This window comes from Nicotiana tabacum, chromosome 19 (genome assembly GCF_000715075.1).
Source record: "Nicotiana tabacum cultivar K326 chromosome 19, ASM71507v2, whole genome shotgun sequence".
Taxonomy (NCBI): Eukaryota; Viridiplantae; Streptophyta; class Magnoliopsida; order Solanales; family Solanaceae; genus Nicotiana; species Nicotiana tabacum.
The window spans coordinates 146,674,056-146,794,967 of record NC_134098.1 but is presented as its reverse complement, the minus strand read 5'-3'; the positions used below and the strand labels follow the sequence as shown (position 1 = coordinate 146,794,967).

At 38.1% G+C, this 120,912-nt stretch overlaps 3 protein-coding genes and 2 long non-coding RNA genes across 7 annotated transcripts; 3 read left to right on the top strand and 2 right to left on the bottom strand.

The window, feature by feature from the left end:
- The first annotated feature begins 65,224 nt into the window (after positions 1 to 65,224).
- LOC107832253 (DNA-directed RNA polymerases II, IV and V subunit 8B-like) lies at positions 65,225 to 71,107 on the top strand. Its single transcript, XM_016660073.2, has 5 exons — positions 65,225 to 65,341; positions 67,351 to 67,455; positions 69,340 to 69,497; positions 70,010 to 70,104; positions 70,772 to 71,107. Exons 2-5 carry the CDS (start codon positions 67,383 to 67,385, stop codon positions 70,887 to 70,889), a joined length of 444 nt encoding a protein of 147 aa, XP_016515559.1. The 5' UTR covers positions 65,225 to 65,341; positions 67,351 to 67,382; the 3' UTR covers positions 70,890 to 71,107.
- Positions 71,108 to 71,222: 115 nt separating this feature from the next.
- On the bottom strand, positions 71,223 to 75,406 carry LOC107832249 (BTB/POZ domain-containing protein At5g17580-like). Its single transcript, XM_016660070.2, has 4 exons — positions 75,277 to 75,406; positions 73,792 to 73,925; positions 73,637 to 73,706; positions 71,223 to 73,550 (listed from the first exon to the last, which is right to left on the bottom strand). Exons 2-4 carry the CDS (start codon positions 73,854 to 73,856, stop codon positions 71,940 to 71,942), a joined length of 1,746 nt encoding a protein of 581 aa, XP_016515556.2. The 5' UTR covers positions 73,857 to 73,925; positions 75,277 to 75,406; the 3' UTR covers positions 71,223 to 71,939.
- A 12,110-nt stretch (positions 75,407 to 87,516) lies between these two features.
- Positions 87,517 to 92,443, bottom strand: LOC107832252 (uncharacterized). 3 transcript variants are annotated; one of them, XR_012703076.1, is made up of 4 exons: positions 92,288 to 92,443; positions 90,164 to 91,084; positions 89,654 to 89,774; positions 87,517 to 88,021 (listed from the first exon to the last, which is right to left on the bottom strand). It is a non-coding gene; the product is annotated as an uncharacterized LOC107832252 (long non-coding RNA). The 3 variants fall into 3 exon arrangements; XR_012703075.1 differs by having other exon boundaries at positions 89,654 to 90,430; positions 90,820 to 91,084; XR_001658530.2 differs by having other exon boundaries at positions 89,654 to 91,084.
- A 1,171-nt stretch (positions 92,444 to 93,614) lies between these two features.
- LOC107832251 (uncharacterized) lies at positions 93,615 to 100,481 on the top strand. The gene is made up of 7 exons (XR_001658529.2): positions 93,615 to 93,788; positions 94,007 to 95,770; positions 95,854 to 96,008; positions 96,130 to 96,194; positions 97,300 to 97,793; positions 98,635 to 98,942; positions 100,162 to 100,481. It is a non-coding gene; the product is annotated as an uncharacterized LOC107832251 (long non-coding RNA).
- Positions 100,482 to 102,395: 1,914 nt separating this feature from the next.
- On the top strand, positions 102,396 to 104,261 carry LOC107832250 (pentatricopeptide repeat-containing protein At1g08070, chloroplastic-like). Its single transcript, XM_016660071.2, has one exon. It carries the CDS (start codon positions 102,396 to 102,398, stop codon positions 104,259 to 104,261), a length of 1,866 nt encoding a protein of 621 aa, XP_016515557.1.
- The last annotated feature ends 16,651 nt before the right edge of the window (positions 104,262 to 120,912 follow it).

Here is a 120,912-nt window from a genome sequence, read left to right as displayed (position 1 = left end):
AAATTCCTGAATGTTGAACACCTGTATTTAGGCCCGAGGTCGCAGTTTATGCTTTATGCATGTTTGGGCCTGAGGCCGTAGCTTATGTTTTATTCATGTTTGGGCCTGGGGCCACAGTTATGTATACGTATACTTGGGCCCGAGGCCGTAGTTTGTGCACATATATATTGGGCCTGAGATCGTAGTTTATTTATTCAGATAAATAGGTGGTTTATCATTTAGAAGAAGGAGTTTTCATATCCATACTTCCTTTGTTATGTTCAGTTATCAATATTAGTTATTAGTTATCCGTTCTCAGTTATTAGTTATCGGTTTAGTTTCAGTTTCAGCATTTATAATTGTTTCCCTCAATTGCTTTACATACCAGTACAATTCAAATGTACTGACGTCCCTTTTGCCCGAGGCCTACATCTCACGATACAGGTAACACTTTACATGTTGACAATTCATAGCGCTAGAATTCTCGTACCAGCTATGTGGTAAGCCACAGTTATTTCGGGGCATTTATCATTACTTTATAGTATTTCAGTATTGTAACAACCCGACCGATCGTTTTGGAGTTGTAGCCTCGTTCCCCCATTTACTGCTCATTTTGTGCTTTATAGCTGTCATGTGACTTGTCGGGGTAGTCGGTTCGTGTAATGACCCAATCGGTCATTTTGAGCCCTAGCGCGTCGTTCAGCAGCTTGAGGCCCTGAGCAGTTTCACTTCAGGAATTATGACTTGTACGCATGGTCGGAATTTAATTTCGGGAAGTTCAGAGTTGATTTGGAAAGAAAATTCTAATTTCGGAAGCCTTAAGTTGGAGGAATTGACTAAAGTGTGATTTTTGAGTAAACAACCTCAAAATCGGGATTTGAAGGTTCCAACAGGTTCATATGATGATTTTGGACTTGGGCGTATGCCCGGAGCAGGTTTTGGATGACCCGGGAGCGTTTCAGCGCCTATTATGGAAGTTGGAATTTTGGAAGAATTCCCTAAATTTGAGTTGAAGTGCATTTCAATGTTATCGATATCCGTTTGGGATTCCGAGTCTGGGAATATCTCAGTATGATGATTTTCGGTCTTAGGAGCGCATTCAGATGTGGATTTGGAGGTCCGTAGGTCATTTCGGGGTCATTTGGCGAAAGTTAGTAATTTGAAGGTTTTAGAGAGTTTGATCAGGAGTGGACTTTTTGATATCGGGGTCGGATTCCGATTTCGGAAGTTAGAGTAGGTCCGTAATGTCAATTAAGACTTGTGTGCAAAATTTGAGGTCAATCAAACGTGATTTGGTGGTTTCGGCATCGATTGTAGATGTTTGGAATTTCAAGGTTCATTAAGTTTGAATTGGAGGGTGATTCGTAATTTTGATGTAATTGGGCGTGATTTGAGGCCTCGACTAAGTTCGTAATGTGTTTTGGAACATGTTGGTATATTTGGTTGCCGTCCCGAGGGCCTCGGGTGGATTCCGGACGGTAAACGGATCGAGTTTGGACTTGGGAAGAACAGTTGAAGCTTCTAGCTTCTGGTGTAACCGCACCTGCATAGAGGTAGCCGCATGTGCGAGCTCGTAAGTGAGAGCTATGAGCCGCAGAAGTGAAAAATGAGGGCGGGCCATCCACCGCAGGTGCGGAAGTTTTGGTGCACCTGCGTGACCGCATGTGCGAGAGCAGTAGTCGCAGAAGAGGATGGGCTCGCAGAAGCGGCCCCTTTTGTCCGCAAATGCGGAGCTTGGCCAGGTAAGGGAAATGCACGCCTGCGAGGGTATTGTCGCAGTTGCGGGACTGCAGATGCGGCCAAGGCACAGCAGGTGCGAAAATCGCCTGGGCAGTGAGGTTTTTAAAAGACGGGATTTGGCCATTTTTCTCTATTTTTCTTTTGGATGGGCAATTGTTTGGAGCTCTTGGAAGGGGAATTTTCGTCATCTATGTCAAGGTAAGTGATTCCCACATATTGTAAGTTAGATACATGGTTTATATAAAGATTTAAACATGGAAATTAGTAAAAATTTGGTAGAAAACCTAGAAATGGATATTTTTGGATTTTGACTACGAAATTGGATATGGAATTTGGAATAAATTATATACTTGAGTTCGTGGTGTCATGGGTAAAGTTTATCTTTGAACATTTTCGAAATCCGAGCACGTGGGCCCGAGGGTGGTTTTTATCGACTTTTCAAACGGAGTTGGGAATTGTTGTAAATAGGATTATAATGAGTAATTGAGTATATATTTATGGAATTTCTCAATTTTTGACTAGTTTCGGAGCGTTGGGCATCAGTTTGAGTTGTCGGGAGGCCTTGGGAGCCGGTTATGAAATTTCGGAGCGAGATAAGTCTCTTTTCTAACCTTGTAAGTGGGAAATAACCCTATAGGTGAAATAATATGATATGTGCTTCTATTTGTGGGGGCTACATACACACGAGGTGACGAGAGTCCATGTGTAGCTACTATTATGCTAGGTCCGGGTAGTCTAGGACCCAAATCATGCTATAATTGCGATATTTGCAACCTTATTGTTAATTTAAATTATTTAAATCATATTGAACTTGGTAAATAAATTTTTAAAAGGTTAAACTTCGTTTTCCTTGACCGTTAAATGAGAATTGACATTTCCTTGGATAATTGCTCCTTAAAGAATTCTTGATTGACTGTTGAACGTGTTTATCTTTTGTGGAGCAGGCCGAACGCCTCGGCAGATTAAATAGATGCATCTATGGTTCGCGTCGTTCGACCCTCGACAGTGCACAGTTTAAATATTTATGTTGGAGCGGGTCGTACAACCTCGGCATGATTTGCGCATGACTGAATTGATTGCTTTGGAATTTACAATAAATAATATTGCCTCCTTGGCCTAAGATAAATTGTTAAATGAAGGGGAAACAAATTTGGAGATTTTTTAATTATAAAAGAACTACTTATTTACTTCAAAATATTGAGCTTGCAACCGTTTTATATAACACATGCTTAATTATATCATTGTTATTTTATTGTCAGCCCATAGTAAGTGTCGGAATCGACCTCTCGTCACTACTTCTTCGAAGTTAGACTGGATATTTAATGGGTACGCGTTGATTTACGTACTCATATTACACTTGCTGCACATTTTGTGCAGGTACCTATATGCCTAGTAGCGTTGTGAGCGTTGAGGCGCAGTTATTGTGGGAACTTAGGTGAGCTGCATTCCACGTTACGATCCACAGCCAGCAGAGTCTCCTTCAGAGTATTTGTATTTCCCCTATCCAAATTTGTATTTCGGACGGATGTTGTATTTTAATTTACATTCCTAGTTGACACTCATGCACTTGTGACACCGAGTTTAGGGGTGATTTGGGTTGTCTTGTATTAAAGTTATTAATAATAATATTATTAATTCTGTAAATTCTACCTTTTACTATTTAATTGAAGGAAATATGATTTCAAAAATATTAAAATGAGAACCTAATTAAGTATTTATTTTTGGCTTGCCTGACAGCGGTGTTCGGCGCCATCACGACCTTTAATGAATTTTGGGTCGTGACAACATGGTATTAGAGAATTAGGTTCACTTAGGTCTCACGAGTCAGGATCGAGTCTAGTAGAGTCTTGCGGATCGGTACAGAGATGTCTTTACTTATCTTTGAGATGTTACGGGACTTTCTAGGAGCACTTCCCTTCTTGATTCCTCATCGTGCGATTCGATTCCTTTGAGGCTTATGCCTTCATTCCCTTCCTATTAAGTCTTATGCGACATGAAGTGCTTGTTATAAATTAGAATCGAGGAATTTTAATGGTACTGCAGATGTGGTGCAGGATGTTTCTCCCTGCGTATTCGATTGAGCTAATGCCGTCGCCTTGTGGAAGGATGTTCTATCATCTCAGCTCAGTAGCTGTATTTCTGAAGGTTTTGAGGTTTGGCATTGATTGTTATGACGATTCATGCGTTATTATCGCACCGTGTTTGTGTAATGGTAGGATGCTTGTCTATGCGTCGAAGCAGTGAATGACTTGGAAGGAGGTTTACTCAGTGCATGATTCAGAGATCCAGTATTTTATTTTCGGCAAAGGAAAGGCAATCGGACTATGAATGTTCAGGGTTGGGTTGACGAAGTAACGAGACTTGGTATTTCGAGCATGGTGGAATTTTCATCTGTGATGTGGTGTCGTCGCCCTGGATTGAATGTTAAATTTGCCGATGTTATGGTCTTCATCAATTTGCCTTCGGGGAAGGGTAGTGTGAAAACAGTGACAGGGAAGCGGCTGTTAGAGATCGCAGTGTGCGGTGGTTCAGGACTCAATCGGTGGTCCGGGTGTTAAGGGCTCAAGGAAGATGATCTTCGAAAAGGTTAAAGTTGGTAGTTTTCGATTGGTTCAAGTGCTACAGAGGTAGATTTTGATTTAAGGCAACAACTGGGCAGCGAAGGATGAGGAAGAACATGTGGGGAGTGTCTTATCGCGGTTAAGTTTCTAGAAGGCCAAGTGTGAGAAGCAGAAATCGAGTAGTTGCTTAAAGGAGAGGGTTTGACCAAAGTGGGAGAGTGGCAGAGTAGCACATGGGTTCTGTGGTAGGATGACTACACTCCTTGAGAAAGTTTAGAGTGATTTGGAACTCATGGTGGACAGTGACTAAGTCTACGAACTTAATTTGGAATATTGGTTGTTATACGGAAAAGGATTGGATATGACGAAAAGGAGTTGCTTGATATGAAAAAGGATACAACAGGACGTTGGATTGGGATGTATTGTCGCACCTTTAATTGATGTCCATGAGGAGTGAACGCTCTCGTACCACTGGTGAATGAGCACGGGCTCAGGATGGGTTACTGATTTCATAGTAATTGTACACAGTGCAGCGGCATTGGATGATGTTGGGATGGAGTTTCCACTGGCGGGTTATCTCTGTGAGCAGTTTAGCTGTTGCATGATGTTGATGAAGCTTCTACAAAGAATTTCTACTGATTATTCAGGAAGAGGTCGAATATGTGCATGTGGCTAGTGATTCAGAGTGGCCATGAAGAGTTTAACAGCAAGGTTTCGAGAAATTTGGTGGGTTGATTATGCAAGATCATGTCAATGGGGGATAAGGAATCTTGGTGGGTTCCAGAGTTATGCAATGGTAGCTTTGAGCCAAGTGAGAGAGCCCAACCGCCTATGATTTGATTGTATGGTTATCTACTTATGGGGTTTCTGGTTAGAAGCATATTGAAAGGTTATTACGACTAAGGAAAGAAAACATCAGTGGCAATTGGAGCAAAGGATTTGAGGAATGTACGTTATTACTGGCCTTATCGATTTATGTTCAACCTTTGGGAAGACTCAGGATTTATGCTTCGTGTAGAGGTGAGTTACAAAGAACGTGATTCAGCCGAGTGCTTTTTTGAGAGGGTGTTCATGTGCTACCAAGTCAGAGTGGGTGGCTCTCGTCAACGGTCCTAGCGGATTCAAAAGTTAAAGTGTAGTGCCTAAGGATTTCGAATCAGTAACATGGTTAAGTATGGAGCTTTTGCAGTGGATTATGAAAAGTGGATTGGAGTGTTCTACGTTATCTTCGATATGCGGTGTGGCATTTGAGGAATGGGAGAAAATGACTTCGGATTCATAGAGGGGTTTTCAGAATGGGTGTACCAGTTGAAGATGCGAATGTGAGCACCAGGAGGGTATGAGTTAGTTCATGGGTTTTGAGACAGCATGGTCTCGTGAAATAAGGTCACTCAAGTGAATGAAGATTTGGGTTCATGATGTTTTGAATAGAGCTATTATTATTCTGAAGGCAAGTCCGAAGTAAATTAGAAGAAGTGGCTCGGTTGGTAATGGTCGAATCAACACGGTTATGGCAGTGACCAGTTTCTCCAGCGTGAAGTTTTACATGTGGTTTATGGTTGTACACTTGGGCTTGAGCGCCACCACAACTTGGTTGATTTGGGAGGTATTCGATTCGTATGGCCTTGTTGTGTAAAGGGATTTTCCGGAAAAGTTATGGCAGTTTAGATTATGATATGAAGTTGTATTTTCTGTGGTTTGAGAATTTAGTTGCGTGTTGCATTGGTTCTTCTGAGATGATCTAAGAAAAAGGTTTCTATATGATAAAGTGTCTATTCTATTAGTGGTTCAGGAGTTATTGTGAAATTCTTGTACAGTCGCGTATTGGCATGTTAGATGTAGTGAGCGGCATGGGAAAAATTGGAATCTGAGGATCAAGGTTGTAGTTCGGTGTTTAACAAGAATGTCACGAGCTCGGATGATCAGGGAAGAATTCAGATGTTTAGAGTAAGCTGGTATTGTCTTTAGCGTCACCTGAGATCGGTGTCCTATGTAAGAGGCTTTGTGTACTGATTTGCAACCTCTTGATTTGCTTTATAACATTAGTGTGGCAGATGGTATAGATGTGCAGACTTGTTACCTAGTGCGGAAGGTCGTTGGAGCGTATCCCACGGGAATATTGTATAAGTGTAACATGTAGTCACTTGATTGATTAAAGATTGAAACAAAGTATGAGGATTTTTGGTACTATTGCTGATGTAAGAGTTTAGGCCTGAAATGCGCTCTATTCGGTTGATTGTGAATTGTGGAAGTTGTTCCGGATTCGACGATTGTTCTTGTGTGTCATGGGAAAAAGGTCATTGTGGATCCTTAAAAGGTTATTAGCCAGTGTGGTACGATCAGGATTGACTTGAGGTCTGTAGATGGATCTAAATGTGAATGTGGGCTCTATATCAGGCCGGATGTGTTCATTTTAGCATAGCGCTATTTTCGGAGGGGCTTCGGGCCTTGGATGTTATTTTTGTTGTCGGCCCTCCCATGTAGTCTCTATTGTGCCATGTGGATTGTGAGGCGGTTTGATTATTCACACTCGTATTGAGATCCCGTATAGTTTGTGGTGTTATATAAGCAGGATGGCTCTCGAGATGCAGGTCATTTATTGCACCTTAGTTGTGCTTGAGTTTATAGCGTATGATGTTACCCATCTCCCCAAGATTTGTATTATGCACTTGGCGTGCTTATGGTTGATATTCGGGTATTTCGTAGGTATAAGTGTTTTGGCTTGATGGGTACTTCCCTATTTATTGCCATGTGTGGATCGGGTGGCATGCCGCCACAGATATGTTGTTAGGATCGGGTTGCATGCCGCAAAGGGTATCATGGTCGAATCGGGTTGCACGCCACAACGGTGTCATATGTGGGTCGGGTTACACGCCGCAACAGTGTGATATTGAGTACAGTTTCCCATATCTATTATGGTGTGTTTTGCCTCTCATTTCCGGAGGAAGGTTCCTAACATCCTTTCGGTTGTTTAAATTAGCTACATGGGTTGAGTAACTCCTTCCAGAGTTCGTTTTCCTTATGTACCACATTCGAGCTTGTGGATTGTTGGCACATGGTAGCATCATATAAGACCTTTGGTAGTGTTTGTGGTGGCTTATTGCCGGAACGACTTATACTAGGTGAGACGAGATTTTTGGACTTGGGATCAGTGCGATCAGATTTATATGAAACATCTTAAAGAGTAGATATTGTTATTCAGTCCAGAATGAGGTAATGGTTCTTGTAGGGAAGAGAGACTCCATAAATTGTAATTCGGCAGGTGACTATGAGTTCTACACATCTTCTCTGTCATGGCATTTCGAGAATTGGAACAAGACTTATATGTGTCATGAGGTGTGTTGTGAGCATCAAATTCGTGGGATTTCGGCTATTGTTGTCAGAGGATGTTATTATGGTCCTGTGAATAATGTGGTGCATGGTGTGAATTCAGTGAGAGTATACAATCATGTATTGGTACGTCGTGTAGTGATTGAAGGGGTGTTCGTATGTTGGAAGCAGGCCTAGTAGAGAATTTCGGATGTTGGAATTTGGCTCTAAGGCTCATTTGCCTAAATAAAGGGGAGAATCTTCATATTTGGTCAAGCTAATGTGCTCAACTGGGTTGTGGTAGCATGAGTAGGTGCACGAGGTGTTAAATAGTGATTTCAGACAACTCCAGAGCAATTCTTAGTACGTTCGAGGACGAACGTATGTTTAAGTGGGAGAGAATGTAACGACCCGACCGGTCGTTTTGAGCCCTAGCATGTTGTTCAGCGGTTTGAGACCCTGAGCAGCTTCACTTCAGGTATTATGACTTATACGTATGGTCGGAATTTAATTTCGGGAAGTTCGGAGTTGATTTGGAAAGAAAATTCTAATTTCAGAAGCCTTAAGTTGGAGGAATTGACTAAAGTGTGATTTTTGAGTAAACGACCTCGAAATCAAGATTTGAAGGTTCCAACAGGTTCGTATGATAATTTTGGACTTGGGCGTATGCCCGGAGCGGGTTTTGGATAACCCGGGAGCGTTTCGGCGCCTATTATGGAAGTTGGCATTTTGGAAGAATTCCCTAAATTTGAGTTGAAGTGCATTTCAATGTTATCGATGTCCGTTTGGGATTTTGAGTATGGGAATATCTCACTATGATGATTTTCGGTCTTAGGAGCGCGTTTGAATGTGGATTTCGAGGTCCGTAGGTCATTTCGGGGTCATTTGGCAAAAGTTAGAAATTTGAATGTTTTGGAGAGTTTGACCGGGAGTGGACTTTTTGATATCGGGGTCGGATTCCGATTCCTGAAGTTGGAGTTGATCCGTAATGTCAATTATGACTTGTGTGCAAAATTTGAGGTCAATCGGACGTGATTTGGTGGGTTTCGGCATCGATTGTAGAAGTTTGGAATTTCAAGGTTCATTAAGTTTGAATTGGAGGGTGATTCGTAGTTTCGATGTTATTGGACGTGATTTGAGGCCTCGACTAAGTTCGTAATATATTTTGGAACGTGTTGGTATATTTGGTTGAGGTCCCGAGGGCCTCGGGTGGATTCCGTCGGTAAACGGATCGAGTTTGGACTTGGGAAGAACAGCTGAAGCTTCCAGCTTCTGGTGTAACCGCACCTGCGCAGAGGTAGCCGCAGGTGCGAGCTATGAGCCGCAGAAGCGAAAGAGTGAGGGCGGGCCAGCAGATGCGGGTTTTGTACCCAGTAAGAGAAATGCGCACCTACGAGGGTTTTGTCGCAGGTGCAGGACCGCAGATGCGGCCAAGGCACCGCAGGTGCGAAAATCGCCTGGGCAGTGAGGTTTTTAAAAGACGGGATTTGGCCATTTTCCTCCATTTTTGTTTTGGATGGGCGATTTTCTAGAGCTCTTGGAAGGGCAATTTTCGTCATCTATGTCTAGGTAAGTGATTCCTACATATTGTGAGTTAAATACATGGTTTATATAAGGATTTAAACATGGAAATTAATAGAAATTTGGGATTTTGGTAGAAAACCTAGAAATGGATATTTATGGATTTTGGCCAAGAAATTGGACATGGAATTTGAAATAAATTATATACTTGAGTTCGTGGTGTCATGGGTAAAGTTTATCTTCGAAAATTTTCGGAATACGGGCACGTGGGCCCGAGGGTAGTTTTTATCGACTTTTCGAATGGAGTTGGGAATTGTTATAAATAGGATTATAATGGATAATTGAGTATATATTTATGGAATTTCTCAATTTTTGACTAGTTTCGGAGCGTTGGGCATCGGTTTGAGTTGTCGGAAGGCCTTGGGAGTCGGTTATGGAATTCTGGAGCGAGGTAAGTCTCCTTTCTAACCTTGTAAGAGGTATATAACCCCATAGGTGAAATGATACGATATGTGCTTCTATTTGTGGGGGCTACGTACGCACGCGGTGACGAGAGTCCGTGTGTAGCTACTATTATGCTAAGTCTGGGTAGTCTAGGACCCAAATCATGCTATACTTGCGATATTTGAAACCTTATTGTTAATTTAAATTACTTAAATCATATTGAACTTGGTAAATGAATTTTTAAAAGGTTAAACTTTGTTTTCCTTGACGTTAAATGAGAATTGATATTTCCTTGGATAAATGCTCCTTAAAGAATTTTTGATTGACTGTTGAATGTGTTTATCTTTTGTGGAGTGGGCCGAATGCCTCGGCAGATTAAATAGATGCATCTATGGTTCGCGTCGTTCAACCCTCGACAACGCATAGTTTAAATATTTATGTTGGAGTGGGCCGTACGACCTCGACATGATTTGCGCATGACTGAATTGATTGCTTTGGAATTTACAATAAATGATATTTCCTCCTTGGCCTAAGATAAATTGTTAAATGAAGGGGAAACAAATTTGGAGATTTTTTAATTATAAAAGAACTGCTTATTTACTTCAAAATATTGAGCTTGCAACCGTTTTATATAACCCATGCGTAATTATATCATTGATATTTTATTTATAGTCCATAGTAAGTGTCGAAGTCGACCCCTCGCCACTACTTCTTCGAGGTTATGCGGGATACTTACTGGGCATGCGTTGATTTATGTACTCATACTACACTTACTGCACATTTTGTGCATGTGCATATATGTCTAGTGGCCTTGTGGGCGCAGAGGCACGGTTATTGTGGGGACTTAGGTGAGCTGCATTTCACGTTACGATCCGCAGCCAGCAGAGTCTCCTTCGGAGTATTTATATTTCCCCTGTCCAAATTTGTATTTCGTACGGATGTTGTATTTTAATTTACATTCCTAGTTGAGACTCATGCACTTGTGACACCGGGTTTTGGGATGATTTGGGTTGTCTTGTACTGAAATTGTTAATAATATTATTATTTACTCTGTAAATTTCACCTTTTACTATTTAATTGAAGGAAATATGATTTCAAAAATATTAAAATGAGAACCTAATTAAGTATTTAGTTTTGGCTTGCCTGACAGCGGTATCCGGCGTCATCACGACCTTTAATGAATTTGGGTCGTGACAGTTCGGGTCCGGAGAGCTTTCGGAATGAATTGAGACACTTAGTCTCAAAGTTAGAAGCTTAAGTTGAAAAGGTTGACCGGATGTTGACTTATGAGTAAACGACTATGGAATGGAGTTTTGGCGGTTTCGTTAGCTCCGTTGGGTGATATTGGACTTAGGAGCGTGTTCGGATAGTGATTTGGAGGTCCGTAGTTGAATTAGGCCTCAAATGGCAAAAAATTAAAATTTGGAAGTTTGACCGAGAGTTGACTTTGTGGTTACCTGGGTCGGATTGGGGTTCCGAGAGTTGGAGTAGATCCGTGGTGTTATATGTGACTTGTGTGCAAAATTTGAGGTCAATCGGACGTGATTTGATAGATTTCGACATCATTTGTAGAATTTGGATTTCCTTAGTTCCATTAGACTTGAATTGGGTTGTGATTCGTGTTTTTGATGTTGTTTGATGTGATTTGTTGGCTTGACTAAGTTCGTATCGTGTTTTAGGACTTGTTGGTATGTTTTGTTGAGGTCCCGGGGGCCTCGGGTGAGCTTCGGATGGTTAACCGATCAATTTTGGACTTGGTGTTATAGCTGCAGATTGTCTGGTGCACTGATCTAGTTTCCTTATACGCGATCGCGTGGGAAGTTCTGCGATCACGTAAGCTTAGCTGGGCAATGGAAAACTTTGTTCTACGCGTTCGTGAGAAGAAGGTTGCGATCGCGTAGTTGTGGGATGTTGTGATTCGCGAACGCGTGGCTAAGATCGCATTCGCGTAGGGTATAGGAGGCAAAAGTTGGGGTCACACATTTGTTCTTCGCGATCGTGTGAAGAGGGCCGCGATCGTGTAGGTTTGAGGAAGCATTGATTCGCGTTCGCGTAAGGCAAATTAGAGGGGCAGACTATTTTATGCTTCGCGAACGCCGGAAGATGGTCGCGTTCGCGATGAAGGATAACTAGGCAGCAGTGTTAATTTTAAAAAACGAGGGTTTGAGTTCATAACACAAAATTGATTTTTGGGGGCTCGGTGGGAGGCGATTCTTGGAGAGATTTTCAAGTGGGTGATTGAGGTAAGTGATTCCTACCTAGTTTTGGTTAATTTCCATGTTTATGTCTTTGATTCCATCATTAAATTAGTGATTTGGGATGGAAAATTGGGGAAAATGGGGGAATGTTCTTAGGCCGAATTTTGAGGTTTTGATCGAGATTTTGGTATCGGATTTGAGTAATTTTTGTATGGGTGGACTCGTGGTTAAATGGGTGTTCGGATTTTGTGACTTTTACTCGATTCTGAGACGCGAGCCCGAGGGCCGGCGTTTGAGTTCGCTTTTTGACTTTTGATTTAGAGCTTAGTATTTTCTTACAGAATTGATTCCTTTAGCCCATGTTGATTGCATCGAACTGTTTGTGGCTAGATTCGAGGCATTTAGAGGCCGGTTCGCGAGGCAAGGGTGTGTTGGAGTAGGAATTTGCACGGATTGAGGTAAGTAACCGTTCTAAATATTGTCTCGAGGGTATGGAACCCCGTAATATGTGTCATGTGATTGGTTTTAAGGTGATACACATGCTAGGTGACTAGCGTATGGACGTGCACTGTAGGAATTGTGACTTGGTCAATTCCATGGAATTGTATAGTAGAAAAATCTGTCGTTCTCCATGTGTTATAGAAATTGAACTGCAAACCATGTTAGAAATCATGTTTAGACTATATGTTGGCACTGTAGGGACCCACAAAATTCGTGTACATGTTGAATTATTTGCTAAATTGTTGTTTTCTACTCAGTCACAGTTTTACTTGCATATTATATCTCAGTCTCTATTGCTCTTTATTGATGCATTATATCATTATTGTTTGGGCTGATTATCATGATTACTGAGAGCCGAGAAATTGGAAAGCTTGATGACTGAATGAGGCCGATGGCCGATATTTATGGGATAGGGTTGCACGCCGCATCATGTTTTATTGATCTATGCCATGATTGGCTTGTTATAGCACTTGGGATGAAGGAGCCCCTCCGGAGTCTGTACACACCCCCAGTGAGTGCAGGTACATACTGAGTGCGTGTGCCGAGCGACTGAGATAAATGAGAGAATGTGAGGAAATGAGTGACTGTGACGTTGGACTGAATGGGAGGACTGAGTGACTGTTGATCTGAGATTATACACTTGATTTCATTACTGTTGCACTTCAGCGGGCATATATCACTGTCATGTAATTTCTGAAGGATATTATATCATGTTTCAATTGAACTTGACATGAATTAACTGTTTTGGCCTTAATTGTCGAACTTGAAAGCATACCTACCTTTCTACATTGAAATTACTGTAATTTAGCAATATCTGTGAAGCTCGTCACTACTTTCAGTCCATTATTTAGTCTTGTTACTTACTGAGTTGGTTGTATTCACGCTACACCCTGTACTCCGTGTGTAGATCCAGGTGCTTCTGGTCACCGTGGGTATTGATTATCTACGCAGCTTGATCGATTGGAGATTTCAAGGTAGTTGCCCGGCGTTTCGCAGACCTTGACTCTCCTTCCCTATCTTTCAGCTTTATGTATTTAGTTCCAGTTTTTCATAAACAGTATTCTCAAACTTGTGTTGTATAGGCGCTCATATACTTAGTGACACCCCGATTTGGGAACTTCGGTATTGAGTTTTGAGTTTTATCCAGTTTATGAGAGCTTTAGTTATTTAAACTGTTTAACTCATTTTCATTTAAAAGTGTTGTAATATTTTGAAATGTCGGCTTGCCTAGTACCATGTTAGGTGCCATCACGATGGGTTAATTTTGGGTTGTGACAAGTTGTCATTAGAGCCTAGGTTACATAGGTCTCACGAGGTAGTCGATACGGGTCCGGAGAGATTTTGGAATGAATTGAGACACTTAGTCTCAAAGTTGGAAGCTTAAGTTGAAAAGTTTGACCGGATGTTGATTTATGATTAAACGACTCTGAAATTGAGTTTTGGCGGTTCCGTTAGTTCCGTTGGTTATTTTGGTCTTAGGAGTGTGTCCGGATAGTGATTTGGAGGTCCGTAGTTGAATTAGGCTTGAAATGGCAATAAATAAAAATTTGGAAGTTTGACCGAGAGTTGACTTTGTGGTTACTGGGCTCGGATTGGGGTTCTGGAAGTTGAATTAGATCCGTGGTGTTATTTGTGACTTATGTGCAAAATTTGAGGTCAATCGGACGTGATTTGATAGGTTTCGGCATCGTTTGCATAATTTGGATTTCCTTAGTTCCATTAGGCTTGAATTGGGCTACAATTCATGTTTTTGATGTTGTTTGAATAGATTTGAAGGCTCGACTAAGTTCGTATCGTGTTTTAGGACTTGTTGGTATGTTTGGTTGAGGTCCCGGGGGGCCTCGGGTGAGCTTCAGATAGTTAATGGATCAATTTTGGAATTGGTGTTATTGCTGCAGATTTTCTGGTGCACTGATCTGGTTTCCTTATAGGCGATCACGTGGGAAGGTCCGCGATCATGTAGGCTTAGCTGGGCAGTGGAGGACTTTGTTCTACGAGTTAGCGAGAAGAAGGCTGCTATCGCGTAGTTGTGGGATATTGTGATTCGCGAATGCGTGGCTAAAGTCGCATTCGCATAGGGTATAGGAGGCAGAAGCTGGGGTCACGCGTTTGTTCTTCACGATCACATGAAGAGGGCCGTGATCGGGTAGGTTTGTGGAAGCATTGGTTTGCGTTCACGTGGATGTCTCCGTGTTCGCGATGAAGAATAACTCGGCAGCAGTGTTAAATTTAAAAAACATGGGTTTGAGTTCATAACACAAAATTGATTTTTGGGAACTCGGTGGGAAGCGATTCTTGGAGAGATTTTCAAGTGGGTGATTGGGGTAAGTGATTTCTACCTAGTTTTGGTTAATTTCCATGCTTATGTCTTTGATTTCATCATTAAATTAGTGATTTGGGGTGAAATATTGGGGGAAATGGGGGAAAGTTCTTAGGACGAATTTTGAGGTTTTGATCGAGATTTTGGTATCAGATTTGAGTAATTTTGGTATGAGTGGACTCGTGGTTGAATGAGTGTTTGGATTTTGTGACTTTTACTCGATTCTGAGATGCGGACCCGGGGGCCGACTTTTGAGTTGACTTTTTGACTTTTGATTAAGCGCTTAGTATTTTCTTACGAAATTGATTCCTTTAGCCTGTGTTGATTGTATCGAACTATTTGTGGCTAGATTCGAGGCATTTGGAGGCCGGTTCGCGAGGCAAGGGTGTGTTGGAGTAGGGATTTGCACGGCTTGAGGTAAGTAACAGGTCTAATTATGGTCCTGAGGGTATGAAACCCCGTATTATGTGTCATGTGATTGGTTTTGAGGTAACGCACATGCTAGGCGACGGGCGTGTGGGCATGCACCGTAGGATTGGTGACTTGGTCAATTACTAGGAACTGTGTATTTGAATAATCTGTTGTTATCCGTATATTCTCCATGTGTTATAGAGATTGAACTGCAAACCATGTTAGAAATCATGTTTAGACTATGTGTTGGCACTGTAGGGACCCATAAAGGTCGTGTACTTGTTGAATTATCTGCTAAATTGCTGTTCTATACTCAATCACAGTTTGGGATGGCCACCGAACATAGCTATTCTGCTTGTCACCGGAAGGAATAACAATCATAAATAGAGTATTAAATGCTTTGCGTCCGGTAACATTTAATACAGAATATTTTGCAGCATTAAGGATGATGGTGCGTTACAAGGAATTTCGCATTTATGTCCAATGTTACATCTTCATCAATGGCCCTCATAATTGACATTAAAGAAGGGCATGATCCGAGGACTTCCTTCCCTAGACATAGCTATAAAAAGGAGCTCAGTTATCATTGTAAAGAGGCAATTTCCTCGTTAAATTACACTACATTCTATACAGCGTTCTAATATAATTTTGTTCTTTTATTCTCTCGCTTTTGATCTGATCATTATTGTGCCCGGAAACCCTGTTCCTGGACTCACTAGCTCTGCCGTTTCATCTATATTCTAAGGCTAAGTATTTTATATTTCATTAGTTATTTCATTACTTTTTGGATCAAATTAATTCACTTGTCTAGAAACCACGAACAAATTCAACTGTATCGTTTTATGGGTAAACAGTTTGGTGCCAACTATGGGGCCTAGACAGCCGTGCGATTAAATTGATCCTTGCCTTTTTTGTACTAACGTGTTTTGATTACTTTGGCTTAGCAAAACATCACAAAAATGGCAGATAATACTATTAACGGCATACGCAACCCTGAAATTCAAGAGGAACAACCTCATTTCGAGAATTCAATCAGTGACACTCGCAATGAGGGGAACGACGCCATACCGGTACATGATAGGAGGTACCCTCGACAAGTTCGGGAGGCAACTCCTGATGATGCAGATGAGGAGCATGTAGTGGATGCAGTAAGGGTCCTGCAAGAGCAACATGCAATCGTTCTAGGCTATCTCACGCGGCAGGATCAGGTTATGACAGAACTGATGCAGGCATTGTCAGGTGCCTCAAATAATGCAAATAGGTGAGATCCAGTTCCTCCCGATGTTCCCGTGAACCAGACGATGCAAATAGTTGATAATAACACTCCTAGGGGCGAAGTTGGCTCCGACGGGGCTGGGGGAGTAGATCCAGCCTCAACAACGAGAACGATCCGTACAAGGATTAACTTTTGCGGTTCATGCGGAAGTAAACGTCCGCATGGATCAAATCCCGGGCACACTACCAGTATTACAAGGCCTGTCGCGCCCTATTTTTTCGTAAAAGTGGGCTTCGACATGTGATAACTTTTTTAAAAGGAGGTATTAAAAGAGAAGAGTCGCCACCTAACGATTTTTAAGGTGCGTTAGGGCACCTAGTTGCAAATAACTCTGCTTGACTAGTCAACGCCACCAAAGATCGAGTAAGGGCTTAAATTACCTCAAAGAGAAGGTGTTAGGCACTCTTCGAGGTCCACAACTGTGGGTCCCGGCCGAACTTTAGACCATGTGGATTATACAATTAGGCTAGGCGATCAAATAAATAGAAGGAAAGTTTAGAGGTTGTAGAGTCTTATTAAAACATATGAGAATCGATACAAGTCTTAATGACTACAAGGATACAACTACATTGGTCTATATTAAACGACTAAATATAGATAACAAGTACATAAATGAAAAAGAATGGGGGTCCTATGTTTTTTAGCCTATAGGAGCACCCCGTGCAACATAAATAATACTTCGCAACTCCCTTAAAGTAGAGGTTGCTCGTATTATTCAGCGGGAATAGACTATCATCTCCTGCTACCCCATTACTATGTTGCAGTTGTTTACTTAAAGGCATTCTAATTCAATTCTAAGTCGTACCCTATGCGTGCACTACTCGTCCCATACCTATGGTCCAGGAAGCTTTGGACCTACTATAAGGTGGTTCTAGACTTTACTTAGGTTTATCAAAATGATAAAACTAGGTGACATGCAAAACAGATAGGACTGCATATAATTGCAAAACAAGGCTCAAGTAACCTCCACACATAAGCAGGAAAGCACGCAAACAAATTTTTAGTTAGGCAATAGACGACATTAAGACGTGTTGGAATCGTTAAGTCCTATAGGCATGATTTCTATGTGATTCTGGATTCTAGTATTATATAGGCAGTGCTGTAATTTCTGGACTACCGTATAGGCAAATTAGAGCGTTGCAAGTCCTATAGACATGATATCTAATCGTTTGCGTAATAAGGTTGTGAAAATAATCCCACAATTCTAAATTACTAATGCTGATTTTATAGATATGCGTCTTAGGCAGGTGATAGTACTCTATAGGCATGATCTCTAATAATCGCATAATTAGGCAGTGAAGTCATTTGAAAACACAACAATAGTAGCGTCAATAAACATCCTATGGGCAGGATTTCTAACAATTTACAATTGGACTTGATTTTTAAACACTTTATCCCTATAGGCATGCTATCTAAATGAAGCAGTACAAAAGAAGCATGAAGCAATTGATTAATTAGTTAAGACCCTATAGCCATGCTATCTAGATATGTAACAGTATTGCATTATTGTATCCTATAGGCATGTTATCTAATAGTGCATAGAAGTAAACATGCGAACAAGTGAAACACTTAGGTTCTTACAGATATATTTCTGATAGTGTGCGGGCATTAGACAGATTGAATAGCTGAAGTGTTTGAGTTCCTATAGGCATGATATGTAACTGCAAGAAGTCCAGTTTGGATCCTATAGGCATGCTCTCTAGCCATTCAAGTCATAACATTGTGTGCATATAATTCCATAGAATGAGACGTGATGAGTAAACAAGCTATTAAGATCTTATAGGCATGATCTCTACCCATTCATGCAAAAGATAAAGTATCCAAGTTCCCTCTTTCCACTAATCCCCAATTGTTCGTTATTACAAGTTATTACAGGCCCAAGAATGAAATAATACAGACTTGAAGATGACAAAACATAGGCTGAAATGAATATAAGCCCACCAAAGCAATAACAGGCCCAATATAAAAGTAACCCAGGAATATCCCAGGCCTTTAATAATCTTACTCTTCGGACAAACAACAGGCCCAAACCACATGCTCACAGAATAACAAGAGTGCATATCACGACCCAAACCGATGGGCCGCGACGGGCACCCAGTACCTTACTCAACCGAGTACCAACGTAACGTATCTTTATTATTGCATCATCATATACACGTGGCATACGGGCCTAATAGGCCAACATGATCATTTATAAACTCAAAACATAGGCCAACAAGGCCGTACAATCTTTCACGTACACGACATATGTCTACAAGCCTCTAAGAGTACATAATTGTCACAAAGGTCGGGACAGAGCCCCGCCATACCAAACCATACACATCTAAATCATACTGACAAAACAAGCTCCGGAGCATATGGAGTGCACCAATATCTTCTGTTGAGCTGATCGCCTACTTGGAGGACTTTCGACCTGTCTATCGAGACTTGCGGGCATAAAACGCAGTGTCCTTAGGCAAAAGGGACGTCAGTACAAACAATGTATAGAGTATGTAAGGAATGAAAATCAGTAAATAATAGACATGAGAGAAACATGGAGTAAAAGACTCGACATATACGTCTGCATAGCTTTGTGAATCATTTCATTTTTATAATGTCATGCATATGCGTATAAATGGCATACCATGCATAGGTATATGTGTTCGTAACATCATCAAGCCACTTAGGGCATCCCATCATATCATTTCGGCCACTGTGGGCAAATCATCAACGTATACCAGCTGATCAGGTGGTGGTGCGTATATAATGCCATATACACATATATAACGTCATCTGGTCATGGGTCAATGTACATGTATAAATGTATGAAATGCATAAGAAATACGTTAATAAGATTTTCTCGAAATGTCATAAAAATAATATGCATGTCGGATAAATTTTATCAAATACGTATTTTTCTGAGACCCATGAACAGAAGATATAATAATAATTCACATGGAGAATCAAGAATATAGACACCCCTAATATTTCTATGAGTAGAGTCATTTATGGAAATTGTGCATTTGCTCGTTTCGTTCGTGTCGTATAGATCATGCCAAAAGAAATAAGGGATAGCCTTAACATACCTGAGCCAATTTTCTTGACAATTCCTCTAACACACATCAATTGCGACAACACGTAACGGTGGATTGAAGTAGGAGAAAATCCGTATGATATTCTTAAGAAAGATTGCACCGTACTCTGTTATAATTGCAAAATCTCACTTTCATTTTGAATTGTTGAAGCCTGGCGTTGCTTTGATATATGCAGATGCATATGAAATGATCCAAATAATGTTATGAGGCTCTCCTTAAGAGTCATAAGACTCTTAAGTTATAGATTTCTTATACATGGGTGTGGGCCCCACTTTCATAATGACTAAGCCACCAAAAAGACTCTCTTAATGCCACCTTATTTTATGATTTTAAGAGTCATACTTTGATAAAGCCTTGGCTTCCACGTTTTTATAGTTAAAGCTTTATCCAAAATACCATTAATTAACCACTAATCTCATGATTAATTGATAATCTCCCATTATCCAATAATTAACCAATTACTCACATAATTAAGAATTATCTCAAATTACTTATAATACTACTCACTTTTAACATACCTTATACACCTTACTATCATGGCCATGTGGTACCTTATATGGTACTAGTCTATAAATACCGGGTATTTTAGCTCGTGCCGTATTTTATCCCAAAATGTCAAACTTCGACGAAATTCACTTTCTTCGATTTGCTTACCCTCTCACCTTCACGAATTTACTCATTACTTGTTTGAAATAGCATAAAATGCTTATAATCTTAAAATAATCTCATTCCCGAACTTACGTCGATTAACTTACGACGAAACTTTAACGTACGAAAAATGCGAGATGTAACATCTCATTTCCGAGCTTTCATCAATTTACTTATAGTGTACTTCCGCGTGCGAAAACATGTGGCGTAACAGTGCACCTGAATCCAGTGCCCAGGTCCAACAACACCCATGGCCCATCTCCAGGCCTAATGAATAACTTACTTACCCACATGGATACTAAATTTAGCTATACATGTGACACAATACTCATAGAACAACTTAATCCCTTAGTTCTTAGAGTTGTAGCCATTAACAGCTCTAGCCAAGACATATAAACGGGATCATGCTAAATGGAAAGGCACACAAGACACATATGAGGCAAGCTTATGCTTTGTAATTCCAGAAACAGAGTTTGATAGTGACAAGATTGACCATCATAGGATAGTAAACCATTTCAGTAAAGCATGATCTAGAAACAACCTAAGGACCTTTAGATGATAGTCTAACAGAATCATGAACAAGAAGCAGGTAGAGTACAGTCTTGATATGAAGGGTTTAACATGAAAACCTAATTAGAATGTGGTTGCAAACAGTATAACAACATGCTAGTGGGCATAATTTGGCAAACATACTTGGTTGATCATGAAACCTAACCTGACGGACATTAACTATAGCACAAAGATCCTAAAGAACTCATAGTAGGCAAAACAACATGTCAACTATAGGCTAACAGGACAGACAGACATTAGGATTCATGCCAGTCGACCGTACATGAGAGAGAACTACACATTGGTATTTATCCTAGAAGCAATGCTAAAGAGTGCAATATTGCCCAGTCAGGGAACACGATTATCAGAGTTACAAATCGCAGACAAACATGCTTGGCTAGAGATTATGACAATGCTATAACATGGGAGAGTCAAGGATCAATTTGCATGAAATAATAGGTTATGCATAAAGGATCTAGTAGGAAGAGATTCATTAAATCAGACTTTAAGCAAGCAGTTTCTACAAAAGGTCCCAGAAATCCAAGGCATGAATATGAGCTCATAACAGGCAAAGGACTCGACATTGAGGCTAACATGAGCATGACCAATCAGACAAAACCTAAGAAGGTAACCATTTGTGTCAAATACATAGAGTGAAAGTATACTACACATGTTGAAGCCTATCAAGTCTGATATTAGAGAACTTGGAACTGCAGAACGTCATTGAGACAATAGAACTACAGAAAGCATACAACAATACAGCACTAGGAGTTCACAAATAACAAAGAAACTTAGGTCATGCTTGTCTATAAAAGTTCAAACAGTGTTGGCACGCAGAATACACATACATGAATAAGTAGAGGAGTAATAATTAAGGCTATAAAGAGTAGAGAATGCTATCCATTTGTGAAGATAAACGAGCAAATGAGTGAGTAACTTAGAATCTCAGGGATGACAGAAAGAAAGATTATAGTGAGAATCCCAGATCCAAGTGCGTCAGAGTTCATAAGAGCTTCAGTGAGCCCCAAGCAGTGCTCGTACTAGGGAGGTTAATAGAGAAGATTCTGGTGGCCTTGGCTTTCAGCCAGCCACAATCAAGAGAGCAGAAATAATATAGAAGGTGAAAAATGAGAGAATAACAGTAGTTCTTAAGCGATTCGAGTCTGTCCAAAGGGGAAATTAGGAAAGGGTTTATATAGTAATAAAAATCAACATATTAATAAGGAAATACAGTCAATCGAACATAAAATGGGAAATAAGAACATGCAAAAATCAATTTAGAATCGGATTAGGAGAAGAAACCAGGTAAACCCTAGTTTGACTAGGATCAGAAATTGGCCGGAGATCTTGGTGAATCAAAACCTCATAGCCTTCCTATAAACATATACGGACAAAATATTGTCCAAATCTTGGAGATTAAGGCTGATATCCTTTGATTCAGAGACTATTATTTGCCAAAAATGGGCAAGTACTAAGTAACACCATATTTACACAAGTAATAGTGGTATAATTCAAAAAAGTAAGTAAATCATGGTAAGAATCCATGGATTATTTGGATTCAGAGAAGATTTTGGGTGGCGGCTAGGGTTTCTCAGAGAAGAGGAGAGTAGAGGATTTAGGGGCGGCCGGAGTGTGAGAATGAGATTAGGGTTTAGGGTGAGGGGATATAAGGAAAGGGTAGGGATTATTATGGGTCGTTGATCATCTGAGATCAATGGTCGTGATTAAAGGGAAGTGGGGTGGGTAGAGTAAACGGGTCCCGACCGGGTTGGAACAAAAGGGGTCGTTTGGTTTGGGCCAGGGACCTTAATTGGTCCGGAAATAAGGCATAATTTGGGCCAGATTTTGAAGTAGGGGATTGAGGGGAAATAATTTTAATAAAATAGTTAAGTAAAATATAAAAAATGCTATTTATGCAACGTAATACTTTGAAACAATAGTTGAAGATTATAAAAAATGTAAACAGTTATTTTGAACTTAAATAAAATGATAAATTCAATTTATTGTAAAATAAAGGCTATTATTGCAAAATTACGTATTTGTCCTAAAAAGTGCAAATGTAATTATATAAAATAAAGTTAAATATTATAAAATAGATATTTGATTGCAAATAATAGAGTTGGATGAATAAATCATCACAAAATAATTAAAGGGGGTAATTATTACATATTTAAGTAATTTAACTACAAGAAAATCAGTTTTAAAGCTTTAAAAATTACAAAAAATATATATAAATACTTGTATAACTATTGTAAATTGATTAATGATGCAAAATGATATTTTGAAAGTATATATACTACTTGAAAAAAATATGAGGGCAAAATTGGGTATCAACAACTGCCCATCTTTACCCGGGAAGGATGAAAGAGTTGTCGGGTAAAGAAAAAGATGACCAATTTTGTCTGAAATGAGTGAGAGATGATGCGTGTTTGAAAAATGGGGGGGGGGGGACCCTGGTTCTTGAGTTGCCTACATATCCCTGGTATTACGGGAATAACGCCGTGTGTAGTTCTGGATCCAACGGCGAACGAAACCAATTGAGTTATTATAAGAGTGGTTGTATGTTTCAAAAGGATCTTTTGGGTAAGATAGTGTCGTAAGTAACAGATAATTTTGTGTGGATCCATGAATGTGAAATGAACGTTACAGATGTATGAGGCAGATATTTGGACGGTTATAGAACAAAAAGTAATCAATTACTGGTCGTCGGTTACGTTTGATATAGTCAAAGGATGCGAATGCGAACATTGTGAATGGAAACCAGAGCAAGAATTGTTCTTGTTTGTAGAACGGTTACCTCCCGAGTTACCTATAAAACTTAAAACACGATGCACAAGAATATATGGAGTTATTGTATAACTTAAACATGATACAAATTCCCTTTTGGACCATGAGGGTTGTCTTCGGACATTTGAGGATGATGTCTTTGGACCATGACGTCTTGGGCCATGAAGCGTATGATAAGGGATTCGCAAGCCATGAAATGGTGTCCTCGTTCCATGAGGATGGTGCCTCTGGACTATGACGCCTTTGAATAATGATGTGTAGCTTCGAGATCTTCCATCCATGGCATGATGTCTTTGGACAATGAGGATGATGCCCTCAGACTATGACACCTTCAGACAATGTGGCGATGTTTCAGCCCATGAAATGTAAAGATGCAGTAATATGGACCGCTTGTCAAAGGAAACGGATGATGCTCAGTCATATGCGAGAATGAGACGAGACAAGGTTTAGTCTTGTATGAGATGAGGAGAGTTCTTAGCCCGATGCAAAGAGCGGAGACAATGCTTAGTCTCATGCAAAGTGAGGTCAGTGTTTAGCCTTATACAAGGTGGAGACAGTGTTTAGTCTCATGCGAAGAATGGAGAAAGAGTTTAGTCTCATGCAAAGGAATGAAGATAGTGTTTAGTCTCATGCAAGGGAATGGAGACAATGTTTAGTCTCATGCAAATGAATGGAGACTGTGTTTAGTCTCATGCAAAGGAAAGGCAATGCTTAACCTTATGTGATGATGGAGGCAATGCTTAGCCTCATGCAAGGAATGTAGACAGTGTTTAGTCTCATGTAATGTGGAGGCAGTGTTTAGCCTCATGTAAAGAATGGAGACAGTGCTTAGTCTCATACAAGGAAAGGCAGTGCTTAGCCATATGCAATAATGGAGGCAGTGCTTAGCCTCATGCAAGATATGGAGACAATGCTTAGTCTCATGTAGAGAAAAGGCAGTGCTTAGCCTTATGAAATATGGAGGCAGTGCTTAGCCTCATGCAAGGTATGGAGACAATGCTTAGTCTCATGCATAGAAAAGGCAGTTCTTAGCCTTATGCAATATGGAGGTAGTGCTTAACCTCATGCAAGGTATGGAGACAATTCTTAGTCTCATGCAAAGAAGGCAGTGTTTATCCATATGCGATGATGAGGGCAGTGCTTAGCCCTATGCAAAAAAAAAGCAATGAATAACTGCGAGAGAGTAAAGCATTTCTTAGCTTGATGTGTTTGCATTTGGCGATAGTTGTTGGTGCGAAGATAGTGATCTTGTTATGTGTATGTATTTGTGGATATTCCTGTTATGTTCATTGTGCCTGTGCCCAAAGAAAAATCGTGAGTTTTGGCGAGGGGGAAGGTTGGTTCGTGCTCTCGATTCCTTGCTTCGCCTTTACTCTTGTCTTGAGGTCCTGCTTGAGTCACCCTGGGTAACGTCTGGCTGCCATAGAAATAAAATTTCAAAAAATATGCATGCATTTGACAAATTATTTGTAAAAATGTAGTTGTTTGAAATATGTGATAATGCATGAGATCAAATAATTTTAATGAACCTATGACTGTGACGTATTTTTGAGACATTGCAACCTCCTTGACTCGAAATTTTGAGGATCCTCCTCAAAAATCTGCCCCAGTTTAAATGCGTACTTCTGGCGATACATTCCTTGGCGGTTCCAAACATGATAAGATCGGGAAAACTCGAGATCTTGCCCCAATTTTCCCCCATAGGGGGAATGAAGATTTTATTATGATATGACCGAACCCACAGGGGTTCCTACATATCCCCTCTTAAACGGGAATCAGGTCAAGCGTAGTTCAGTTACATCAAATAGAAAGTGCAAACATAATCTTAAACATAGTATCTCTTGACTGCGTCCGAATTGATGGGTTTTGGCCAGATCTCCCCATCCATCTTTGCAAGTATAAATGCTCCTCCTGTTAATACCCGGCGAACCATGTAAGGTCCTTGCCAGTTGGGTGAGAATTTTCCCTTTGCTTTATCCTGATGTGGGAAGATTCGCTTTAGTACTAATTGCCCCGGCGTGAATTGCCTCGACCTGACCTTTTTGTTGAAATATCTTTCCATTCTATTCTAGTATAGTTGACTGTGACATACTGCGTTCATTCTTTTTCCATCAATGAGAGCTAATTGTTCATACCGGTTCAATATTCATTTTGCGTCGCTAAGCTTAGTTTCTTGTATGATTCTTAAAGAAGGGATTTCCACTTCGGCGGGGATAACAGCTTCAGTACCGTAAACCAGTAGATAGGGGGTTGCCCCAGTTGAGGTACGAACTATGGTGCGATACCCGACCAATTTGCGGCATGTATGTTGTAGAGTTTTGATGCTTGATCTTGAATGTTTCACACATGGCTTTCATCAAGTCGTTGTTGAGATTGACAGCATTGTCAGTAATGATTGACTCGGGTAATCCAAATCGATAAACGATGCGGTCCCGAACAAAATCTGCTACAACCTTCTTAGTTACAGCCTTATAGGATGCAGCTTCAACCTATTTTGTAAAGTAGTCTATAGCCACCAGAATGAACCTATGTCTGTTTGAAGCAACGGGTTCGATTGGTCCGATGACCCCAAGCGGAGAAGGGCCAGGGCGAACTTGTTGCATTAAGTTCGTTAGGTGGTACCCGTATCATGTCAGCATGTATATGGCATTGGTGACACTTTTGAACATATTTGATGCAGTCTATTTCCATAGTCATCCAGAAATACCCTGTTCTTAATATCTTCTTGGCCAGAACGAAACCATTCATGTGAGGTTTGCAAGTTCCAACATGTATTTCCTCGAGCAATCTAGACGCTTCCTTGGCATTGACGTATCGCAACAAACGTAAACCAGGGGTCCTTCTGTACATAATTCCTCCACTTTGAAAGAAATGATTAGCCAATCTTTGAAGCGTGCGCTTTTGAGTATGGGTAGTGTTCTATGGATATTCTCCCTTTCTAAGTATTTCTTGATGTCGTGGAACCACGAATTTTTGTCAATCTCTTCTTCAACATGAGCATAATAAGCTGGTTGCGTATAAATTCCTATTAAGATAAGATCGATGAAATTCTTATCTGGGTTTTGTATCATGGAATACAAAGTGACTAATGCATCTACAAACTCATTCTAAATCCTTGGAACATGTTTGAACTCTATCTTTGTGAATCTCTTGATCAGCTCTTGTACACAGTGCAAATATGACAATATTTTGGTGTTATTTGTAGCCCATCCTCCTAGAATCTGGTGCACCAATAGATCTGAATCTCTGATTACCAATAGCTCCTGAATGTTCATGCCAATGGCCAACTTGAGCTCCAGGATGCAAGCCTCATATTCCTCCATATTGTTGGTGCACGGAAACCTGAGTTTTGCATATACCAGATAGTTTTGACCGGTTTCTGATACTAAGATAGCTCTGATACCCACTCCTTTGAAGTTTGCTGCTCCGTCGAAGAAAATCCTCCAACCATCGTACGCCTCAGTGATATCTTTTCCTACAAATGACACCTCCTCGTCGAGAAAATACATTTTCAATGGTTTGTATTCTCCGTCTACGAGATTTTATGCCAAGTGATCCGCCAAGGCTTACCTTTTGACTTCCTTTTAAGTTACATAGACGATGTCGAATTCACTCAGCAATATTTACCACTTTGCTAACTTACCCGTAGGCATGAGTTTCTGAAAGATGTATTTTAGCGGATCCATCCTTGATATGAGATATGTAGTGTACGCACAGAAATAATGTCTCCGCTTCTGGGCTATCCATGTCAAAGCATAGCAAGTGCGTTCCAACAAAGAGTGCCGAGCTTCATAAGGCGTGAACTTCTTGCTCAGATAATATATCGCTTGCTCCTTCCTTCCAGTTTCATCATGTTGTCCTAGAACACAACCAAAAGCCCCATCTAACACAGACAAATAAAGCAACAAAGGTCTTCCTAGTTCTGGTGGTACCAGCACAGGCGGTTTAGAAAAATACTCGTTGATTTTTTGAAGGCTTTCTGGCATTCTTTAGTACAGCTCATTGCAGCACCGTTCCTTAGCATTTTGAAGATCGGCTCACATATCACGATTGATTGTGTTATAAAGCGGCTGATATAATTGAAGCGCCCTAGAAAACTCATCACATCTTTCTTATTCTTTGGAGGCGGCAAGTCCTGGATAGCTTTGATTTTTGATGGGTCTAACTTAATACCTCGGTGACTGACGATGAAACCTAATAATTTTCCAGTACGGACTCCAAAGGCACATTTTGCAGGATTCAACTTCAAATTGTTTTTCCAAAGCCGGTCAATAAACTTCTTCAAATATGCTATGTGATCCAAACTCCTTTTAGATTTGATGATAACATTATCCACATACACCTCTATTTCCGTGTGTATCATGTTGTGGAAAATTGTTGTCATGGCCCTTATGTAGGTGGACCCGACATTCTTCAAACCAAACAGCATTATTTTGTAACAATATATTCCCCATAGTGTGATAAAGGCGGTTTTTTCGGCATCCTCTTCATCAATTCAGATCTGATGGTATCCTGCAAAGCAATCCATGAAGGATTGGAGTTCATGCTTGGCGCAGTTATCAATCAGTATGTGTATGTTGGGCAACGGGAAATCATCCTTAGGACTTGCTCTGTTCAGATCTCGGTAATCAACACATACTCTAACGTTTCCATCTTTCTTCGGAACTGGCACAATGTTGGCCAACCAGGTCGGGTATTCGATCACTCGGAGAACCTTAGCTTTGATTTGCTTGGTGACTTCCTCTTTTATCTTCAAACTCATATCTGGCTTGAACATTCTGAGCTTCTGCTTTACTGGTGGACACATGGGATTGGTGGGTAGCTTGTGAGCTACTATGGATGTGCTTAAACCAGTCATATCGTCGTAGTACCATGCAAAGATGTCCTCATACTCCTTTAGGAATCTGATATACTCTTCTTTCTCTGACGGTGATAGATGAATGCTTATACGTATTTCCTTTACCGTTTCGGAATCCCCTAAGTTAACGGCCTCAATTTCCTCCAAATTAGACTTCGGTTTGTTTTTAAAGTTCTCTACTTCTCTAACGATTTCCTCGGGTATTATATCATCTTCCAGATCTTCCGAATCACTATCCTTATGTTGTGTTGTCTCATTATCTGTCACAGTCATGGGTTCATCAGGATATGTAATAATTATGCTGAAAAGAATGTAGAAAGATAATAATAAATATGAAAAGCAGTAATGCATTAATAAAACTTTAAAAATATCAAAAAGTATGACTTGATGGCTCGAGTAATTATTTCAAAACAAAATACTAAAAAATGCCTTAAATGCTAAAAACTATTTGAAAATAGTTCATGTTAATTTGCCAGGCTACCCAGGAAATCGGCGAGCCCGAGATGGTGTAGCGGTCCAGTTCTTGAGAATAGCTCCTTCTTCCATGGTTTGAATGGTAAGGTCTTCCTCCTCATCCTCAAAAATTGCACTGCATTCCATGTCTTCTTCGTCCAGAAACAGCTTCCTCATACCAGCCAAAGTCTCATCTTCCTCAGATCCCCACATCATGTCAGTCTGATGGAATGTCTGGTGTAAATGTGGTACGGGTTGTTTTAGTGGATAATAAGGGGCACGGCACAACGATGTCCAATCCTGATATTCTTGCCATGTGTATTCATATCCGAGTCCAAAATTCGTGCCATGGTACTGTGGTTGTACGGGTTTGGTGATCCCCTAAAGCTTTTTGTCTAGACCCTTGCTTGGTTCATACCCCGTCCACACCAATATGCTTTCTATCTTGTTGCTCCACCATCGGTCCTTTTCAATTGCGTTAACCCGTTCAATGCGATGATATTTTCTCCAACCAACTTCCTTATGTTTTCGACGACTAGAACGGTCTAGTTGGTGTAGATGGGGTTGATCCCATCTCCATGGATGATCACCTCCTGATGATTCCACTCAAACTTCATAGCCTGGTGCAGAGTTGAAGCCACTGCCCCGGCTGCATATATCTATGGTCGTCCCAACAATAGATTGTAAGTAGCAGATATATCTAGCACTTGGAACTCGATATCAAACCAAGTCGGACTCATCTGTAGATTGAGGTTGATTTCTCCAATGTTGGCTCTTTGAGATCCATCGAACGCCTTCACATTCACGCTTCCCATTTGTATCTCGTGCGGGCCTTTACCCAGTCTCTTTAGAGTGGTCAGTGGACATATGTTAAGACTCGAACCTCCATCCATTAAGACCCTGGCAATGAACTTATCTTCGAATTGCACCATAATGTGCAACGCCCTGTTATGACTCAATCCTTCTGGTGGTAACTCATCTTCATGGAAAGTGATTTTGTGGCTCTCCAATACATGTCCGACCATGTTATCCATCTCTCCACTAGTGATGACGGTGGGTATATAAGCTTCACTCAACACCTTCATCAAAGCATTCCTGTACGCGTCTGAGTTTTGCAACAGTGATAAGATGGATATCTAAGCGGGAGTTTTGTTCAATTGGTCAATAACATAGTGCTTCCTTTCTTTTATCTTCCTCCAAAGATCGTCAGTGCCAGTCTCGACAATAGGCGGCTTAGGTGCAACTTCCTTACTCGTTCCTCCCAGATTCTCAGGTGTGTAAACTCTGCCAGTTCTAGTCATACCTTGCGCGGTACCTATTTCTTCCATTTTGGCCTTTTCCTTTCTTCTTACTTCCGCAACATAATCCCATGGGATGGCATCGGACTTGTAAAATGGTGTGGAAGCTACCATCACAGTGAAGGGTGTAGCTACCTCAACTTCAAATGGCGTATAGGTTTGAATCACAACTGGCGTGAGGGTGACTGGAGATGTTTTAGGAGCGTCTCCCTCTCGGATGAGTCCAATGGACTCTTCCTGATCCCATTCCTCATCAGTTTCTATCACATTCACTCCCTCACCTCTGTGATCCGGGAGAGGGTTGTTGCGAACATTTAGTGCAACTTCCTTTTCTTGTATAACCTTAGTGTCGATCAATGTCTGAATCTTGTCTTTCAATGTGCAGCATTCCTCAATAGTATGTATGACCTTTCATGCCTGAATGATAAGCACATGTTTTGTTGGGGTTGATCCATTGGGAAGGATTCTCCACAACAACGGCAGGAATAGGGGTAACATAACCAGCAGCCTTCAGTCTCTCATACAGTTGGTCTATGAGTTCAGCAATTGGGGTGTATTGTCTAGGAGGTCTGCGATCAAAACTTGGATGTGGCTTCGGGTAGTTTTGGCGGGCAGGTGGAGGTGAATGGTAATATGCAAGTTGAGCATTATAGGTATGGTAGGTGGAAGGGTATTGGTATTTCGGGGGTGAGGGTTGATATGTCGATGGAGGTGTTTGGTATGTGAGGGGAGACTTAGGGCCCTGGGCTACCATCACGGCACCCACTTCCTTCTTCTTTGAAATACCTCCTCATTGTAAAGCTTTATTCGTGTCCTGTAGTGCCTCAAAATTGGTTACCATACCGCTCTTGATTCCTTCTTATATTATTTCTCCTAGCTTGATGATGTCAGAGAACTTGTGATTTTCAATAACCATCAACCTTTCGTAATACTACGGGTCTTGAGCTCTGACAAAGAACTTGTTCATTTGTTCTTCTTCAAGTGTTGGCCTTACCTTTGCAGTCTATGATCTCCAACGAGTAGCATACTCGCGGAAGGTTTCTGTCGACTTCTTCTTGAGGTTTTGAATGTAGAAAACGTCTGGCGCATTTTCCGTCTTGAACCTGAATCTATCCATGGAATCTGATGCCATACTCACCCAACTAACCCACTTCTTTGGGTTTTGACTGATATACCAAGACAAAGCGTCTCTTGTAAAGCTTCACATGAACAGTTTCATGCGGATTTATTCATTCTTGCCTCCCCTTACAAGCTTGTCACGGTATGTTCTTAGATGCACCTTCGGATCACCGGTACCATCAAACATTTCAAACTTGGGAGGTATGTAACCGTCTGGCAGTTCCACATCCGGCTGAATACATAGGTCCTCATAGTTTAGACCTTCAACGCCTTTACTACCTTCAACACTCTAGACCCTTTATGTGAGCTTCTTGAGCTCCTCTGCAATGTTTCTAATGAGCGAGTCCTTTTCAGTCGATTCGGGTATATATAGAGTTTGCTCCAGGGTATGGGGTAAGGTTTCCACATATATCATGTTGCTTTGATGAGTTCTCGGAACTTGGGTATATGTATGGTCATTGGTCGAGTTTTGGGGATCAGGAGTGGGTTACGGTGCATTTTGAGGGGTGCGATAAGTAGTGGTTTGCGGGTATTTAGTTGGATGATGATGGTGTTGTTGAGGGGTCGACACTGGTGGCGGGTTAAGGTTCTGTGGAGGTGCGGGATACTGGTGTGGTGCAGGAGGATTTGGTGGTGGGTTCTGGTTTTGTGTGTTTTGTGGTGGTGCTTGGTTCTGGGTAGTCGGGTTTTGTTGGTTGATGTCGGGAACATTGAGAGTAAGGGAGAGGTTTTCCAGATTTCGGACCTGCTCAAGCTTGCCCTGTAGTTCTAGGATTTTCTACTCCAAACATAAGACCTTCTCATTCTGCCATCTAAAGTTTCCACATTTTCTGTCACAGTAGCATTGTCTTTCCTGATACTTAAATCATCCATCTTCCCTTTTCCCTTGCTTTTGTCTTTCGGGTCGCTAGGTGGAGGAGGAGGTGGAGGACTTCTGGATCTAGTGTGGTATGCTGATGATGCCAGTATGCACGAACCAACCTTTGGGAATGGGAATAACAAAAAAAATGAAAGAAAAATCAAAAGGTAACCAAGTTAGTAAGGTGAAAATAAAAGAATGTTTGCAGTATTTAAAAATGTTTCACAAAGTCATGCAATAATTCGCGTCCTAATTTTGGGAACCTCATTATGCCTGAGGTAGGCCTAAGCGACACATAGACTTGGAGAAAATTGATGCCAACTTTTCTTCATTTCATTAATGCGAAAATAGGCCAAAACAAACTTTCACTAAATATACAATTATAATAAAGTCACTAATGGAATCAAGCCTTATTACATCGAAATCTAAGCTAGAAAGCAGTAAAGAACATTATCTCCTAATCTACTGGGTCCCTAAAGGACCTTCTCCATGCTTGGCTCTTTTGACCCTATCAATCAGATTTCCCAGATCGCGTTTATCCAACAGTAAGTAATCTTTTGCCAGATTTCCTCCTTCATCGTCATTCATGCCTTGACAGTTCGAGAATCTCTTTCTCATCCTCCCTTCTAGCTACATCAGTCTTTGTTCCAACTATTCCAATCTTTCTGTTGACTTAGTGGCAATCTCCTTCCATTCCCTTATTGCCTCCATGTTTACTTTGTGTTGCTCCAGATGTTTAGCTTCAGACTCGAACACCCTTTTGTGTAGCCTCTTGTACTTAACTTGTGCCTCATCCACTTCATCTATGATCCTATCCTTCAGATTGACTCCTGGCTTGACGTCCCCTACTACGTCGTCTTCCAGCCATGATAGATAGTAGTACATATGACCAGTGTGATACCTGTCTAGATTGATAGTTTCTCCTTCCACAATGATCTTTTGGTTCCACATATGTTCCGCCTCGAACTTGAATGGAATGACGTCTCCCTTGAAATCTGCTTTGTATTGGACCATGTTGGAAACCCAAGGTATGACTTATTTCCTTCCATCTTGTCTTATTACCCTTATAGGAGCGTAAGGATAGATGCCTCGCAACCCGATCAGCACCAAAAAAGTAGTCCCCTTGACTTGATGATGAACGCACTACTAGGAAACCATTTAAACATCCAATATACTTGCTCGGCTGTCAGATTGCTAAAGAAACGCACCTAACTTACAGTATTTCCAGGTTGTGCAAACCTGTCCGGAATAAACGTCATTTTCTTTGGGTGATGGTTGGCTATGTAGTCATTCAGTGGCCTTCGCAGAAGCTCTTGACGGTACTCTCCTCTCTAAAAGTGTTCTAGCAGCCAGACTTGTAGGAATAGATTACAACCCTCAAAGTATTCAAATCCCTGCTTGCTCCGATCTAGAGCGCGGTACATCTCAGCTAAGATCATATGGATGATGGTATATGTTTTTCCCTCAATTCCACCCATCAAGGTCTTGGCGACCATGGCTAAGCGAGTATGAATCCTTCCTCCTTTCATTGGAAATATCAACAACCCCAAGAACCAGACGACGAACACATAAACCTAGCGGTGCACCCAACCCAAGGAAGTAATGGCGAGTTCATCAAGGTGAAGACGATATGACTTGCTAAGCCCATAACGCTCGTAAAGAAATTCAAAAGGGATGTATTATTTTTTTTAGACACAGCAGTTCATCATTCTTCTTAAAACCCAATATTTTTAGAAAACCACGAGGAGTGCGAACAGAACAAACATTTGCGGTTATGACGGAACTGAAGCAGGCGTTGTCAGGTGCATCAAATAATGCAAACATGCGAGATCCAATTCCTCCTGATGTTCCCGCGAACCAAACGATGCAAAGAGTTGATAATAACACTCATAGGGGCAAAGTTGACTCCTACGGGGCTGGGGGAGTAGATCCGGCCTCAACAACGAGAATGATCCGTTCAAGGATGAACTTTTGCGGTTCATGAAGGAAGTAAACACCCGCATAGATCAAATGTCGGGCACACCACCGGTATTAAAACGCATGTCGCGCCCCATTTTATCTCGAAAGCGGGCTTTGACATGTGACAACTATTTTAAAACAACGCCACCAAAGATCGGGTAAGGGCTTAAATTACCTCAAAGAGAAGGTGTAAGGCACTCTTCGAGGTCCACAACTGTGGGTCCCGACCGAACTTTAGACCATGTGGATTATACAATTAGGCTAGGCGATCAAATAAATAGAAGGAAAGTTCAGAGGTTGTAGAGTCTTATTAAAACATATGAGAATTAGTACAAGTCTTAATGACTACAAGGATACAACTACATTGGTATATATTAAATAAATATAGATAACAAGTACATAAATGAAAAAAAAGAGGGGTCCTAAGTTTTTTAGCCTAAAGGATCACCCCGTGCAACATAAATAATACTTCGCAACTCCTTTAAAGTAGAGGTTGCTCGTATTATTCAGCGGGCACAGACTATCATCTCCCGTTACCCGATTACTATGTTGAAGTTGTTTACTTAAAAGCGTTCTAATTCAATTCTAAGTCGTACCCTATGCGTGCACTACTCGTCCCATACCTATGGTCCAAGAGGCTTTGGACCTACTATAAGGTGGTTCTAGACTTTACTTAGGTTGCTCAAAATGATAAAACTAGGCGACATGCAAAACAGATAGGACTACATATAATTGCAATAAAAGGCTCAAGTAACCTCCACACATAAGCAGGATAGAACGCAAACAGATTTCTGGTTAGGCAGTAGACGGCATTAAGATGTGTTACAATCGTTAAGTCCTATATGCATGATCTCTTTGTGATTCTGGATTCTAGTATTATATAGGCAGTGCTGTAATTTCTGGACTAACGTATAGGCAAATTAGAATGTTGCAAGTCCTATAGACATGATATCTAATCGTTTGCGTAATAAGGTTGTGAAAACAATCCCACGACTATGAATTACTAATGCTGATTTTATAGATGTGCATCTTAGGTAGGTGATAGTACACTGTAGACATGATCTCTAATAGTCGCATAATTAGGCAGTGAATTCATTTGAAAACACAACATTAGTAGCGTCAATAAACATCATATGGGCAGGATTTCTAACAATTGACAATTGGACTTGATTTTTAAACACTTTATCCCTATAGGCATGCTATCTAAATGAAGCAGTACAAAAGTAGCATGAAGCAATTGATTAATTAGTTAAGACCCTATAGCCATGGTATCTAGATAAGTAACAGTATTACATTGTTGTATCCTATAGGCGTGTTATCTAATAGTGCATAGAAGTAAACATGCGAACAAGTGAAACACTCAGGTTCTTATAAACATGTTTCTGATAGTGTGCGGGCATTAGACATGTTGAATAGGTGAAGTGTTTGAGTTCATATATGTATGATATCTAAGTACAAGAAGTCCAGTTTGGATCTTTTAGGCATGTTCTCTAGCCATTCAAGTCATAACATTGTGTGCATATAATTCGAGAGAATGAGATGTGATGAGTAAACAAGCTATTAAGATTCTATAGGCATGATCTCTACCCATTCATGCAAAATATAAAGTATCCCAGTTCCCCCATTTCAGTAATCCCCAATTTTTCATTATTACAAGTTATTACAGGCCCAAGAATGAAATAAGACACACTTGAAGATGACAAAACACAGGCTGAAACCAATACAAGTCCACCAAAGCAATTACATGCCCAATATAAAAGTAACCCAGGAATATCCCAGGCCTTCAATAGTCTTACTCTCCGCACAAACAGCAGGCCCAAACCACAGGCTCACAGGATAACTACAATGCACCTGAATCCAGTGCCCAAGTCCAATAACACCCATGGCCCATCTCCATGCCCAATGAATAACTTACTTACCCATATGGATACTAAATTTAGCTATACAGGTGACACAATACTCATAGAACAACTTAATCCCTTAGTTCTTAGAGCTGTAGCCATTAACAGCTCTAGCCAAGACATATAAACAGGATCATGCTAAATGGAAAGGCACACAAGACACATATGAGGCAAGCTTATGCTTTGTAATTCCAGAAACAGAATTTGATAGTGACAAGATTGACCATCATAGGACAGTAAATCATTTCAGTAAAGCATGATCTAGAAAAAACCTAAGGACCTTTAGATGATAGCCTAACAGAATCATGAACAAGAAGCAGGTAGAGCATAGTCTTGATATAAAGGTTTTAACATGAAAACCTAATGATATTGTGGTTGCAAACAGTATAACAACATGCTAGTGCACACAATTTGGCAAACATACTTGGTTGATCATGAAACCTAACCTGACGGATATTAACTATAGCACAAAGATTCTAAATAACTCATAGTAGGCAAAAGAACATGTCAACTATAGGCTAACATGACAGACATATATTAGGATTTATGCGAGTCGACCACACATGAGAGAGAACTACACATTAGTATTTATCCTAGAAGCAATGCTAAAGAGTGTAGGATTGCCCAGTCAGGGAACACAATTATCAGAGTTACAAATCCCAAACAAACATGCTTGGCTAGAGAGAGGTGATTTGAGCGGTTCGAGGTAAGTGGCTTGCCTAACCTTGTGTTGGGGACTTTCCTTTAAGATGTTTGATATTAATTGATGTGTGGGCGCCGTGTACGTGAGGTGACGAGTACGTATTCTATTATTATCAATAATACTTTCTGAATAAATAAACTTTTTATTTTTAAAAATAAAAACAAAAATTATTTAAGAAAACAAAGAAATTTTGAATTGGCAGTTCTTTATTTTTTTATAATTTTAGTTTTTTATTCTATCTCTCTTTAATACGGTGCATGACAGTCTTCATATTGTATGTCTTACCCTTATTTTAATAGCTAATCATACCACTATTCACGGAGTTTCATACTCAATCTCTTACTATGTTGGTGCATTAAACCATATACTTAAGTCTTTTTTTCTCTCATAACCTAGCATAAGACAATGCTATAACATGGGAGAGTCGAGGATCAGTTTGCATGAAACAATAGGTTATACATAAAGGATCTAGTAGGAAGAGATTCATTAAAGCACACTTTGAGCAAGTAGTTTCTACAAAAGGTCCCAAAAATTCAAGGCATGAATATGAACTCATAACAGGCAAAAGACACGACATTGAGGCTAACATGAGCATGACCAATCAGACAAAACCTAAGAAGGACAGAAACCATTTGAGTCAAATACATAGAGTGAAAGTATACTACACATGTTGAAGCCTATCAAGTCTGATATTAGAGAACATGGAACTGCAGAACGTCATTGAGACAATAGAACTACAAAAAGCATACAGCAATACAACATTGGGAGTTCACAAATAACAAAGAAACTTAGGCCATACTTGTCTATAAAAGTTCAAACAGTGTTGGCACGCAGAATACACATACATAAATAAGTAGAGGAGTAATAATTAAGGCTATAAAGGGTAGAGAATGCTAACCAGTTGCGAAGATAAACGAGCAAAAGAGTGAGTAACTTAGAATCTCAGCGATAACAGCAAAGAAAGATAATAGTGAGAATCCCATATCCAAGTGCGTCAGAGTTCACGGGAGCTCCAGTGAGCCCCGAGTAGTGCTCATACTAGGGAGGTTAATAGAGAAGATTCTGGTGGCCTTGGCTTTCAGCCGGCCACAATCAAAAGAGCAGAAATAATATAGAATGTGAAAAGTGAGAGAATAACAGTAGTTCTTAAGCAATTCGAGTCTGTCCAAAGGGAAAATTGGGGAGGGGTTTATATAGTAATAAAAATCAACACATAAATAAGGAAACACAGTCAATCAAACATAAGAGAGGAAAGAAGAACATACAAAAATCAATTTAGAATCGGATTAGGAGAAGAAACCAGGTAAACCCTAGTTTGACTAGGATCAGAAATTGGCCGGAGATCTTGGTGAATCAGAACCTCATAGCCTTGCTCTGAACGTATACAGATGAAATATCGTCCAAATCTTGGAGAGTAAAGTTGATCTCATTTGATTCAGAGACTAGTATTTGCCAAAAATGGGCAAGATTTTGGGTGGCGGTTAGGGTTTCTCAGAGAAGAGGAGAATAGAGGATTTAGGGGCAGCTGGAGTGTGAGAATAGGATTAGGGTTAAGGGTGAGTGGATATAAGTAAAGGGTAGGGATAATTATGGGTCGTTGATCATCGGAGATCAACGGCCATGATTAAAGGGAAGTGGGGCGGGTCGAGTAAATGGGTCTCGACCAGGTTGGAACAAAAGGGGTCGTTTGGTTTGGGCCAGGGCAGATTGTGGTTGGGATCATTTATTTGGACCTTAATTGGTCCGGAAATAAGGCATAATTTGGGTCAGATTTTGAAGTAGGGGATTGAGGGGAAATAATTTTAATAAAATAGTTAAATAAAATATAAAAAATATTATTTATGCAAATTAATACTTTAAAACAAGAGTTGAAGATTATAAAAAAATTTAAAAAGTTATTTTGACCTTAAATAAAATGACAAATGCAATTTATTGTAAAATATAGGCTATTATTGCAAAATTATGTATTTGGCATAAAAAGTAAAAATGTAATAATATAAAATAAAGTAAAATATTATAAAACTGATATGTGAATGCAAATAATAGAGTTGGATGATTAAATCATCATAAAATAATTAAAGTGGGTAATTAATACATATTCAAGTAATTTAACGACAAGAAAATTAGTTTTAAAGCTTTAAAAATTACCAAATATTATAAAAATATTTGTATAACAATTGTAAATTGAGTAATGATGCAAAATGATATTTTGAAAGTATATATACTACTTGAAAAAATATGAGGGCAAAATTGGATATCAACAAGGCCTAAACTCGAAGAAGTATATTCAATTACCGTACAAGCCGAGTGCGGCCCCGAAATTAATCCCGAAGCATTTCAAAATGCCCGAGGTGCCGAAGTATGACGGAACTTCAGATCCGGAGGAGCACATTACCACTTACACAACAACAGTGAAAGGAAATGATTTGGCTCCTCATGAAATAGAGTTTGTGTTGCTGAAGAAATTTGGTGAGACTCTCACGAGGGGAGCTTTAACGTGGTATTCACTATTGCCCTAGCATTCCATAGATTCCTTTGAGATGCTCGCAGATTCTTTCATCAAGGCTCATGCCGGTGCCAGAAAGGTACCGGCCCGAAAGGCCGACATATTCAGGATCGCGCAGGGAGAATCCAAGTTATTACGAGAGTTCGTTACCCAGTTCCAGAAGGAAAGGATGTTTCTACCGACAGTCCCGGATTAATGGGCAGCTGAAGCGTTCACCAAAGGTTTAAATCCGAGAAGTTCGGACGCTTCTCGAAAGTTGAAGGAAAGTCTGCTCGAGTTCCAAGTGACGACTTGGGTGGATGTCCACAACCGGTACGAATCGAAGATAATGATCGAAGACGATCAGATTGGCTTTCCATTATCGAACAAAGGACGAGAGAAGAACAGAGAAAAAATGAAAGATGAAATTCACATAGATATACGGACTTCAAGGGGACGGTTTTTACCCTACGAGTGGATAGAAGATCGTGGCAGGAACTTCCGGATAGCAGACAGGTTCACCGATGATAGAAGGACCGATCATGGCCGGAACAACAGATCGCTACAGGATAGAGAAATCTCGGGGTCGCGAGATTCTTATCACCCAAAGTTATCAGAATATAACCTCAATGTTAGTGTCATAGAGTTGGTGTCAGTCATGAGGAATATCAAAGAGGAACGATTCCTAAGACCTATAAAATCTGATCCCAGCTAGAGGGATCCTAATTTATGGTGTGAATACCATGGCACTAACGGCCACAGAACTGGGGACTGCTGACACCTCCGGGAAGAAGTGGCAACACTATTAAAGAATGGTCACCTAAGAGAATTCTTGAGTGACCGAGCTAAAAACAACTATGGTCAGAGCAGGGGGGACGCGAAAACCTTGAAAGCAGGGGAAGAACCCCCGCTCCAAACATTCAACATGATCTTCGGAGGAAATGAAATTAACAGGGGTCACCTTTTCGGCAGCGAAGAAGACAAAAATGTCGATAACGCATAGTAAGAGGCTCCGGGAAGACGATATCACATTCACGGACAAAGATGCGGACGGATTACTACTGCCACATAATGACACACTGGTAATTTCTTTAAATGTATTTAGATTTTAAAATTAAACGTGTTTTAGTGGATCCAGGAAGTTCAGCTAATATCATATAATGGAGAGTGCTGGAGCAAGCTAGACTCACCGGAAGCATTATCCCGGCAACGAAACTCCTCGCCGGGTTCAACCTCACAAGCGTGACAACCCAGGGAGAAATTTTGCTGCTCACGCTGAGGGAGTAATGAAGACAACACTCTTCAAAGTGCTAGATGGAGACATGGGTTATAACATCATCTTGGAAAGACCATGGTTGCACGAGATGAAAGTCATGACCAATTGTTAAAATTTTCGACACCCGAGTGGATCAAACAGATAAGGGGTGGTCAACCGGCAGCAAGGGAGATGAATTCAATTTCGGTTTCCAGTAGCAAAGGAAAGGAACATACGGCATAGCAATTACTGGAACCGGCACCCGCCCCCGAACCAGAGGAAGATAACCCGGGGACAAAAGAGCTGGGACAATATCAGGTACCAAGGTATTTTCATATACCGAAAGAGACGGACGCGGCGAATCCATGACAGAAGAACTGGAGCAGGTTGCGTTCTTCGAAGAATTCCTAGAAAGTAAATTCAATTAGGGAACAGGACTGCACCCGAAACTTAGGTCTACTTTTATTGAATTCCTTAAAACTAATGCCGACTATTTTGCATGGTCGCACGAGGATTTGACGGGAATCCCAACGGAGATAGTCGTACACAAGTTAGGCTTGGATCCGAACATGCCTTCGATAAGGCAAAAGAAGCGCCCTATTGCTGACGTAAGGAATAAATTCGTCAAACAAAAGGTAACTCGTTTACTTAATATTTGTTCAATTCGAGAGGTAAGGTATCCCGAATGGCTAGCCAATGTAGTAGTAGTACCTAAGAAAAATAATAAATTCCGCATGTGCATAGATTATAAGGATCTTAATAGTGCGGGCCCGAAAGACTTATTCCCATTGCCAAATATCGATCAGATGATTGATGCTACAGCCAGGCACGATTTAATGAGTTTCCTCGATGCTTATTCTGGGTACAATCAAATCAAGATGAACTCAGAAGATCAGGAAAAGACTTCGTTTATAACAAATTTTGGTATATATTGTTACAATGTGATGCCCTTCGGGCTAAAAAATCCTGGAGCCACTTATCAACGGCTCGTAAATAAGATGTTCGAAAAACAAATAGGAAAGACTATAGAAGTATATATAGACGATATGATCATTAAGTCTTTGAATGCAGGTGACCACTTGAAGCATTTGCAAGAAACATTCGACATCCTCAGGGAGCACAATATAAAACTTAACCCCGAAAAGTGTGCGTTCGGGGTCAGTTCGGGTAAGTTTCTAGGATTCTTGGTCTCACAAAGGGGAATTGAGGTAAATCCCGACAAAATCAAGGCCATAGAGGACATCCCGGATCAATTGTCTAACATAAAAGAAGTCCAGAGACTCACAGGGAGATTGGCAGCTTTGAGCAAGTTCATTTCCCGTTCTTCAGAAAAATGTCATCGCTTCTTACTACTAAAAAAGAAAAACAATTTTGAATGGCCATCGGAGTGACAGCAAGCCTTGAAGGAGTTGAAAAAATATTTGTCAAGCCCTTAGTTGCTCTCAAAACCAAAAGAAGGTAAAACATTGCTAATCGACCTCGCGGTTTCAGAAGTTGCAGTAAGTGCAGTTTTAGTTAGAGAGGATGAAGGTACGCAATCTCTCATTTATTACGTTAGCAAAATTTTAACGGGAGCAGAAATTCGCCTGGCCTTAGCTCTCGTAGTCGTCGCTCGGAAGTTGAGGCCCTATTTCTAATGCCACCCGATAGTTATGGTAACTACTTTACCTCTGAGGAATATTCTCCATAAACCTGAGCTCTCGGGTAGGTTGGCCAAATGGGTTGTTGAAATGAGCGAATTCGATATAGAGTATAAATAGAGGACTGCAATTAAGTCGCAAGTCTTGGCTGACTTCGTGGCCGACTTTAGTTCGGGACTATTGCCTCTTGCAGCAAACTTTACCTCTTAGGAGTTTCAACCTAATTTACGGACAGAGCTTCAAACGTAAAAGGGTTTGGGCTCGGAATAGTCTTAATCACATCTTCGGGGGAAACCTTAAGGCAAGTCATCAGAACGATTCCTTTAACTAACAATGAAGCAGAGTACGAAGCTTTGATTACAGGGCTCCAATTGGCCCGAGTACTTGACTCTAAAGTCATCAAAATCAAATGTGATTTGTAGTTGGTGGTAAATCAGATCTACGAAATTTTTGACACCAAAGAGGAACGTATGCAACAATACGTGGTAAAGGTTCAGGCTCTATTGGCACGATTTCGGGAGTGGTCAATAACTCATATCCCGAGGGAATACAACGCGGAGGTAGATGCATTGGCAAATTTAGGCTCATCAATAGAAATCCAAGGATCAGAATCAGGGACGGTAGTACAACTGTTGAACTCAGCCTTGGACACAGATGGTTACTATGAGGTGAATTCGACTAGTTTGGTCTGGGACTGGAGAAACGAAATAATCGATTATCTTGAGCATGGAAAGTTGCCCGAAGACCCCCAAAGCATCAAGAGCGTTGCACGTTATAGCTTCAAGAAAGGACAATTGTACAGAAAATGCTTTCAAGCCCGTTGGCCCAGTTCTTAGGAGCATCAGAAGCAAACTATGTCATGAGAGAAGTCCACGAAGGGATATGCGGCAACCACTCCGGTGCAGATTCTTTGGTGCTGAAATTAGTTCGGGCAGGGTATTACTGGCCTCGTATGGAACAAGATGCTAAACACTTCATAAGAAAATGTGATAAGTGCCAACGCTATGCACCACTAGTACATCAACCGACAGAACCCTTGCATTCGGTTTTATCCCTGTGGTCGTTCATGAAATGTGGGATGGACATCATCGGACCATTACCACTGGCTCCTGGAAAGGTAAGGTTTCTTTTAATTTTAAATGACTAATTTTCTAAATGGGTGGAAGCAGGTCCTTATCAGAAGATCGGAGAATGAGAAGTGGTCGACTTCCTATGGAAAAATATAATTTCCAACTTTGGGATACCAAAAGAGATTGCATGTGACAATGGGCTACAGTTTATCGGTGCAAAAGTTACAAAGTTCCTTGAAGACTTAAAGATAAAAAGGATTACCTCTTCACCTTATCATCCGAGCGCAAATGGTCAAGTGGAGTAAACAAACAAAGTGATTATTCAAAACCTCAAGAAATGGTTGGAAGAAGCAAAAGGCAATTAGCCCGAAGAATTACCTGGGGTTCTATGGGCCTACCGAACAACGGCCAAGTCAAGCACAGGAGAAACTCATTTTTTCCTTGTGTACGGCGCAGAAGCTTTGATACCGGTGGAAGTGGGGGAACCAACCTTAAGGTGTTTCCAGGTGAACTAAGAATCGAACAACGAAGCAATGCTAATCAACTTGGAGCTGCTCGAGGAACGCAGAGACTTGGCGCTTGTCAGAATGGCAGCCCAAAAGCAGAGAATTGAGCGATATTATAATCGAAGAGCCAACCTCCGATATTTCAAAGTAGGAGACTTGGTCTTGAGGAAGGTAACTCAAAACACCCGAGAACTCAACGCGGGTAAGTTAGGCCCAACATGGGAAGGCCCTTATCAGGTTTCAGCTATCACTGGAAAAGGGTCATACGAGTTGGAGAACCAAAAACGGAGACAAGTTGCCCAACAACTAGAATGTAGCTCACCTCCAAAGATATTACTGCTGACGAACAATAGTCAAACGGAATGTATGTATTGCACTCTTTTTCCATTCGTTCAATTTTTGTCCCAATTGGGTTTTTCTGGCAAGGTTTTTAACGAGGCAATGACGGAAAGCATGCTATGAAGATAGTAGTGATAAGACCTTTCATAATGGGGCAAACGAACAAGTTTCCACTCGGGGACGATTAGATAATCTTTGCTTTGATAAAAAATTCCCACCGGGAAGTTAAGTTTGCTATCGAACGGAGGTTACCCGACCGTTCACGAGCACAAATCACTAGAAGACTATTAGGTATTCTTTTGCTCAATAGCATGGGTTCCTAAGGGGAAACAAGATATGTTGTTTAGTGGAGGATTACCTAGCAATTCATTAGTGGGATCTTCGAAGATACAAGACCTCCAGTGTTTCAATTCGCATTCGTCGCATTCAAACACTGGGGGGATGACATGAGGTTACGGCAACACTGAATGTCGGGAAACACTGAATGCCATGTCAACCGGGGAATGAAAATTTGGCATTATGATAGTTGTGAATACATTAGCTTTCCATTTATTTAGGTAATATAGTTTTTCTTAGTAAGAAGGATTGCTCAGAAGTAAGTCGGAAGATGGGACATCATTGACATAAAGTGCAAAGAATTACAGAAGATAAGAAAAGTTGTTCGGATCCCAACAAAAGAGAAGGATCTGCAAGTACAAGACCTTAACCTTTGCTCTAAAGGAGAGATGTGAAAAACATCGGCAAGTCTGGTTGCAGATTTGAAACCCGCATAGTTAGAATGAGATATAAAAATTATGAAATCATGCCAGTTATGTATCATGAGGGTAGTTCCATTGCACGAGACTCTAATCATTGGAGTACGAGCCAAGACTTAGCTCACAATAATGCTAAAAGTGTTTTCAGGAAGTACCTCAAAACGATAATCAAGTATGGGAAGTATAGATCATGATTGAGGCAGACAAGAGAATTATGGTGAAAGAAGTTCACAGCTTAGCCAAGCTAGGAGTTTGACTTTCAGATTCCGAGGATGGTAGAGTTGTTGTCCAGAACATGACTTGTTCCTCCTTAGTAGCCGAAGTGAAGGAGAAATAGTTTGATGATCCCTACTTGTTGCAATTGAAAGAGGGGATTCACAAGTATAAGACAATGGCTTTTGAACAAAGGGGAGACGATGGTACTTTGAGGTACCAAGACAGATTATATGTTCCAGACATAGATGGACTTAGAGAGGGAAGATCATGTTAGAAGCCCATAATTCCAGGTATTCTATCTACCCAGGTTGCCCAAAGATGTAACATGATCTCAAGGATATTTATTGGTGGAACAACATGAAAAATAACGTCACAGACATTGTGGCCAAGTGTCCGAATTATCAGCAAGTGAGAGTCGAGTAGCAGAAAGCCCAGTGTTTTACCACAGAATACACATATTCTTGAGTGGAGATGATAAATATGGACTTTATAACAGGATTATCTCGCTCATTTTGAAATCATGATTTGATTGGGTGGTTGTAGATCGACTTACCAAGTCAGCGCACTTCTTGCTAGTAAAGACCACAAATTTAGTATAAGATTATGCCAAGTTGTATATTCAGGAACTCGTCCGATTGCATGGGACTCCGTTGTCCATCATTTCGGACTGTGATGCTCATTTTCAAGGAATGTTTAGAAGACCTTTTATAAAGGATTAGGTACATGAGTAAACCCTAACACATTTAGAAAGGAAATTCTCATTGGTGATGTGATGTCGTCGTCCTTATTTGAATGCATTAAGGCTCGACGGTGTTATGGTATTCTTTGATTTACCTTCGGGGCAGGGTGTGGTGAAATGGGGCCTGAGAAACGGTTGTCAGAGATGGCGGTGTGTAGCGGTTTCAAAATCGAATAGATGTTTCTGATATTGATGGCTCGAGAAAGTTGATCTTCAGGGAGGCTTAGAGTTGGTGGCAATTTATTAGGTCGGGTGCTACAAAGATGGATTTTGATTTGAGGTAGTATTTAGGTAGCGTAGGATGAGGAAGGACGTGGTGGGAGGTGTCTCCCGGTGGTCGAATTGCTAGCAGGTCAAGTATGAAAAGCAGAGGTCGAGAAATTGCTTAAAGGCGATGGGGTTTATCAAAGTGGGAGTGGTAGAGTAGTGTACGGATTCTATGGTAGGATAGCCACATACTTTGAGGAAATTTAGAGCGATTTGGGGATCATGATGGATAGTGACTAGGTCTATGGACTTCATTTGGGATGGTGGCCATTATACGGAGGAATGTTGAATATGACTGAAGGGAGTTGGCTTGGAATAAAGAGAGGCGTAAAAGCTTGATTATCGTTATGGGGTACGATGTGACTTCGAGTTTGAAATGTATTGTCGGACTTTCAGTGGATGCTAATAGGGAATGAACATACTTTTACAATTGGTGAACGAGCATGGGCTCAGGAGGGTTTGGCGATTTCGTGGTAGTTGTAACCAGGGCAGTGTCGTTGGAAGATGTCGATATGGAATTCCACAGGTGGGCTCTCTATTGTGAGCAGGTTAGCTGTTGCGTGATTCTTGATGAAGTTCTACGAAGAGTTTTACTTTCTACATAGCGGGAGACATGTATTGGGATGTGAGGTTGGATCGCTTGAAGAAGATGGTGCGATTGTCAGGAGGTCAAAGTGCGATTGTAGTTGATAATTCGAAATGTTCATGAAATGTTTAACAAGAGACTACGAGAAATTTGGCGGGTTAACGGTGCGAGATCATGGTAATTGAGAAGGAGGAATCTTTGTGGGTTCTACATTTATGTGATGGTAGCTTAAAGCTAAGTGGGGGCATCCACCATCTACGATTAGATCGCGTGGTTGTCTGCTTGTGCGGTTTCTAGTTATCGGTGCATTTGTGGATTATTTATGACAAAGAACAGAAAACATCAGGGGTAATTCGAGCAAAGAACTTGATGAATGTGTGCTATATTTCTCCTTAATGATTCATGTGCAGGTTTTGGGAAGGCTCGGAGTTTATGCTTCTTATGGTTGTGATGTACAAGGAAACGAATTCATCTGATTGCTTCTTTGGGAGTGTTCATGTGCTAACAAGAGCGTTGAAGTTTGATTATATTCGGGACCACGTTAAAGTGGGTGACTCTCAATAGTGGTTCTAATAGGTTCAAGGATGTAAGCGCGGAGTCTAAGGATTTTGGGTTCGTTGTATGGCTGAAGACCAGGATTTTACAGTAGAGTATGGATAATACTTGGGAAATTTTCTATGTTATCATCGGGTCTGTGGGGTAGTATTGGAGGAATGGGAGAAATAGTTTTGGATTCGCGGAAGGTATTGTAAAATGGCTGTACCAGTTGGAGATGCTATTGTGTGCTTGAGGAGGGAATGGGATGGTTCATGGGTATTGAGACGATGTGGTCTCGTGATTTGGGTCACTCGGGATGAGTGCTGATTGAGTTTCGTTATGTTTTTGAATGGAGATATTATTATTTCTAAGACAAGTTAAGAGTAAATTGAAAGAAATTGGGTCGGTTAATAATGGTTGGAATCAGCATGATTGTGGCAATGATCAGTTCCTTCGGCGTGTTAAGTTATACATGTGATTCGTGGTTTTACGTGCGGGTTTAACAGCCACCGTAATTTGATTGATTTGGAGGTATTGTTGTTGTTGTTGTTGTTGGAGGTATTGATTGTGATGGTATGTTATGTGTAGATAGATCCCGGAATAGTTATGGTGGTTCATACCACAACCTGAGGTTTGTGTTTTCTGCGGTTATAGGAATTCAGTTGCGTGTTGCAATGGTTCTTCCGAAATAAGTAAGTAAAAGGTTTCTAGCCAATGGAGTGCTTGTTCTGCAAGTAGTTCAGGGGTTATGATGAATTCTTGTACTCTCGCATAACGGCATGATAGGTGCAATGAGCGGCATGGGAATTGGAAGTTGAGGATCAAGGTTGCGTCTTGGTATTGATAAGAATGTCACGAGCTCGGATGAGCGGGGAGGAATTCAGATAAGTTGGCCTTTTCTCTAGTGTCACCTGAGAACGGTATCATGTGTAAGAGGCATTGTGTATTGATTTGCGGATTCTTGATTTGCTTTACAAAATTAGTACGGTCGGCGGTATGGAGCTGCAAACTTTGCTACCTAGTGCGGAAGGTCGTTGGAGCGTATCCCATGGGGAAATTTTATAAGTGTGACATGTTAGACATTTGATTGTTAAGGATTGAAACCAAGTATGGAGATTTTGGTATTATCGCTAATGTGAGAGTTTATGTCTGAAAGGTGCTCTATTCATTTGGTTGTGGACTGTGGGAGTTTTTTCCGGATTGGAAGGCTATTCGTGTGTATCAAGAATACGGCCATTATGGATCCTTGAACAGTTGTTGGCCCAGTATGGGATGATTGGAATCAGCTTGAGGTCCGTTGGTGGGTCCAATGTGAATGTGTGCTCTACATCAGGTCGGATGTGTTCATTCAGCATAATATTGCTTACGGAAAAGTCTTCGGGCATTAGATGTTATTCCGGTCATCAACTATTCCATGTAATACTCTATTGTGCCATGTGGGTTATGAGACAACTTGATTATTCACACATGTGTTGTGATCCCGTGTAGCTTGTGGTGTTATATGAGCAAGGTGGCTCTCGAGATGCAGGTCATTTATTACACCTTAGTCCTGCTTAGGTTTTGTAGCGTATGGCTCTATCCATCTCCCTAGGTATTGTATTATGCACTTGGCGTGCTTGGGGTCGATATTAGAGCATTTCGTAAGTATAAGCATTACGACTTGATGGGTGTTTCCTTATTGATTTTTATGTGTGGATCGGGTGGCACGACGCTACGGATACATTGTTTGGATCTGGTGGCAGGCCGCCACAGGTATGATGTTTGGATCGGGTTGCATGCCACAATAGTATCATGTGTGGATCGGGTTTCTCACCGCAACAGTAATATGTTGAGTACGGCTCCTTATACCTATTTATATGTATTTTGCTTCTCATTCTCAAAGAATGGTTCATAGCATCTTTTTCGGCTGTTTTATTCGTTACGCGGGCTGTGTAGCTCTTTTCCAGAGTTCGTTCTCCCTTATGTGTCATATTCGTGTTGTAGCTTGTTGGTGCATTGATGGTGTCATATGAGCTCTTGATCAGTGTTTGAGGTGGCTTATTGCCTGAGCAGCTTGTACTGGGTAAGACGAGATTATTGGACCTGAAACTGGTGCGATCGAATCTATGTAAGGTATATTAAAGAGAAAATATCGTTATTCAGTTCAGAATGAGGTAATGATTCTTGTCAAGAGGAGAGACTCCATGATTTATTGATTTTGTTAGGTGGTTATGAGTTTCTACACATCTCTTTTGTCATGGCAGTATTGCGAGAGTTAGAACATGGCTTATATGTGTTATGAGGTGTATTGCGGGCATCAGATTCATGAAATTGCAGCTATTATGGTCGGAGGAAGTTATTATGGGCAAAAGACTTATGTGGTGGATGGGTGTGGTTTCAACATAGGTGCATGATCAGGTTTTGGTACACTGTGTAGGGATTGATGTGGTGTTCGTATGTTAGAATCGGGTCTTGTGAAAAATTTTGGATGTTGGAATTTGGTTCTAAGGCTTGTTAGCTAAGATTATAGGGAGGATCTTCAGTTTGGTTCGATCTAATGTGCTCACATGGGTGGTGGTGCCACGGGTAGGTTCACCAGGTGTTAAACAGTGATTTTGGATAGCTTCGGAACGGTTCTTGGCACGTTCGAGGACGAATGCATGTTTAAGTGTGGAAGAATGTAACGATCCGACCGATCGTTTTGAGATCTAGCACGTCATACAGTAGTTTGAGGCCTTGGGTAGCTTCACTTAATGTATTATGACTTGGTCGCATAGTCGAAATTTAATTTCGGGAAGTACGGAGTTGATTCAGATAAAAAGTTCTCAATTCGGAAGCTTAAGATGGAAGAGTTGACCAAGGTTTGACTTTTTGAGTAAATGACCTCGGAATCAGGATTTGAACATTCCAATATGTTCGTATGATGATTTCGGACTTGGGCGTATGTTCGGGTTAAGTATCGGGTGATCCGGGAGCATTTCGGCGCTTATTATGGAAAGTTGGTATTTTGAAAGTTTTAGAATTTCATAAGTTTTTGGTTTGAAGTGTATTTTAATGTTTTCGATTCCGTTTGAGGTTCCGAGCCTTGGAATAGGTTCGTATTATAATTTATGACTTGTGCGTAAAGTTTGGCGTCATTCTGGAATGTTTAAGTATGAATCGGACACATTCGTCGAAGTTTGAATGTCGGAAAGTTGAAAGAAGGTTTCGATCGTTGAATCGTAGTTTTGATGTTGTTTAGTGTTATTTGAGGCCTCGAACAGGTTCGTGTTGTGTTTTGGGACTTGTTGGTGTGATTGGACGGGGTCCCGGGGGCCTCAGTGTGTTTCGGGATGGTTTCGAACCAAGTTTGGGTGATTTGCAGTTGCTGGTTTCTAGTGTCCTTGGCATGCTTCGCGATCGCGAAGAGGGAGACGCGATCGCGGAAGGTAAGTTGGAGCATAAGGGAATTGTTCTTCGCATTCGCGGGCTAAGGAATGTGATCGCGTAGTGCCCTGGACTGGACCATCGCACTCGCGAATGAAGCTACGCGTTCGCGTAGTGTTGAAGCAGGGGCTGATGAAATTGGTCTTCGCGAACGCAAAGTTGTCCCACGTTCGCGATTGTTGGACTGGTCGTGCTTCGCGATCTTGAATCTTCAGACGCGATCGCATAGGGCATTTTTGTATGTAGAGGTGGTATTGTTTCGCGATCGAGAGGCTTCAGACCGCGATCGCGAAAGGCAACGCCTGAGCAAAATTGTTTTAAATCAGGATTTTTGCTCAATTCACTCATTTCTCTCTTGGTTTGGGCGATTTTTGGAGAGTTTCAAGGGGAGGTTTTCATCATCTATTACAAGGTAAGTAATTCCCGCATATTATTAGCTAACTACATGGATTATACAAGGATTTAAACATGGAAATTAGTGGAAATTGTGAGATTTTGAAAGGAACCTAGAAATTAGTATTTTTGAATTTTTACCACGAAATTGGACATGAAATTAGGAATAAATCATATATTTGAATTCGTAATGTTATGGATAAAGTTTATCTTCGAAAATTTTCGGAATCTGGGCATATGATCCCGAGGGTTGACTTTATTGACTTTTCGAGCGGAGTTGTGGATTGTTATAAATTGATTAATTATGAGTATTAGAGTACATTTTTATTGGTTTGTACATTATTTGACTAGTTTCAGACCGATGGGCATTGCCTTGAGGAGCTAGAGAGGCGTTGGAGCCGATTATGGAACTTCAGAGCGAGGTAAGTCTCATGTCTAACCTTGTGAGGGGGAATTTACCCCGTACGTGTTATATTCTTATGTGCTACATGTTGTGGGAACTACGCACGTATGAGGTGACGAGTGTCCGTGCGTATGCTAGGATTTATTGATTTATCCGGGTAGACTTAGATTCACGCCATGCTTTAATTATACTATTTAAGTTATCCTTGCATGTTGAATCCCTTTATTATGCGTTACGACCTAAGACTAGGCTTGCGTAGAGTGATAGACTTGCTATTGTAGAGATTTGACGAGTTGCTTGATCACGGAAAAATTGTGCTTCCTTTATGAATTTCTCTCGCATTGTGTGGTTTCACCGAAAAGCTTCTTTTAATTTCATAACCCACACGTATATTCATAAGTAGGGTCAAGAACCCGTTAAAGTATCATATTCTTATGGGATCGGGATGTTCGCCTCGGCAATAAGACAACCCTACTCTTATGGGAGCGGGCCATTTGCCTCGGCAGTATAATAGATGCATCTATAGTTTGTGTCGTTCGACCCTCAGTAGTATATACATTATTATGGGATTGGGTTGTTTGCCTCGGCATTTCTTTAAATACTCTTATGGGATCGGGATGTTCGTCTCGACAGCTTTATGAAACACTCTTATGAGATCGGGCCATTCGCCTCGGCAACGTCGTGCGTAATATTTGACAAGAAGCCATCGTATCCGCGAGTTTTCCTGATTTGAGTTGTGACGATCTATCTGGTGGGGACCATTATACATATATACTCTGGTTGAGGAGGTGCCCGATAATTGAGAGATTGTGTTTACTGTTCAGAGGAGGATCGTACTACGTACCTATATCTGTTTACACTGTTTATTTACCATGCCTCATACTTGTTTACTTTCTATTACACTTGATATATCGGACCACTAGTAAGTGTCGGTATTGACCCCTCGTCACTACTTCTCTAGGGTTAGGCTAGATACTTACTGGGCACGCGTTGATTTACGTACTCATGCTACACTTACTGTACTTATTGTGCAGGTATGTATGTGTCTGGTGGTCTTTGGGGAGCAAGGGCGCGGCTATTGCGGGGACTTTACGGTGAGCTGCATTCCATGTTACGATCCGCAACATACATAGTCTCCATCAGAGTTGTTTACATTGTCCTGTCTAACTTGTATTCCAAACATGTGTTGTATTTTATTATATTTCCTAGTAGACGCTCATGCACTTGTGATACCGCATTTTGCGGGTTCCTAGTAGATGTTCATTATTGTAGTTCACGTAATTATTATCATCTTACCTTATAATTTATACTTTACATGGAAATTGGTAAAGAGAATCACGGGCTTCTACAAGTACCAGATTTTTAATTTATTTATTTAATGAGATTTATGATTTCAAAAAATATAATATTAAAAGAAGTAATTAAGTTGATAATTCAGCGTTGGCTTGCCTGACGGCGATGTTACGTGCCATCACGGCCTATAGAAGATTTTGGGTCGTGACACATTCAACCCGCCCAACCCGCCTAGAGATTAATGGGTTGTGCTAGAAATATTTTAGCTCATGGGTCTTTTTGGGCTGAGTCCAAGTTAACCTATTAATTTTATAGCCCATTCTGACCCATGAAGAAGCCGAAATACAACTCATGAAGCTTACCTAAAACAAAGGGATATCAATCCAACTAAAGGCTTGTCTAGAAATTTACTTAGTTGCCCCATTATTAGTTTCTGTATCTAAGTTTAAAAAAGAGAATCAAGGTATCCAAGTTTTAATGTAAATATGAATAATTTTGTAACTAAGTTGTGGTGAAATTTACTTATTTAGAAATAACATAAAAGATAATATTCAATTTACAAATTATAAATGCTAATTTTTTATTTAAGAAAATATATTTTGATTCTCAAAATATTAATAGTATTTATTTTGGAAAGGAGGGAGTACTTCTTAAATGGGGAGTAGGGCTTCTTGTGTTACATTATAAAGAATAAATAATTACATAAATAGATATAAATCAAAGCTTGTACAAAAATTGTGTGGATTGATTTTCTCTGAAAGACTTCATCAACAAAAAATTCTGAAAACTCCATGTGGCCAGAAGTAGCCCAAATACAACCCATGAAGCTTACCCAAAACAAAGGGATATCAATCCAACTGAAGGCTTGTCTGGAAATTTACTTAGTTGCCCCATTATTAGTTTATTTATCTAAGTTTAAAAAAGAGAATCAAGGTATCCAAATTTTAATGTAAATATGAATAATTTTGTAACTAAGTTGTGGTGAAATTTACTTATTTAGAAATAACATAAAAGATATTATTCAACTTACAAATTATAAATGCTAATTTTTTATTTAAGAAAATATATTTAGATACTCAAAATATTAATAGTATTTATTTTGGAAAGGATGGAGTACTTCTTAAATGGGGAGTAGGGCTTCTTGTGTTACATTGTAAAGAATAAATAATAACTACATAAATAGATATAAATCAAAGCTTGTACAGAAATTGTGTGGGTTGATTTTCTCTAAAAGACTTCATCAACAAAAAATTCTAAAAATTTTATGTGGCCAGAAGTAGCCCAAAGACAACCCATGAAGCTTACCCAAAATAAAGGGATATCAATCCAACTAAAGGCTTGTCTGAAAATTTACTTAGTTGCCCCATTATTAGTTTATGTATCTAAGTTTTAAAAAGAGAATCAAAGTATCCAAGTTTTAATGTAAATATGAATAATTTTGTAACTAAGTTGTGGTGAAATTTACTTAGTTAGAAATAACATAAAAGATATTATTCAACTTACAAATTATAAATGCTAATTTTTTATTTAAAAAAATATATTTTGATTCTCAAAATATTAATAGTATTTATTTTGGAAAGGAGGGAGTACTTCTTAAATGGGGAGTAGGGCTTCTTGTGTTACATTGTAAAGAATAAATAATAACTACATAAATAGATATAAATCAAAGCTTGTACAGAAATTGTGTGGGTTGATTTTCTCTAAAAGACTTCATCAACAAAAAATTCTGAAAAATCTATGTGGCCAGAAGTAGCCCAAATACAACCCATGAAGCTTACCCAAAACAAAGGGATATCAATCCAACTGAAGGCTTGTCTGAAAATTTACTTAGTTGCCCCATTATTAGTTTATGTATCTAAGTTTAAAAAAGAGAATCAAGGTATCCAAGTTTTAATGTAAATATGAATAATTTTGTAACTAAGTTGTGGTGAAATTTACTTATTTAGAAATAACATAAAAGATATTATTCAACTTACAAATTATAAATGCTAATTTTTTATTTAAGAAAATATATTTTAATTCTCAAAATATTAATAGTATTTATTTTGGAAAGGAGAGAGTACTTCTTAAATGGGGAGTAGGGCTTCTTGTGTTACATTGTAAAGAATAAATAATAAATACATAAATAGATATAAATCAAAGCTTGTACAGAAATTGTGTGGGCTGATTTTCTCTAAAAGACTTCATCAACAAAAAATTCTGAAAATTTCATGTCGCCAGAAGTAGCCCAAAGACAACCGATGAAGCTTACCCAAAACAAAGGGATATCAATCCAACTGAAGGCTTGTCTCGAAATTTACTTAGTTGCCCCATTATTAGTTTATGTATCTAAGTTTAAAAAAGAGAATCAAGGTATCCAAGTTTTAATGTAAATATGAATAGTTTTGTAACTAAGTTGTGGTGAAATTTACTTATTTAGAAATAACATAAAAGATATTATTCAACTTACAAATTTTAAATGCTAATTTTTTATTTAAGAAAATATATTTTGATTCTCAAAATATTAATAGTATTTATTTTGGAAAGGAGGGATTACTTCTTAAATGGGGAGTAGGGCTTCTTGTGTTACATTGTAAAGAATAAATAATAAATACATAAATAGATATATATCAAAGCTTGTACAGAAATTGTGTGGGTTGATTTTCTCTGAAAGACTTCATCAACAAAAAATTCTGAAAATTTCATGTCGCCAGAAGTAGCCCAAAGACAACCGATGAAGCTTACCCAAAACAAAGGGATATCAATCCAACTGAAGGCTTGTCTCGAAATTTACTTAGTTGCCCCATTATTAGTTTATGTATCTAAGTTTAAAAGAGAATCAAGGTATCCAAGTTTTAATGTAAATATGAATAGTTTTGTAACTAAGTTGTGGTGAAATTTACTTATTTAGAAATAACATAAAAGATATTATTCAACTTACAAATTTTAAATGCTAATTTTTTATTTAAGAAAATATATTTTGATTCTCAAAATATTAATAGTATTTATTTTGGAAAGGAGGGATTACTTCTTAAATGGGGAGTAGGGCTTCTTGTGTTACATTGTAAAGAATAAATAATAACTACATAAATAGATATAAATCAAAGCTTGTACAGAAATTGTGTGGGTTGATTTTCTCTGAAAGACTTCATCAACAAAATATTCTGAAAATTCCATGTGGCCAGAAGTAGCCCAAATACAACCCATGAAGCTTACCCAAAATAAAGGGATATCAATCCAACTGAAAGCTTGTTTGGAAATTTACTTAGTTGCCCCATTATTAGTTTATGCATCTAAGTTTAAAAAAGAGAATCAAGGTATCCAAGTTTTAATGTAAATATGAATAATTTTATAACTAAGTTGTGGTAAAATTTACTTATTTAGAAATAACATAAAAGATATTATTCAACTTACAAATTATAAATGCTAATTTTTTATTTAAGAAAATATATTTTGATTCTCAAAATATTAATAGTATTGTGATGACCCAAAATGTTATCTTTAAATTTAATAATTAATTCTGTGTTCTAAGACCTCGAAAAGCACTATTTATTATTACTCGACTTGCGTGTGTAGTCCGTAAAATTTTTCCGGAAAGTTTTCAGTTGAAAAATGAATTAAAATATGAATTAAAGCTTTAAAACTCAACTGAGTTGACTTTGGTCAACATTTTGAGCAAACAGACTCGGATCTGTATTTTGACAATTTTTTGTAGGTCTGTATCGTGATTTGGGACTTAGGCGTATGTCCGGAATCAAATTCCGAGGTCCCTAGCCCGAGATATGGAATTTTGATGAAAAATTTAAAGTTTAAGTTTAAATAGTGAACGGATATCGAATTATGTGCAAATGACCCCGGAATAGAATTTTGATGATTCCAACAGCTCCGTATGGTGATTTTGGACTTAGGAGCGTGATCGAAATTTTATTTGGAAGTCCGTAGTAAAATTAGGCTTGAAGTGGCTAAAATAGGAATTTAAAGTTTGGAAGTTTGACCGGGGAGTTGACTTTTTGATATCGGGCTCAGAATTCAGTTATGAAAATTTTCACAGCTTCGTTATGTCATTTATGACTTGTGTGCAAAATTTGAAGTCAATCGGACTTGATTTGAGAGGTTTCGACATCGAATGTAGAAGTTGGAAATTCTAAGTTTCATTAAGATTGAATTGGAGCATGATTCGTGATTTTAGCATTGTTTGATGTGATTTGAGGTTTCAAATAGGTTCGTATGATGTTTTAGGATTTGTTGGTGTTTTGGGTTGAGGTCCCGAGGGCCTCGGGTGAGTTTCAGATGGTTAACGAATCAAAAGTGGGACTTAGCTACTGCAAAAGCTGCTGCAATTTTCTGCTAGAAATGTTGTCAAAATCGGGCTGCTGTCAAAATCGAGGTCCATGTCAAAATCGAGGTCCCTAACAAATCGAGGTCCATGACAAAATCGAGGTCCCTTACAAAATCGAGGTCCCTAACAAATCGAGGTCCATGACAAATCGAGGTCCCTAACAAATCGAGGTCCCTTACAAATCGAGGTCCATGACAAAATCTAGGTCCCTTACAAATCGAGATCCCTTACAAATCGAGGTCCATAACAAATCGAGGTCCCTTACAAATCGAGGTCCCTTACAAATCGAGGTCCATAACAAATCGAGGTCCATAACAAATCGAGGTCCCTTAAAAAATCGAGGTCCCTAACAAATCGAGGTCCCTTACAAATCGAGGTCCCTTACAAATCGAGGCAGCCCATGATCGGACTCCATGATCGAACTCCCTATGATCGGACTCCCCATGATCGGACTCCATGATCGGACCCCATGATCGAGGTCACCCTGGACAGATCTGTAAGTTATAAAAACAGGGAGGCTTCGTCCATTTCGCCATTTTTAACAACTTGGAGCTTGAGCAGAAGCGATATTTGATATATTTTCAAGGAAAAATATTGGGGTAAGTGATTCTAACTCGGATTTGGTCAATATACACGAATATATCATTGTTTTCACCATTTAATTAGTGTTTTGAGATTGAAATTTGGAAAATTTTAGAAAATCTCATAGAAACGAAAATTTAAGATTTGGAGGTTGAGTTGTTATCGGATTTTGGTAAAATTGGTATGGGTGGACTCGTAATTGAATGGGTTGTCGGATTTTATAAGTTTCGCCGGATTCCTAGATGTGGGCCCCACGGGCAAATTTTGAGCTAATTTCGGATTTTAATGAAAACGTAATATTTTCTTATGAAATTGATTACTATAATTTTTGTTGACTGTATCGAATTAATTATGACTAGATACAAGTCGATCGGAGTCAGAAATTCGAGGAAAAAGCATAATACTTAGTTAAATTGGAGCAAGTCGAAGTAAGTGACTTGTCTAACCTTGTGTGGGGGAAATTTCCCCTAGAATTAATATGAATGTGATTATTGAAATATGTTGAAAGTCGTGTACACGAGGTGACGAGTGTGTACACGGGCTAAATGTGAAAGATTATATTTTTAAATTGTGTAGATCGTTGTTGCGCATTTATTAAATTATTTTATCTTGTTATATTCTTCATCAATGATATGATATATATACTTCAAATTTGTTCGACCTTTTCCTACTAATTGTTTTACCTGTTTAGTTGAAACTTAGTTTCTTTTATTCTGTGCATTATTTGAAGGTTGATTTTCTTTAAATTAAATATTATTAATATGAAGTATTTGACATTTTTAAACTTGATATTGAAGCAACGTAGTAAAGATTTTGAAATATTATTTTTCTAAATTATTTACTCCTGAATATTTTTTTTATACTCATTGTGAGAGAGTCGTGAGCTCTTTATTGTGGAAAACTATTATTGATGATTTATTTTGGCATGAGCCGTGAGCTCTTTATTGTGAAAAAATATTATTGTTGAATTATTTTGGCAAGTTAAATTATTTGAGCACTTGAGGTACAAATTGTGATATATTGTGATATTGATACGCATGCGGGGGTATAAGGTCTGGGTGTTGAAATGCATGCGGTGAGATAAGGGTGGCTTGATACGCGTGGCTAGTAGGGGAACTACTAGAAGTCATGCGGTGTGATAAGGGTGGCTAAAACGCGGGATGCTATTTCGGAAAAAAATGTTTTCTTTAAATAAATTGTGAAGGCTCCCGTGGTGATATAAAAAAATGAGATATTGTGAATTTATTTATGATTTGGGACTACGAGGCGGTACCTCGTGAGTGCCCTTGTTGATATTGATTTATGGCCATAGTTGCTTTCGATTAATTGTTGTAATTTTCATAAAGTAGAAGGAAATTTTGCTTTGATTCCACGAGATATTATTTGCAATTATTTGGTGTCATTAAATGTGACATACTATTTGATTCATTTCCAATGTCATTTTATTTTACTACATTGATAAATATTTTACCATGCCATTATTATATTCCAGTAGGGCCTTACCTGACCTCGTCACTACTCTACCAAGGTTAGGCTTGGCACTTACTGGGTATCGCTGTGGTGTACTCATACTACGCTTCTGCACATATTTTTGTGCAGATCCAGGTACATTTTACCAGCCTAGACGTCAGTGAGTTACCTGCGCATGGAGACTTCGAGGTATATCTGCCAGCGTCCGCAGACTCCGGAGTCCCCTTCTATCATTTTATGTTGCTTCCTTATATTTTATTTAGACCTTGATATATAGAGACATAGAGAATAAATTCTTAGAAGCTTGTGACTTATTTCTACCGGGTTTTGGGAGTTGAAATTGTTTGAATTGTAGTTTATTTATTTCAGATATTTATTATTATTTGGCATTGATAGGCTTACCCAGTCTTAGAGACTAGGTGCCATCACGACATCCTACGGAGGGAATTTGGGGTCGTGACAATTATTTATTTTGGAAAGGAGGGAGTACTTCTTAAATGGGGAGTAGGGCTTCTTGTGTTAAATTGTAAAGAATAAATAATAACTATATAAATAGATATAAATCAAAGCTTGTACAGAAATTGTGTGGGTTGATTTTCTCTGAAAGACTTCATCAACAAAAAATTTTGAAAATTTCATGTGGCCAGAAGTAGACCAAATACAACCCATGAAGTTTACCCAAAACAAAGGAATATCAATCCAACTGAAGGCTTGTCTGGAAATTTACTAAGTTGCCCCATTATTAGTTTATGTATCTAAGTTTAAAAAAGAGAATCAAGGTATCCAAGTTTTAATGTAAATATGAATAATTTTGTAACTAAGTTGTGGTGAAATTTACTTATTTAGAAATAACATAAAAGATATTATTCAACTTACAAATTATAAATGCTAATTTTTTATTTAAGAAAATATATTTTGATTCTCAAAATATTAATAGTATTTATTTTGGAAAGGAGGGAGTACGTCTTAAATGGGGAGTAGGGCTTCTTGTGTTACATTGTAAACAATAAATAATAACTATATAAATAGATATAAATCAAAGCTTGTACAGAAATTGTGTGGGTTGATTTTCTCTGAAAGACTTCATCAACAAAAAATTCTGAAAACTCCATGTGGCCAGAAGTAGCCCAAATACAACCCATGAAGCTTACCCAAAACAAAGGGATATCAATCCAACTGAAGGCTTGTCTGGAAATTTACTTAGTTGCCCCATTATTAGTTTATTTATCTAAGTTTAAAAAAGAGAATCAAGGTATCCAAATTTTAATGTAAATATGAATAATTTTGTAACTAAGTTGTGGTGAAATTTACTTATTTAGAAATAACATAAAAGATATTATTCAACTTACAAATTATAAATGCTAATTTTTTATTTAAGAAAATATATTTAGATACTCAAAATATTAATAGTATTTATTTTGGAAAGGATGGAGTACTTCTTAAATGGGGAGTAGGGCTTCTTGTGTTACATTGTAAAGAATAAATAATAACTACATAAATAGATATAAATCAAAGCTTGTACAGAAATTGTGTGGGTTGATTTTCTCTAAAAGACTTCATCAACAAAAAATTCTAAAAATTTTATGTGGCCAGAAGTAGCCCAAAGACAACCCATGAAGCTTACCCAAAATAAAGGGATATCAATCCAACTAAAGGCTTGTCTGAAAATTTACTTAGTTGCCCCATTATTAGTTTATGTATCTAAGTTTTAAAAAGAGAATCAAAGTATCCAAGTTTTAATGTAAATATGAATAATTTTGTAACTAAGTTGTGGTGAAATTTACTTAGTTAGAAATAACATAAAAGATATTATTCAACTTACAAATTATAAATGCTAATTTTTTATTTAAAAAAATATATTTTGATTCTCAAAATATTAATAGTATTTATTTTGGAAAGGAGGGAGTACTTCTTAAATGGGGAGTAGGGCTTCTTGTGTTACATTGTAAAGAATAAATAATAACTACATAAATAGATATAAATCAAAGCTTGTACCGAAATTGTGTGGGTTGATTTTCTCTAAAAGACTTCATCAACAAAAAATTCTGAAAAATCTATGTGGCCAGAAGTAGCCCAAATACAACCCATGAAGCTTACCCAAAACAAAGGGATATCAATCCAACTGAAGGCTTGTCTGAAAATTTACTTAGTTGCCCCATTATTAGTTTATGTATCTAAGTTTAAAAAAGAGAATCAAGGTATCCAAGTTTTAATGTAAATATGAATAATTTTGTAACTAAGTTGTGGTGAAATTTACTTATTTAGAAATAACATAAAAGATATTATTCAACTTACAAATTATAAATGCTAATTTTTTATTTAAGAAAATATATTTTAATTCTCAAAATATTAATAGTATTTATTTTGGAAAGGAGAGAGTACTTCTTAAATGGGGAGTAGGGCTTCTTGTGTTACATTGTAAAGAATAAATAATAAATACATAAATAGATATAAATCAAAGCTTGTACAGAAATTGTGTGGGCTGATTTTCTCTAAAAGACTTCATCAACAAAAAATTCTGAAAATTTCATGTCGCCAGAAGTAGCCCAAAGACAACCGATGAAGCTTACCCAAAACAAAGGGATATCAATCCAACTGAAGGCTTGTCTCGAAATTTACTTAGTTGCCCCATTATTAGTTTATGTATCTAAGTTTAAAAAAGAGAATCAAGGTATCCAAGTTTTAATGTAAATATGAATAGTTTTGTAACTAAGTTGTGGTGAAATTTACTTATTTAGAAATAACATAAAAGATATTATTCAACTTACAAATTATAAATGCTAATTTTTTATTTAAGAAAATATATTTTGATTCTCAAAATATTAATAGTATTTATTTTGGAAAGGAGGGATTACTTCTTAAATGGGGAGTAGGGCTTCTTGTGTTACATTGTAAAGAATAAATAATAAATACATAAATAGATATATATCAAAGCTTGTACAGAAATTGTGTGGGTTGATTTTCTCTGAAAGACTTCATCAACAAAAAATTCTGAAAATTCCATGTGGCCAGAAGTAGCCCAAATACAACCCATGAAGCTTACCCAAAACAAAGGGATATCAATCCAACGGAAGGCTTGTCTGGAAATTTACTAAGTTGCCCCATTATTAGTTTATGTATCTAAGTTTAAAAAGGAGAATCAAGGTATCCAAGTTTTAATGTAAATATGAATAATTTTGTAACTAAGTTGTGGTGAAATTTACTTATTTAGAAATAACACAAAAGATATTATTCAACTTACAAATTATAAATGCTAAATTTTTATTTAAGAAAATATATTTTGATTCTCAAAATATTAATAGTATTTATTTTGGAAAGGAGGGAGTACTTCTTAAATGGGGAGTAGGGCTTCTTGTGTTACATTGTAAAGAATAAATAATAACTATATAAATAGATATAAATCAAAGCTTGTACAGAAATTGTGTGGGTTGATTTTCTTTGAAAGACTTCATCAACAAAAAATTCTGAAGGCCAGAAGTAGCCCAAAGACAACTCATGAAGCTTACCCAAAATAAAGGGATATCAATCCAACTGAAGTCTTGTCTGAAAATTTATTAGTTGCCCCATTATTAGTTTATGTATCTAAGTTTAAAAAAGAGAATCAAGGTATCCAAGTTTTAATGTAAATATGAATAATTTTGTAACTAAGTTGTGGTGAAATTTACTTATTTAGAAATAACATAAAAGATATTATTCAACTTACAAATTATAAATGCTAATTTTTTATTTAAGAAAATATATTTTGTTTCTCAAAATATTAATAGTATTTATTTTGGAAAGGAGGGAGTACTTCTTAAATGGGGAGTAGGGCTTCTTGTGTTACATTGTAAAGAATAAATAATAACTATATAAATAGATATAAATCAAAGCTTGTACAGAAATTGTGTGGGTTGATTTTCTTTGAAAGACTTCATCAACAAAAAATTCTGAAGGCCAGAAGTAGCCCAAAGACAACTCATGAAGCTTACCCAAAATAAAGGGATATCAATCCAACTGAAGTCTTGTCTGAAAATTTATTAGTTGCCCCATTATTAGTTTATGTATCTAAGTTTAAAAAAGAGAATCAAGGTATCCAAGTTTTAATGTAAATATGAATAATTTTGTAACTAAGTTGTGGTGAAATTTACTTATTTAGAAATAACATAAAAGATATTATTCAACTTACAAATTATAAATGCTAATTTTTTATTTAAGAAAATATATTTTGTTTCTCAAAATATTAATAGTATTTATTTTGGAAAGGAGGGAGTACTTCTTAAATGGGTAGTAGGGCTTCTTGTGTTACATTGTAAAGAATAAATAATAACTACATAAATAGATATAAATCAAAGCTTGTACAGAAATTATGTGGGTTGATTTTCTCTGAAAGATTTCATCAACAAAATTTTTTGAAAATTCCATGTGGCCAGAAGTAGCCCAAATACAACCCATAAAGCTTACCCAAAACAAAGGAATATCAATCCAACTGAAGGCTTGTCTGAAAATATACTTAGTTGCCCCATTATTAGTTTATGTATCTAAGTTTAAAAAAGAGAATTAAGGTATCCAAGTTTTAATGTAAATATGAATAATTTTGTAACTAAGTTATGGTGAAATTTACTTATTTAGAAATAACATAAAAGATATTATTCGACTTACAAATTATAAATGCTAATTTTTTATTTAAGAAAATATATTTTGATTCTCAAAATATTAATAGTATTTATTTTGGAAAGGAGGGAGTACTTCTTAAATGGGGAGTAGGGCTTCTTGTGTTACATTGTAAAGAATAAATAATAACTACATAAATAGATATAAATCAAAGCTTGTACAGAAATTTTGTGGGTTGATTTTCTCTGAAAGACTTCATCAACAAAATTTTTTGAAAATTTCATGTGACCAGAAGTAGCCCAAATACAACCCATGAAGCTTACCCAAAACAAAGGAATATTAATCCAACTGAAGGCTTGTCTGGATATTTATTTAGTTGCCCCATTATTAGTTTATGTATCTAAGTTTAAAAAAGAGAATCAAGGTATCCAAGTTTTAATGTAAATATGAATAATTTTGTAACTAAGTTGTGGTGAAATTTACTTATTTAGAAATAACATAAAAGATATTATTCAACTTACAAATTATAAATGCTAATTTTTTATTTAAGAAAATATATTTTGATTCTCAAAATATTAATAGTATTTATTTTGGAAAGGAGGGAGTACGTCTTAAATGGGGAGTAGGGCTTCTTGTGTTACATTGTAAACAATTAATAATAACTACATATATAGATATAAATCAAAACTTGTACAAAAATTGTGTGGGTTGATTTTCTCTTAAAGACTTCATCAACAAAAAATTCTGAAAATTCCATGTGGCAAGAATGCTCTTTTCTGAATTTTTTTTGGAACAATTCCAACATGTGAAAAAAAAAAAAAAAATACAACTAGACAAACCTTTATCTTGCACAAAACTTTTCTTCAAAATAATTTCTGAAACATTGTCCAACTGTTATTTTCTTTGCTTTTTTTCCTCCTCTTACACTTTTAAATATTTGTTTAGTTTTAGAAAGTTATTAAAACTCATGAATAGTTGAGTATAAGATTAATCCATATTTGTTTGTTAGCTAAAAGTTTAAAATTAGATATATAGCAATTCATCGCTAGTGAATGGAATGAATAAATTATGAGAAAGTTAGGAACGTAGGAAACATACATAAGTGTATAAAAGGTTAAAGGCTTTCTTTATGCAAGATGGAGTATGATTCTATTTTGTAAAAATATGGGTCAAAGTTGGGTGGGTTGGAATATGACCCATTGTTTAGCCCATCTTGACCTAGTTTATCTTAGCCCAAGTATAATTTGGGTTGGGTTGGATTGGACAATGACCGATTTATTGACTCAATGCATTTTGTCCCCCTCCTCACCTTCCCCAAAAAATGTTTAGCCTAACCCACCGATTTGCCACCCCTAGTCATAAACTAGTCTAGTTGCTTGGTCACTAAGATTGGTTACTTGATCACCAAATAATTTATAATAAATGGACATTCACTTTTAATATTATTTATAACACTTAGCATTTTGTTATATCTGAGTGTCAAGTCTCAAAAGTTTTGAGATATAAGTGGGATTGAAGTGGTACAAATTGAAAAACAAACATGTAAGTTGAGGGACAAATTATTAAGTATGACTAGTAGTGGTATTTATTCTTAGCTCCCATTTGACCATAGATTTTGGTTTTCAAAATTTTGACACGGTTTGATCATAAAATATGATCAGCTTTTGAGAAAAGTTTGAAAAAAAATTTAAGTTCCCAAAAATATTCAGTTTTGGGTGAAAAAAAATTTCTTCCACGTAAAAAACAAAAAATAAAATGTATGACCAAACACTATTTCAACTTTCAAAAATTATTTTTTAACATAACTTTAACTTTTTTTTCAAGTTTCAACCTAATATAGATCTAAACCTAGTTTAGAGTTAGGTGTGCCAATTCATACGGGACTTAAATGTAATATTATCATCAAAGAAGGACGTCAGCATAAAACAATTAAAATAAAAAAGCCAAAAAGTTCCCCTTAAAACCCTGTAATAGACAGGCGTAAACACCAAAGAAGTGTTAAACCCTCTTCCTCAAAGCTGCAGGTTGGTCTCTTTTGCTCTCAAAACTTCCTTCTTCCCACTGTACAAACTAGTTACTCTTTCGGAGTTATACTGGTTATTGAGTCTTGATTTCTGTGTTTGTTAGTTGTCTTCTATTTTACTGCTGATTAACATCATCACTAGTCAAATTTAATCTGATTTTTGTGGTGTATTAATAATTGAGGTGTAGGTTAATTTCACCGCATAAAAATTGTCAAATTATGTTGAATTCTCACAATATTGAATGCAATGTGTGTATTGAAAGAACAGGTGAATATGTGTAGTTGACCCAATTAGTTTGAGTTATAATACTGACCTAATATGTGAATGGATATGCTTGGAATATGCTTAGGCTTCTTTATATCATAGTTTATGCTCTTCAAGAAAGCTCGATGGAAAGATCAATAATTTCTTAAAATAGAGTGTATTTTGTAATGCTTAAGTTGTTACAATTACTCCTGAAGAAAGATTATGGGAATCACATTTTCCTCAAGCTCGGTGGGACATGGGAACAAATATTGCTACTAAGTTTTTAAAAAGTAGCTTATAGTTTGATTACAAATTTAGTGATTTTACGAAATAGCATATCACAATTCTCAATTTGCTTAGCATATCACAATTCTCAATTTGCTTAGCATATCACAATTCTCAATTTGCTTGCATGGCAACTCTTCCAGAGAAAGTGTATAAGCTTTTTTTTTTAATTGATATAGAAGTGTACACTATCTGAGTCGTAATAACTTGAATTTGAAAGTTTTTTTTATCACTCAATGCTGGGTTTTGATACTGGAAGTTTACGAATTTCCTTTATTTCTTAGCTAGTTAGGTTAAACATGAAATGAAGATGTTCTGACCCTATCACTGGTCTGAACTGGTATGCTATTAGGTCAATTGTTTTTATAAAGATGTTAAAGGAATAAGTTTTGGAATGACAAGGGAGGGATAGCCTAGTGATAAGGACCCTTTAGCTCCAATAATAAGGTTGGGGGGTCTGGGTCACCAGGGGAGCAATGTGGGAAAGGGCCACTTGTTGGGCGGTTTTGGAGGGGGTGGGGGTGGGTCTGGGTTTACCATATCTGGGGGAAAGAAGGTTGTCGAATAGGTTTTGAACATGTGGGCAAATTATGTAAAGGTATTGGCAGCTATGGTGAAGTGGTGGAAAGTTGCAAACTTGATGAAAGTTGGAGAAATTAAAAACTGGAAGGGCTTTCCTTGGCTTAATGTTTGTTCTTGCGCAACTGATTTAAGTGTAGAGGAACAGTATGTATGTTTTTTCTTCAGGATGGGGTAGGTTGGATTTTCAGATTGTTTTCTTCTTTGAGTATTGATCTTATCCAGGAAAATTCTTTATAAAATTTCTTCTATCCTCTGGTTATCATAGTTGTTTTATAGATTCGATTTCTAAATGTTAGACGTACTTGTGCTGGATAACTTCAATTTTTTTTCGCTTTGCAACTTTCAGATTCTTTCGATTTCTTCCCTTTTCTTTTTTCTTTATTCTATGTTTCCTTTTCACCGGGTGTGATGTTCAGTTCTTATTTGGCATTGCTCAACTTAAGATGCTTAGATTTATGATGAGGTAAAAAAAACTTGTTAAAGTCTGCTATTTTGTTCTGGGGAATAGCGCTGAGGTTAGATGTTAATCCCTCTGAAGATTGAGAATGTTCTCGTGAAAAGATACTTGATCGCCCCCCCTCTTTTTTCCCCCCCTTTTCCCACTGCATTATCTCTTTTATATACTCCCGTACGGTGATTTAAAAACTATTGTGGCCTTTGCTTTTGGAAAGACATCCAGACTTAAGTATTTGTTAATCCTGTATTAGCTTAAGGATGTTGCTGATTTCTTGTCTCTCACCTAATGGATAAAAGATTAGTCAATTTTATCGGGGACACCCAAGGAAATTATGTACTGCAGAAGTCAATTTATCTCTCACTTAATCGATAAAAGATTAGACATGTATGATTGTCACTGATTATGACTCTCCTTTTGACTCTTTTCCTTCTGTGATTAGGTGACATCTGTTCGGGAAGCTTATCTCTGAAAATGGATGCGTTTCACTTTGACGAAATTATTAAGGTTCGAAAGGTGGATGCTGATGGCAAAAAGTATGACAAAGGTATTACTCTTCCATTTACTCCATATCATATTGATACTGCATGCAATGCTTTTAAGAAACAGTATCACCATGACAATTGTTGGTCTCCAGGTGCTCTCTCTGTACTATCTTCCTTTATTCTTCTCCTAGCCCGCATTTTTGTTTCTTGGAAAGGGACTGTGGGGATTGGAGAACGTAAATAGGAAAGGATTGATAAATTGATATCTCCTATTGATGCATTCCAAGCTGGGCTTGGTAAGGCGAATTCTTTGAGATCCCTTGTGTTTTTTTTTTCTGGAGTAGAAATGCGCCAGTAGTAGTATATTGTACAGTCAATATTTCTGAAGCATGTTAGGAAATGTTCGGCAATGGAATTATCACATCCTAGGACCTAATGTATTTATTTTGCACCTGTGTGGCTATATGTGAATAAATACTCATCTAGATGCCATATAGTTCCATTCACACTCTATAGACACTCTTAAAGAACATTCATGACCGATGGATGGAATGGAGTCTTAGATCTCTAGGTATCATGAAATATTCTTTCCCTCGAGGAAGTGCTTTATGTTAAGGGATATGCTGAAAGGAATAGTAGAATGAGAATGCCAAGTATATTTTGATTAACGAGAGCCCAGTTACTAAAACTTGTCAGCCCGTTAGGACCTTCCTTTTTGATGATTAAATGTTCTTTCCTTGAATCGGAGGTCTATCGGAAACAATCTCTCTCCTTCCAACGTAGGGGTAAGGTATGCGTACACTCTACCCTCTCCAGACCCAGTTTGTGGGATTATACTGTGTTTTTTTTTTTATGTTGTTGTTATTGGCAAAAAACAATTTCGTATACAAGAGCCAAGAGGTGTATCAGAATGAAATACACAGTATTTTTAGGAATTATTGATTGCATAAACACTAGATATTTAAGCCAGTTGCAGTAAAAATCATCCCAACTTGGACATGTTAAGAAAAAACTCACAAACTGAGCTTAAGCTGTAGCTGACAAAATTCCATCACATCAGTCAGGAATTGTTGACCGCATAAATGCTAGATTTTATAAGTCAGTTGCAGTAAACAACTTCCCCAAATCTTCTCCACTTGGACCTGTTAAAAAAATCTTACCAACTGAGCTTAAGCTCTAGCTGACAAAATTCCGTCAGATTACAGTCATGCATTTCTTTTGCCTGTCACTTTGTTCATAATCAGATATTCAATTTGAGATATTGAAATATTGTTAGTTGGATTTCATGGTTTACTTGTCTGATTGTTCTTTGTTTACTAGATGACTGTTTTAGCATTCAACTTATCTTATGCTGGTATAGTGTTCAAGTTTTACCTTTTCGTATGAGAATAAGGAGCATCTCAGCTAGTACTATCCAATGCTCTTGTGCATGTGCTACTAACAAAGTCTCCTGCATGCATCCCAGAACTAAATGGCATATCAATTGTGTGTTTCTTTTGAAAAAGAGGTTGAAAAGTAGTTAACTCAGTGAGATTTGTATGCATAAAGTTTGTCATGCATAAACTAAGTATGTGGATGTTGACCCTTCTATAGAGATAAAATTGATAATTAATTGGTGCTATAAAAAAGATAATTATAATGTCAGAATGTCTTTCAGATTTATGTAAAGTTCTTTCTCAAAATCAACTTCCGCTGTTAATTATTTTTATATTTGAATTTGCTTGGTTGACTTGTTTCTATATCCTACGCCGAGTTCTCTTAACGTAGATGAGAACTACCTGAGTATTTTTGCTGGGTACAGTATGTTTGTTCTGATTTTGTTTTGGGAGTGCCATTAGATGTTAGGGGAGGCAAAATAATTATCATAAACTTTACTATGTTCTGCTGTTGCATTTCCGTTTCTGTATCATTGATCTTTAGACTGAAGTTTCTGTCAATTTCTTTAGTTTCTCGCATAGAAGCAAGATGTCATGATGGCGAAACATCGATACAGCTAGATATCAACTCAGAGCTATACCCTATTCAGCCAAGAGAGTTGTATAGGATGGTTATATCAAAGACGCTGAATATGGATGGGTCAGCTGTAACTAGCCATCCTCCTGAGGTATTTGTTCCTTTTACTTATTTGAATCTTCCTCTTTAATGGTCTTGGAAGATCCATTTGATGATTAACAGAAATATGGTAATCTTCTCTCCCTGATATGTTAGATATAATCATTTATATGATTTTAGTAGGTTGCTTGGTAAGTCCATAAATCTTGTTTGGGGAGGAAGCTGTGATTTTGATCTAGTAGTTGGTTATTCAGGATACCCCATATCATTGACTTTAAATTCTTGGGTAGGTTTGCCTTTTATTTTCCTTTTGTTTGATGATCTCCAAATCAAAGTAAAGATATTTATGGGGAAAAAAGCCAACCATTTGGTTTTTATTTTCCTGAATCTAAAGAATTTCATTATTAACCAACTAAGAAATGTTGGAAGCCTCTTTTTATTAACGTTTTTGCTACGCCAAGGCTTTTTGGCAACAGTAATGTGTAGGTTCAGAGGTGTGGCCACCAAATTTAGATTGTTCTATACTGGCTAGTGGCTATGCGTTTTAAATTTCTTCAATTGCAGGGAGAGCAAAAATCTCTTGCTGACAAATTTGAATACATCGTGCATGGGCTAGTTTATAAGGTCTCAATGGACACATCAGGACCTGACAAAAAAGTGTATGTACTTGCTCGTCCCATTTATTCAATGTATTGGTTTAACTTCTAGATCTATCTGTAAGCTAGGAGAACAATATTCAGTGCATGCAGCTTTGCAGCAGTCCACCATCTAATTCAGTGCATGCAGCTTTGCAGCAGTCCACCATCTAATTCAGTGCATGCAGCTTTGCAGCAGTTCACTATCTGAATTCACTTTGGATTACATAGCACCCACTAATTCCACTATAATAGTTATTTACCCAACAAATCCAATCTCGTCAAATCCAATCTCGGTTGGTCAACATTGACAAGACGTTTCACCATTACATCATGCAGCGATGGTGCCAGATATGTTGTTTGGATAGGAAAAATGATTAGTTAAGAATGGAAAAGGGGGATGCTCACAACAAGAATTTCTTCCTCTTTATTTCGTTCTTGTATTTCTTCTCTAGTTCTTGCTGAACAGACAACTCCAGGCCTCTGGACCTGTGGACAATTAACACAACTGAAAGCTCTCTTCAGTACTGTTGTAGTTTGTAGAATGATTTAAAACATCTCATGGCCCATCATAGGAATAAATTTGTGGCTGTGATGTTGTTTTTTTAGATTTTCAAAAGTCAATAAGCCTAGAGATGCAAACTCTTAGACAGCCTATTAATTTGTTCATTCTCCTTTTCCCTCTTGTCAGAGTGGTTTATGTCTCATTCGGAGGACTTCAGCTGATGTTGAAAAGTGATCCCCTCAAGGTGCAAAAGTTCAAGCTCGACGAGAAGCTCTTTCTTCTTTTGAGGAAGATGACGAAGTGAACTCCATTTGTTGTTGCTCTTGAATCCTGGAATTCTGGGTTGCTGCATTTTCATGACATTTTCTTTTCTTTTCCTTTTCTTATTTATGGAGAGATGGAGCAGAGACTTTGTTTGCAAGATTTTTGCCTATCAACGTGAAACCTTTGCTGTTGAACTTGTTGGCGAAATTATGTACAGTTCTGAACTTAATTAAGATGTATGACTTTTCTCTTGGCAAAGTGTTTGTTCTTAGAAGTGCTTGCTAGAAAACAGGTCTCTGTGAACGCACTTATGTTACTCATTTTGGCTTTGTTACAATGAACAAGTTGGTTGTACAACATGTTCAATTCCCAGCAGAGGTAAAAACATTAGGTGATTTCTTTTCATCTGTCAAAACCTTGGTCCGAGTTACCCGTTACCTGTGCTGGTGGAGGTAGCAGGTACCTCGTTGAATTAGTTAAGGTACGCCCAAGCTGGCTTGGACACCACAATTTTTAAAAAGTTGGTTGTACTATCAGTATGTATCACATGTGAGGATAACTGTTGGTTGTTCTATCATTTTGGAATTGTTGCGACGAACAAGTGCTTGCACTTGTGCTATAGAATATGGGTTTAGGCCTTCTGCATAACTGTTCTTTTTCTTGTACCATAACCAAAGACTATGCAAGTGTGCGTCGAGTTGGACGCCTAGAACTGCAAATTGGTGAAAGCTCTTTAGCTTTCCTGCTGGGAGGAAAATTTATCTTTACGTTCTACAGTGTGTCTTGATGCTAAACTCTTGTGTTTTGTCATGGAAAAATGTATAAACATAGACATCATGCTGTAGCCTGTAAACAAGTTCAGAACATTAAAACCTGGATTTTCTGAAGATGCTACGAAAGAATAGTCCTACCTACCTCTTTTGTTATTTGGAGGAGTTGATGAAAATAATCAACATGCTTATGCTACTCTTAATTTCCAAAGAGAATGCAAATTTAATCTTTAATTATTCAGTAAGTCCTTATCACTCCGGCATAAAAATGTAAAGATGAAACCATGAACTTCTATCTTGGATAAAAAAGAAGATATCTTCTATCTTGGATGCACTTTTTTCTTCTTCACATGGCAATTTGTCTCATGCAAGCTTGTCATACAACCAAACTTCCTCTTCATTTCTTTCCACATGCTTGTTTTCTCCTTCTGAATCTTGTGCTGGTAGCTACCTCTCTGAATTGCCCTTCTCATCATATGACATTCTTTCTCCAGTTCCAGCACCTTGCTTCCCATCTTTTCCATCTCTGCTTTCACTTCCTCTTCACTGCTGCTTGTCCTCGTTGCATCTTCCTCGTCTTCTTCCAGCTTCAACAATAGGTTTCCAGAACCCCTCTGTATCCTCTTTGCCACAGTATCCTTCAACTTCAACTGCACAGAAAACAAAATCTGCACCATCACTCGTACTGGTAGCTTTTCGTTGTGTGCAGCATGCTCACAGGCTTCAGGAGACAGGTTGTTGCAATCCAACATCCTGCAAACTTCATCCCTTTCCCTATCCGTGAGATATCTGTGCTTGTCCAAGTATATATCAATTGCTTTATATATTCCATCAGAATTCCTATGAGTTCCTTCTGATGCTGCTAGTGATAAATCTGTTAGTGATAAAAATGTCTTCAACTTCAAATCTATGTCACTAGCAACCTCAGCCAAGAAGTCATCAATAAGTTGTGCCACGGCAATCAGGCCAGATTCATCTGTGCTTGTGTAATTGCTGTAGAAATACTTCATTATCCTTTTCACACATTCAGTATCATACTGCTCTTCTTTTGCATATCCTTGTGCAGGTATTAAGAGGTCCTTTACAGTTGCCTGGTCCAGCTGCTTTCCTATTCTAGTTTCCAATCCGCTTTTACAATCAGTATTAGCATCCAACATTATTGCAGATTGCAACATTTGAGAGAGCAAAGAGCAAGGGATCAGCCCCCTCTCTTGCGGCAACAGTCTCTCCACTGCTTCAATGATCTCTCTCTGAGAATTCCTCTCATAAACTGATGTCTCATCTTCTCCTTTAGTGCCTGGAAAAACCCATTTTGTGAGATAGTGAAACAGAGATGATGCCACATATTCCAGAGGGACATTTTGATGAATCATTGCACGAATAATGGGCTCGTAGAGAGCAATGGAAAGTACTGTCAAGTCCTCAGATTTCCAGTCAAGAACAAAGAGCCTCCTCCTAACATTTGGCTTATAGGTACTTTCGTCGTTCTCACTGTCATCATCTGTTGTTGTTACGTTCCTAATTGGTTCTCCAAGAAGACTTGGATCATGCACTACTTTGGTGATGATCAATTCTGCACAGGCATCAACAAGGGCAAGATCTGCAGCTTGTGGAAGAATGGTTTCAGCAGATTTGAGGGCTTTAATACACTTGTTCCAGCTAGGAAGGATATTATTTTGAAAGTAGAAACAAGCCTTCTTTATGAGGTTGTTTGTGCTGTGATCTTCAGACATTCCAAGATAGTTAGCAAGGCAAAGGACTTTAATAACATTCTCAGGCAATAGGCTTATGTCAAAACCATGGCAGAACCTTGCGACTAGCTCAAAAGTTTCGGAATCAGTGGGAATGTCTCCTAGCAAATGAGAAACATCATCTTCAGGATTCTCTTTCAGCACTGCAGCTAGCTTTGCAGATTTTGCAGTCAAAACTTCCTGTAAGTTCAACACAAACCAACATCTTAGCAAAACTGAAATAATTCTGATGTGTGTGTTAACCTTGACTTGTCAGTTTAACTTACCCTATTCAAGGAGAATGGTACTCCACATATGTGGAGCTGAACATCTGATGATGAAGCAGACACTGATTTCCTGAAAGGAAAGGGTAAGAAGAAAAAAGAACAAGATTAAAAGTTTTAATTGAAATTGAAAAAAGTATAAGAAAACTAACTTCTACCTGGGTGGAGATGCAATGTTTTTCCTTGTGGCCATCTTATCATGATTTTGTTGTTTCCAATCCATCAAAGAGATCAAATTTTAGGGCCTTTCAAGCTAAGATGTTGGGATCAAGATCTCTCCAAATTAATCAACCTGCAAAATATATAGCAATAAGCCCTCCTTCATATATATAGGAGCCTTTTATGTCTTTACAGTAACGTTAACAGCGGCGGAGCCAAGATTTTTCAGTAAGTTGCATCAAAATATAAAAAATTAAATACACCGAAAAGTCAAGGAGAGTCAGCATATAGTAAATCTATATAAAACAATTTTTTTTTATCTAGCAATACAATATAATTTTCTTACGAAGTGTTGTCGGTTGACACCCCTTGGTTGAATGTGGCTTTGCCACTGAATGATAGCGGGTCATTTGGTTCGCAGTCTAGTTATGCAAAGATTGTAATGCAGTTGCGGTGAATAATAATGCATAGATTGTCATGTGTTGACGACGATGTATATACTAATACAAGGCTGTTATGTAAAGAATGTTAACTGCAGATTAATTTAAAAATATTTTAGTTGTTAGATATTCTACTCCAGGTATGCTACTTAAGATAATACAAATGCTTTTTTGCAGCTAGAGCACATTGCCGGTCACAAGCCCGGATAAAGGAGGAAGGTTGCGGTAGGTGAGCAACGTGAAACTAGCCAATTCATGATGAATTATTTTGGCCTTTTTAAATGGAGAAACATTAACATTGAGGATTCATGATGCCGCTGCCCCAACTTGTTTGGGACTGAAGCGTAGTTATTGTAAAAATGCTTTTGTGCAGGGAGCGCACAGTGTACTCATGCTTCTTTTGGTGCACCTAGCTATGTTTTTATCTACTGTCTTATACTTGCAATTTACATATACTGTTTGGCTGTGAGAGCATATTCTTCTTCATAATGGAGTTTTACTACTTTACTATAAGGTAATATAAGGATCATGTTCTTAAAAAATTACCTAATTTCGGTTTTCATCCTACTAAATGACGAATAGTTTACTTTGGATATATTTTATTGATCTATAAACAATCTAGATGAGAATTTCCTAGAAAAGTTTGACTTTTTCTTCATTGTAAGCATTCCCAGAAAATGGATGCCAAGAAAATGTAACGAAAACAAAAAAATAGGAAAAACTAAACATGCAGAATCTAATAATATCACCTGAATATGTACATAAAATTAATGAATGCACGAAATATTATACTATTTAAGTATGTTTAACTTATTAGGTGCGTAAGCAGAGGCGGAGCCAAAATTTGAAATTTATGGGTTCGGGTTTATAATCCGTTTAAGTTACTGGGTTCTAAATTGATAATTCGTACATATTTAATAGATTTCTTAAGATAAATACAAAGGTTTAGATTAAAACGATTGGGTTTGCCCGAACCCGTATCCCGCATGACAGCTCCGCCCACGGAGATAAGGAGCAAAGCAAAGGAAGAGTAGAGAAATTTACCAGAAAATCTTGAATATTTTTCTGCTTATTCTTCTTGTAAACTGTAAAGGAGAAATCAGAACTGTGCATGCTAGGAGTAGAGAGCCACTGTGACTTCTTTTGTTAATGGAGTTACTAGTTACTATTCAATATTCAAACGTTCAAACGTAATAGTTGGGCATTCTGTTATTTTCAAATGCTGAAATTTAGAGTTTGATTAGGGATAAACTCTGCACAAACCCAACTAAAACCTCCCCCTATTATAGGAACGGCTCCTATATATACACATTGTTTCTACATCCTTCTCTTTCTTTTCTATTTTTATTATTTACAAAAGATTAATATTACTTTACTTCTTATTTTTTAAGGAGCATGTATACGGTAAAAATTGACTATGTCCGATTTTATGGGCTCGAGGGACTGCCTCGAGATTAAGCTTATGATGAAGCGAGCTCGAGCTCGACAATACAAAGGCCGAAGGATCGAGATCGGGCACGACCAACGTCGAGCAACGGAATAACGGGATATCGGCGAGCGACCATAAATCTCGGCGAGAATCTCGGAAGTGACGAAACCGCTAACGGTTATTGATATCAATCATGGATTTTATTTCCGAAATTAGAGTTGTACCTTATTTAGGATTCCTCTACTATATAAAGAGGAACCATGTTCATTTGTAAGGGGATACACTGACTGAGAAATAATACTACGCTACTCTTTACTCGCTTACATTTTTGCTATTGTTCTTATTGCTCATAACATTTGACATCGAGCTAGTCCTAATCGAGGTCGACATACTGCTATAATACTGGTCTGATTTATCTTTACAGTTCAATTCATTAATTCAATTCATCATTTATCAATTGACATTGAATCAGATCACGTATCCTTAAAACCACATTATAAATTTAATTGTTACTCGTATTTTCGAGGTAAACAGTTTGGCGCCCACCGTGGGGCTAAGAATAATACTGATTGTTTAGTGCTAATTTCGGTAAAACACACTATTTTACACTTGTTCTTGTCAAGAATTTTTATTTTCAGGTTAAATCATGTCAAACTCACAAAACACATCTACACATGGCGATAATGGCCTCGGACTTCACGGGGAAAACGAGAATGTTATTGCTCCAGGAATCAAGGTGCCACAGGCTGACCTCGGAGGAGCACCGCCCGTCAACCCGATTGATGTTAGTTCTCATGTGGCTCTGAACGTGAATTTGGGCGCAGACCCCGAAGGAAGTGTACGCAGAGAGGGTCGAACTGACGGTCGAGGTGTACAGGGCAGAGGAGACGAAGGAGTCGGTCTCTAAGTAATATTTGAAATGCTTCAAGCTCAACAAAACGCCATTGCTCAGTTGCAGAATCAGCACAGAGCACCGAGTAGGGTCAAACAAGAGGTCACTCGCCGTACCGAGCAAGTGCCTGAAAGATCGGGTGATAACACCTTGACCACTGATCCTGCTATAATGAGGATGCTCGAGGAGCTCACTAAGAGAATAGAATCTGGAGAGAAGAAAATCGAGGCCAATGACAAGAAGGTGGAAACCTACAACTTCCGAGTTGACCAGATACCGGGGGCACCACCAATCTTAAAAGGAATGGATTCAAAAAAGTTTGTACAAAAATCACCCTCCGAGTGCGGATCCGAAGCCCATTCCGAAGACGTTCCGTATGCCCGATATACCTAAATACAACGGGACTTCTGACCCAAATAAGCACGTTATTTCTTACACGTGCGCCATAAAAGGAAATGATTTGGAGGATGACGAAATCGAGTTTGTATTGCTGAAGAAGTTCGGGGAGACCCTGTCGAAGGGAGCTATGATTAGGTATCACAACTTGCCACCAAATTCTATCGATTCGTTCGCCATGTTGGCAGATTCATTTGTAAAGGCATACGCTCGGGCCATAAAGGTTGCAACAAGAAAATCTGATTTCTTCAAAGTGAAGCAGAGGGACAACGAGATGCTAAGGGAGTTCGTATCTCGATTCCAAATGGAACGCATGGAGTTACCACTAGTCACTGATGATTGGGTTGTTCAGGCTTTCACCCAACGATTAAATGAACGGAGTTCGATAGCATCACGCCATTTGAAATAGAATTTGATCGAGTACCCAGTTGTGACTTGGGCAGATGTTCACAACCGATATCAATCAAAGATTAGGGTTGAGGACGACCAATTGGGAGCCCCCTCGGGTTCAGTACATCTAAATCGATCGACAGGTAAAAATAAGAGAGATGTTGATAGAGAATCAAGGCCGAATAAAGATCGGTACCAGCCATATGTTACAGATCGGAGGAATAACGATCCGGGACGCAATTCTACCCGAAATGATCGAAGGAGTGACCGAACGCAAAATTCTCGGGGACTTATGAGTAAAACCGGCTTCGACAAATACGCAGATCCCACAGAAACACCTCGACTATCAGAGTACAATTTCAGCGTCAATGCATCGGGGATTGTATCGGCTATCGGAAGAATCAAAGATACTAGGTGGCCCAGACCAATACAGACCGATCCTTCTCAAAGGAACCCAAATTTAATGTGTAAGTATCATGGCACACATGGCTATAGGACCGAAGACTGCAGGCAGCTGAGGGAGGAGGTAGCTCGATTATTCAACGAAGGCCATCTTCGAGAGTTCCTCAATGATCGAGCCAAAAATCACTTCAGAGAAAGAGACGCCAACAGAGAGAACGAGCAAGAAGAACCTCAGCATGTTATTCACATGATCGTAGGCGGGGTCGACATCTCACAAGGACCTATATTCAAACGCACTAAGGTGTCTATCACCAGAGAGAAACGGACTCGAGACTATGTGCCCGATGGCACTTTATCATTCAATGACGAAGAAGCAGAAGGCATTTCTCAGCCACACAACGAGGCCCTGGTAATTGCCATTTTATTAAATAAAGTTCAAGTTAAGTGTGTTTTAGTGGATCCAGGTAGCTCGACGAACATCATCAGATTGAGGGTCGTAGAGCAGCTCGGCCTGCAGGACTAAATTGTACCTCCATCTCGAGTCCTAAACGGCTTCAACATGGCTAGTGAAACAACGAAGGGGGAGATAATCCTACCAGTAAATGTGGCTGGAACTATCCAAGATACGAAATTCCATGTCATCGAAGGCGACATGAGATATAATGCACTATTCGGAAGGCCTTGGATCCACAATATGAGGGCAGTGCCATCGATCCTTCACCAAATGATAAAGTTCCCGATGACGGATGGTGTGAAAATAGTTTACGGGGAACAACACGCCGTAAAGGAAATGTTTGCGGTCGATGAGGTGACTTCTATATCAACACCTTCGACTTCAGAAAAATAGAGCGCCAAAGATAAGCAGACGGACAAATAGAAATCAACGTCCCCGGCCCCGACCGAATCGAATAAACAGGTAAAGGAAGGAGAAGAAGAAGAGGATTTTCTAACTCCTCGAACTTTTGTTGTTCCCAAAGAATCAGATGCAACCAAGTCAATAGTCGAGGAGCTGGAACATGTGATATTAATCGAGTATCTGCTTGAACGAAAGGTATACCTGGGAACGGGGGTTGACCCCCGAACTCAGGAAAAAACTCATTCAATTTCTTATTGATAACATGGATTGCTTTGCGTGGTCCCATTTAGACATGACAGGAATCCCACCAGAGATAACAACTCATCGGCTGAGCCTAGATCCCAAGTTCAGACCGATAAAGAAAAAGAGAAGGCCCCAATTCGAGGTAAAGCATGCCTTCATAAAGGACGAGGTAACCAAACTTCTCAAAATAGGGTCCATTCGGGAGGTAAAATATCCCGAATGGTTAGCTAACGTAGTTGTTGTCCCCCAAAAGGGGAACAAACTTAGAATGCGTGTAGACTATAAGGACTTAAATAAAGCATGTCTGAATGACTCTTTTCTATTGCCTAACATCGATCGCATGATTGGTGCCACAACCGGCCACGAGATTCTTACCTTTCTCGCCGCCTATTCTAGGTACAATCAGATCCAGATGAACCCAGAAGATCAAGAAAAGACTTCTTTTATCACTAAGTCTGGGACCTATTGTTATAATTTAATGCCCTTCGGGCTAAAAAATGTGGGAGCTACATATCAACGCATAGTTAACAATATGTTCGATAACAAATAGGTCAATCAATGGAAGTTTACATTGACGATATGTTAGTTAAGTCTCTGCGCGCAGAGGACCATTTGGCTCATTTGCAGGAAACATTCGAAATCGTGAGGAAATATAACATGAAGCTCAACCCCGAGAAATATGCTTTCGGGGTCAGTTCGGGCAAATTCCCCGGCTTCATGATGTCAAAATCAGGGAATCGAGACCAACCCCGATAAGATTAAGGCCATCAAAGACATCACCATCATGGACAGTGTAAAAGTTGTACAAAGATTGACCGGACGGATAGCTGCCTTGGCTCTCTTTATTTCGAGGTCATCGGATCGGAGCCACAGGTTCTTCTCCTTACTCAAAAAGAAAAATGACTTTGCATGGACTCCAGAATGTCCACAGGCATTGGAGGAATTGAAACGATACTTATCGAGTCCACCTCTTCTCCATACTCCGAAGGTAGATGAGAAGCTTTACTTGTACTTGGCGGTGTCCAAGATAGCGGTAAGTGGTGTTCTGGTTCGAGAAGAGAAAGGTACGCTATTTCCTGTTTATTACGTAAGTCGAACCTTAGGAGATGCTGAAACTAGATATCCACACTTAGAGAAATTGGCACTTGTATTAGTAATCACATCTAGAAAATTAAAGCCTTATTTCCAGTAACACCCCATATGCGTGATAACCATTTATCCACTCCGAAATGTTTTGCACAAGCTCGAATTATCAGGTCGATTGGCCAAATGGGTTGTTGAACTTAGCGGGTACGATATCGAATATCAACCCCGAACGACCATCAAGTCTCAAATTTTGGCGGACTTCGTGGCCGATTTTACGCCAACCCTCGTACCTGAAGTAGAAAAGGAACTTCTACTAAAATCAGATACATCATCGGGGGTATGGACACTCTTCATGGACGGTGCCTTGAATATGAAAGGGTCATGGCTCGGTATTGTTTTGAAACCGCCCACGGGCAGTATTATTAGACAATCTATTAAAACTACCAAATTGACTAAGAACGAGGCCGAGTATGAGGCCATGATTGCAGGTCTCGAGCTAGCTAAAAGCTTGGGAGCGAAGGTCGTCGAAACTAAATGCGACTCTCTACTGGTAGTGAACCAGGTAAACAGAACCTTCGAAGTTCGAGAGGACAGGATGCTAAGGTACTTAGAAAAATTGCAGGTAACCTTGCACCGTTTTAAAGAGTGGACTTTATAACATATACCTCAAGAACAAAACATCGAGGCCGATGCACTTGCCAACTTGGGATCATCGGTCGACGAAGATGAGATCAGCTCGGGGACTGTCGTCCAGCTCACGAGGTCTGTGATTGAGGAAGGGCATGCAGAAATAAATTCTACCAGCTTAACCTAGGATTGGAGAAATAAATATATCGAGTACTTAAAGAATGGAAAGCTTCCATCGGATCACAAAGAATTAAGGGCCTTACGAACTAAAGCTGCTCGTTTCACATTAGACGAAGAACGTTCGATGGTCCATTGACAGTGTGCTTGGGACCGGGAGATACTGACTATGTTCTGCGAGAAATCCACGAAGGCACTTGTGGGAACCATTCTGGTGCCGAGTCACTAGTTCGAAAATTCATCAGAGCAGGATATTACTGGGATAGCATGGAAAAGGACTCTAAGGAGTTCGTTCGAAGATGCGATAAATGTCAAAGGTTTGCACCGATGATCCACCAGCCCGGCGAACAACTTCACTCGTTCCTATCCCCATGGCCATTTATGAAATGGGAAATGGACATCGTCCGCCCTCTGTCATCGACCCCAGGTAAAGCTAAGTTTACTTTATTTATGACTGACTACTTCTCTAAATGGGTCTAAGCACAAGCCTTCGAAAAAGTTAGGGAAAAAGAAGTGATAGACTTCATATGGGATCACATCGCATGCCAATTTGGGATACCCGCAGAAATAGTATGTGACAATGGCAAATAGTTCATCGGCAGCAAGATAACGAAGTTCCTCGAGGATCATAAAATAAAGAGGATAATATTGACACCGTATCACCCTAGTGGGAACGAACAGGCTGAATCAACAAATAAGAGTATCATCCAAAACTTGAAGAAAAGGCTAAACGAAGCCAAAGGGAAGTGGAGGGAAATATTGCCTGAAATCCTATGGGCATAAAGCTGCACTTGTTCGAATGGCAGCACAAAAGCAACAAATTGAAAGGTACTACAGCAGAAGGACCAACCTTCGACATTTCAGAGTCGGGGACTTAGTCCTAAGGAAAGTCACCATTAACACTCGAGATCCTAATGAAGGGAAACTCGGCCCTAATTGTGAAGGACCCTACCAAATCTTCGACATAGTCGGAAAAGAGTCTTACAAACTCGGAACGATGAGCGGCGAACCATTGCCAAATAACTGGAACATATAACTTCTCAAGCGATACTACTGCTAAGGTATGACTTTCTCTTTTCTTTCGTTTATATATTTAGAACTAACTCATTGCAGGAGTTCGACCTAACACATCGAGACCTCAGGTTTTAAAGTACGCGTTGCACTCTTTTTCCCATAGATCAATTTTTATCCCAAATGGGTTTTTCCGACAAGGTTTTTAACGAGGCAACAACTATGTGCTACATGAGGATAATTCAACATTATCCAAGGCTTCTTTGCAATCAACTTCGAATACTGGGGGGCATCACTCTCGGAAGATATGTGTTCAGGAAATGTACCTCGTGTCAATGGGTCTCGACAGGAAAAATTTGTAATGGGCCAAACGGTCGAATGAACCGTGTCCATATAGATTAGCCGAGCCCTGCCAACAAGACATGTATGCATGTATAAATTATTCAAAGAAGCATTCTTTTTTCTCGAACATCTCATGTTTCGAAGCAAATTCTCTACTATACAAATCGCATACTTATGATTCTTATCTATTATGCAAAACTAACACTTGTGAAAAATGGCTCAAGAGCCAAGCACAAATATACTTCGAACGCTTGGGGACTGCATACTCGAGTTACCAAAATTCGAAGTCACAAGACCTCAAAGATGCGCCCCTCGATATATAGGCCGAGGCCACCATACTCGGGGACTAACATTTCTAACAAGTTCGAAATATTATCGGGAAGTAAGTCCAAGAGACATACCCAAAGGCTACGACCACATTAAAGGCTACAGCCATATTAAAGGCTACGACCAAAATAACGCGGCTCGGAGACGTCCGAATTCCGCAATAAACAAAAGGCCTTCAAATACTTTAAAAAACCGGTTAAATAGGCTACCCTCGGTAAAGCAATTAAAAAAGGGATTCGATAAATCAGCCCTCGAATAAATAAAAGGCTTCGATAATATCAGCCTTCGAAAAACTCCAAGGGGTATCAAATTATCTTAACACAAACATGTTGAGACACAAAGAAAAATGGGGTTCGATCATCAAACCCACAAAAAACCCTACGTATATAAAAAAACACATGCTAAGGCATAAAGAAATTTTCACTAAGTCTTTTAGCCGAAAAAGAAAAAATAATAGCCATTTTTGAGGCCAAATCGGCCCAATCTAAAGAGCCTAAGGGCCAATACAAAGAGCCTAAGGGCCAACACAATTTGAATTCGAGACCTTGTTCTCACTCGATTCGGACCCAAGGGTTCCGCTAACCCGAGCTCGAATAGAGTCAATTATAGCTCGAAGTTTCACCGAAAAACCCTAAGGAGTATACTACTATAAACTCAAAACTTACCCATCATTTAATGGAAGCCTAAGGGTTTGCTTTATCCTAAGTTCAAAATTCGTTCGAACTTGCCGATAAAAATGATACGGTCAAGTCACCCGAAATTAAGTCTCGAACATATTCCCGAGCTCGGGGACTTACCCTCATCTAACTAAAAGGAAAACCTGAAGGCCCACTCCGAATTCGAACCAAGGTTCACTCGGTTACCCATCACTTGGTGAAAATCCAAGGGTTGTTTTATTTTAAGTCCGGAACTTGCTCTCTAAGATAATATAGCAATGGCATCGATAAACCCATCCGAAGTCTCGACGTATTGTTAGCTCGAGGATTCGTTTTTAAAACCTAAGGGTTTCAGTTAAAATTTTCATAAGGCAAAGTGGAATCTACCACGAATCAGAGACAAACTAGAGAAGAGACTTGTTATTTACAGAAAATTCTTACAAGGGCCACACAGGGTCTTACACAAATAAGATACAAAAGAAGAAAATCCTAAAGGCCTAATCCATCCCCGGGAGCCACATCTTCAAGAGCCACTTCTTCGGAGGCCTCATCCCCATCTCCTTCGCTCTCGGACCTGCTGACGGAGTCTTCATCATCAGAGAGTAAGGTTGCGGCCTCATCCTCCAAAGCTTTTGCATTCTCGATATCAGCTGAGAGGTCGAAACCACGAGTATGTACTTCCTCGAGAGCTTCTCTCTGAGATTGCCGCCCAACATGATCGAGAGCACATGACAATCTAATTTCGGCAGTAGCAGAGATCTCCTGTGCCCGAAGATTGGCAGCCTCGGCATCAGCTCGATAAGAGGCCACAAACACCTCTGCCTCAGCCTTAGTCTTTGCAAGCTCGGAGGCCAACTTGGCCTCAACCTCCTCGATCCTCCGGGCCTGGGCCAGACTTTCCTCCTTCACACTCTGGAGTTGGCGCTCGGCTGAAGTCAATTGGGCCCGAAGTGCATCCTTCTCCGAGGCAAGATGCTCCATATGTTTTCTCCACCCAAGGTTTCGGCCTCCTTCACCTTTGCATCCTCTCGAAGTTGTTCCACCAGCTCACACTCTTGTTGAACCTGCAAAACCAAAAAGTTAATTGCCAGAAATAAAGTTACCACATAACATGAGCTCAAGAAATTACATTACTCGTTCGATGAGTTCGGTCTGATCTCGATGAGCTCTTATGAGTTGAGCTCGGGGGGTCATAATCTCCTCTTCCTTTTGAACGTAGAGGAGTTTGAGGCCATCCCTCCCCTCCACGAGTCTCTTGAGCTCGGCCTCACATCGGGATAGCTCAGCCCGAAATTTGGTAGATGCTTCTCGGTGGAGCACCATGGCCTGTACACAAAGAAGAGAGTCAGGTTTGAAAAGATATGGAATAAACACAAGTGTAAATACGAAGAAAGGGAACTTACTTGTTTTAGGAACCGCTGAGCCTCGTCGAAAATAAATGAAGCATCCGGGTCAGGACCATCCTCGACCCCTGCAAAGCAGTCCCGGAATATATCGTTCCCTTCGTGGGCCGGCCCCACATCGGGAGTCTCCATGGGCCGAGCCTCTTGGAACTTCCCTTCGGAGAATGTGGGGCCAACCGGCGAATTACCGATGTTGATTATCCCAAGAGGGTCACTTGGGATATTATTTTCCCTTTGAAGGGCCTCGGAGCTAGACCCTTCAAGCACACCCATCGGTTGTTCATCACGACGGGTGGCGTCCTCACCGCCCGATTGCTCGGGGACCTTGCTCGGATCTGCTGCCACGGTGCCTTCGATCCGAGATTGAGCCGCTTCGATAACCACCGGCTCCGCAGAGTCAGTGCTTCCTCTATTTCGAACTACCATCTGGCAGTCGTCATCTTCACCCTCTTCCTCCTTCTCTTGTAGCTGCTGAACTCCGTCGATACGAGGAGCAGGGGCTCGGCTTTTGACTTCCGAGCTTTATTTTTCTTTGTGTTGGGGGTATCGGAAGGAGGAGCCCTTCTCATCTTCCTCTCTTTATTTGGCTTCGATGCCTCCTCTTTCCCAGGCGGAGGCAGCCTCATAGCAATGTTTTCACCGAGACCTATACAAAAAGAAATCAAGTTAATAAATAAACTGAGCTCACTGTGGTTCTTGGCCTCCCACCGACCCCTGGCAAAGTTATGCCAACGACGTTCGACATAAGAAGAGGTTGAGGCCAGCTGTCGGACCCAGCCTTCGAGGTCCGGAATTGCACTGGGGAACCAGGGGGAAGCTGCACCATGAAAAGAGAACCAAACTCAGAATGGGACAAAAAAAGATAAAACGGATAAAACGATGAACGTCAGTAGAGAAGTTGCTCTTACGTTTCATGTTCCATTCCTCGGGGAATGGCATTTTCTCGACCGGAATTAGGTCGGAGGTCTTGATTCGGACAAACCGGCCCATCCATCCTCGGTCCTTGTCTTCGTCAATACTAAAAAGTAGCGTCTTCGTGGCCCGATGCTGGAGCTTTATCAACCCACCTCGATAAAGGCGAGGGATGTATAACCTTATTAGATGGTCGAGGGTGAAAGTTATTCCATCGACCTTACTCGAGAAGAACCTGATCAAGTGGATGATTCGCCAAAAGGAAGGGAAGATCTGGCCAAGGGTCACTTGATACTGACGGCAGAAATCGAGAATGACCGGGTCTACAGGACCCAGTGTGAAAGGGTAGGTGTACATACTCAAGTACCCTTTCACGTAAATGGTGATATCCTCCTCAGGGGAAGGAACTACCACTTCCTTGTTTTCCCAGTTACAGTTCTTTTTTACCCGCTCGAGATCGCCTTCCGATATTGAGCAGATATATCGGGACATGGGCTCGCATCGGCCCGGAACTGAAGAGGGTCTGTCGACTTTGAAGTCAGAAGTTAGTTCGACTAGCCCCGGGACACACTCCTCGATACAAGGTTCCACCGGCGTTTTATCACCGGCCGACCGGGAGGAGGAAGATGAAGCTTTTTCTTATCGCGGCACAGTCTTGGAAGTTTTCGCCATTTGATATGTATAGAAGGTCGAAGAAAGGTATGAGATTCCGGTTAAAACAACGGCGGCGTAATAGGCGACAACAGAAGGAAGATGAGAAGAGTTAGAAAGCTGAGGGATTTAATCAAAGCAAGAGTAAAGTTTGAATCAAGGAAGGGGGTGATATTTATAGGCCTGAGGTGACGGTTCGGTGACACTAATGGCCGACCAATGCCTGACATGCATTGATGATTTGGGGAACCGAACCGACGGTACGTTTCGGTCACATCCATCGCTTACGTCACGAAGACGACGTCATGATAGGGTGCAAAGGAATCGAGGCTCAAATCGTTTCTTATCATTTTATTCTAAGAAATGCGGGGACTATCTGTATACGGTAAAAATCGACTATGTCCGATTTTATGGGCTCGTGGGACCGCCTCGAGATTAAGCTTATGATGAAGCGAGCTCGAGCTCGAAGATACGAAGGCCGAAGGATCGAGATTGGGCACGACCAACGTCGAGCAACGGAATAACGAGATATCGACGAGTGACCATAAATCTCGACGAGAATCTCGGAAGTGACGGAACCGCTAACGGCTATTAATATCAATCATGGATTTTATTTCCGAAATTAGAGTTATACCTTATTTAGGATTCATCTACTATATAAACAGGAACCCTGATCATTTGTAAGGGGATGCACTGACTCAGAAATAATACTGCGCTACTCTTTTCTCGCTTACATTTTTGCTACTGTTCTTATTGCTCTTTACATTTGACCTCGAGCCAGTCCTAATCAAGGTCGACATACTGCTATAATACTGGTTTGATTTATCTTTACAGTTCAATTCATTTATTTAATTAATCATTTATCAATTGACATTGAATCAGATCACGTATCCTTAAAACCACATTACAAGTTTAATTGTTACTCATATTTTCGAGGTAAACAGAGCAATTTTTCTGAATATTTTTACGTGGATACATGTTTCGGACTTTCTTTCTAAGTCAAACTTCATTTTTCTATTTTTTAGATAATTTTGATAGAAACAAAGATTTACTTTCAAGCAATCAAATAAGCACTTCGAACTGTTCAATAAATTGGGAGAAATTCAAAAATAACTAGATTTACAAGTGGTCATTCAAAAATAGCCATAGTTTCAAAAGTAATTGAAATTTAGCCACTTTTCATGCCGAAAAAATACTCAAGTATATTATACCGGAGTTCCAGCACAAGTATACTGGAACTCCAACATAAAGTACTGGAATTCCAGCATAAATATACTAGACTTTCAGCATAATATACTGGAGTTCCAGTATAATATACCGGTCCTACATAATATGCTGGAAGTTCATACACAGGTGCTCCAATCTCCAGTATATTATACTGGAACTTTCCGTATGTTGGAGTTCCAACATAATATGCTAAAATTTCATACATAGGTTCACCGATTTCTAGTATATCATACATAGAATATTTTTTCAGAAAATACTTTTTAGAAAATAAATTTTTGCATATATTTTTGCAATTTTAAAGAATATTTACATAAAAATCTTATTCTGAATCGAAAGTAATGGATTCAATTGAACCCGTTGGTAACACACTACATCCGCCCTGTATGGCATTGCCTTTTGATCGGACCCGTTGTCCGAATAAGAAGGTTATTCTCAGAACAAATTGGAGCTGAGGCAAATTCCTTAAGAAAGTCTGTGACTATTTGCCATTTTCTTTACACAGCCTGGTCCTCTTATCCACTACTCGTTGGTGGTTAACCAATTTCAAGCGTGTGCTTTCCAATATGTGATGTAGTTGTTATCCAGCTTCATGAGTGCACTCTTTATTCCTGAAATACTGTGCAGGCTAAGTTAGTTCTTTTGTTCCGAATGTGTTGTAGGCACACCTCTTTTATCGTTCAATTATGTAAGCAATTTTACAAAAAAGTTTGCAATCAGCTTATCCTGAAAAGCCAGAGTAGTCACACGTATAACTGGGAGTACCTGCAAAGAGAAAAAGGAGCAAACATATTACAAACATAGGCACATGTTAGCTGAAAAATAACACTTGCTATATTAACTTTTTATCCAACTGTATATACACCAAAATACAAAGGTAAATATGGGAAAAATTCTATGAATCACTTATTTATGAGACATAATTAACAATTTAAGCCATCTGATAAAAAATTAAAGGCAAAACAATATACTTTGCAATAAAGTGTGCATCTCGAGGATGTACATCTATTAAACGACAAAGAGAACTAACTGAAGAAGATTCATAATAAGCACATATGGTCAAGCACTAAACATTCAAGCACCCATAGAAGGAAAAGAAGAAGTGAGAACTCAGTAGCGCTTACAACCCAAACCCGCAGAAACCAAAGTAAACCGAGAAAGACACAAGTTAAGTTGAGGCTTTGATCAGAGGGAAAAGGATTAAAGCAGAAAGAGGAATTTTCTCAAACACCTAGTAAGAGAGCGGAGAAGGAAAACACAGAATTAAGAATTAGGTGCAAACAAAATCTAGAGAACGAACAAGAATAACAGAATTGGTACCTAGCAGAAGCACACATAAGAGCAGAAAATGCAACCAAACTGTATACCATGCTTGTCAAAGATAAGAGAAACAATACAAGAACCAAAAAAGGAAACATAAACTACAACTTTTTTACTATCTGCAAGAATATATGCAAAGAAAACTTACAAGCATGCTATGTTCTGCAGTTCTGAGTGCTCAAATTTTTAAGTTGTAGATTCTATACTCTCTCCCATATTAGCAGTATCGTTGTAATTATTTTGACAGTGTTATTTTCTGTAACAAGCTAGCAGAATAAACACTTAAGTATAATTTGTGGTGTCAGTTTAGGGTATCACAGGTATTACAGAATGTTTAGAAGAGGAGATGATGTTGCACACTGCTAGATCTTTATAATAGATTGTGCAACTGATTATTGCTGGAGGACTCAAAGATCACATTTTAAAATAGCTGGAACATGTCTTTTCAAAACGACGCCACGCAAAAGCTAAGTCCCGTTTACGTTATACAAAATAAGAAAGGTTACAAGATCTTTACACTTAATAAGAGGTGTTAGGTATCCATTTGAACCAAACTCATAAGACGAAATTGCTATAGCATGCCTATGGCTAGAAAGGACAGCAATGTAAAATATTTAATTCACTGTTTCACCGGTAACAATAACAAAGAACTACCAAAAATGACTATCATTAATTCCTTTTCAGCATAAAGTCACCTTTATCTGTATGATTAACGGATGCAAAACAAACCATCACCTGTGTATATTAATCATTAGTAGCAGAATAACGAACTTTTTCAATTACAGGATTTACCTCTGTTGGATTGAATTGGACTGATGAGTTGTGCATGTTTACTATGTCCAGAATTGTGCAAGATGTGTCACACAAGAAAATATTAGTCTTTAACAGGCTCAATCTATTATCCAAGTCGGAGATGGTTTAACAGAAAACAAATTATAAATGTCAAATCTACGAAAACAGAAAAAGGCACAAAGTGGATGCAAATAGTTTAAATATGCAATCAGATATCTTAGATCCATTTAGGAACAGAAATGGAATGCAAATGATACAGTTGCACCATATGGTAGCAGAGAATACCTTCGTAATGGTAGGACCAAAAATATATAGCTCAGAATCAAACTCTTGCAAGCGCGCAACCTCTATAGCATTCCCAGATAACAGATGCACTGGAAATTGGTTCAAGCTGCGCTTCAAGTGACTTCAACACCACAATACCATTAAATCCAGCTCATATAACACATGTGACGATAGAGTAAACAATAATACACCAAGAAATACAGCATCATCTACTCATTTATTTACTGTAATTTTGAAAGAATTTTAACTAAATTTGCTAGCTTGCCTCTGTAATAGATAAATAGAAGAATGTGGAAACTAAAAAGAAATAGATAAGTGGAAGAAAAGGGAGAGTATGAATTAGTAGAGAACAATTAGGCACCACAGGAATAAAGTTAATAACATAGTGCTGACAACATTACAGAGCCAAGAATACTAAAAGTTTATTTGCTCAACTACTCTAGGATTACAGGCACCAAATCCCCTAAGCATTCACAATTATCAAGATAAAAATATGTATGTTTTTTTTACCTTCAGAGGGTCAAAATACTAAGTAGAAAATAGTGACCAAAATCTTCCACAGAACCAACCGGCCAAAATCGTGATGTATTTCCTTCAGTAAGCAAAGTGTCCAATTGCAATGGTGTACAGTTGCACCATATGGTAGCAGAGAATACCTTCGTAATGGTAGGACCAAAAATATATAGCTCAGAATCAAACTCTTGCAAGCGCGCAACCTCTATAGCATTCCCAGATAACAGATGCACTGGAAATTGGTTCAAGCTGCGCTTCAAGTGACTTCAACACCACAATACCATTAAATCCAGCTCATATAACACATGTGACGATAGAGTAAACAATAATACACCAAGAAATACAGCATCATCTACTCATTTATTTACTGTAATTTTGAAAGAATTTTAACTAAATTTGCTAGCTTGCCTCTGTAATAGATAAATAGAAGAATGTGGAAACTAAAAAGAAATAGATAAGTGGAAGAAAAGGGAGAGTATGAATTAGTAGAGAACAATTAGGCACCACAGGAATAAAGTTAATAACATAGTGCTGACAACATTACAGAGCCAAGAATACTAAAAGTTTATTTGCTCAACTACTCTAGGATTACAGGCACCAAATCCCCTAAGCATTCACAATTATCAAGATAAAAATATGTATGTTTTTTTTACCTTCAGAGGGTCAAAATACTAAGTAGAAAATAGTGACCAAAATCTTCCACAGAACCAACCGGCCAAAATCGTGATGTATTTCCTTCAGTAAGCAAAGTGTCCAATTGCAATGGTGTCAAATGATTTGAACAGCTTGGACATTTACATTAACACTTATTGTACTTTTTCATTTTATTTTGTAAGTACACTCTGTGCATCTTACTAATAGGAGTAGCAAGAGTACTTAGTCCTTCATATGGAGGTTGTTGTGCTATAATGTGTATAACTGCGAGGAAAGAAACCAACACAATGAAAGAATTGGATAAGATTACCAAGTATAGACGATATCCTCAAATAAGGGTAACGATGGAATTGGAAAATTTTAGAAAGTCAATAAGTCATCCATGTACTAAATAGATTCTTCATAGTGCTTATATATGGATTGCATTGTGAAAACAATCATACTGTGTAGACATCTCAAGCTCTAAAAATGAAGCAAACAAACAAAAAAACGGATAGATAGCCTATGATATTTGTAGAACATTGGAGGAAAAGGATAATTTCAAATGGATGAACACTTAATCACAGAAGTTTGATTGTGGATTATTTAGTAACATCTAATAAACCCTCCTCCTTAATCGGGGTTTGGGACTGGTTGTGTTGTAGTATAACTGAAATACAGGTGGAGTTAAAATTTTGGTTATTTGGTTCTCCACGTAGAGTTCATAGGAATTATAACAAAGTTTTTGGTGGAATAAGGCTCAATATGGTAGAATTAACACTTAAGTACAATAAACCCTCTCAGATATATTTTCATCCGAAGTTGTCAATGAGATGTTTAAAAAAGGCATAAATTATATTTTTAATAACACAGAATACTCTATCAATTAAAGATTCTATCTAGTACCCACCAAGTTAAGTTCTGTCACCGCACATAATTTATCTAAAATCAAAATTAGCCGCCCGTTCTCCTCCCAAGCGGAGCAAGAAATTAAATTGGCAAACAAATAATAAACATTTAGTAAAAACTCTGACTCATTCAAGAATTTCCTCAAACGCCTAAAGAGCAAAGACAACTCCGCATATTAAACTTTCTATGCAACAAAGACCTAGCATCCCAAGAAGAGCGAGGGGAGAGAAGATCGCAGTCGCAAAGGAGTTTGAAGATTGTTAAACTTTTCAGAAGTTGCTAGACTGATACACAAAGCGTTAAAATTGGATGTATCTCAGTGCTCCCCTCCTAACCATATTCTTCTAGGAAAAAACAATTTACCGCCAAGACTATAGAATTAAACCCAATTATTCCACAATCGAGAAATTAAACCCAACACAATAGTAGAAATCTAGAAAAAGGCCTAATTCATTCAAGAATTGCCTCAAACACCTAAAGAACAAAGGCGATGGAGACATTGAACTCTCTGTGCAGCAAAGCCCTAGCATGCCATCAAAGATTAAATAGAGAAACAAAGATGAGAAGAAGAAAACTCACAAGAAACAATGATCCAAAGAGGAAAATTCGCGAAAGTGCAAAGATATGATCAGGGAATTTGCAACAGTGGAGCTTTTGAACTATTGCTAGATTAGTACAAAGAACAAAGCGCTTAATTTGTAAAGAACGCCGCTTCTGCCACGTTTCTCAAATTAAGGCAGAAGGACAATATTACCCTCGTAAAGACCAAGCAGACATGTCGTCCAGGTGCCTCCTAACTCCCCTTTATTAGATAGTAGAATTTAAACTTTTAATTACGTCATATTACTGAATTCAATTAATACTTAGACATTATTATAATAATAATTAATATTAAAATATTTTATCAAAGCATTATCTAATTTGCTATTATTATTATTGTTATTATTATTAGGGAAAAGGCCAAAAAATAATCTTGTGGTATTCGAAATGAATCAATTATAACCCCCGTTTAAATTTGAGTCCAAAAATGACCTTGCCGTTATAAAATTGGTCTAATAATGCACTTGTGTTATTCAAAATGGATCAATTATAACCCTCATTTAAATTTGAGCTCACTAATGACCCTGCCATTAAAAAATGGGTCTAATACTACTATTTTTCTCAGTCAATAATGATTAGTGGTACAAATGAATATTTAAAAACCGACTAAACCGACATAATCGTACCGTGCCGAACCGATTTTTAATTTTTTTTTAAATAAAATCGTATGTTTTTATATAAATCTATAACTGTACCGATAATTATGGTAGATTTTTTATTTTATAAAAATTAACCGAAAAAATATTGAACCGTACGGTTCAATATTTGCAAAATATATATTTTTAAGTCTTTTCAGTTTTTTTAAAGTATTTGTTTTTGTAAAAACTGAAGAAAAAAAATATTTTTTTAAAAATACTTTTAAAAACTGAAAAATATATATTCTGTAAAAACTAGAAAAAGAAAGGAATTTGCAAAATATATATTTTTAAGTCTTTTCAGTTTTTTTAAAGTATTTGTTTTGTAAAAATTAGAATTTTTTTTTATTTAAAAAACTAGAAAAAAAAACTCTCCTGAAGCAGTGGACTACATATGCATTAGTTTTAAAAAAATAAAAATATTTTGCAAAATCTTTTTTTTTTTCAATTTGACGGTTCAATATTTTTTCGATTTATTTTTATAAAATAAAAAATCTACCATAATTATCGGTACAGTTATAGATTTATATAAAAACATACGGTTTTATTAAAAAAAGCCGGTGCACTAATAGTCATTATTCTTTAGCAAATTGGTGCACTTTTAATCACAATGTTAAACACCGTTAGTTTTTTAACGGGTCTCACCTCACGTGCCTGTCACATGATTTCTATTTTTTTTAAAAACAGATTTCTCTGCAAAAGATACATTCTCTTCCTTCTCTTTCCCATTTCTTCCCCCAATTTGCATAACCCTAGTTTATAATCCATCTGTAGCAGAATTAATTATTAGGAAGTAACAATGCTCTTAAGGCGCAACACCGGAAGAGAATCACCTCGGTTTTATGGTGAGTTTCCTCTCAATTTTCATATTGAAGAATTTATGTTGTTACAGTATGAGTATTGCGTTTCTCATCTTGATTTTGTTAAACCTTTTGTATTTCTCTACTCTTGCTAAAAGAACTGTTCAATTGTTAATTCTGCTGGTTTGTTTTTGACAAACAACTATTTTGTATTATTCTTGTCTACAACATTACCTTATGAAACTTACTATTTGTAATTTCAGATTCGATAACCGAGGCTTCGTTTGTCACTGTGAAAATATATCATGGGGGATTTATGAAGCGTATACCAGAGAAGCACTATGTTGGAGGAAACATAGATTACATTGATTATGTAAATGTCGCAAAATTGAATATTGCTGAGTTCAAGAAGATGACAGAGATATGTGGTTATTTGAGTGATTCGATAACTTTTTGGCGCAAGTGTGAAAAGCCTGGTAGTATATGGAAGTTGATCTCTACGGATTTTGAAGCCTCTGCAGTTGGTAAAAGCATCCAAAATGACAATGTGCTTGAGATATACTTTGAACACTTGAACTCTTATTTTCAAATAGACAAAGTGGATTCAATAATTCAATAAAATATTAAAGAAAATAACAAGCTACAACTTATGTGTGAAAATTCATCTTGTGATGATTTTAGTGATTCAGAAGTTGATTTATCAGATGATGTGTTGATTGATTCACATGAGAAGAGGAACCAAAGCATTTTGGAAGAGAGGGGGCTCCTTAGCGACAAAATAAAAAGAAAGATGGTTGACATAGAAGGGGATCTTGATTGTATTGATTCTGAAGACATGCAGAGTTTGGATAGTGATTCTGAAACTGAAAGTTTTAACTTTCCTCGGTTCAATCCAAAGACCGATGTAGATAACCCAGTATTAGGTTTAGAATATACCTTTGGGACAAAGCAGGAATTTAAGAATGCTGTAGCAACTCATGCGATTAAGAATGGAAAGTATATCCAGTGGAATAGGAACGATGGTGTAAGCATGGAGGCACGTTGCTAACATCATCCAGAGTGCAAATGGAAAATCATGGCTTCTAGAATGCAAAGAGACAAGGCTTTCCAGATTAAAACTTACAATCCCATACATACTTGTAAGGAGTGGCATCATGAAAATAGAACGATCACTTCATCCTTTATTGCAAGAAGATACCTCAAAGAAATTGGATCAAATCGGGATTGGAAAGTTAGATATTGATGCTGCTGCTTGGTTATCTGGTAAAGATCCTAGTGAATAGTCTATGTCGCATTTCTCTTCAGATGCTAAGTGTGACACCTTACTAAATAATTTGTGTGAAGTATTTAATAGCATGATACTTGATGCTCGGGATAAGCCAATTGTGACACTTTTGGAGAAATTACGATATATGCTCATGGCGAGAATGCTAGCTAATAGGGAAAAGGCTGAGAAATGGAATTTGGGTGATATTTGTCCTAAGATCAAGGATATATTACACAAAAATCAGATTGCAGCTGTTGAATATATACCGAGAAAATCAAATTACTGGAGCTATGAAATTTTAGGAGCTACAGTTACGGACAATTGGGCAGTTGACTTGCAGAATAAATCTTGTAGTTGTAGAAAATGGAGTCTCACGGGAATCCCTTGCAAGCATGCTATTGCAGCAATTTGGGCTAAGAAGGATAACATTCTTGACTATGTCCATGATTGTTACAAGGTGAAAACATATAGAAGAATTTATGAAAACTCAATTCTTCCAATGAATGGGCCACAACTATGGCCTAAGTCAAGTAAAGTTCCTCCCCTGCCTCCAAAGATTGTGAGAAATAGTAAGAGAGGAAGAAAGCAAAAGTTGCGATAAAAGGAACAAGATGAAGTTGGTGCTAGTCGAACAAAGATGAAACGAAAGCAAAAATCTCTAGATTGTAGTATATGTCACAAGCCTGGCCACAACAAAAGGACTTGCAAGTATAATATTGTAGAAGAAGAAACTAACTCTTCAGTTCGTCAGAAACTACATGTAACGTTGGCTTTTATATTAAAAATGATTTCTCATTTGGTAAGCCTAAACTAACATAAAAGTTGTATGTATTATTTTTTCAGGTTAGAAGAGGATATGATGAAGTGGGTCATGGAGAAGTGGAACATGAGCAAAATGGGACTGGTCGAAGTAGAAATTGGACCAGAATTTATTTGGGAAAGTTTTCAATATACACAAAAAAATGACATGCCTTTTGAAGTTTAACAGATTTTTTGGGGTAAAAATGGCTCATTCTTTATATTTACTTGCTGGAGCATTTATGCTATTCTCTATTATCAGTTTTGTACTTTTAGAATGAGTTTCTAGTAAGTTTATGGTGTTTTTTGGGTGCACTGCAGGTGCTTGAATGTTGCTGATTTTTAAGGTGGTGCAGGAATTTTTATTGCTGTTCTGGTTTTGTAAGGTAGTGTTGGAATTCTGTTATTTTTTGAAGCTGGTGCTGGAATTGTACTGCTGTTTTTGAAGTTGGTGCTGGAATCTGACTTATTTTTTCTAGAAAATGATTGTTGTTTTTGCTAATCTTTTAGGCCGGTGATGAAACTTTGACATTAGTTGCTGTTTTTATTGGTTTTTGAAACTGTAAAACTGCTGCTAAATGCTAAAAGATGCTGATGGATTTTTTTCCTTATTATAATTAGTACAATGCACCCACATTTTTTATGTCACAATAACATTCATCTTTCATTCAGTATATAATCAGGAAATGCTTCACAAGCTTTCCATAAAGTATAAGTTGATACTTAAAATTGAGTAAGAGAAATCTAATATTTAACAGTCCAATATCATAACAGATATGGAAGACAAAACCTGTTGTCTAAGCCAAGCGAATCATTTTGTCCAAGTATTAGTTTTTGTTGTCGATGCTTAACGAAGTATGACCAGTTATAATGAACTAGAATCATTTTATCAAAGGAAGAAAACGTATCTTTTGCAGAGAAATCTGTTTCTTTTTTAAATCGAAATCATGTGACAGGCACATGAGGTGAGACCCGTTAAAAAACTAAAAGTGTTTAACATTGTGATTAAAAGTGTACCAATTTGCTAAAGAATAATGACTATTAATGCACCATGTTAAAGAATATGTATGGTTTTAAGTGTAAAGATATAAATGAGGTATGAATTTGGGCTTTTCCTCCATCTACCACATTCAAATGTAATGAGCTATTCAATTTTTCTCCTAAAAGTCAAAGCAAATATTGGATGAAAATTGCAATATTTTTGGATAAATAGATTCTAAGGGGTAAATTCTTTTTATTCTTGAGTCAATCAACCAAATAGTGTGAATGAAGAGCTGAAAATTTAATTTGGAACGACAGTTGGAGCGTAATGAATAATAAAACTTTTACTTTCCTTTTAGATGCATCTTCAATTATCGTTTATAGTTTTGAGGATCTCAGTCCGATTAATTTTATTGTAAGTTATAAATTGTGTTAATGTAATACTTTGTTCCAACACTATTCACTACCCTATCTAATGTATTTTATTGTTCAAAAATATATTTGTTGCAGATCTGCAAGAGGCGGACCTACCTTAAGGTTAGGGGGTCACCGGAATCCGTTAGCCTCGAAAAAAATACTTTATATATATTGGGACCCGTTAAATAATTTATCTGGCCCCCTCGATAAACAAAAGCAAGGCAGACGCGTTGGTTTTGTAGCTTGCTCAAGCACTTAATTACTTGACGGATCCGGGTTAGAAACCTGTCTCCTGCTCTTCCTTTTTAAAATTACTTAGGTCAACTGATTTTTTATTTTATTTTTTTGAATTCTTTAATACTTGTACACAATAGTTAACATGAAGTCTTTTAACTTTTATCCTTTTCCAAACTAAAAAACAAAACCAACGCCTCCTCCTTTCTCCAAACGGACGCCTAAACCCTTTTGCTTAAAAACAACCCCCTTTTCAATTAACCCTTTTCCGCTTCTGTTCGAGCTCAAATCCGGCAACTAGCAGTCCGAATCGGCGGCGGCTATTGGATCGAGGCTCTTCTTCAACTGAAATAGTAAGTTTCTTTGAGTAAAATCTTGATTTTATTTGAGTAAGTTTTTTCTTTCTTTTGAAAATATTAACTTAGCAAAGTAATTTGGTATCAAAATTTTGCTTTTCCTTCGGAGGTGGACCTACCTTAGGGTTAGGGGGTTACTAGAACCCGTTAACCTCGGGAAAAGACGGACCTACCTTTGAAAATTTTGCATGTTTAAGACAATGGTGCCCCCGTCATGGGTCCGCCTCTGGCAATGGTAATAATAATAATGATGATTATGGTGGTGATGGCAATGGAACTGTGGTAAAATAGAAGTAATGATAATGCTAAATATGCAAAAATGCATGTGGCCGAAATTTGGGGAGAGTTGGGCTTTATATCAAAATACGGGGAAGAAGTATAGTTTTCAAAACTTTGGCTGCAAACGTAAATAAACGCTTGCCTTTTACAAAATACAGTTCTCTTAGCTTCAATAAAATTGCCGGAAAGCTATTCTCGGATTTGGTCAGTTTGCAAAATAAACATATTCTTCTTGGTTGGTATCCAATTCTTGGGAAAGTTACTAATCTTAACTCTCTTTCTTCATCCAACACCAGCATTGAGTACTGCCCGCAAAGTGTTTGATGAAATTCCTAGTCCAATGTGTTTCCTTCAATCATTAAATACTTGTTATTTACTTGAACAAATTTTGATTTTGGAACAAAATAAACTGTGGGTATGCTGCATTTTGTTTTCAATCCTTGGAAATAATTGAATTACTCTTAATTTATTTTTTGCTCAATATTGGGATAAAAAGAGTTTTTGACATGTGGGAATTGAGCTGAATGTTATGAAAATTTACTCAAGTTTTTTGTGACAGAAAAGAAAAATGGCAAGAGGGTTGATATGGGCTACTGCAGAAGACTTGGCAAAGAATAGAGAAAGAGTTCTGTCTTTGTATAGGCAAATCTTGAGGAGCCTTAACTCACCGGCTTTGCCACTCAACTTAGCAGCTAGGCTTCAAAAGAAAGCTGAGGTCCGTGCCATGTTCATGTTGGGTTCCGAGGAACGATCCCTTCACAACATTCAAGATCTTATTTATGCTGCTGAATACTCTCTTTCCCAATTAAGAAAAGGAGAAGTTCCAAAACACATTCAAGTTTATCAATAAGTCAGGCCAATTTTCTTGTGAGTACAAACGTTGTAGAAGAATCTTCTGCACGTGCTTTATTGCATAGTTGAATAGAAGTCGGGCAATACAGGGTTCATTGCCCTGTATGCATATATAGCATGTTTTTTTCTTTCAGAACATATACATTATGTCCTCTTTCATTTTGCTGAACTTGAAGTCTTAGTTTTATTCTTGCAAAGTGGTTCCTTTCGAAGTTCCAATTTCCGAATGATGAAAAATAAAGCAGCTTTATGATGACAAGAACAAGATATATAATGTGCTGAAGATTAATACTTAAGGGTTGGATAAGAATTGCAAGAGGAAGTTATTGAATACGTAATCGTTCCGAATCTCTAGAATTCACCGAGTAGATCTCAAATTTTTGATAAGGTAAAACCCGAAAGATCTCATTAGCATCTCAAAAGCTAATGGTAGAGAGAGGGGAACACGGGGTGAATGGATTTTAGAGTTACTCTCATTTCAAATTGCCGAGTAATTGGGAATTTTTCCACATGGCCGAAATATCTTCTATTGATTTGCTTGATCCGCCACTTGGATATGCTGTCGTCTTCTTTGAAAGTGAACTTTGTGGACTATAAAAATGGATTGAGAAGTGGAGGCGTAATAATAGTAGTAGTTATTGGTCTTTTAATCTAGTAGTCTTCTTTGGTTTTGTGCTTGGAATAGCTATAGTTCATAGGCATGTTACCCTTAGACCCGCTGTTTTATTTGGAGGCTTGAAGCTATTTCTTTTTTGAAATTTAGGGGTCTTCTCTTGCAATCAGATTAACTGTCGTTTAGGGAAGTCTTCATATTTTTGTCACGGTTTCGCAGTAGATAAAAGTATAGCATGAAATATTTAGCATGTTTTGGAAAATGCTGACGAGATGATCAAATGCATGTAAATAACTAAGTAAACTTCGAAATTTCTATTATGAACATAAGCTCCAAAGCAGATAAATTCATTGAAAATTTTGTGCATTTGAACTATATCAGCATCTGCATTTCTCATATTTATAGTTTCTGGTAACCTAATAGTTATTAACTTCTAATGGCTTCATTAAGTTATAGCATTTACCTGAATTTGAATCAAGATCCCCATGTAAGAATATTCTTGTGCATGACTCTAATAAAATGATGGCAACAGTTCCTTTAGTTTCTCTCTTTCAGGGTCAGTTACATGATTTATTTCTTGCAATTTGCAACACGTCATTGACTTCGAGATACTGATGACAGGTTTGACCCAGCTTATATTGATATCTGTTGCAACTTAAAGTCTTGTTGAAGATTTCACTCGAGCTGCATGGGTGTTAAGCTTCTCCCAAGTGGAATCAGCATATCCTGTAAATTGTTAGTCGAAATAGATGGCTGACCATTGATGGAGGGAGATGATCTTGACATTATTCCTCTAGAGTCCATTTACGCGAGGATAGCAGTGTGCTACTAAATTATTATATCACCTTTTGTCCCCTTCAGTAGTTGAAATTACTGAGATAGAGTATAACATTCCTTGTTCCTGCAGATGTTTACATATGAGAAAACAAAGAGAAATTTCATTTTGTTAGGTCTATTATTTTTTTGGGGTGGGGGTGGGGGTGGGGGGGTGGGGGTGGGGGGGGGGTAGTTTCTTGGATATCATAGTGCCTAATTGAGTGATTTCTCAACTTCTCTTGTAACTTTCATTCTTCTATTCTGTGCTTTTAAAGTGAGACCGATGAGTTTATGTGCATTCAAGGTTAGACTTTTGCTTTGCTTATACTTGACTCAACCGCTTTCTGATGGCAAAATGAATAATTGGTAGAGATGTAATGGCTGTGGGTAACTGGTACAAGGTAATGGAAGTTCAGAGCCTTACTTTAAAAGGCAACAACAACAAGAAAAATTACAACGGGGTTTGGGGAAGGTAGTGTGTATGCAGACTTTACCCCTACCTTGAAGGCAGAAAGGTTGTTTCAGATAGACCTTCGGCTCTTCTTGTTTTTGGTTGTTTTCAAATTTTATTCTTTTTTCTTCAAAAAATTAAATTGTTAGCTGTACTTTTTGATCTTATTATTGTCGAAAAGGTATTTAGAAGTTTGCTTTTGTTCTGAACATTATTCAAAAGAACTAAACATTATCTTTATGTGTGAGACTTTCTTTTGGAGTAACTTTTACATTCACAATCGGGGTCTAAGTAAATGGATCACGAAATTGAGTGGGACGAACACTCAAATGCTATCCCTTTTCCTTTAAGAGACTGTTCAAGAGGTTCAATTTTAATTTATTTTGCTCCATTAATATCTATATGACATTATATTCGACATGTCTGATAATTTTGGGTAGATATGATGAATCATCCTCAACAGAAAAAAACTCCTATTTTCAATTTGCAACGATTTGATGTTTAAAATATCAAGTAGATTTGTCTATTATATTAGTGATTGTGAAAGAAATATTTAAAGTATTAGTGGAGAAGCTAGTTTAGGAAGTAACATCTAGGGCCGGGTATATATCCGGTAAAACCGATTGTTCGAACCGAAAAATGCTATTGGGTTATTGGTACCGAGTTATTGAGTTAATAGTTCCGTAACAAGTTAGTGTTATTTGACTATTGAGTTATCGGTTCGGGTCTTGATCTGCCTAATTTTATTAACGGTTTAACCGATAACCCAACAAACTTTATCAAAATTATAATTTTCCCCTTAGGTATGTAAAGCCACCTTAGAGCTTCATTCTCTGAATTCTCTCAGCCATCACTCTTCGTTTTACCTTACTTCTTATGATAAGTGATAAACTTTTCTTTCCTCATCTTCATGCTTCAGTTCAGACTTTTAGTTTTATTTCTTCTTTGTCGCACTAATTCTTTAGCATTTACAAAATTAGAATTTTATCAATTTCTTGTGAATTATGTCCGCTCGTTACTAAGATAGTTAGTAAGATTTAGACTGTTGAATGTCTTATTAATTACTCCTAGTAACCTTTTTCTTTTGTTGATTTTGAGAATTGAGATAGTTAGTAAGAATAGATGTGCACTTTTTACTAACTGGTAATTGGTTAAGAATGTTCTGTTTTAAAATTTTCATCTTTACGCAGCATTACACAAAAAGCATCTTCACTTTAGATTGAGTTATTTTGTCGGGTAAACCGATAATGATGTTAATCGACTAATCAATACCCGATAACCGATATCAGTTATCGATTTCATATTTAAAATCGATAATCGACCGAACCGATAATATTTACAATTGAACCGAATAGACCATACCTACCCCACTAACATCATGTCAATTTCAGCCACATATTATGATAGGCCGTCTATCCATGTAAAAATATCTGTTCGATGTTTCTTCCCGCCAGAGTTCGGTAAGATTCACTTAAGTCCCACTTACTGTTAACAGTTAGTAGTAGTACAATTTATGGAGCTCAACATCTCAATCCTTGGTACTCGCTGTATGTTTTCTTGAACAAGAAAATCAAATGTTATTACTATCATGGCTTGCCACATTACACTTTCTGTTACATCCTTAAATGTTAGTAGCAATGCCAATTCTCAAGATCCTTCTGTGTCTCACAAACTCCAGACTTGCAACTCAACCAAAGAAATAAAAAAAAACCAATCTTTAATCATTAAAATTAGCTCCGTACAGCACCCTCGACAACTCCTTTACACTAAAATCATCTCTTTATGTTCTTCCCCAATACCCTCTAAGGAATTTAGCTATGTCCACTCTCTTTTCAGTCAAATACAGGACATAGATATCAATCTTTTTAACTCCTTAATGAGATGTCTTTTAAGTTCTAAGTGCAAAGAAAATGCTTTACTTGCATTACTAATGCATGTTGAAATGATGTGTAAAGGCTTAGTTTTGGATAAATATACGTACCCTCTTGTTCTTAACGCATGTGTACAGTTACGTGAGCTCAGACATGGCAGATTGGTTCATTCCCATGTGATAAAAACTGGGTTTGCGTTGGATTTGTATGTGATGAACAATTTGATTCGTTTGTATGGTGTTTGTGGGTGCGTTGGGAGTGTGAGGAAGGTGTTCGATAGAAGTCCTGAGAGAGATTTGGTATCTTGGACTACTTTGATTCAGGGGTATGTGGACAACGGGTATTTGAAGGAAGGAGTTGAGTTGTTCTTTGAAATGATTGAAGATGGATTAAGGGCTGACGAAAGGATGATGGTCGTTGTGATATCCTCTTGTGCTAAATTAGAGGATCTGAGATTGGGCCAGAAGTTACACAAATATGTGCAGAGTCATAAGTTAAATTTTGATGTGTTTATTGGGAATGCATTGATGGATATGTACTTAAAATGTGGTGAAACCGATATTGCTCTTAATGTTTTCCGAGAGATGCCAACGAGAAATGTGATCTCTTGGAATACATTAATATCTGGATTGGCTCAGAGAAGGGAGTTTAAACAGGCCTTGAATGCATTTAATGAAATGCAGGATCAAGGAGTAAAGCCTGATAAGAATACTTTAGTTGGTGTTCTTAATTCCTGCAGCAATTTAGGGGCACTAGAAGTTGGGAAATGGGTGCACACATATATAGACCGAAATCAGATACAAGTAGCAGGGTATGTTGGCAATGCGCTTGTAGATATGTATGCAAAATGTGGAAGCATGGACGACGCCCTTAGAGTTTTCGGAAGTATGAATTCTAAAGATGTTTATTCATACACATCTGTGATAGTTGGGTTGGCCACACATGGTAAGGCGCGGATAGCACTTAATTTCTTCTATAAGATGCTCGAAATTGGCATACAACCAAATGGGGTCACGTTCGTGGGTGTTCTCACAGCTTGTAGTCATGGAGGATTGATTGAAGAGGGCCATAAGCTTTTTGCAGATATGTGGAGAGTGCACAAATTAAAACCTCAAATAGAACACTATGGTTGCATGGTTGATCTGTTGAGTCGTGCAGGGTTGACAGATGAAGCAGTAGAGTTCGTGAAAAACATGCCAATTGAACCGGATGCTTCTATTTGGGGATCAGTATTAGCAGCATGCAGGATCCAAGGAAGAGTTGAACTCGCTGAGCATGTGACTGAAAAACTTGTCAATATAGAGTCTGAAAAAGACGGTACATACATACTGATGTCAAACACATATGCTTCAGTCAGTAAATGGAGAGACGCTTTAAAAGTAAGAAGGGCAATGAAGAGACAGAAAATAAAGAAAGTTCCTGGATGTAGCTTAATTGAACTTGATGGTGTGGTTTCTGAATTTAAGAAGGGTGACAAAGCGCATCCAAGAAGTAAAGACATATATGCGATGGTTGAGCAACTGACACTTCATTCAATTGGTACAGAGACCTTCTCAAACGGAAGTGAGCCCCTCATAGTTTGAATGGTGCAATGAAATTGGCAGCCTAATCTGGAAATGAAATTTGTCAAGTTGACCTCAGATATCACTTCTCGACTTAAATGGCATGAATTATTTAGAAGCTCTGCCTTTTCTCCTGATAAGGTTTGGAACGATTTCTTTTGCACCAAACATTTTAGTATAGTGAAGTATATTACACACGGATCGTGCACAATTCGTTACAAGAAACTTTAAGACATCATTTGTCTGATTGTTGTTGGGATGCATTTTTGCACGCCAAACATTACATATATAAGTAAAAGAAATATGTAATATGCAGTTGAGCAGCTGATCCAATCAATTGCTACTTACCTTTCTAAGCATTATGGTTTGAAATCCAAGAATAGTCTGTTAAAAGGTACTAGATCTTACATGGTTGAGAAATCGAAGAACTGGGATAACCCTGGGAAACAAAAGTTCAAGTTTCAGTAGAGGTAACACTAAGGAAATTCTTCCCATTTATCTGAGCTTTGGAGAGCAAAATTACCGAGCATTTACGATGTTGGAAAATAACAGGTATTTGGTGGATGATTGGAAACAAAAAAGGAAAAAAGATCTTGCCTATTTTAGAGAAAGTGATGATAATGTTTATCAGCTTAAACTGTGGAGGTTAATTTGGTTGCTCTGGCTCAGAACCAAACAAGGAATTTTATGTATTTCGGCGGGAACTCAGTGTCACGCTCAAATTTTGTTACTACAAAAGTACAATTCAACCTTTTAGTTTCGAATTACAATCTGTATGTATTCTTTCCCTTATGCCGTAGGTTAATCACATAAGCTTTCAAAAGTAGCGCTTTTCTGAATTCGGCGGTTTTGATGTATATTCTTTACCTCGTAGTATGTATATGACCGATAAAATACGAAATTCAATGTGTGCATAGGTGTCAAATGGGCGGGTCAAAATGGCCGAGTCAATAAATTATAAATGGGTGGGTCATTGCTTGGGCTGTGATAGACGGGTAAAGATGGGTTAAAATTTGGGTTATAGCCCAACCCCCAACTCTTACCAAGCTTTAATTAATGTATGTTATTTTCTTATGAATTGTTTAATTTAAGATATTTTAGTAAAGTTACTCATGGATGAATTTGGGCTAAAAATCAACTCAACTTTAAATTGGCTAATATGGGCCGAGTCAAGATGAGCTGAGTTTAACAAAGAACAAACTTCATTTGTAGTCATCCGGGGAAAACTAATGGCAATATGTAGCCACAAAATAAATCATACAATTAATAGCTCAAAACCAATTACAAGAGCTAGCCCAAAATCACTGTCACTCTTCCTCCTTCAAATTTCAAACTTTTCAACTCCGTAGCCTACTTTAATCCATACCTTCTCCTTACTCTGCCACCTATAATTAATTAAAGAATGAAAACTATAATCAGAATATTATCAAGATAATAATTCACCAAATTGAAAAGGTTCATATTATATGTTAATTCATTCACCATGCAGTGGTGGATCTAGAGACTACGTTGCTGCGTCTAAATCAGACCCCATCTGTATTCATAGTCTCATACTATATTTTGGAGTATATCCAACTCACGTATTCATAATTATCTAATTTACAATTTGGCAGGCCGTAATACAGACCCAACGAATAGTACTTCCAAATCCTTGGTCCGTTTATCTCTTGGGCGTATGATTTTCATGGTAAGAAAATATTTTCTCCAACCAAAAGAAATTTTCTAGTGGTTTTTTGGGATGCTTGATTTATCATTGTCAAATTGGTACCGATCCAGAAAGATTTTTTTTGTTAACCATGATTTAAGGGGTGATTTTATTTAAAGCAAATATTGAACCCTCAGATCTGGAAATGGACAGGTGTGATAAACATAAATGTGTACTTGGCAAACTGGAGGACGTTGTAATGGAGGGAGCCGCTTTCGGGATGGAAGGGTTTCATACCTTATCGGGTTCTGACTTACATTTGTAAAGACATCGTAATAGTCTAATTAGCTTATGTATTTTGTTAAAGAATTAGGTACTCTAGAATTGGTTCCTAAATAAGAATCTTTATGAGGAAAAAAAAACTGAGAACTTTCTTAACTGTGTATTATAGAATAGTTCACAAATGGGTTAATTTCCTCATTGATTTAACTTGGTTAACAGGTTTATTATGATCATATCATCCTACCCATTGAACACCCACAACAACGGGTTAATTTGCAAGTAAGCTAGCGTTCAACCCGACCTAACAAGTAGTTGGAGGCATAAGGACCTAGAATTTGGAAGATAACAGTGGTAAAGTAGACTTGGGCTTCTGAGTATCTGATTACACATTATTTAACTTATATATACTGTAAAACAATATACCATATCAGTGCATTTTAGCCCATTGATCTAATTTTTCAAGTGTCGCTGTACAAAATATATACTAAATAGACTGTCACTACACAATCTATATACAATAGACTGTCACTATACAAAATAAATACAAAATAAACTGTCACTATACAAAATATATACTAAATAGACTGTCACTATACAAAAAATATACAAAATAGTCTGTCACTATACAAAAAATATACAAAATAGACATTTCGGGCTATTAGATGTAATATGTTTGGGCCGGATGGCCATTTCGTGTCAATGAGGAAAAACATGGGCTATTAAAATTTTGAAGGATTATAGAGGGTAGTTTTCTCTTTAACAAATAGCGGGTCATTATCAGACGGGTTGAATGGGTTTGGGCTCAAATTGCCGCTCCTAAATGTGCATGATACTCATAAGCAACTCACTCTCAGATGTTTTAGAGGTTCTCTTGGTTACCGACTTACCAGCACACAAAGAATTCCTGTGAAACAAAGACAAGCATATTAAATCCTAATTATATATTGTGTGACCAAAATTAATACGCAAATCACTATGCGATACTCATCCTCAGATGTTTGAGTTTTAATTTGTTGGTGACGTGCCCTCAATGAATTATTGTGAAATAAAGACAATTAAGTTAGCTTGTTTCCCAGAGTTAGTAGAGTTCAAGGTGCTACAGCACTGTTACGTATAGGAAGCATCAGTTAGCTTGAAACATAGAGAGGACGAACTTTCTCATTTATTAATCTAGCTTTGAACATAAACATATACTATACGGAGGGGGCGTCGTGCCGTACCTTCTCATATCCTATAAATTTTAGAGTTAGAACGGATTCAAACTCTTTCCAAATTGATCCATTTACAAAAGAGAGTTACTTGTATGGGGCTTAGTTACTCGAATGTTCAAAGATATATATAAAGTATTAATTAAAATCTACTTCTAAGTTGAGAGGACTAACTACTCTCATTAAGTTACAAACATTACTTCTAATCAAGTAGGAAAAGACTACCATTTTCTTCTTCTTTGATTGATTTCTTGCATTGTCTAACTATGAGATTATTATCTTACAGATCAGAAGCAATGAGATGATCAGGATTATGGAATGAGAATACTAACTATGTGGAAGACATAATTAAGTACGTACCATAAATATAAGCGTGTTCTCTCTAATACTTTAAATTTTTAGATGAGTTTGTCATACTATTTTTCTCTAATACTGTAAGCTTTTAGATGAGATTGTCATACGGTTCAACAAACTAATCAGTCCTCTTCGGTACCCTCGAGGTTAGAGTTAGACACTCAGCCAAATTCACGGCTATAGGATTTTATAGTTCAACGACTTAACTAGTGTAGGTAGGCCATCAACCATAGATAATTAATGATTATCTACTTTAACAAAATTGTTGTGAAATATGTTCTGCATTTCCTAACCTCTACAATTAACGCAAACATCAGAAAAAAGGAGAGAGAGAGAGAGGGGGGTGGGATTGGTCCATAGCCAAATAATTTTATGTTTTGGAATTTGGATATTTACCTAGCTAATGCTTCGTATTATAAAACCTGAATGAAAAAAAAAAGAAACAGATTAAAATTTAATTGCAGAATCCTTTAATTATTCGAATATTCTTTCAAGAATCTTCTGAATGTCATAAGGAAAAGGGTCAAAAATGATGAGCTTCTGTAAAAATAAATTTTCTTTGTCACCACAATGCTATTTGATGCACTAATTGCATCTAGAATATCAAGAAAAACAAAGAAGAGTATTTTTTTTTTTGTCTTAATGTTGTTCGATAAAGGACCATCTTATTCTCATGCCTCCATTGCATCTCAATATCCAGCCGGGCTTCTTTTGTTCTAACGATTTTGAATTTGAAAACCAAAATGCATGTTATAGTTGTAATATTTCACTTAAATTGAATACTTAATATTCAAGCAACAAGATAAAATTTCTATTTTTGTACTATAAATTGGTAAAGATTGCTGAGGTATATTATGGTAAGAACAAAATTTATATTTTTTTTATATAATTAATTTGTTGGATGGTGAATTTCTTTCTATGCACTACTCTGTGAGTAACTGCATCATCCAACTTGGCAGTCACAAGGAATGTGTGATCGACCTTTCAGCATATATATGTCCAATGATTGATTGAAAACAGTTGATTTAGCTCCCCAAGCTAGCTGTTCCCTAATGTGAAGCTATTGTTGTTACAAGTATGGTTAACAATATGAAATTGTTATTCTATTTTTATTTAATTTTAAATGTTTTTTTTCATACAACAACATACCCGATATAATCCCACATAGTGGAGTGTGGAGAGTATAATGTGTGCGTAGACCTCGTAGAGATAAAGTGGTTGTTTACAATAGACTGTTGGCTCAGTAAAGCATAAGCACAACAATAATAAAAAGAAAAACAACCGAAAAATGTATAAGCCTATACATGCATTTTTATGCTCATTCTCGAGCTCGGGGTCATTATATGGATCCACATATTGTTCATCTTAAATGACTTTTAGCTAATTAAGTCGCAGTCGATCACAACTCTTCTTATTTATCCGAGATTAAACTGCGGATAATATCAACATATTCGATCTGTTGTACTTATTTATAATCATCTTATAGTTAATGACCAAATTTCAAGAAAAAATGGCAACTCTCTAATTTGGATAAGCCAATGATGAAAATCAGCAGCAAGTTAGGCCTACAAATTCATACATCAACTTTCCATGATCTCACTTTGAACGGCGATAAACTTGCTCTTCATATGGGGATGTCTCTCCTGCCAATTAGCTAGGACTAACCAAATTAAACATTTTAATTGCAATTATGGTCCGCTACCAAAGAATTAGGAGTTATAATATTCATAAAAGAAAGAAAAAATCAATATAGGAACTTCAACTAAGAAAGAATAAGAATAAGAAGTATTAAACGCATGGCATAGCTAGGACCCTTCAAATTCTGTTTGAGCTTATGTTCAAGCCAAACCCACCCCCTATTTTACTAAGGTTGGAAAAAATGCCCACCAAGTTCAAATAAGGGAATGCTAACCATAAATTTACAGTATTATGTACATAACTTAATTGGGCGTACAAATTTTGAATTTTAAGTTAATTTGTGGGCGTTGTACACATTAGTTTTACAAATTATGAGGATGGATTTAGTATAGTGTTTAATTTACACTAAACCAATCAAACCAAGATATATGTCTTGCATATATATTTTTATCACTTAATCAATCTCAAAAATCCCATAAACTCTTGGGATATTCACAAAGAGATCAAGACATCAAATTATGTCTTTTCCAAGTCCGAAATGATCAAGAGACGTCTTCTTCCTCAAGATCAACCTAGAACTTCTTCACAATCAAATACTTTAAGAAAATCCACATAAATCCTTAGGAGGTCTACATGATTCTACTTTCAACTAAAGGTGACAAATGGGCCGGGTTGACCCGTTTCCGGACCGGCCCAGATCGGTATTAATCCGGACCGGCCCGGTTCAGTAGTTAGGGGCCCGGGTGGGCTGGGTTAGGGGGGTTGGTCCGTATAAAAAAACTTTCGGTTAACCGGACTGGTTTAAACCGGTGTAATAAATTTTCTATTGAACCGGTTAACCGGCCTTGCCCGGGCCGGTTCAACGGCTATTTTTGATTTTTTTTTAAAATCGAATTTGACTGTTGGCAACGGTCAGCTTCAAATTTGACCGTTGCCCAACAAAATTATTGTAAAAATGGTCCTTTTTGGGCATTTTTTAATAAAAATAACACTTTTAGTAATTACTAATTTAGCCCTTTAAAAAACTATTAATACACCCCCTCTCTTCTTCATTTCTTCACTCATCTCTCATTTCTCAAACTCAAATCTCAATTGTCATTCTCTCATTCTTCACCTAAATTGCAATCAAGTATTGGCTCTCATTTTTTTTGGTATTTAATTTATCGTATTATTTGAAGTTTGAAGTTTGAACTTTGAACAATTGACATTTCTTCGTGAAAACATTGGAGTTGCGAAAATCATCAAGTGTTAAACTTATTTCGGAATTCGGTACTCTCTTTCCAACTCTTTCTCTTATTTACTATTTTATTTGCATATTTAATTTTTGTTAGTAGTTAAATTTTCACAATATATTTAATGCTGCAAAAATAGTTTGTAATAAGGTTGCTAATCGGAGAAATAGAAAAAGAGGTACTACTTCAACATCTAGTAGTAATTTAAATGACTCTACACATGTTCTGAAACATCATCTGATAATAATATAGATTATGAACAATTACAAGAAGATTTCGGTATAGAAGATAATGAATTAGAAATTGAAGATGAGACACCACTTACACCTAGTAGTATTGGAGTTGGTAGCAGGGGTGGTAGTCGTGGCACTAATAATAGATCACATGTGGCCTCGGCTACTAATCGAAGGAAAAGAAGTAAAGTTTGAAAATATTTTGACGAAATAGAGAATATTGATAGAGTTATATGCAAACTTTATAAAGTTGATTTTAAACATAAGACTGGAGAAAGTTTAGGGGGGACTGGAACACTTAGTAGACAATTAAAAATTACTCATCCTATAAAATGGGGCTCTGATTTAGATGAAAATCAAGGAACTCTAAACATTAGTACTGGAGGACTTATGAAATATGATAAAATGAAGGATCGTGAGGAGTTAGCAAAAATGATTGCTTTAGGTTGTCTACCTTTTTATTTTGCTTCTTCATCATATCTAACTATGTATATTCGAAGGATTTACAATCCCTTATTTAAAGGTATCCCTAGAAGTACTTGTAGATCTGATATCTTTAGATTTCATGGATAATATCAGACATACATACGTTATTTGTTTGACCACCTTCCTTGTAGAGTTTGTCTAACTTCTGATATTGGCCATGCTGTAAATGGAAATGATTATTTGACAATTACATGTCATTGGATAGATAATAATTATTGTATGCAAAAACGTATTATCGCTTTTAAATATGATGAAGATCAAAGTCATACTGCTATTTTTATAATTACTACTATTTGCGAAGTTGTTGAATTTTATAATCTTAATAAAAAAGTATTGTGTATGTCTTTTGATAATGATTCTAACAATAATGCCGCTATTTCAATATTAAGACTGCATTTGAAACCACCACTAGACAAAATTTTTCATATTAGGTGTGCATGCCATGTTTATAATTTAATCGTTAAAAGTGGCCTTCATTTATTTTCGACTGAGATAACTCATGTTAAAAGAGCAGTGGGTGTTATTCAAGAAAATAATAGACAATCTAGAATTAGGAAATTTAAGACTAAGTGTACGGAGCATAACCTTAAACCCAGATTCATGCTAGATGAAATTGTTACTAGATAGAATTATACATACTTATTTTTAAAATGTTGCTACAAATATAGATTGCCAATAACTGAAGTTGCTAATGCGCATTGTACTGATCTAAACTGTATGTTAACGACTAATACTTAAGAGGCCATTAATGATGTTGTTCAATTTTTACATAAATTTTATACAGCTGCTGTTGAGTTTTCTGAAGCATATTACCCTACTGTTACTATCGCTTTAGTACATATAGCTAAAAAAAAATTTCTACTCTATGAATTTAAGAAGAAAGAAAAATATAAAGATGTTGTTGAAAAAATGCAAGTCAAATTCAAAAACTATTTCTTTCCAATTCCTCCGATTTACTTAATTGGTGTTGTTTTAAATCCTTCTATAAAGATGTCTAATTGTCACCAATTAATCAATGCTTTATATAGTTATATGGAGATTGGACCAACTGAAACCCAAATATATATTGTTGTATGAACAAGCTAAATGATTATTTACAACAATTATATAATTATTATGCAAATATAATTGATGATGATGCTATTAATGTAGGCAATATTAATCCCACTATGCATTGTACTACTTCTACTGCATCTGCTAATATGGATGAAGATAAAAGTCTTGATGGTTATAATATTTGGGCTACGTTTTCTTCCACTCAAACCAGTAGCAGGAACATTGATGAACTTCAATTCTACTTGCAAAAGCAATCAGAACCTCGCAATAAGAAATTTTCACCGTTGGGATGGTGGCATGAGAATGAAAAGCAATTTCCTGTTCTTTCCGCTATGGCTCGGGACGTGCTGAATGTGTCAATTTCAATTGTTGCATCAGAGAGTGCATTTAGTCAAGCAAGACAACAACTAGGAGACACCCGTCACTCATTGGGATGCAATGCTTTGGAAGTTTTAGTATATTTCAGAGATTGGATTAGATCGGAACGAAGAAATCAGGGACGTGAAGATATTGATAAACCAGAAGACGAAGAACTTGGAGATATATTAATACATGGTCACCCATCTGAATTTAACACTTTAGAAGATAGCCAAGAAGTTCATATTGATTATGAAGAACTTACTAAGGCAATGCAAAACCTTTGAAATTCTAGATTTATATTTAATAATTAAACTTTGAATTTTACTCTTTTTTCGTTAATTTAGTTGTTGTTAAATGTAAACTTTAATTTGCAAGTTGGAAATAAAAAAAGAACTTGCAAATTATAAGTGCAATTTTTTCCCATCTTTATTGTATTCTATTATCTTAAATTCTTAATGAAATATTCAAATATAAGAATTTTAAAGTCTTTGCATCCTTTATTCAAACACTCTTTTTATAAGATTATTTTTTTGTTTTATATTTTTACTTTAGTTATACAAAATAAAAATAAAAAATTATACTAACCCGGCACGGCCCGGCCCGGCAAATCGGCCCGGACTGGACCGGTAGGCCCGGAACCGTTCCGGTTCTATTTTTGACTGGATGGGGCCGGACCCATTAAGCCCGTTTTGTCGAACCCGGAACCCGATTCGGATTGGTGACCGGCCGGTCACTTTTTTTTTCTCGACCTGGACCGGCCCACCCGTTTGACACCTTTACTTTCAACAAGTATGCTACTTAAACCCGTGGTGGAGCCACCTTATAGGAAGTGGTGTCAAATGATACCCCTTCGCGGAAAAAATACACTGTGTAGGTAGGTAAAAAAATAAATTATATGTATATATATACTATGTATTGACTCCCCTTAATTTCCTGATATGTTTACTTTTATATATTTTGATACCCCTTAACCAAAATTCTGGTTCCGCCACTGCTTAAACCCTCGAATACCGAAAAACAATCTAAAAAAAAGAATCAAGGGAACAAACCGAATTGTACTCATGATTTATTAATAAAATTTCTTTTTCTTTATACTTGTTTTGTGAATGCAATTTATCTTTTTATGTCAATAATTTGTTGCAAACAGTATTACTGTAAATATTAAATTCTAAAAAAACAACTTCAGTATTCTTCTCCACACATATATACAGACACAAATTAGTGGCTGTACCTTCTGCCTAAATATATATTCTGGAAAAATAGCTCCTGTCTGCATAAATATCACTGATTCAGTATCAGTTGAAAGTCTGAGTTGTTGGTTTAATTAGTTGGACTTTCCAGTTCGCATGGAGGAAATTACTGAACAGTGGGCCCCTGGTTCCCACTGTCATTAGAATGCTAAACAAAATGTTACTCCCAACTAACAATGTCTAAAGTATCACTATTTGCGTGAATGTATAATGTTCTAAACCTTTTTTTTAAAAATATTTTATTTATATCCTTATGCATTTTGTAGTTAAAGTTTAATCATATGGCCTGTGGGCAATAATTTTATGGTGACATCTAAAACTAAAAAAAGAATTTAAATTAAATACAGGGCAATGTAATTTTTCTTTACCGTATCAATACAGTTTAGCTTGTGATAGGACGTATATTACCATTTTTCTCAAGTTAATTATTAGTATAGATTTACTTGTAATTACTTTATAATTGACTTAATTATATAAATATTTTTTTACATCATCGATACATAGAAATTAAAAAAAAAAAAAAGAGCCTCTCTACTTGATGGAAAATATGGAATAGCAATTGTTAGGGGGTGATGTTGGGCATATTTCGATATGTGTTGATATTACTTTACCCATGTTTTAACCGCTTTTTGATGCTATTTGATCCTTAAAATGCCCAACATAGTTTAATTATTGGTTTTATGACTAATTAAGTTGTGTGTGATGAATTCGGGTGTTTGGAGTGCAAAAATATGTAGAAAAAGTGCTCTAGGTAGAGGAAGAAGGGTTGGATGCGTCGCATCCAATCTAGAGGAAAAAAATCAGATTTCGTGCACCCTTAGCAGTGAAGTCGGCCCATAGCATCCGCACCTGGGCAAAGCTGAGAAGGAGGAACAAATGGTGGATGCGACGCATCCACCATAGCATGCGAAGCTGAGAAGTGGAGGACGAGGTGGATGCGACGCATCCACCCCAGCATCAATCCCTGTAGCCAAGTCGGATTAGGAATAGGAGAACTTTGGCCCACGACTTTTGTACGCAATATATAATCCAAAAACGCCTCTTTTAGGGCATCTAACATACGGGGAAGAGAAAACAAGCCACGAAAAAGCTGGGGAACCACGGAATTCATCTTTGAGTTCTTATTTTTCCTTCTTTTATTGATTATTATGCACTCTTGTGAATTATTTTATGATTTCATGAACATGAGTGGCTAAGAACCCTATTGTTCTAGGGTCATGGGTATACATGAATGTTGATGTTTGAAGTTTAATTTAACAAAGTTAATTTTATCATATTGGGTTGTTTATTTAATTCTGTTTTTAATTATTTTGCTGAGTAGCTAACAGTGAAATACTATCTACGAATCTAGAGTTGAACTCGAAAGTGGGAACTCTAGATTGCATATAGAATTAAATAGAGCAAAGTCTTAAACCCAGGCATCGGGGAACGGATTCGCAATTGGGATAGACATATACCTAATTGCCTTGCTCGGTTGCAATACAGGAATTGTAAATGCGTGCTTGTTAATCTTAATTCCATAGACATATAGGTATTAAATTAGCTTGAATAGGCGAGTAAGGGTTCGAAAGATTCTTATGAGTAATATCAACCCTGTCAACCAACAATCCAGATAAATCAATTAGTTATTTTAAGCTAAGAATGCAACATGATTGTTAGATAACCCGTGACCCTGGAATATTATCTCCCATTGATTGTTATTTAAAACTATTTAAGTGTTGTGTTGATTTCTAGTATTTCATTACTTGATAGTCTTTAGGTAGTAAATTAGACAATTATCTATTTTATAAGAAATCGCTTGAATCGATAAGCTATTTGAGTTTGAATTAGTCAAAAGTTAATCATAAGTCTTCGTGGGAACGATACTTTATTCACTACTCTATTACTTGACGACCACGTATGCTTGCGTGAGTGTGTTTGGTCTCAACAAATTTTTGGCGCCGTTGCCGGGGACTTAGAAATTAGCTACTTGACTGAGTTAAGCTTTTATTACTTATTAGTTCAAGTTTTAATTTTCAGTTTGCCTTGTTTGTGTTAACGCAGGATCTTCTCTTGAATGCGGAGGAGTATAAGTGCAAACAACCTCCTTCCTTTTGATCCAGAGATTGAACGAACACTTCATAGAGTGAGGAGGGAAGTCGAAACTAGAACGAGAATAGAAAGAGAGTTGGACATCGTAGTTCAACCACATCCAATAGAGATGGCAGGTAATGAGGACCGTCCGGTGATAGAAGCCGCAAGGCCCAATCTTGCTAATATGACTCAGGCTATCGTAAAGCCTGATATCACGGGGCATTTTGAACTCAAACAGTACATGGTACAGCTGATTCAGTCCACAGGGCAATATGTGGGTCTATCTCATGAAGACCCGCAGAGGCACATTCAGAACTTCTTGGAAATTACGGACATTTATAATTATCCGAACGTTTCTAAGGACTATGTCAGGCTGACACTATTTCCCTTTTCATTGTCGGGGGAAGCTAAGGAATGGTTGCAAAAGGAGCCTGCGAACTCAATCCACACTTGGGATGATTTAGCAAGGAAATTCCTAATCAAGTTTTTCCCTACTAAGAAGACAAAATCGCTGAGGAGCCAAATTCTTAGATTCCAACAACGGGATTGCGAGACACTCCGTCAAGCTTGGGAAAGATACAAGAAGCTACTTAGAGACTGCCCGCATCATTGTCAGATTGATGAGGTAGTGGGTCACATTTTTGTTGATGGGCTAGACGAGGCATCAAAGATAAATCTTGATTCAGCTTGTGGGGGTAGTTTCATGGCAAGGCCGTATAGTAAAATACAAATCTTGCTAAATAACTTCACTACTAATGACCATAATTGGCAAGGAGATGGGGACGCAAGAAGAGCAATTAAACAGAAGGCAGCCGAGGTGATTGAGCTTGATGACGTCTCAGCCATGAGAGCAGATATTGCAAAGCTGGCAAATCAGATGAACAGAATGACAATGCAACAAACACAACAGATGCAACATGTACAACAAATGTCTATTTGCTGCGAACTATGTGGTGACAGTCATATGAGTGACATGTGCCCCACGAATCCTGAATCTATATACTATGTGGGGCAACAAAACAGAGGTCCGATGAATCAGCATGCACAATATGGGAACACTTACAATCCAAATTGGAGAAATCATCCTAACTTCTCATGGGGCGGAAATCAACAGAATCAGAATCAGTATAGGCCTCAAGGAAATTTCAATCAGCCTCAGAAGCCACCCCAACAAACAGAAGAGAGTACGAATGACTTGCTAAAAAAGTTGTTACTTGACAATCAACAGCTCAGGACCGATTTCAAAAATCTTGAGAGGCAAATGGGGCAGTTGGCAGCAAATCAAAATACTAGACCTACAGGCTCTCTTCCCAGTGGTACAGAGAAGAACCCTCAAGTTAATGCAGTTACACTCAGAAATGGGAGAGAACTAGAGGAAGTACCAAAGAAGAGAAAGGACAAACCTATACCTGAGGGGGAGCTGACCCCTAAGGCAATACACGATTCAAAGAAAAATGATGCAAGTTCAGAGCGAATGGAGGCTGCAAGGCCACCACCACCTTTCCCCCAGAGATTGCATAAAAAGAATGACGATCACATGTTTAACAAATTTCTCTCTATGTTGAGTCAGGTTCAATTAAATATTCCATTAGTAGATGTACTTCGTGAAATTCCAAAGTATGCTAAGTACATAAAAGATATAGTGGCTCACAAGAGAAAATTGACTGAGTTCGAGACAGTTGCACTTACTGAGGAGTGCACTTCAAGGGTCCAAAACAAGCTTCCTCAAAAGCTTAAGGATCCTGGCAGCTTCACTATTCCAGTGCGAATCGGTAATAATGATGTGGGTCGTGCTCTTTGTGATTTGGGTGCGAGTATAAATCTGATGCCATTGTCCTTATTTAAGCAATTGGGTTTGGGAGCTCCAAGACCAACCACTGTGATGTTGCAATTAGCTGATAGGTCCATAGCCTACCCTGAAGGAGTGCTCGAAGATGTGCTGCTGCAAATTGGGAAATTTATCTTCCCAGCTGACTTCATTATTCTAGATTTTAAGGCTGATGAACAAGTTCCAATCATATTGGGACGACCTCTCTTGGCTACTGGTGATGCAATAATTAAAGTGAGAGAAGGGAAAATGATTATGAGGGTGGACAATGAGGAAGCAGTCTTCAATGTCTACAAAGCAATCCAACTTCCCCGCCACTATGAGGAGCTCTCTATGATATCTGTTGTGGAGGTGGATGAGCAACTTCTTGACACGAGTGTATATCTAGATGAATCTCTAGAAAAAGCAATCATGTTGTTTGATAGCTTGATTATTGATGATGAGGTTGAGGAGATGATGCATATCCTAGATGCATCATGTGCTTACATGCAAAGAATACACCCGTTTGAGCCCCTGAATAGGCCAAGTGGCCCCCTCCAAAGCCGTCAATTGAAGAAGCTCCAAAATTGGAGCTTAAACCCCTACCCCTCACCTTCAATATGCTTATTTGGGTAGTTCTGACACTTTACCTGTTATTGTTTCTTCTCACTTGTCTAAATTGCAGGAAGAAAAGCTATTGAGGGTGCTACGTGAGCACAAGCGAGCAATTGGGTGGACAATGTCTGACATTAAAGGCATTACTCCAGCTTTCTGCATGCATAAAATCCTCATGGAGGACGGACACAAGCCAAGTGTAGAGCAACAACGCCGACTAAATCCAATCATGAAAGAGGTGGTAAGAAAAGAAGTGTCACGACCCCAAAACCTAACCTGTCGTGATGGCGCCTATCGTGGAACTAGGCAAGCCGACTCATTTCCAAAACAAAATGATATTTTCATTTCAAAGATAATTTCAAGGTTATTTAACATAAAACCTCCATTTAAAGAGTTCAAATCAAAGAAAAACAGAAGTGCGGAAAAGAAAAGTCCGACATCGGGGTGTCACTAGTCATGAGCATCTACTACGATCTGTCTAACAATGTCAAAGCTAACTCAGCCTGGAAAATAGCTAAATACAACTAGAGGAAGACAAGAGGGAGAAGAGCAGGGGCTGCGATCGCCAAACAGCTACCTTGCTATCTCCAAGAAAAATCTGCAACCAGAATACTCAATACCCGCTACCGTGTCCAGCCACACCTGATTCTGCACACAAGGTGCAGGGAGTAACGTGAGTACGCCAACTCAGTAAGTAACAACAATAAATAAAGACTGAGAAGTAGTGACGAGCAATAAAGCATATAACGTTCATATCAGGAAATCTCAGTAAAATACCACATGCTTTTAAAAATCAGGATTTGAATCAAACATCTCGTTTAAACTCAGTTCCAGTAAAAAGAAAATCATTTAAAGACATCTTTCCAACAGTTTTTCAAACAAAGGCTCAATGAAAAGGTGAGCAAAATGATGAAATCATAAACAGCCACTCGGGCAAACCTCACAGTTACTCGTGCCACTCGGGCATACCTCACAATCACTCTTGCCACTCGGGCATACCTCACAATCACTCTTGCCACTCGGACATACCTCACAATCACTCATGCCTCCCAGTCAATCAGCACTCGGCACTCGCACTCAGTAGGTACCTGCTCTCACTGGGGGTGTGTACAGACTCTGGAGGGGCTCCTTCAGCCCAAGCGCTATAATCTGCACGGACAACTCACATGCGATAATAATAAAATATGCTGCAGGCGGGCAGCCCCGATCCACACTCATCCTCACCAATCAGGCCCTCGGCCTCACTCAGTCACAAGTATGCTGCAGGCGGGCAGCCCCGATCCACACTCATCCTCACAAATCAAGCCACTCGGGCATTTTAGTAAAACAGGGCATTCGGCCCAAAACATTTATATGCATCAAAATAGAGTCATAAAACTGAGTTATGAAGTAAACAAGTATAAACATGACTGAGTATAGATTTTTCAATCGAAAACAGTGAGAGGATGATACGAAACATCCCCTAAGGGTCCAAACAGCATTGGCGCAAGGCCCAAACATGGCATTCATCCCAATTTACATAAAATATTTCTAAATCATATAAGTATCAATGGTTTCAACAAAGTATGCAACTTTACAGTTGCTACGGGGCGGACCAAGTCACAAATCCCCAACAGTGCACGCCCACACACCCGTCACCTAGCATGTGCGTCACTAAAAATAGTAGAATGATACAAAATTCGGGGTTTCATACCCTTAGGACTAGATTTACAATAGTTACTTACCTCAAACCGGTCAAATCTCTACCCCGCAAGGCTCTTGCCTCTGGACTCGGTCTCCAAATGCTCCAAATCTATTCACAATCAGTATAATACCATCAATATATGCTAATGGAATGAATTCCATAAGAAAAGCTTTAAAATTAGACCAAAACCCGAAATTGGTTCAAAAGTTACCTGTGGGGCTCACGTCTCGGAACCCGACAAAAGTTATAAAATACGAAAGCCCGTTCAACCACGAGTCTACCCATATCAATTTTACCAAAATCCGACCTTAACTCGATCCTCAAATATACAAATCAAATTTCTAAATTTCTAAGTTTCAATCTCTGATTTACGCCTCAAAATCATGTAATCTAGTCGGATTACTTGATTATAATTCACTATTATGGAGTAGAAATGATCACAAGGGACTTACCTCAAGTTTTCCTTGAAAATATATCAAAAATCGCCTCTCCCCAAGCTCCAATTTGTCAAAAATGGCAAATGGGACGAAGCCCCCGTTTTTATAATTCTGCCCAGACATCCTCGGTTCTGCCTCGATCTTGGCCTTCGATCGAGGTCCTCGATCCTGGTTCTCGGTCCTGGCCCTCGATTATGTCTTCTTCCCAGCCTTCGACCGTGAACCTCGACCCTGGGCTCGATCATGCCTTTGATCGTGACCCTCGACCCTGGGCTCGATCATGCCTTTGATCGTGACCCTGGACCCTGGGCT

Coding starts and splice junctions, on each gene's coding strand:
- LOC107832253 (XM_016660073.2), top strand. CDS start 67,383: ATGGATGCGTTTCACTTTGACGAAATTATTAAGGTTCGAAAGGTGGAT. Junction 69,498..70,009: donor TAACTAGCCATCCTCCTGAG/GTATTTGTTCCT, acceptor CTTCAATTGCAG/GGAGAGCAAAAATCTCTTGC. Junction 70,105..70,771: donor TCAGGACCTGACAAAAAAGT/GTATGTACTTGC, acceptor CCCTCTTGTCAG/AGTGGTTTATGTCTCATTCG.
- LOC107832250 (XM_016660071.2), top strand. CDS start 102,396: ATGGCTTGCCACATTACACTTTCTGTTACATCCTTAAATGTTAGTAGC.
- LOC107832249 (XM_016660070.2), bottom strand. CDS start 73,856: ATGGATTGGAAACAACAAAATCATGATAAGATGGCCACAAGGAAAAAC. Junction 73,707..73,791: donor AACATTGCATCTCCACCCAG/GTAGAAGTTAGT, acceptor CTTTCCTTTCAG/GAAATCAGTGTCTGCTTCAT. Junction 73,551..73,636: donor TACCATTCTCCTTGAATAGG/GTAAGTTAAACT, acceptor TTGAACTTACAG/GAAGTTTTGACTGCAAAATC.